Genomic DNA, 139801 nt, shown 5'->3' with positions numbered 1-139801 from the left:
CTGAGCATGATTTCCAGCCTCCATGTCGTAATAACATTGTTGATGCCTCTAGGGCAGTTTGGAAGGCGTTGGGCGTGCCAGAACGTGATTGGGGGCAGCTGGATATCTTCTGGTCTGATTCTTGATTCTGAAACATATGGAAATTGCTGTTTAATTTATTCAAAAATGTCTTGTACTTCTAGCATGTTTGCATGTGTTTTAGCATTGATGTTGTTTGCAGTGTGTTTTAGCATTGATGTTGTTGTTGTAACACATCTTAATAATGAATCCAAATGATTTAGTTTTCCTGGGCAGATGAAACTTACTGAACATGTAGTGGAATGGAGCTGCGGATTCTGCGACATTACATGCTACACAGCAATATCGCTAAACGGAAAAAAATTATCGAACGGGGGAATTTATTCATATTGCGGTTATTAACTAGATTTAGACGATGGATCCTGGCATACTAATTTGGATGTGGGAGATTCCACTCAAATATCAATCATCAGATGGCCTTTTTGCTGCAATAACTGATCATGTTCAGCATCTAAAATTACAAGTTGATGGTACAGTAACAAGGACATTTTCATGGAATGTCTCCAAAATTTTCCACAATCTTTGTTGATTCCTAATTTATCCTGAATGTCATGCATATGAGATTTCTCCATTAATCTTGGAGTAGAAAAAAACCGAGAATCCAATAGTTGCGATTTCAGGTCAGAAACTCAGAAGTGCATTAAAAATATCGCCAGTTGGTAATACGAAGAATTTGTGTAACAATCAGTGCTCAAATCCTACAAAAAGAGAGTATCCAGAATACTAAATACACAGTGCCAGATTTTCTAAATCAAAAACGACGTGAAAACCACATGTAAACATATTTTATGAACTTCATATCTTGATAAAAGTAGCCAAATTAAATGGCTAGCAAACTGGCAGTTACCAGAAGAAGATAACTCACAGCAGCATGCCATCGGTCCGAGCAGGCAGCCGTCTGAAGAAATTAAACGGGGCAGATGGTAGCTTATGCCAAAACATTGGACGCATCATAAAATATAATCCAGAAAAGATTATCAACAACCTGAAAGGTATGACGTACACTATAATGGCAGATGCTATGCAGAAAACCATGTATAATAAAACATTACTAAAGAAAGAGGAGGACAAATAAAAGAAGACGCTGATGATGTTGAAAAGTTCACGACAGTGGTACTTGATGTTCCATTTTTAGCATAATTAATTATTAATTAATTAATAAAGAGTAGGTTTGGACAATCTCACAAATCTTTATCTGTGAGACAGATCAATCCTACTTATATTCACAATAAAAAAGTAATAATCTTAGCATAAAAAGTAATATTTTTTCATGGATGACTCAAATAAGATATCTGTCTCACAAAATACGACTCGCGAGACCGTCTCACACAAGTTTTTGCCATTAATAAATTAAAAAAACGAGCTTTCTAATATCTTCATTAATATAACAATACTTGATATTCCTTTTTCAGGTATGAATGCAAATTTAATATTTATTAATTATAATGTTAAACGTGTTTGGTCGATTTATCTTATAAATAAATATGCGTTTTATAATCATTAATTGCTTGGTTATTTTACTTCACATTCATGGGGAAATTCCACCCTAATCTTAGGAGTAATACCATAATGTTGAATTTAAGGGTGAAAATTTATCTTCACATGTGGGGTGAATTAAAGTAGTTGTTTACCTCGTATATGTATAAACATACATCATTTGATACACTCTTAAGACATTTCCCTAGGAGTTAGATCTTATTTCTTTTCATGTTTTTTTTTTTGACGAGAGAAAAAAAGTATTATCATTAGTATATATTAACGTACTGTACACTTTGCGTGTTTGTAAAACTTTTTTTATATATAGTTTTTAAATTGGAATTAATTCAGTTTTTATATAAAAATTGACACACTATTGTGAAGCAAAGGTAATATGATAATTATCAATCTTAATTTGTAGATATTTTTTATTTTGTATTTTTTTAATATTTCCGGAATGAGGGTTTTATTCGAAGTAAAAAATAAATTGGGACACTTAATATCACTAGACTTAAGATGTTTGTATCTTCTATTTCCTACATGTTTGAATTATATAATTTGAAGAAACGATAAATTTTTTAAACCAAAATGTATCTTTTGAGTTGAATGTAATTTTTGGACGATATTTTCAGACTCCGAAAAGTTCTTGTATGCGGATTTCAATACAAATTATATAAGCAGAGTTGACATGTGTCAACTTTTTATTACGTTGAGTTGATAGATGTCAACTCCTCAATGGTTCGGGGATAGGATTTAGAGTCCAAGAGACATATAGTTTCCAGAAAATTAAAGAAATTGATTTTCTGATTTCTTGCTTTAATTATCATTATCCAACTTACATTAAATGACCAAGAATACCAGGGAGTCCTGGTCGAAGAGCTGGACGGTTGTTCTCTCGAATAAATTAAATTTACTTTGAACCAAAAGATGAAACACCCATATGTATAGATCTGAATTGAGGCCATAAAGATTTATTTGTTGCTGTTTTGTTTGTTCCAGTACTCATTCTCCCATGCTTCAACTTCTCTTGTTGCCTTGTCTTTTTCATCAATAAAAGCCTTGAGTTCTTGAGGTTCATAAGGTGGAGGCATAGTGCACGGAGATAAATCGCTTGGGGACTTCTCCAATGATTCTTCCATGAATTTCCTCCAATTCCCATCTGCAGAGCACGCCATTGATTCGGAACAAAGCTCCTTCGCATTTAAAGGAATCGTGGGCTTATACTTTAAGAGCTTTGCATATTCATTCAGCAGATGAAACATGTAATCATACACATTCTCCATCTTCAAATCTTCTTGGATGAAACGGCTCCCGGCTTCCCCGATGGCCTTCGCCTGAGAAACATGTAACAAAGCAAAGACAAATGCGCACGAAAGTTGTTTATCAAATAACTCATTATAGTATGCATTCTAAGGAGAGAATCACCTTCTGAGTGTGATTGTTTCCCCATTCAACAGCAGATTTCAAGGACTTGCATTTGTCATTCTCCCTAACTGGCCAATAATGATGCTGAGGGATCATTCCTCTGATGAAGAAATCGTACCAGCGGAGAGTCATTAGCAAAGTTGGGGAATCACAGGCCAAGATATATTTTTCACTCACAGACCATGCCCATCCTTCTATGTAGATTTTGTACCTGAAATACAACTAAAAAATCATAATATGAATAGCAGAAATTGGACCTTATCCCAAATTTGTTTGCTGATTTTAAATTTAATTATATAAATATTTTGAGACTTGACTGGCCTATGGGTGCATTGGTCTCCAAGACTTGATTGTTTGTAGCCTTGCTGGGATTCGGCTATCCAATCCTGAACATAAAGGCGTGCGTTCCAGTCGTTTTGTTGAGTGAGATTGCATCGCATAAGGTCTCTTCTCCATGGGGCAACATGCGGGTTTCCCCTCCAATAGGCATAGGGAACTCTATCCTCCCATTTTGTCCTTTTATTTCCTTCTTTTATCTCCTTCAATACACTTCTCCATGGCTTTATATTTGTCTCTGCCCTGGACGAACATAAATAAATATAAAGCACACACACTTACAACATTTGAAACAAAAATCCAGCAAATAGAATTAGGGTCGATTTAATATATATAGATGCGTGGTTGTATAAAGATTAAGATACGAGTTGCAAAAGTCAGTCATTTTCACATACTGACGTGACATCAGACACTCCACGTCAATATTTTCTGGAAATGTGATTCGGAAAAAATGCAAATTAGTGGAATAAGACATAAAACGTGAAAATAACCAAAAAAAAAAAAAGATGTATGACAAAAAAAAACCGATAATTAAAATAAAGAAAAAAGATGTATAACACCACATTAAAACTTAAATATACTGCAAAAATTATGCCAATAATCAAGAATAAGATCACATCACGCAACATATTATAAAAAATATATAACTTGAGTGACTATAGCTCCAATCAAAGTTGTTGATTTTATTTTTTGCACCTTAGGTCAATTGTATAAAGGAAAGGAAGGATATTTAAATTCAAACTTGTCAAATATGTAAATGGATTTTGTTAAAATTTTCTAATAAAATTAGATCCGTGTCTCAGGTGACTTTGCTTTGATGTCAATCTCCATATCTTAATGCACAAGTTAGTGTCCATAGGAGTCCTGAAACATTATTGCAGAGGTAAGCAACAGTAAACTTAAAAAAAAAAGTTACCATCCCCAAAATGACCAATCGGGAAACACGATATCCAAGCTCCGCCAATCTGAACAGTACCGGAACAGCGCCGGAGGCTGCGAGCCCGGTGATTGGAAGTGCTTCTCTTGTACGACGGGCCTGTCATCGCTGTCGAACATGATATCCAAATCCGGTAATCTCCCTGGGTACAACCTCGTCAGCTGCACGATCCCCCATATCGTGAAAAGAGCACGACTCTGGATCGACTTCCTGAACCTTTCCACGTAAACTCTTCCGTCTACTATCACGAGTCTGAAGTGCGCGGTGTTCCGTGCTTTCTCCACCGTTTCACGCGTGATTCCGGTCTGCCTCCAGTGGCGCAAGTCTTGGTGGATCCATCGGAAGTACTCCGGGCAGGTTTGTGGATTTGGTGAGGGATCGTCGTCGAAGTTTTTCGGATAAGGGTTTCTTAGGGGACATGAATTGGTGTGATTCCAAGCGTTGCAGTCCAGTGGAAACTCGAAGGTGGTCTTGTTTTTGTTGAATTCCTGAAAGGGTACTCTGGAGGAATATCCTGTGTGTCCAGCCTGCATACAAGATTCATCTTCTTCAGACAATAATATTAAAAAAAGGAGTCAGAATCATGCATACGACTAATCCTCTACTGGAATAATATATTACTTTCCCTTTTCATGAAGATGAAAAATCAAGAAACTAATCCAAAAACCCAACGTATAAATTTAATCATAGATAACAGAAATCATAATTTGATCATAAGTTTTTATTTTTAAAAAAAACTCGGGAATAATGTATTTAAAGAAACTTACTAGTTCAAGCGAGCCAGAGAAAACCAGCGCTGATATTATGAGGAGAAGGAAGGAGAAAACAAGTAGCGCTGTAGCAGCTAAAGTGGACTTCGCCATCGTCTTCTTTGTCTTCAGGGATTTCCACCATTTTTGTAGCAGAAAAGTAGGTCTCAGATCATTGAAAGCAGGCCTAAACCAAAGTATCTTCATCGATTTTTCTTCTTCAAATCCACCCATGCTTCACTTTATTTGTTCTTCAAATTCAATTACTTATTACTTAATCACCAAATATGATCATAAACTTTCCTCTGTGTGTGTATATATATGTATGTATGTATTTAATCTAAGATTCCCACGAGAGAGTGGGAGAGGAAAAGGTTGATTTCATGGTTCATATTTCTAATTTGATCTTTGAATTTATCAGCGGGATTTATTAGAGTTCGAGTGGGAATACAAATCATAATATTTCTATTAGTTGTCATTACCATAGAAAACTCTGGGGCTATATATATATGTATATATTTATATATATATAATTTAAATATATGTCGAGTGTCGTTATCTAAATCCCCAAAAATACCTTATCTTATTAGTTTCACTTTAAAACACGATGATCATCTAGCTAAATAGTGGGACAAATCTAGATTATATCATCAAAGTTTGATATTATATCTCTTTTAATCTTTATATTTAAATATTATAATGCTACTAATTGAAACACATATCAATTTTAAGTTATAATATAAACTTAAATTAATATTTACAGTGGGTATATTATGCAGAAATCGATTATAGAGATGATCACAAGTAAAATACAAAATATGAAAATCGTAAAATATAATTTTGAAGATTGACGGATTTAAATGATTTTAATTTCAAATATACATCTCAAATCCATTTGTTTCAAAATTATAATGAAAGACTTGAAATCTCTTATGTTATATATATAAGCACTTTTTTTTTTGTTCAATATCAAATTCATTCTTCAAGCTAGTTATTTCAAATCAATGCATTTGAAATCCACTTTACAAATCAAAATCCATCAATCCAAACGGAATTTAAGATTAATCTATTCAAATAGAGCATTATATTGAATCCAGTAATATTTAAAAGTGCTTATACAAGAAAGGATATTATAGTAATTTTGAAACATATAAAAACTTTATAATAAAATGAACGTTTAATTAAAAACTTTATAATAAAATGAATAATATATGTGGTCGTGGGCAATGAACATTGCTTTTAAGGTACATAATATAGTAAAGTGAGTGAATATTAATGTAAACATAATTGGATCAGATTATCATGTGAATTGTACCTAAATTCCTGGGTTGACATTTTTTTTACAAGGATATATTTGCCATACACCCAAACCGAGGCGTGCTTAGAGCCCATCGACCAATGTCGAATGGAGATTTGTGTATACTTGTAAGGTTGTATTTTCAATTGAAAGATATATATATCAACAGCTATATCTTCATTGTTAGCTTGTATGACTACCTTTGGGGGATAAATGTTAAAAATTTAGAAAAGTTGATATCCGAAGAATTGTTTCTAATTAATACTAGTTATTAAAAATTCAGCGACTGCGTTCCTACTAGCTAGGAGAAACTTAGGGGCAAGAGGTATGCCTATATCTGATTGGTGTTTGATGCGTAATTCGCATTTTGGAAATGGTTGGCATCTCTTCACTGTGTGTGAGTTTGCAAGTGCTTGTTGGCGTAACCGCGTGAGGTGAAGTTAACCGAGGTGTTGATCTTGCTGAATCGTTCACTGAATGGGCCTTTATGATGATTTCAAAGCTTAGTGAGGCCGAGGAGGGTAAGTTTGTAGTACTGGTGCTTTGAGAAATATGGAAGCAGTGACGACGAATTTTGGAAGCAGACCCATACAAATGCTACGGCAACAGTGCACCATGCCATCCATGTGCTCTATGAGTGGCTAGCTTTTAAAGAGATCTGGTGGGCATGATGATGATCCATCTTCTTGTTTATTATGGCACATTCCTCCTCAAAAAAATTTCAAAAATGTAACACAGATGTTGCGCTGAATTTTGAAGAGAATGCTACCTCTGTTGGAGTGTTTCTTCGGGATGAAGTGGGTGACTTTATTTTAGATAGTTCAGTGGTTACAATAAATATAATTTATTGCTCTTATTTAATACATGCAGTTTTTATCCATGTTATGTTATTATATCTTGGAAAAAGATATATATATATATATATATATATATATATATATATATATATATATATTTATGTATCTTTGTAAAAATAAAAATAAAAAGTGTTTCCTATCTGTTGTGCCTAAAAAATAGTTAAAAAAGCCCAACAGAAAAAGCCCAACAGATGAAGCCCAATGTAGTTGCAGTTGGCCCAGCAGAAGAACGTTGCTGTCAGTTACGACCAATACCCAAGGTGGAAGATCGTGGGGTGATCGTGGAGAGGAGAAACCGATGTGCGGAATGTGACAAAAGGGAGGGAAGAGAATCAGAGAAAGCTCTCGACAAATTCACAAAAAATCCATAGCAAACTCTCTGCAGAATTTCTCTCATTTATCTGTTGTTTACTTCCATTTCCAGCAATCTTTTTCAATAGATTTTAGCAATGTCCATCCAATTCTCATGTGAAAGCTTTGTTCGAATTTATAACGACATAATAAATATTGATATTGCTTATGAATTCCTCCTTTAATTTCATTATATTCCTCATTTCACGTTCTTATTTTTGGAGCTATTTCGAGGGAATTAGAACAAACGATCGAATCGAAATTCGCAACGCCTTATTAGAAGTCAGATTATTTCACAAATTCGGCACGAACACGTGCCTGGCACGCCCGCAAATTTCGTGATAAACAAGTTGGCACGCCCATTGGGACCAAATGCCTCCAAAGCGTACTGAGAAGAATGAGGGAATTCCTCCATCACAGGGGAAAGGTCATCGCTCACAGGAAGAAGAAACTGATGCAAATGGGAGAACTGTTGAAAGACTTGTTCACCAGTTCGAAGAGGAGGCTATGAAGGAAGGAGTTGTCGTTTTTGGTGGTGATGGACCTTAAACAAACTTCATGTTGACTATGGAAAAGAATATCCACAGTGATCTTAGAGAAATGACCCAAGCTTTCGCTACTGTTATGATGAAATTTGTGCCAGAGGTGAAGGAATGGAGTAAGTCTGCAAAAGGAGAGGTTGTTACATCAGAAAATGATAAACTTCAAGAAGCATACATTAAACTATTTAAAGATCAAGGCCAAGGATCGGGGATTCCTCAAGCAGGTGAAAATCACCGCTTGGGAGAAGCATTGATTCCTGAATCTGCCAGGGAAGGAAGGTACACTCCTCCGCACAAAAGGGATGAGGAATTGGGGCTTAAATTCCAAAATTGCAGTAACAGTAAACAAATGGCTGGTAATATGTTCTCTGTGACGTCTCCTAACATACATCCAGGGATGTATGGTGATGGGAGAATGCATGGATATTCAGTGCCAGGTTCGCGGAATAACACCCGAGGGGCAATCTATCTTCCGCACCAGGTACGACAAACTCCAATGTTGGATTTTGAGATGGAACGTGATGTTATCCAAGAGTTGTATGACCCAGGAGTGAGGCCAATCAACCGACCAGAATTTTATAAACCGTATCCTGATGTTGTGGATCGTGACAACCCTTATCCAAGAGGATACCACATTCCAGACTTCACATTATACTCCGGGGAAGATGGTCAATCTAGCGTGGAACATGTGGCCATGTTTACAATTCAGTGTGGGGAGTTAGCAAATTTGGAGAACTTTTCCAATTACAAGCTACGTTTGTTCCCCAATTCCTTGACCAGCACTGCTTTCACGTGGTATGCAACGCTACCTCAGAACTCTATTATGACTTGGCATGATATGGAACGTCAGTTCTATACACAATTCTTCAGAACAATGCCGGAGATCAGTATAGCGGAATTGCCAAGGGTGGTCCAAAAACCCGGGGAATCTGCTAATGATTTTATTTGTAAATTCAAGAAGGTGAGAAGCAGATGCCGAGTTTTCCTCCCCGAGTCAGAATATGTGAAGATGGCACAACGAGGGCTCGATTTTGAGCTTAGAAAGAAATTCCAAGGGATGGAATTTCGTGATTTTTATGAACTTGCTGCCAAAGTTTCGGAGTATGAGGAATTGTTACGGGAGGAGAGTCATAAAAGAAAGTCTACAGTGGGCTCTTATTTCCATGAAATGGAGGAAGTTGCATTGGCAGAAGTAGCAAATTCCGGATCGCGTATTGTCCCTTTCTTGAAACGCAAAAGTAAACAACTTTCCAAGAAAAACATCCCTCCAGTGCAAATGCCCTATACTTTTGATGCATCAAAGACGGAGAAAATTTTCGATCACCTAGTGAAGGAAAAGTTTATAACATTCCCCTCAGATCACAAGCTACCCACTGGGGAGGAGTTGAAAGGAAGAGATCATTGTAACTATCACAATTCCTTCAACCAAAATACTAATGCTTGTTGGGCCTTCAAGAATGTCTTGCATGAAAGAATCAACAAGGGGATACTGAAATTTCCTGAGAAAAAAAAAGCCATGATAGTGGATGAAGATTATTTTACCCCGGTAGCCAATGTGAACATGAGCAGTACCGATTTGCGTTTCTTAATCAATGAGAGGAGAAGGAATGGAGGTGAGGACATGTCCATTAGGACAGGAGTTACTATAAGGACGTGTTGGGTGCCTCGGAAAATGATATTTGAGGTTAAGGGGAAGAAAAAAGAAATTTTTCATGAAAAAGATAGCTATTACAGTGGGAGTGGTGTGCATATGGTGAGAAGAATATGAGGTATGATAATGAATCTATGGCCAAAAGGCCAGAGACCCAGTACCTCAGAAGGAACTCGTCTCCTGGGTTGGTGACTAGCAAGAGAAGAAGTTACCCGCAGTTATCCCAGAAGATAATACAGAGGCCAGCACCTCAAAAATATGAAAGAAAACCCCGTTTTGTTGTTCCTCCCAGAGCAATCCCCAACGGCGTATGGAAACGGCTAGAGCATCCAAAGTTCCCAAAACCGCTTTCTCGGACCCAAAAACGACGTTTGTTGAGAGAAAAAGCTGCTGATCGCAGATCTAAGATGGGGGAATCACTCAGAGAGAAGAAAAAATTTGGGAGGAAGGCTACTGAAGGTAGTGAGGAAGAAGAGTTACAAATGAAGGATTTAATCTTAGCTCCGGCTCAGATGAAAGATCGACAGCCGGAGACAGATGTTTTATAAAGATGGAATAGATGAGAAGTATTGTACAAAGTAGGCTGGATAGCCACTTTGGCTAATTTTGAGATATTGACTCGTAGAAAGTTTCTGTAATATGCAAGGAATAGGCTTTTAAGCCATTCCCTGCTGAACTTGTTTGCAAATAGTGATGGAGCATCTGTGAATAAAAAAAAAATTTGCTCGTGGAATCCTTTGCAGCTGATGTGTTTTTAAGAGAATAATGCGTTGTCTTGATAGCCGAATTGATGACGTGTAGAGTACGTTTATTACATATTTCGATACTTTGATGGTGTTTGAAAAGTATGGGTGATAATGAGTAATGGTGATAACATGTTGTGATAATATTGAAGAAAACAGGCTACTTAGCCGATGTTCTTAATTTATTTTACAGAAATCCGGGCAGAGTTTCCCCTGTAAACGTGACATCCCAGAAATACAAATACTTGAAAACAAATCTCAAGCAGCATGTATAAGGTAAACAACATATTTCCAACAACAAATTTTGGCTTTCAAGCCACTTTCCCAACTCTATACATCATAAAAAAAAAAACACTTGCCAAACAATGGCAAACAAGTGCAAAACGTACACCTACTGTCCCTAGCCTACGTATTTTATTTCCTCTCAATGTATTTGACACTCCGTACATGTATGTTCAGCCGCTGGCAGAGATATTCATCAAAGCTTAGTAATTTTCTGTTGAATTGTCCAGCAGCACTACCATGAGGATTTTTCATCTCCATTGATCTTTAAGGTACTTTCTTGCATCGGCCTATGAGATTCTCAAATATTCGATTTCTCCAACCATGTTTCCTGAAAAATAAATGAGAACCACATGAGAAATAATGGAGTTTTGATCAACAAAACTATGCTTTGTGTGCTCTATATATTGTCATATATGTGGCACTTGTCACTTCTTTATGAGATGAAATGAATGTTGCCATTTTTGAGTTTATGGCTTGTCAAGATTCCGGAAAATGGGATCTCATCCTCAGTGAATTTGGTATAGCATCACAATTCCTTATGCTGGTTCATTTCTTGTAAGCACATGGAAGATTATATAAGTTGCACAAGCTATAGACTAAACTTTGAATATGCACACCAAGGGAGCCGCTCTGTTGAGGTGCAAGCAGTGGGTGTTGCAAGGTGTTGCTCATCAAAAACTTATTCAGGTATATTTACAAACACTTTGAGTGCAGCATGAAATGTGGCAAATTCTACAATGTTTTTGTGATGGAGGATTGAAAAAATGGTGAAATATACTTACCTTGAGAAGTTTTGGTTTGATGTAAAGGAGATTGATGATGACGATTTTCAGAAACTTGGATGACATCACAAAGTCGATGGAGCGGCAATTTCTTCGAGAAAATCATTGGGCACTGATAGAGGTTTGGGGGAAAGTGAGAAATAAAAAGATAAAAAAAGGTTTAAGGAAGGTGAGAGGAATAAGGGGGTTCAGGGAATGCACACTTGGATTTAACTTGATGGAAGAAAAACATGTGTCTCGGTCAATTCTTCTTCAAGTCCGTAGAACCATTCCTTTCAACCATGTGATTATACGCTGTGCTCTGAATAGTTAGAGACCAAACAAAGCAAATAAATAGCTAACTTGGCCCACTGGGCTGAATTGGTTAAATTAGCCAAAATGGGCCAAATTGGCTAGGGAGGCAATTGTTGTGTCTAAAAAATAGTTAAAAAAGCCCAACAAAAAAAGCCCAACAGATGAAGCCCAATGTAGTTGCAGTTGGCCCAGCAGAAGAACGTTGCTGCCAGTTACGGCCAATACCCAAGGTGGAAGATCGTGGGGTGATCGTGGAGAGGAGAAACCGATGTGCGGAATGTGATAAAAGGGAGGGAAGGGAATCAGAGAAAGCTCTCGACAAATTCACAAAAAATCCATAGCAAACTCTCTGCAAAATTTCTCTCATTTGTCTGTTGTTTACTTCCATTTCCAGCAATCTTTTTCTATAGATTTTAGCAATGTCCATCCAATTCTCATGTGAAAGCTTTGTTCGAATTTATAACGACATAATAAATATTGATATTGCTTATGAATTCTTCCTTTAATTTCATTATATTCCTCATTTCACGTTCTTATTTTTGGAGCTATTTCGAGGGAATTAGAACAAACGATCGAATCGAGATTCGCAACGCCTGATTAGAAGTCAGATTATTTCACAAATTCGGCACGAACACGTGCCTGGCACGCCCGCAAATTTCGTGATAAACACTATCTTTTAAACATATTTTTCTAATTATCTTCTGAAATCCACTTATTGTTGCAATTTTTTGGCCGACATAAATTGCCAGGTTGTCTGGACTAACTTGCAAGATCATCATTTTTAATTTGTAGGAAGCAAAACTAAAAAATTTCAATTGCAATACTAGTGATCCTTGACATGCGTTTACAATAATTACTTTTTTTTTAAATCTGAAATCTATATATTTTGTTAAAATTAAAAATATTCAATATTAAAGACATGGAGTTATTATATACCATTGTTATTTTTATTTATAATACCTTTCAAAAATTTACGTTGATCAAACAACATAGTAAACCTGTCGGCATGAAGGCAATTATATTCTACATTCGTACCAGCACATCTTCCCTACACCGCAGCTCTTGAGCCCAATTCGAGAAAATTTAAAACTGTATAAATAATTGATATTTATGATACGTATATACTAAAATTTCAATAAACGATTAAACCATGATACTCTCCATGCACCCTCGAAGTAGAGAATCATTCCCCTTTGAGAGTCTCGCAATCTACTGCATATACACGTTAGATACGCTGCTTTTGCTTTATCCTCCATTTCATAAAACAAATCTCGGTTCATAGATATAGATATAACAGATCATACAAATCTGTGTGTGTATAGATATATAGATGGCAAGCGGAGTGGCTGAGGGAGGTATTTCTGGGAATCCTGAAGCGGCAGCGATTGAGAAGCCGAACCATCCCGTTGTTGAAGGTAAGCCGGCTGTCTTTGCGTACGCCACCGCATGACGACGGCTCCACCAGTAGCTGTATGAAATTTATTTGATAACTTTTCGGGGATCTGAGGCATTAACGTCTGTCTCCATACTTTAAATTTGTGCAGAGGTTGTTCAAGGACCTGTTGCTAAGCAAGTTTCGAATGGTTCGCTCGACAGAGGTAGGCATTCAAACGCATTACATCTGAAGTTTGACGATCGAAAAAGATCTTTTGACATTACGAAAGTTCAGAAAGATTCAAATTTTTACTTTGTAATTTTTTCTATCAAAATATATATTTAAGTTGTGATATAATTATGATTTTTATGAGAAATTCCACGGATGAAGGACAAAATTTTTGACAGATATAGCGCTAGCAAAGCTTGAAGACGAAAAGAGACTTTCTAATATCAAAGCATGGGAGGAAAACGAAAAAGCCAAAGTAGACAACAAGTAAGACTCTGAGAAAAAGTCGTCTACGCGCTCAGATCCACAAAATCTCTCCTTATTTCCTGAAGATTTGCTATCATATGATAAATAAATAAACGATTAATCTTTTACAGCGCTCAGAAGAAAATGTCTGAGGTAGCTTCGTGGGAAAACACGAAGAAGGCATCTCTTGATGCCCAATTGAGAAAACTCGAGGTGGGTATCTTTGAAATTCTGATCCATTGCATTGGCATAGTACTAGATAATAAGGGATGCCTCTCGTGTATCTTTTGAAGTTTCTTGCATATGGTTTACTTGAAAATTGGTTTATATCAAGTTAAAGCATAACACGAGCCCAGAAACTCGGGTAACGAAATGAGTGGACAGTATTAATTTATATGTGAACAGCCAGTATAGATTTTTGATATTTCCTAATTTGATACCGTACTAGTTTGCAGTAATGTGCTCATCTGGTAAAAGTACAGTGAAATGGGCATCGGATTTTCAAAGTGTTAATTAGAACTCGAAAGTTGGCAGGAAAAGTTGGAGAAGAAGAAAGCTGAGTGCGCAGAAAGAGTGAAAAACAAGGTAGCGTTACTTCACAAGCAGGCAGAGGAAAAGAGAGCCGTGGTTGAAGCAAAGCGCGGAGAAGAAATACTCAAAGCCGAGGAAATGGCAGCTAAATATCGCGTGACCGGGCACACTCCTAGGAAAGCTTTTGGATGCTTCTAAGCTTAAATATTGCCAGACACACTCATGGATACAGAAATTTGTTTGGTTTCTTTTTTCGAAAAAGAGAAAAATATGATCCTACATTTATTAAGAGATTTGGGAAAGTGGCCTTGTTTGGATTCTCGAGGGATGTTGATGTCTTATAGTTGTACTTGTACTTATGGCTTGTGAAGAAACAACTTCGGTGTCTGAAGTTTTATGGACTGTATCTGTCTGATCGCCTAGATCAAATGCAAAATTTCAGCTTCTCGGACATAAGATAATGAATTATATATCATATACATATAATATGATAGTTTATAACTCTAATTTATTTAAAAAAATTAGCCAAACTACATGCTTATCGCAGGTGGATTCAAATAAAAATCGTTAAAAAGTTTGATATATGACCTTTTGCGAATGTTACCAAGGAGTGTAAAAAATACCGTCAAATTAGAAAATTAAAAATAAATCAATTTTCATAACTCTCCATTATTTAAATCATGCAGATTGATTTAGCTCAATCCAACATAAACAAAGAAAAAGCGTCGGTTCTTTCACAATAAGTGGATGCCATGAAATGTCCACAACTCGGGCATCTTTTACTATGAAAGGGTAATGAGATGCACAACATATTCGAAATTATGGCATCATCTGCCTTGCGAGTCCAATACAAAGTCTTTCATGACCAAGAGCATGATTTCATACAACCCTTGACCATAGACAAGGGTAAGATTTGTACCGCGATCATAATTCTGTAACAGAGAAGACTACGGTTAAAATAGGGAGGAAACAATTGTTGCCAAATTACTTTTCCAATGCCGAGGTATCTAAAGAACGAAGATTTCAAAACAAAGAAGGGAACAAATAGTTGAACAGAAACATATACACAGCTCTTTCGGTGAACCAAACATTTATGTGAATCAATACGTGTAGGTAGCACAACTCACCAGTGTAGCAACTCCCGACCATGAAACTACTAGCCCATACCACAGATCATTGGCAGTAGATAGCTTGATCTATATGTGGAGGGATCTGCTTAATCTCGGTTCCTAGTTCTTGTTCAATCCTATACCTGATAGATCGAGACATGTCTAGGTCAGAAAGATATCTAAAATGGAAACTCTATCCATATGCAGGAATAAAATCTTACAAATTGAAGCGATCCTCATAGGTGATCAGATTCACGGCTAACCCAAGGTGTCCAAACCGTCCTGATCGACCAACCTACATGTAACATGAATGTTTATGAGGAAATGGTGCCTTGAGCATGAAAAAAAACATCGGCCAAAAAACTCAAGCGTGTACCCTGTGTAAATATGTTTCTGAGTTCTTGGGAAAATCAAAATTAATTACTACGTTGACGGCTTGAATGTCTATCCCTCTCGTAAATAAGTCTGCAATTTGATCACAAGAATGAAAAAACAATGTAATCATGGATGGGAGACAAAAAAGCATTGGAATGAAATTAGAACTATGAACAAATTTGATATAGCGGTCCACACAATTAAACAATAGAAACAAGAAATTTCTAGAAAAGCTATATTGCAGTCCAGAGGAAGGATAGTTGGAAGAAAAGAATCAATGGTCAAAGGGTGGTGTAAGGCATGATAGGTTTACTACCAATTAAAAAAACAAAGTTCAAATTAAACAATATGAAAATAATTAATTCACAAACTGTACCACCCTGTGAAATAGATTTCACTTCCTCACCCCAATCCAATTGTATCACCTTTTCCCAAATGAGAAGATCAAAAGATCTAATGCATCATATCAAAAATTAAAAACCAACAATTAACACAAAGTTCTGATAAGTATAAAAGTGTACTGTTTACAGCAAATTGGTATAAAAATGACCACTCAATAAACCACCACCATAATGCTTTAGCTACGCATATGGTTTATCTACCCCAAGACAAAAACAACAAAAAACAAAAAACTGAAACATGGTCATGGTAATACTAAAGAGCATACCAGTGCAAACAAGATTCCTACAGGCACCATTGCGGAAGTCGTGAAATACTCTGTTCCGATGATCTTGAAGCATCTTAGCATGAATATAGAAGCAAGAATAGCCAAGCTCTGTAATTTTCTTAGCAAGAAGTTCTACACGATTCACAGAATTGCAAAAAATAATAGATTGGTTTATTTGAAGCTGCAACAGAAAGACAACAAATCTGTTAAAGAGCGTCTGGATGGAGAAGTCTGCTAGTTTGGATACAAAAGCACTAGGGTATATTTTTTTTTCAAAAAAAATCAGATATTAATTTTTCCTTGGATAGATTAGTGAAAAAATATTTTTTCCCTAATTGAAAAAGAAGCTGAAGGGAAAACCTAAAAATCATATTTGTGGACATTATATATAAAAGCACTTAAAAATGCCAAAACCTAAAATCCAGAAATTGCGGTCTCAAGACTTCTGCTTGAACTTAATCATTCAAAAAACTTAATTATAATTATCATATCTTAAAATAAAAATTCTTGTACTATAAAGAAAGATTTAAAAATCATTATTAATAAAGTTCTTATTTTTAAATTAAGTGCTCCTGACCCAAACTTTTCCTTGGTAAAAAAACTAAATGACCAGAAAAGGCAAAGAAAATGCACTGTAGTAAATATATGCTTAATCTTGTAAACCTTCGAAAATAGAGTATTGAGGCAGTGAACTTTCTGTCTTTCTTCCACAAAAGCATAATACTGAGTTATACCCTTGAGAGTAAGCTCGTCCATAAGGTTGATAATGTAAGGCCTTTTCAGGTACCTGTCCTTAAAATCTTTCACCGTAACAGGAAATGTAGCAGAAAACATGAGAATTTGACGATTTGAAGGCAAAAAGCCAATCAACTGCTCAATAGAAGGTTGAAACTCAGGTGACAAAAGCTTATCAGCCTGAAATATATCAGAAAAAAGAGGATAAGATCTAACCGTTACCAACCCACTTTCTAACACATCTGGAACATCATAGCTGCATTACTTCCAAAATTGAAAAAAAAGGAGGAATAGGAAACACAGAAATTTATTTATTTTTTATAAAAAGAATTGCACGATCTCATAGAAAGCCAAAAACAGGAACCAACATCATCAATTAACTTCCCACCACCAGGAATGGGAGAAGTTCTCAAAAGGAACATCAATCTAATGTGGGTAGCATCACTGCCATTTCAATTTCCCCACGCTCAATATATATACGCAATTTAACAAAGTTGGATACAAGTATAATGTACATGCCAACCTCGAATTCCCAGGCCCATAAGATGTGAAAAAGAGAATAGACCACGTGAAGCTAAGAAAAAGGAATGAAAACAAAGTTGGATACAAGTATAATGTATACATATCACACACTATGCATCAAAATGGTTTCAATTGTTAATCAACTGTAATGTATACATATCACACACTATGCATAAAATGGTTTCAATTGCTAATCAACTGCAACCAAAACATGTTGGCACTGGCAGTCCGTACCTCATCCATTGCTAGCATAGAACAATCTTTCAAAATGCAAATACCCTTTCTTGCAAGATCAAGGATTCTTCCAGGAGTCCCAACAAGTAGATGAACCCGTTGATAAAGCCGCATTATGTCATCTTTTAAGCTTGTTCCACCAGTAGTAACCATGACTTGAATTTTTAAATGCTTCCCAAGTTCTTTGCAAACTTGGGATGTTTGAAGAGCCAATTCTCTGGTCGGTACTAGAATAACAACTGCAAAGATGCTCATATGTGAAACACCACAAAAAATAACTGGACATTGCAAATATCTCCGTGACTGACACCCAAATGTACGTCCACAGAGACAATGCCGACAGACTGATATGGACCATTCAAAATGGATATAAAAGAAGAAACAACATAAGTGCATATATATCAAAAATAAAATAGTTTGCAAGACAAATAACCCCTATGATTGATCTAAAAGTATCACGGATTAAAACTAGAATGATCACGTATCATACTACCTACAATCTTAGAAAGTCTTTCCATATATCGTGTAACGGAAAAAATCAGGTGACTTTCTCAAAAGGAAATTTAAAATGTACAACAGCATATTTGACTTAACCTCAGTTTCAGCTCTCACAATCCAAAGGTCCAGCTACCATAAGCCTAATACCAGGTCCTAGTTCCCTTAAAAGGTACATCCAAAGAGACCCAGATGATAAAAGGTGAGGACAACCAAATAGATATACTGGACCTTGAATAGCATTTTTATCTTGATCAATTTTTTCCAAGGCAGGAATGCAAAAGGCAGCAGTTTTTCCAGTTCCATTTTTTGCCCTAGCTAAGATATCACTTCCAGTTAGAGCAATCGGTATGCTCTCCTCTTGGATTGGGGATGGCCTCTCAAAACCCTTCTCATATATACCCATAAGAAGTTCACGCTTCAAAAAGTAATCTTCAAATTCATTTCCTTTTGTAGCTGTAACATCCTAAAAGACAAACAAATAGCAATCAGGACTTTGTACCTACCAATATGCATACATACAAAAAAACCAGACAAAATGCCAATGAATGCTGAAGAACAATAAACTTCCTGTCTAACAACACAAGTACAACAGTCCCAAACAAAAAATACCAAAAAATCAACCTAGAAGGTTGTCCACAAAAAAAAAATGTACTCTATAATCAACTTCAGAGACTACTCGTCCAAAAGTCCAGGGCTATCAAACTGCAGATTAAAGTTACTCAAGTACATATTTTGGTTAAGAAAGAGATCGGCTTCAGTTATTTTCAGTAATATAGTAGCTCTAGATGACAAACAAGGGTCTTAGGGTTTCACGGAGCAGATTAACAATCAACTCAGCCAAAACACATAACAAAAGTATTTCCCTACGCTAGCTTAACCTCACAATAAGGCTGGTTTAAAAAGTTAGTGATTGAGCAGAAGCCTACATGAATATCCACTAACATAATTATTAGACAATGTTTCAAGTGCTTGTTGACTGATTTTATTCAGCAGTGATGAGTCAAATTTTCCTAGCATAAAATAACATAGTGATCAACTTAAGACCGTGATAATGGAAAATTTTCAAAGTATTTCCTCAACAAAGCATACAAGATAAAACGATAAAATTGGCTTTGTAGATAAAACAATGAAATCGACTTTGAATGGACACTCTACAGTAACAAGCATCGTCAGAAAATATTACCTCAGTTCTGAAACGGGTGTCCTGAGGCGGTAACTTTAAGCTTGCTTTCCAATCTTGAGCACTAGTCAAGAAGAAAAGCAATAGAAAGTAGATATTTGTGTTAATTATGATAAATCATAGACTATTAGGATTATAGATAAGTGAATGATACATGCCAATGCAAGAAATGCGTGCGTGCGTGCGTGTTTGTGTTTGTGTGTGTGTGTGTTAAAATAAAATTTCTTGTACAGCATTTGGTGAGCTAGGAGTTATTCAGGAAAAGGTCTTCCCAAAAACATGTTGGCACCATGCAGGAACAAAGAAAAACAGATCCGAGACAAACCACGAGACTTGTACCTCAACGAGACCGACAAAAACGGAAAAAAGACAAAAACTTCAATGCAGTTTCACATGCAGCAATCAATTCATAACCGCAATCTGATCTCATTAGACCTTCTGACACACTAGAACAACATTTACCGGTATTACGGTTCTAAAGATCAACACTTTCAGTAAGAAACACTAATTCAGCCAGCCACAGTTGGAAAGATTTGAGTACTTGGTCCCAGCACATTGTTTTAAAGTAACACTATACCTGAAGATTAGATTGGTTTATTTGTTTCTCGTAAAATCAAATGCCTAAACTCCAGCTCGTAGACAGCGTAGTCAATTCAATTATCACCCGGAGAAATACAAAGATCTTTAACTTTAAGATCCAATTCACACTAATTATTCGTCATAAAGACAAAAAACGGACGTGTCGAAGCCCTTTAAGAGGAATTAAGACCAACAACCAATTTATCAACTAATCACATCGTGAGAAAAGAAATTAATATAGTTTGAAGTTAAAAAAAAAAAAGAACAAGTGACTACGACGATATTAACCTCGAATCTACGGCTTCAGATTGCACAGTTTTCTCAACCTCGTTGATAGTTCCATCAGCTGGCGTTAGCTGAGTTCTTGGTAGCCATTGTTGTGGCTGAGGGTTTTGAAACAACTGATTATTATTCGGAGCTGGACCACACTGTACGTACTGCTGAGCTGGGTTTCTCGGCTGAAAACCAGGGTGCAGCCCCGCATTTGAATGCATTCCGCCACCTCGGCCACCACCCATCCCTGGCGGCGGATATCTCGCTCTCGAATTCATCACAAAGCCCTAAATACAAACACTCGATCGAAGTTTACACCCCAAAAAAAATTGCGCTAATCTCCAACGTATATATCTGTACAAAACAATATATAACCCTAAAGCTACAACCTGGATGCTGCTGCGGAATACCTTTTTTTTTTGTGTTGGCTTAGTTAAAAAGGGAGTGTGATTTGCTGCATTTAGGGGAAAGAGTGCACCATTACGTAATTTACCATAATTTGTGGGTCTATTTTGAGATTGTCTGGATTTTGTGGCTTTGTTCAAAAATGGACATAATAATGATAATTATTTGTATTAAAAGTCATTTTTATGACAAGAAGAAAATACTCTTTCTTAAAAAATTAATATTTGTTGTTCAATTTAAGAAACTTAACAAATTTGATTTACGGACCAAAAAAGACTCGAAATTAGGATCCTTCGCAGCTTCAACTTTCTGACTCTATCATTTTCCACAGGAGACCCAAGTTAGCAGATCTAAGGACCTCATCGATCCCTTCTTTGGCTTCTTCTATTTCCTTTTCAAGATTTTCGTCCAATGAATCCCCTTTTGATATATAGCTTATCTCTTCCGATCTTTAAGGTGTCCATCTTCACTTTTACTTCTGGCGAAACTTTATGATTAAGCTCAAATTTTATCTTTTCACTGTTTTCTTTCATCTCGATAAGCCTGCTGACCTTATCCAGAGTCTGGCTATCAGGATCGATGTTGTCTGGCCATGGATAATCACGTTTCTTCAACTTTTTAACCCCCCGAAAATACGAAAAATTCTTCCATTTCTTAACTTTGAACCTTTCATATCTTTAAAAAGTGAGCCACTACAAGTTCTTGGTAAAAAATCACAATTTTCAAAGTGCAAAGTCATCCCATTTCCTGAATTCTTGTCCTGTCTTCTGGATCTCCAGTCACTCTCAGATGTAATAGATAAAGTATTCATAGAAGAATTTTAAGAAATACACGATGTATTGCTTTTCAATATTCAACGTGAGCTACTTATTGAGGTTTACAACTTCTATTATACATATATTGAGGATTTAGCGTGAGATAAAAGTAGAAATTAAGATTACAATCCCTTGATTTAATAACTATGACATATCATCTCTTTTGATTGTGAAGCAGATGTACTCCAATCAATTATCTATCTCATTGATATGATTATTCTTTCCTTCTTCATTGCTTCTGATCATGGTATCATTTTTATTTCCTTAAAGATATCATCATCTTGTTCTAATTGTGGAGCTGAATGTGTATGAATGTTGTTAATGTTCATATCAAAACATACCATGATAATGCGACAAATTAGAAAAGTGCAGAACAGTGAACACCTCATAAATTGATAAGAAACTAGCAAGTATGAAATACATGATGAATATTCCTTGACAAAACAAAATCTTGAATAAAGAATGAAGCACACTCACCCTAGAAACTCGTAACTTGGACACTATTATAGAAGGGTTTTTCTTTTCTTTTCTTGTTGAAGTTTTCTGCAACCCGAGAGATTGCTCCGAGTAAACTGAAGGGGACAGAGGTTAGTTTGAGAACCTGAGACCAACGGCTCATATATATTTATGTTTAATTTAACTACAAAAAGGACAAATAAATATGTTCCGCTGATTGCATGTATTTTGGATAAAGTTTATTTGTCGTGTTGTTTTTTTGTCCACGAATGATTTATTTGTTTTCATTTTTTATGAGTTTATTATAGAACATTTAATTTTTGGCGATATTGTTTAGTATTTTTAGGAAATACTTTTTGGGATACTCCACATATAATTTCGATAAAAATTAATGTATTTTAAAAAGTTATCTATTGGGATTAGAATATAATATAATAGAATTCTAAAATAGTTTTGAAATAATTAAGAGTTACATATAAAGTATCTATTGTGTTGGGAAATATAAAAGTAAAATAAAAAGATAGGTATGTATATTTTCTCTCAGAAAAAGAAGATGCACCTTTGGTTTTTTTTTTCCCTAACTCAATATTTGATTTTTTTTAAGATAATGAGAATTTTTTTTAAAAAAATAAAAAGATCCAAAATTGATATACAAATTATTTTATCTCACCAAAATCTTGAATTTCCGAGCCTTAAAATTTTCTGCCGTAGTTTTTCAAGGAAAGGAAAACCTCTTTGAAAAAATTACAACAAACCATTTCTAACTAACATAACTTCCGCAGTCCACAAAAAGGTAAATTAATTTCCTCCCACATGTTTTTCCACCAAACAAGTGAAGAAATCAGCTATTTTCTCTCCACTTTAATCGGATTCCACCAATTTTTTCACCCCATTAATAATCCTGATGCTTCACAACAATGGGATCTCCAATCACTCGTCCAAGAATAGTCGGTTCCACAGTAGATTTTCAAACTTTTCCATTTATTGAAGGAAAAGAACTGAAAATTTATATTTGTGGGCTGATATAAAATCGCTACAAAACTTAGAGAAAAAAGTATTCATGGAGATCAGAATCGTAAATTACTTTTCTCTTAATCTTTGATCTGTTTACTAGAAGTCTGATCAACATAGAGAATCTGAGAAGAAAGAAAGAAAGACAAGAAAATGACAACATTTACAGGGACTTTGGATAAGTGCAAGACTTGTGAAAAGACTGTTTATTTCATTGATTTGTTGACTACAGATGGAGCAACTTACCATAAATCATGTTTCAAATGCAGCCACTGCAAAGGAACTCTCGTGGTATGTGGTCTTCTTTCCAAATATTTTGTTTTTCGTGTAACGTTTGTGCGAAGGGACGGATCTTATTTTTTTATCCAAAAAGCAAGAAAAAGTGATTGCATTTATTGATTTGGTTCTGTTCCTATATGCGAATGTGTGTTCGCGTCTATGCTTATTTATTTCTCTCTTTTTTAACATATTCTTGGGTTTTGATATTACCTTGGATTATGTTCGCGATGCATCATCAAGTTTAAACAAGAAACGTCGTATTAGATAGAACCAATGGTCTTTTGTCAATTTTTTGGGCTAAAAATGGAGATATTGATAGCACAATATGATTCAGTTCTCACCTTAGGATTTGCTACAAATGGGGTTATACAACATAGCAAGGATATGATTTTACATGGGCCAACTTGATGTAATTGGCGACCAAAACTTAAATAATTTGGTTTTCTTTTTCATTTTAGGGGGGGACATCACTTTAGAAACTCTACAATTTATGTTTTTGTAGCATGATTTTACTATCTTAGATAGGTCGTCTGAGGGTTCGCTGCGGTTCATTGTAGTGCTTACACACTAGGCTACCATTTTCCGAAAGCTCCACGGAACTACCTACCACTAGTCTAATCTTGCAATGTTTTGTGGCAGATGAGCAACTACTCTTCAATGGATGGAGTTCTGTACTGCAAACCACATTTTGAACAACTTTTCAAGGAGTCTGGAAACTTTAGCAAGAATTTTCAAACTTGTAATACATCCTACTTCGAAATTCATTTACTCCTTTAGCTGTCATATTGTTACTTATCCGACACCTACTTATTCTTTTGACATTTAATCAATTTCTTAGCAGCTAAACCTGAGAGGGAAAATTCGTTGGTACGTCTATTTTCCTCTATTTTTCTTTCCGTTGTCAATGAAATGCTCTGAAAATGGAAAAATTGCATTACAATACATATTGTTTTGAAGGAAAATTCAATGTTTTTCCAATTTTTTTTGAATTAATGCAGACAAGGACGTCTAGCAAGGTCTCTGCCATGTTCTCTGGGACTGTAGACAAATGTTCAGCTTGTAATAAAACTGTTTACCCCCTGGAGAAGGCAAGTAACTTGATTTGCATATATTTTTTTCAAAAATGTACAAAATTTAAAAAGAAAAATATGCAGAGAATATTTACTCATGACTTGAATACATTTTCTGCTAATCAAGCAGATGACAATGGAGGGAGAATCTTTTCACAAGTCATGCTTCAAGTGTGCTCATGGAGGCTGCCCTCTCACACACTCATCTTATGCTGCGCTTGATGGGATCCTATATTGCAAGGTTCATTTTCAACAACTATTCATGGAGAAAGGGAACTACCAACATATCCTTGACGCCGCCACGAATAAAAAGAGTGTTGTAGAGCCCGTGCAGTTCGAGGCTGAGGCCGCCAATGACGACAAGCCAAAGGAGGAAGAGGGTGATGCTGAACATGAATCAGAATCCGAGAAAGCACAGGAACAATCTTAGAAGAACTTTGAATGTAATGTGTTTTTGGCGGTTTTTGTTACAAATCATAAAAGTTTATAAGTTTCTTTTCACCTTCTTCTTTCTTTTTATTGTTGAATCTTGACAGATTAGATTGTATTGCATTTTATCGTGATTAGATTAATCATGTATTATTTAGAAACTGTCGTGGTGATCAAGAATCAGTATGCATTGTTTATATTGGGAAATTTCTGTACAATTTATTGTTTAGATATACTGGAAAAAATAATTGTGATACATTTGCATAAGACCATTTAATAGGGTTATCTTCTCAAAACCAATTATTTTAAAAAACTTGAAATCAGATTTGAAAGTATTTTCTTTTAAGAAAATTATGGAAGTCAAACATTTTATTTTGCAAAATAACCTTCCCAAATTGACAATCCCAGCTTTCCTTTCCCTTTTCAATTCTTCAAGGTGGAAGATTTGATTTCTCTCCCTCCTACTTGTTTTGATTTCTAGTCTAGTCATTTTCTTATAATAAAAGAAGCAAATTCCTCTCTTTTTAATTCCACACGCTTTTTCATAAAAAGGTGAAAGCGTGATATATCAGGCTCCAAATTATCGGTCTCGAAACGGCCGCTGCCTCCACGGCATCCGTGTCCACCGCTTTCAGCTCCACCACAGATGCTATCGAGGGGCCAAAAGAGTGTTCCGAATCACTGCTCTTCAGGTGGCTTCGACTCGAAGGCCCTTTTAAAAGTGTGAGAACGATCAATATTTGAATGCCTGTACCACCGCCTCACGGTGTTCATCCTCCGGTTTTACGAAAAGTAAGCCCACAATGCTGTGCTGAATGATTGTTCTGTATCAACTTTTTTTCTTGATCACATATTTGAAAATGTGAATGCATAACGGGCAGCAAATGGCTGGATCCTATAAACGGATTTCGTTTTCGAAAAATCAACTTTCCGTCATCTGAATAAATTGAGTTGGCTTTCCCATCTCGTACCAGAGAATCCCAAACTGTAACGACTATGATTTTAGTGTTATGTGTAGTTTGGCAACTGTAGATTTAAAAAAATGGTGTATAGTATTGGTTTGCATGTGTTAGACTGGGTTTCTATGTCTGAAAATTTTTATATTTAATTTTGATAATTTTTCAATGTGGTCTTATATGTCTCGTTCTGTGGAATCAGCAGCTGCAACCATCACCGAGGCTGCTGCGAAGGTCATTGATGGAAAATCAACTGCCAAAGATATCAGAGATGAGATTGCTATTGAGATATCTAGGATGAAAGACTCTATAGGGGTTGTTCCTGGACTGGCAGTTATTCTTGTAGGAGACAGGAAAGATTCTGCTACTTGTGTACGCAACAAGAAGAAAACCTGTGAATCTGTAGGGATAAAGTCATATTAAGTGCATTTGGCTGAAAACTCCTCAGAACAAGAAGTGCTCAAGCACATCTCAGGCTTCAATGACGATCCTTCGGTTCATGGTATTCTTGTTCAGTTGCCACTACCTTCTGTAAGCCTCCTATATCTGAGTATATGACTTTCCGTTACACTTTATGTGGCCGAAAATTGTGCGTTCATAATTCATTAAATATAGCAAGAGGATACATGCAAAAAAATTTTTAATGCAATTTTGTAAAGAAAAGTGGTAATTTTCTTGTTAGCGAGACAGACTACTCCCTTAGGCCTACAGATCGGTAGAATTTGAACCCCTACTGCAATGGATATCCTTTGAGTTCACCTGATGACTGTAACTCTCATTTCGATACTTTCCAATCATGGGTTTGTTTTTTGTTTTTGTCGGTGTATTCTTTGTGCAGCATATGAACGAGCAGAATGTCTTGAATGCTGTTTGTATCGAGAAAGATGCGATGGCTTCAAGCCTTATAATATTGGACGTCTAGCCATGAGGGATCGTGAACCATTATTTGTTCCATGTACTCCCAAAGGATGCATAGAGTTATTGCATAGATATGGCGTTGCGATCAAAGGGAAGAGGGTTGTTGTAATTGGCAGGAGTAATATTGTTGGGATGCCTGCTGCGCTCTTATTGCAAGTATGATGATCCTCAAGTTTAATGAGCAGTTTAATGCATTTTGTTGTCCTATTTCAGTTTTTCTTGCTTGTTATTCTGGCAGAGGGAAGATGCCACAGTCACTATTGTCCATTCAAGAGCAAAAAACCCGGAGGAGATCACAAGAGAAGCAGACATCATTATCTCAGCTGTGGGTCAGCCAAACATGGTGAGGGGTAGCTGGAACAAGCCTGGCTCTGTTGTCATTGATGTCGGCATAAATCCAGTTGAGGTTTGCATCATTTTCTTCAAAAGAAATTTCCTTTTCTTTTGGCTGAACTCTGTCCCACAGTGAACCATATCGACACGGGGAATTATAACAAGATTGGTGCCTTCTCATGTGACAGGATGTTAAGAGCCCTCGAGTTTATCGACTTGTTGGAGATGTTTGTTATGACGAGGCAAGCCAGAAGGCTTCCGCTATAACGGAAGGTTCGACACTACATGCCCCATAGGATCTGGGCCATTGATTTTAAAGAAACTGGTGGACCCCATGTATGTGTGTATAAATCTGGGCCTTTGATCTTTTCATGGGGCAGTGCCCCACAAGGTAGAATGAAATCTTCCCGCTATAACCCCTGTTCCCGGCGGAGTTGGGCCTATGACTATGGCTATGCTTCTATTAAACACCCTTGTCGCAGCAAAGAGAGCTAACAACTTCGAATGACATCTATTATCAGACGAGGGCATATTCCTTCTCATAGATCTGACTAGAGATTCTGCTGTTTCTGCCGAACTGGACTTGGTATACAAGCACCCATACCCTTATATTTTACAACCATTGAAGCAGTGCAATTCGGTTGGGACCGGACTTTCAATCTTTCTGATAAATTTATGATCTTGGTTGAAAGGACGACCTATTGCAGCTGGGAAATAGAAATGAAATTTTTTTCAACTTTACGTGTAATTTTTCTACAATATTTATATAAACTTTAACCTCGAGATAGACTGAGCAGGATGTTTATTTGGAGACATGAATACGTTGCGACAAACGCTTGATAGACTTGAACATCAAATGAAAATTAAAAAATATGTGGCTCGACCGTCTCTTAATTATCGAGAAAATCAGGTCTTCTATAGTTAGCACTATCAAGATCGGTCGCACTATTTACTAACGTTATAAAGAAAAATTTTAAAAGAGCCTATTCATCTCCGAGCAACATAATTTTTTGAAATGATTTTAAATCAATACATAAAAAACTAACTCTCATACATAAACAACATACATACATATGGCACATGATTGCTAGTTTTAATAAACATCATCATTCGTTATAAAAACAAATATATAAAATTTTGATATATTTTATCGTACACGTTTACGTAAATATCAAAAAATCAATCTAAATCGACATATGCAGAACAAAATAGCTGTTGAAAAGGACATGACATATGGATAAGGTCTCATGGAACACACGCAATGTTTGAATTATTTTTTCCTATAAAAAAAAGAATTTATTAAAATTGGTGTTTCCAACCCTTTTCCCTCTGGAAAATGGCCGCACCACAGAAACAGCCTTACTCTTTCTCTCTTCTTTCCATTTCCCTTCCTTCGATCATTCCCTATACATACTTCCAAAGTATTCGAAATCTCCAACAATAATCTTCATTATATCATTCCACGCACCAAATTAAACCCATTCCCAATTCCCATTTTTTTAGTATAATAATGGAAAAGGCCCCAACAATGGTGATCGAAGTTACAGTGATATCTGCAGAAGGATTGCTCATGAACAGGAGGCAACCCGTCAAGAAGAACGCGTTTGTCGTCCTCAGATCCGACCCGTTTAACTCCCGTTCAACGGGTATGGATACGCAGGGAGGGAGCTGCCCCTCATGGAACGAGAAGCTAGTGATGGAGCTTCCGGTGCATGCTCGTTTCATCACCGTGGAAGCGCATTCCGGTAACAAGGCAATTGGATCGGCGAATATTCCGGTTACGGATTTCTCCTGCGGGTTCCTGCCGGAGAATTCAATGAGTTTCTTGAGTTACAGGTTGAGGGACGCTAGCGGGGAGAAGAATGGGATCGTGAATTTGTCAGTGAAAGTGAGAGGCGGAAGCGGCAAATCTCGCTGTTCCGCCAGCTGTGCTAGGCCGTGGACGGGTTTCCCGGTGGAGAACAAAGTGTCTAACGGGATCGTCACGGGGATTCCAGTCTTCTATAGATAGAAATGGGTTTTTACTCTGTAAAAATCAATGTTCTAATGTCGAACATTGATTTTGTGAAATTAACTGCACATATTTGGTTAGAAAGATCCATTGTGTCCAAGACAAGTTGTCAATCATCTATAAATTTGCTCCAAACGTAATTAATACAATGTTTATTTTTCGAAATCAAACACCAAAAACACGAGAAATTTGCTTGGACAGTAATCGCTAGCAGAGAGATTAAAATAAAGGAGAGGTAGAGGAGACAGAAGGCCTAAATCCAAATGTCTCCAACTCCCTCTTTCATAAAATTAAAACCTTTTGCTTTTATATGAATAAAAACTGAGAGAGATAAAGAAGGCAAGCGAAAAACCTTTCTGTTTCGCCGCTTAGCTCTTCCTTCTCTAACCCTCTCTCTTCTCCCCCACCAAAATCTCTCAAAAAATCCAATCTTTTTAGATAAAAAACGGGGTGTCCCTATGCCTCAGGAAAACCCTAATCTGGAGAACCTTTCTTGCTTTTATACTCGTTCACATATCTGCATGCTTGACTTGCAAAAAGCTAGTTGTCGTATCTCCCCCAAAAAGCAGAAAAACAAAAAAAAGAGAGAAATAAACGTGAATCGCTAAAAAGGTTGGTATTATTTCCTCGCTGAGAGAAGAAAGAGAGTGAAAACGTCAATAAAAAAGAAAAGCCAGAAAAAATGGAGAAAACGAAGATAATACCGCTACACTGTGTGGAGTAGTCGAAACCCACGTAAACCAAAAAGGGTCAGTTGACTCTCTCCAATACGGACACAGTAGTAATGGACTTTTCTGATTTCTCTCCTTCGAGATTTCTGGCAGTGAAATTTTATTTGTCCCCTTTTGCTTCTCTCTTTATGATATAAAAGTACTGCGGATTGTGAAATTCAACAGGATATATATATATATATTAAAGTGTGTGTGTATTTAGGCTTCAAAAAGCTGTGTAATTCTCTTCCTTCGTCCCCCTTCCCCACTGTCCCGGGTTATTTTTAATAATAATTTAATTTTAAAAAAAAATGTCAAAAATAATTTTTAAAAAAAATTTTGCAAAACTACTACAATCCGCGTTTAGTAAGCACGGACGATGCTCACGTGGAGCAGCGTCCGCTCTTACCAATCGCGGACTTTGTTCCACGTAGGAGTGTCCGCGACGGAATATTTTAGCGACGGAATATATATCAAAACCGTCGCTAAAATTGAATCAGCGACGAACTGAATCAACGACGGTTCCTGATTCAATTTAACTGTCACTGATTCGATTTAACATTTCCTGATTCAATTTAACATTCGTTGATTCAATTTTAGCGACGGTTTGTGAACCGTCGCTGATTTAATATTATTGACGGTTTGTGAACCGGATGGAGGACTTCTCAAGTTTCAAAGGGCCTCTTTTATTGTAAATTTTAATTTTTAGTTCTATTTGTATATATACGAAATATAAATATGATTAATAGTTTGTCAACCAATTGCCTGCATTATTTTTGGACAAAAATTTGTGTGAGATGGTCTCACGGATCATATTTTGTGAGACGGATCTCTTATTTAGGTCATCCATGAAAAAGTATTACTTTTTATGCTAAGAATATTACTTTTTATTGTGAATATCGGTATGGTTGACCCGTCTCACAGATAAAGATTCGTGAGACCGTCTCACAAGAGACTTACTCTTATTTTTTAAGGAATTGCATTGGGCTTTGAGATTGAATAAGTCTAGAGGTCATTTAATTTCACAATATCGTATCTTTCTACTGTATTTTTTAAATTCAATATAAGTGATATTATTTGAAAAAAGTAAACTAAAAATATTCTAGTAAAATGTATAGTATTTTGTGAAATATAAAATGCCAAAACGGTGTACAAATTTGCTTAATGTTGGTCCGCAGCATCTTGTACATGACATTCGACCACATAATGATGTTGAGGAAAATGAACAACATTCAATTGAAATATCCTAGTCTTACGACTTCTCCACAGTCTCACGAAGCACAAATTTTGGTTCCATGATCATTTCAAGATTGGCATCATCAGATGCGCAGCCTCTTTTGGTTGATAAGCCATGAAAAACTTATTTTTTGATGAATTTTTTGTCTGGTTTTTTCTATGTCTTCACTACAACAAAAATGGCTTTTCGCAGCGCGCAAATTCTCTTTTCGCAGCGCACATTGCACGCTGCAAAAATGCAAGCCGTTGAAAGTTCAAGATTATCCGCGGCGTACATGTGCACACTGTTAATATTATTATATGCGGCACGCCGTTAATACAATTATCCGCAGCGTGCAGCTCTCTCATCAGTCAGACAGATGCGATTGTTATTGTTAGATATTCAAGATACCCAACCGTCGCTGATTCAATTAAAAAACCGTCGCGGATTCAATTTTAGCGACGGTTTTGATATATATTCCGTCGCTAAAATATTCCGTCAGAGCGGGGACACTCCTACGTGGCGTGAGCACCGTCCGCGCTTACCAAACGCGGATTACAGTAGTTATGCAAATTTTTTTTAAAATTATTTTTGAAAATTTTTTTAAAATTAAATTAGTTTTAAAAAAAACCCCACTGTCCCACACACGTCCTCTCTTTGGCCCACGGATTTAATTGGGACTACATATATGTATAATGGATAGAAATAAGAGCTTTATTGTAATTTTGATTGGAATGTTCAGTGTAATTGTATATGTACTGTTTTTTATCTTATTTAATAGAAAGTATTCATTAAAAAAATATAAATAAGAGCTTTAATTTTTTTGAGATGTGTTGCACTTGCACAACCACGTCTTACGGTATTTGGAATGCAAGGAACCTTGATATGTTCGAGAATGAAAAGCCGATAGTGGAAGTCAGTCAAGAATATTAAGATTCTTAGCTTTGGTTGTATTCCTAGTCCAATTTCGGTTATTGATGCTTTGTGGTAACGATTCTATGATATAGAGCTCATTATCGTAGATTCTCTTTTTGAGATGTTCAGTGTAGTTGTACATGTATCTTTTTTTATTTTATTTAATGGAAGTAATTTCATTAAAAATTATAAATAAGAGCTTTAAATTTTTTTAAAACAACTGGGATATATAATTAAAAATGAAACTAAATTTCTGGAGCAAGATATTTTATTTTATTATTAGAATTAAAGTCTGTGAAATAGAATGTTATCTTTCATTGCTAAAATTTAGAATGTAATTATTTTATTGTTTTTAACAGAACGAGAAATGAATTGTGATATTAGTGGAATTTTTTATTTATTAATTGATTGTGCAGACTTTCTCCTTGAGAAAAATGGAAATAAGAGTCTACTCTCCATTTCATTTTTTAAGGATGAAATCGGGGTAGTCATTTCATGGGGCAGTGCCCCACAAGGTAGAATGAAATCTTCCCGCTATAACCCCTGTTCCCGGCGGAGTTGGGCCTATGACTATGGCTATGCTTCTATTAAACACCCTTGTCGCAGCAAAGAGAGCTAACAACTTCGAATGACATCTATTATCAGACGAGGGCATATTCCTTCTCATAGATCTGACTAGAGATTCTGCTGTTTCTGCCGAACTGGACTTGGTATACAAGCACCCATACCCTTATATTTTACAACCATTGAAGCAGTGCAATTCGGTTGGGACCGGACTTTCAATCTTTCTGATAAATTTATGATCTTGGTTGAAAGGACGACCTATTGCAGCTGGGAAATAGAAATGAAATTTTTTTCAACTTTACGTGTAATTTTTCTACAATATTTATATAAACTTTAACCTCGAGATAGACTGAGCAGGATGTTTATTTGGAGACATGAATACGTTGCGACAAACGCTTGATAGACTTGAACATCAAATGAAAATTAAAAAATATGTGGCTCGACCGTCTCTTAATTATCGAGAAAATCAGGTCTTCTATAGTTAACACTATCAAGATCGGTCGCACTATTTACTAACGTTATAAAGAAAAATTTTAAAAGAGCCTATTCATCTCCGAGCAACATAATTTTTTGAAATGATTTTAAATCAATACATAAAAAACTAACTCTCATACATAAACAACATACATACATATGGCACATGATTGCTAGTTTTAATAAACATCATCATTCGTTATAAAAACAAATATATAAAATTTTGATATATTTTATCGTACACGTTTACGTAAATATCAAAAAATCAATCTAAATCGACATATGCAGAACAAAATAGCTGTTGAAAAGGACATGACATATGGATAAGGTCTCATGGAACACACGCAATGTTTGAATTATTTTTTCCTATAAAAAAAAGAATTTATTAAAATTGGTGTTTCCAACCCTTTTCCCTCTGGAAAATGGCCGCACCACAGAAACAGCCTTACTCTTTCTCTCTTCTTTCCATTTCCCTTCCTTCGATCATTCCCTATACATACTTCCAAAGTATTCGAAATCTCCAACAATAATCTTCATTATATCATTCCACGCACCAAATTAAACCCATTCCCAATTCCCATTTTTTTAGTATAATAATGGAAAAGGCCCCAACAATGGTGATCGAAGTTACAGTGATATCTGCAGAAGGATTGCTCATGAACAGGAGGCAACCCGTCAAGAAGAACGCGTTTGTCGTCCTCAGATCCGACCCGTTTAACTCCCGTTCAACGGGTATGGATACGCAGGGAGGGAGCTGCCCCTCATGGAACGAGAAGCTAGTGATGGAGCTTCCGGTGCATGCTCGTTTCATCACCGTGGAAGCGCATTCCGGTAACAAGGCAATTGGATCGGCGAATATTCCGGTTACGGATTTCTCCTGCGGGTTCCTGCCGGAGAATTCAATGAGTTTCTTGAGTTACAGGTTGAGGGACGCTAGCGGGGAGAAGAATGGGATCGTGAATTTGTCAGTGAAAGTGAGAGGCGGAAGCGGCAAATCTCGCTGTTCCGCCAGCTGTGCTAGGCCGTGGACGGGTTTCCCGGTGGAGAACAAAGTGTCTAACGGGATCGTCACGGGGATTCCAGTCTTCTATAGATAGAAATGGGTTTTTACTCTGTAAAAATCAATGTTCTAATGTCGAACATTGATTTTGTGAAATTAACTGCACATATTTGGTTAGAAAGATCCATTGTGTCCAAGACAAGTTGTCAATCATCTATAAATTTGCTCCAAACGTAATTAATACAATGTTTATTTTTCGAAATCAAACACCAAAAACACGAGAAATTTGCTTGGACAGTAATCGCTAGCAGAGAGATTAAAATAAAGGAGAGGTAGAGGAGACAGAAGGCCTAAATCCAAATGTCTCCAACTCCCTCTTTCATAAAATTAAAACCTTTTGCTTTTATATGAATAAAAACTGAGAGAGATAAAGAAGGCAAGCGAAAAACCTTTCTGTTTCGCCGCTTAGCTCTTCCTTCTCTAACCCTCTCTCTTCTCCCCCACCAAAATCTCTCAAAAAATCCAATCTTTTTAGATAAAAAACGGGGTGTCCCTATGCCTCAGGAAAACCCTAATCTGGAGAACCTTTCTTGCTTTTATACTCGTTCACATATCTGCATGCTTGACTTGCAAAAAGCTAGTTGTCGTATCTCCCCCAAAAAGCAGAAAAACAAAAAAAAGAGAGAAATAAACGTGAATCGCTAAAAAGGTTGGTATTATTTCCTCGCTGAGAGAAGAAAGAGAGTGAAAACGTCAATAAAAAAGAAAAGCCAGAAAAAATGGAGAAAACGAAGATAATACCGCTACACTGTGTGGAGTAGTCGAAACCCACGTAAACCAAAAAGGGTCAGTTGACTCTCTCCAATACGGACACAGTAGTAATGGACTTTTCTGATTTCTCTCCTTCGAGATTTCTGGCAGTGAAATTTTATTTGTCCCCTTTTGCTTCTCTCTTTATGATATAAAAGTACTGCGGATTGTGAAATTCAACAGGATATATATATATATATTAAAGTGTGTGTGTATTTAGGCTTCAAAAAGCTGTGTAATTCTCTTCCTTCGTCCCCCTTCCCCACTGTCCCGGGTTATTTTTAATAATAATTTAATTTTAAAAAAAAATGTCAAAAATAATTTTTAAAAAAAATTTTGCAAAACTACTACAATCCGCGTTTAGTAAGCACGGACGATGCTCACGTGGAGCAGCGTCCGCTCTTACCAATCGCGGACTTTGTTCCACGTAGGAGTGTCCGCGACGGAATATTTTAGCGACGGAATATATATCAAAACCGTCGCTAAAATTGAATCAGCGACGAACTGAATCAACGACGGTTCCTGATTCAATTTAACTGTCACTGATTCGATTTAACATTTCCTGATTCAATTTAACATTCGTTGATTCAATTTTAGCGACGGTTTGTGAACCGTCGCTGATTTAATATTATTGACGGTTTGTGAACCGGATGGAGGACTTCTCAAGTTTCAAAGGGCCTCTTTTATTGTAAATTTTAATTTTTAGTTCTATTTGTATATATACGAAATATAAATATGATTAATAGTTTGTCAACCAATTGCCTGCATTATTTTTGGACAAAAATTTGTGTGAGATGGTCTCACGGATCATATTTTGTGAGACGGATCTCTTATTTAGGTCATCCATGAAAAAGTATTACTTTTTATGCTAAGAATATTACTTTTTATTGTGAATATCGGTATGGTTGACCCGTCTCACAGATAAAGATTCGTGAGACCGTCTCACAAGAGACTTACTCTTATTTTTTAAGGAATTGCATTGGGCTTTGAGATTGAATAAGTCTAGAGGTCATTTAATTTCACAATATCGTATCTTTCTACTGTATTTTTTAAATTCAATATAAGTGATATTATTTGAAAAAAGTAAACTAAAAATATTCTAGTAAAATGTATAGTATTTTGTGAAATATAAAATGCCAAAACGGTGTACAAATTTGCTTAATGTTGGTCCGCAGCATCTTGTACATGACATTCGACCACATAATGATGTTGAGGAAAATGAACAACATTCAATTGAAATATCCTAGTCTTACGACTTCTCCACAGTCTCACGAAGCACAAATTTTGGTTCCATGATCATTTCAAGATTGGCATCATCAGATGCGCAGCCTCTTTTGGTTGATAAGCCATGAAAAACTTATTTTTTGATGAATTTTTTGTCTGGTTTTTTCTATGTCTTCACTACAACAAAAATGGCTTTTCGCAGCGCGCAAATTCTCTTTTCGCAGCGCACATTGCACGCTGCAAAAATGCAAGCCGTTGAAAGTTCAAGATTATCCGCGGCGTACATGTGCACACTGTTAATATTATTATATGCGGCACGCCGTTAATACAATTATCCGCAGCGTGCAGCTCTCTCATCAGTCAGACAGATGCGATTGTTATTGTTAGATATTCAAGATACCCAACCGTCGCTGATTCAATTAAAAAACCGTCGCGGATTCAATTTTAGCGACGGTTTTGATATATATTCCGTCGCTAAAATATTCCGTCAGAGCGGGGACACTCCTACGTGGCGTGAGCACCGTCCGCGCTTACCAAACGCGGATTACAGTAGTTATGCAAATTTTTTTTAAAATTATTTTTGAAAATTTTTTTAAAATTAAATTAGTTTTAAAAAAAACCCCACTGTCCCACACACGTCCTCTCTTTGGCCCACGGATTTAATTGGGACTACATATATGTATAATGGATAGAAATAAGAGCTTTATTGTAATTTTGATTGGAATGTTCAGTGTAATTGTATATGTACTGTTTTTTATCTTATTTAATAGAAAGTATTCATTAAAAAAATATAAATAAGAGCTTTAATTTTTTTGAGATGTGTTGCACTTGCACAACCACGTCTTACGGTATTTGGAATGCAAGGAACCTTGATATGTTCGAGAATGAAAAGCCGATAGTGGAAGTCAGTCAAGAATATTAAGATTCTTAGCTTTGGTTGTATTCCTAGTCCAATTTCGGTTATTGATGCTTTGTGGTAACGATTCTATGATATAGAGCTCATTATCGTAGATTCTCTTTTTGAGATGTTCAGTGTAGTTGTACATGTATCTTTTTTTATTTTATTTAATGGAAGTAATTTCATTAAAAATTATAAATAAGAGCTTTAAATTTTTTTAAAACAACTGGGATATATAATTAAAAATGAAACTAAATTTCTGGAGCAAGATATTTTATTTTATTATTAGAATTAAAGTCTGTGAAATAGAATGTTATCTTTCATTGCTAAAATTTAGAATGTAATTATTTTATTGTTTTTAACAGAACGAGAAATGAATTGTGATATTAGTGGAATTTTTTATTTATTAATTGATTGTGCAGACTTTCTCCTTGAGAAAAATGGAAATAAGAGTCTACTCTCCATTTCATTTTTTAAGGATGAAATCGGGGTAGTCATTTCATGGGGCAGTGCCCCACAAGGTAGAATGAAATCTTCCCGCTATAACCCCTGTTCCCGGCGGAGTTGGGCCTATGACTATGGCTATGCTTCTATTAAACACCCTTGTCGCAGCAAAGAGAGCTAACAACTTCGAATGACATCTATTATCAGACGAGGGCATATTCCTTCTCATAGATCTGACTAGAGATTCTGCTGTTTCTGCCGAACTGGACTTGGTATACAAGCACCCATACCCTTATATTTTACAACCATTGAAGCAGTGCAATTCGGTTGGGACCGGACTTTCAATCTTTCTGATAAATTTATGATCTTGGTTGAAAGGACGACCTATTGCAGCTGGGAAATAGAAATGAAATTTTTTTCAACTTTACGTGTAATTTTTCTACAATATTTATATAAACTTTAACCTCGAGATAGACTGAGCAGGATGTTTATTTGGAGACATGAATACGTTGCGACAAACGCTTGATAGACTTGAACATCAAATGAAAATTAAAAAATATGTGGCTCGACCGTCTCTTAATTATCGAGAAAATCAGGTCTTCTATAGTTAGCACTATCAAGATCGGTCGCACTATTTACTAACGTTATAAAGAAAAATTTTAAAAGAGCCTATTCATCTCCGAGCAACATAATTTTTTGAAATGATTTTAAATCAATACATAAAAAACTAACTCTCATACATAAACAACATACATACATATGGCACATGATTGCTAGTTTTAATAAACATCATCATTCGTTATAAAAACAAATATATAAAATTTTGATATATTTTATCGTACACGTTTACGTAAATATCAAAAAATCAATCTAAATCGACATATGCAGAACAAAATAGCTGTTGAAAAGGACATGACATATGGATAAGGTCTCATGGAACACACGCAATGTTTGAATTATTTTTTCCTATAAAAAAAAGAATTTATTAAAATTGGTGTTTCCAACCCTTTTCCCTCTGGAAAATGGCCGCACCACAGAAACAGCCTTACTCTTTCTCTCTTCTTTCCATTTCCCTTCCTTCGATCATTCCCTATACATACTTCCAAAGTATTCGAAATCTCCAACAATAATCTTCATTATATCATTCCACGCACCAAATTAAACCCATTCCCAATTCCCATTTTTTTAGTATAATAATGGAAAAGGCCCCAACAATGGTGATCGAAGTTACAGTGATATCTGCAGAAGGATTGCTCATGAACAGGAGGCAACCCGTCAAGAAGAACGCGTTTGTCGTCCTCAGATCCGACCCGTTTAACTCCCGTTCAACGGGTATGGATACGCAGGGAGGGAGCTGCCCCTCATGGAACGAGAAGCTAGTGATGGAGCTTCCGGTGCATGCTCGTTTCATCACCGTGGAAGCGCATTCCGGTAACAAGGCAATTGGATCGGCGAATATTCCGGTTACGGATTTCTCCTGCGGGTTCCTGCCGGAGAATTCAATGAGTTTCTTGAGTTACAGGTTGAGGGACGCTAGCGGGGAGAAGAATGGGATCGTGAATTTGTCAGTGAAAGTGAGAGGCGGAAGCGGCAAATCTCGCTGTTCCGCCAGCTGTGCTAGGCCGTGGACGGGTTTCCCGGTGGAGAACAAAGTGTCTAACGGGATCGTCACGGGGATTCCAGTCTTCTATAGATAGAAATGGGTTTTTACTCTGTAAAAATCAATGTTCTAATGTCGAACATTGATTTTGTGAAATTAACTGCACATATTTGGTTAGAAAGATCCATTGTGTCCAAGACAAGTTGTCAATCATCTATAAATTTGTGTTTTGATAAGTGAATTTGATCGATTTGATTTTAAAAACATTTCAAAACAATACGTACGAATATTTGAAATCTTGAAGTTACTCCCAATTACTATAAAGATTAATTGAATCTAAATATGACAAGTTGTTAATAATCTATAAATTTGTGTTTTGATTAATGAATTTGATTTGAAAAGTTATCTGATTTGGGAAAAGACTTCGTAGATTAATTTCAAAACAACATATGTATTTGAAAATTAAAAGCTATCACAATTACTAAAAGTTTTATATAATTAGTTGATTTAAAATTCATCTAATTTTGTCGTCTAAAAAATCAAACAATTTGAAGTCAGTCAGCTTTATCAATCTAAATAGGATCTAAATGAAATGTTACGAAAGACTATAATTAATCCTTATCAAATAATCTCATCTCATCTCATTATATAAAAGTGTAGACGTGTAGCAAGCACTTTAAAAGGCAAACATAATTTCTTAGAAGGTTTATGCAAGAATATGAAAATTGACTTTGGACATTTTTTTTAACACAACGTGGTCGGATTTGGATCACCTGTTGTGTTAAAAACACAATATTATATATTATGCACTTTTTACATAAGATGATCAATTGATCATTTTGTGAACCTCACACAATTTCAGATAAATTCGAAAAGTTGTCGGATGAAACGAGACTATCAGCTGATCACCTCGTGTAAAAAATGCACAACACCTTATTTTTTCAATCAAGACAGATGATCCAAATCCAACGTAGTCAAAGACAAATATGATATTTAAAGGCAAAAGTGTTGAAGTTTACTTGAATTTCCATAGATATTTAAAATTGGGATGGGTGAGAAATTGACTTTATAACGTTGATAGCATTCGATTCCAAGATTATATTAGATCATCCATGTTGAAGTGCAAATTTAAGGCATGCTTGAATTGCCAACCATTCCACCAAATCGACTGAGAAAATACCCCGTAAACTGGTTGCTCCAGTCATGAGAACATTACCATGATTGTCGCGAACAGCTATTCCTACTCCAAAATGGTCTGGATCCCCTGATAACCGCAAACATCCACGTTAATCTTTATTGACCCATCAGGAGTTGCTCTCCATATGTGTGTTTGAGACAGGGGAATGTTCCAGGAGTCCTTTTTTGACAGAGCAAAAACGGTCCCTAGAGACCATATCCCGTGACGATACAATCTTTCTTTCAAATATTGATTGTGATAACAAAATACTCCAATAGACCATCGTAAAGGTACAAAGATCATCGCCTAACCAATTGCTAACAATCCAATTCATAAGGTCCACGAAAGTGTGACCTTTAAAAAGAGAAAGCACTGGCCATATGGCTGTAATATCTCGGGAACAAGCTTCCACAATAATATCTTGATTTTGCTTTGAACATTCAAGTTCCACGCTTTACAATAAAGCTTCGCACTAGCAGCTGATAAACTACTACGACTTTCCATTCTAAAGTTGATATGCATCAGTAACGTGTAATTTCCCTTGACAATACAAAACACTAAGTAATATTACATACATATCATACATTTCAGAATTCGAGAGTAATTTCAAGATTCAACTCCACTTCTAAAGTGATAGAAACAAGAAGTTCCTTAATTATATTATTAAAACAAAAACCATATACGCAAACAAACAGCCATTGCCTCCTCAAAGCTGGATATGTTTCCACCCAACATGACCGAACAACTTCGGAGACACTCGAGCATCCTGTATGATGGCTAATCCTTTTGTCGATCATACTTCTTCACTGCCGCTTTGGTTACCGTTTTTCAGTATATTGAACTTGCATAGAGGACAGGTGGCATTCATATACAACCACTTATCGATGCAGGCCGAGTGAAAATGGTGGCGACAAGGGAGTTCACGCAGTTCAGTACCATCGTCATAGGAACTCAGACAAATGCAGCATTCCTGCAACCCAATAAAGAGGAATCTAAAGGATTAAGGACACGGAGAAGATTTAATTGAATTCAGAAATTGTAGACAGAAGTAAAGACAGTATAAGCAGACATACAGCATCCTCCAGGGGAAGAACATGCTCTGTGGGGGAATCAGTGTCACATTCAGACATTATCCCTCCAAACGATTCTTGTATTTCTCCATTTTGCTTCTCAAAATCACCAATTTTCCTGAATTTGTATTTAGGTAGCCTCTCGATGTCTTCTTTAGTAGCTCCTTCCTGAAGCCATAAAGCAAGAAACAAAAAGGAAAAATAAGAAGAAGAAAAATCACTTTACTGCAGAGAATGGACAGCATAAGATTGGAAAATTTTCTTTTCCTAGGTTTACCAGCATGCATACCATTACCATGGAATCGAAGTCAACACAAATCAACTTGCAAAATTAGAAACTTCGAAAATCAAGTGAAATATATCTAACAGCACCACTGCTTTACCTAGAACTTAAGTTCTAGCATGCTTCCAAGGTCATTTACAGCAAAAGAATTCCACTATTTTTGTAAATTAATAAGAGACTAACTTCCCCTATGACGAAGTACGTACAAATGAGTCTGATTAAGCCATTTCTAATTTAATAAAATATCGGTTCGTCAAAGAAGATAAAGCGTGCAGGATATTTCAAAATTATAACATGTGGGGGAGGTAGACGGTTGAACATTTACTTTTAAACTCTATAATGAGCACAGTGTGAAGGATAAGTTAACTGTTAACAACTCAAAGGCATGCTTATCCTCTTGATCCTTGACATCATACCCCTTTTTTAATTTTTCTAATCATTATTTGGAATCAAACATTGGTCAACTTAGAGTAAAACCACTAGCAACTACAAGAAATTTGTAGGATACTAGGATAGCAAAAAAAACTGTGATAAAAGCTATGAGCACTCTTTCCATACACAATATATGCCAGTAACAACAGAATAGTCAAGGCAAATCATTCTCATGTGCCGGCCTCGAGACATGATACATAGAAAGTATACATCCCAAGTAACTCAAAAAGAGTGTTGATAAATCACTTGATTATCCGTTAAAGCAACCAACCAAAACCAAACATAATCTAAGGGGGCGTTTGGTAGGGGTGATTAGGTGGGTTTATTTTTTTTAACCCACCTAATCACATGTTTAATACGGGTGATTATTTAACCAAGTCTATCCCTCCTATGAATGATTAGGTTATATTAGGTAGGTTAAAATAATACCTCCTTATCCCCTAGGATTATTTATCCCACTCTTAATCCATCCTATTTTTCCAATTTTACCCTTCTCCTAAATTCAAACTCACCACCACTTCTTTCCACCGACCGCCCACCGCCGGCCGACCGCCACCACCGGCCGACAGCCGCCGTCGGTCGACCGCCGCCGCCACTTTCGGCCGATCGCCGCCTCCTCCTCCGGCCGACCGCCGCCTCCTCCGGCCGACCGCCGCCATCACTTCCCACCGATCGCCGCCACCTCCGGCCGACCGCCGCCGCCGCTTCCGACCGACCGCCACCGCCGCCCCCCACCGACACACAATTAGAAGGGCAGTTTTGTCAATTCATCAAAAAATTATTAGTTATCACATTCTTATCCATCAAACCAAACATAATATTATTTTATCATTATATATTATATTTCTACTTCAATCATTCTTTTTATCATTTCTCTCTTAATCATTTCATTATCCTATCCTCCAAACCAAACGCAGCCTAATAGTTAAAACAAGAAGGATACGACTCAAAGTACCAATCGAAGCAAGATAGCTGTATAAAATTATTCAACATCAGTTACCTGATCTGCTACTGCATATAAGATTGCTATAATACAGGGTAGACAACAACAAACAGCAATTCCAATGACACATGCCACAGCAACACAGATAACAACGAAGAACACATCAAAGGCCAAAAATGTGATGCAAAGCCTGCAACAGAAATCATTAATAGGTCAACAGTCATGTAGTCATATAGAAATAAAAATGTATTTGAAAGGTTGCTAATAGTATCAATCCATACAGGTTCATAAATTAACACAAACCAGTAAAGCTGAGGTGATTCAGCAGTCAAGCTTTTCCCACCAGCAGAAACCCAATAGAACCCAATTATCCACCAAATGAATGAAAACATGGTATTTGCAGACTCCAGATGTTTAGCCACACTGCCAAAAGAAACATCAAGAGATGATATTAACCAAATTTCTCAAGGTTCGACATTAAATATAACTTCCAATCTAACGCTTGCTGGTGTTTAATTTTAATTGGAAAGTTAGACTGGACCTCTGTCAACTAAAAGGAAAAAACAAATGAATTTAAAAGCAAAACAAATATAATGGGCTGAAAAATGTAAGACTGTTCAGGTCTGGTACTGTTTGAATAAAATCGTGGCCATTCAATTCATAAGATAAGAGGAAAAGGTTGGAAAAGAGAAACTAAGAGGGTACTTGAGGTGCAAATATGCATTCTCTAGAGTCATTTCCCTCTACCTGCGCAACCCGACATCAGAACAATGCAAATAAGAAATTTTAGGAAAATTTATACAGCTACTGGCTTTAGATGAGTGGAAAACAAAAAAGTTATCCTTGAAATTTAACGAGAACAAGATCACCACAGCAAAAGTTCTCCTTTCACGTCATTAAATTAGCTCACTGTAAACCATCAAATTTCCTATTCAAGCAATTTATGCAAAAGGCTTCATTATTAGCATTTTACCGAGTAAAAAATTCTCAAAAATCCAACTAGCATTAGCTGCAGCATACCAACAATTTATCTACTACCAAACCATTTCAAGTCTCTTTCAGAAGACCATTCAGTTTAATCGAGTCTATAGTCAAGTTCCCAAGTGCGGCATCTACAATTCCACAATCTTAGAACTACACATTTGAACCAGTCCTAGATATTTATACAGACTTGGCTTATGCAATATTAGTAACTGCATATACTACATTGTTCTCAATGTGAATTGAAAGACCTATAGAATTGCAACAAAAAAATGAACACACAAACACACACACAAACCACAAAAGCCCCCAAGTACCTAGTTTCGTCATCACTTTGCCGGCGTTCAGTGTCGTAATCACCAGACTCCACGTCATCACTTCCGGAGCTTGAATTCGTGAAATTACGAGTATACCTAAATTGTCCCCTCTCACTTCCCTCCGAATTCCGCTGCGAATACCTCTTCTTAAACTCCGTCCACACGCACACCATGTGCAGAATGCACTGCAAAGCGTAGCCGACAATCCACAGCCTCAGTGGCATCGAAGGCATTTCATAACGTGTCACAATCAGCACCGAAATCGAGACAATCACGAAGGCAAGGTTCCAAACAAGGTCCAGTATCACTATCGGCTTAGAGTAAGCCCAATCGCTCTGCCGTTCTTCGATTTGCTCGGCAGCAGCTTCACGCACACGAACGGACGGCTCCCGCATCACGCGGCTGCGGCTGCTTGCCCTCCGGAGGAAGCGAGCAGCGCCGCGGAGGCTGGGAGGGCGGCGGAGGAAGCGGGGACGAGGGCGTAAGGTCTGGTCATCGAGCAACGGCGTGGAATCCACCGCCCCCGGAGGCGTTGAAGTGTTGCTATCAGACGACATCGTTCTATGGGACATTTTGCGTTTCTGAGAGTTTCTACGTGTTTTGAGTACCGTGTGTCGTGGTTCGCGCTTATTGGGGGAAGCTTGATCGGACGGTGGGAGTTGAAAATTTTCGATAGATAATATTAAAGTGAAATTTTACAAATTATGGAAGACTAAATTGATATTTGAATGGTTGAAATAAATAAAAATAAAAGTGTGTGAAATTTAAAACAAAAAACAAAAGTATAATATTAATATAATATAAATGTAAAATTTGAAAAAAAAAATTGGTGTCCTCTCTAAGTAGTTATTATCATATCATCACACTTAATAAGATAGGATATATATCTATGCAAAATACAGAATTATATTGTGGAATAAATCATATATAATATTATATTTGTTAATCTTTACGAAAATCTAGAAAACACACATCTTCTTGGTTATTATGTGAAATTAATGATTTCTTAAAAAACTCTGTATTTTTTAAAATTAGTCATAAAATTCTCTACAAATGACACAAATGTGCGTGGTTTCTAAAAATATGGTACTGTAGAAGACTTTTAATTTGAAATGATGTGATGTTCTAAAATAGAAGATCAAGCATGGAAAATGTTGGCACGTAAAAGATAAACCAACAAATTCAGAACAAAAGTTTCGAAGAATAAATTTATCCCCTAACAATAGGAGATGAAAGGCTGCACTCAAAATCAGATACTTTTATCGTCAAAATTATATCATAAAATTTACATAAGATCGTCTCACGATTAAATTTTATTAAACAAATCTCATATTCATCAAACTTATAAAAAGATAATATTTATTACGTAAAAAATATTATTTTTTATTTTAAATATAAATCGAATAAATCATCTAACATATATATGTCACTGCAATATCTTACAAACTAAAGACTTACTCAGCCAAAGACTTACTCAAATTATATATCACAATCATATGATTTGATTTGACGTGACTCAAATCTCGATGTGACTCAAATTTTGAGTGTCAAAACGTCATAAATCGCTTTGAACATGGGAAATAAACTGATTCCGGAGCTTTTAATATGAAAAAACGAAGTTTAAAAAAATAAAAAAAAAATTATATTGATCCACTCGAAGTTTAAAAAAAATTAAAAAAAAAACTAGATCGTAGATACGCCTATATATTTTATCATAGATTTTTTTTTAAGATTTAATTATCATTTTATTGACATATAATTTTATTTTTAAAAATTGAAGAAATATTTATTGCAATTACGTCATCAGATTATCTCCATTGATTGTGTGTGTGTATATTATTATGCCATAAAAGCATCAATTTAGCTTGAGAATGGGCTTGCAGTTGGATTGAAATAGCTTTAATTTCAAACAGAACTTACGAATCAAGTCCAAGAAGCGCAAAAAATGTACTGTGGATTCCATTAAAGGAACAATTACATTTTTAGTAGTAGTTTGGTCCGTTTAAAGTTTCGAATAAATATTTAACAAAGTCCAATATATTAAAAGCAGCCCAATAAATCCTAAGTTAGGCCTACTAAAGCTAGTTTTAAAGAACTTTGGCCCATTATATGTATGATAATCATATATTAGTCCAAATAAAAATAAAATTCACTTGTTATTCTAAAATTTTATTTTTCTTTTCTTTTTTTTTTCATTAATTATGAAACCTTTTCAATAACTAAAATAAATTTTCTAATTTTATAGCTCGCTATATTTTTTATATTTTGATATGTTAATTGGTGTACTTGATTGACATATTATCGGAATTATATATAATTTCATTCACTATGAAGTCTTGGTTTCATTTAGAGTCGTCAAAACGGATAAGATCTGTCGAATCAGCATGTCCTACCATGAAAATTTGGTTGGTTGGATTTTGGCTTTAGGCTTTAGTGGCCTTTTAGGACGCAGTCTAAACGGTCCCAAACAGAACGCAGAAAATTCTCAAGTATTAACGTTGTTTTTGTATTTTTTTTTTTACATTGTGGACGGGACGGATTGTTCGACACTTTAATGAGACATTTTATATCTGTAAAAATATTATGTGTATGTAATATACATGAATCTGGTACAAAAGTCTTTGAAGGAAAAGAGTACATTTTGGAACGACGGAACCCAAATATGCGCTTGAGTTCATAAAAATCATATCAGGTAATAACTTACTTTTTTAAAGGTCAATTTTTTTTTTCTATTAAAATTTTTTTTAGTTGGTTTAAATGTCAAATTTTGCCTTTTTTAAAATCTTATTACCACTATTTTCAGAATTATTTTTAACTCTTTTTTTTAACATGGAATATTTTAATTATTGATTTTGTTATCTGCATTGTGTAAACTCTTGAGCTAACGGAGATATGTAACGAATAATTAACCGTGCATAGATATCAACTAAAGCGCGGCTCGTTAAATATTGTGTCAATTTTTGTTTAGCCATATCTGACTCATCTGGATCGTTGAATATATATATATATATATATATATGAAAACTATATTTTTAATTTGATATTTAATATCAAATACAAAATTTAGGTACATGGGATTCTAATTCTCTGTTAGAAAGACATTGTTGGGGTCCAAAAATTGCACTGGCCCACTTTCATGTGATGGGTTACAATTGGATTCATCTAGAAAGCCCAAAACCATTTCTCGACTCCTTTGATTGCGGTGCTGCTTAAAAATAAAGCGCGCACATTTCAACCTTAAAATACCTCCCAATTATGTTTTTTTTTTTTCCCGAGGAAGAAATAAATTTATTAGGAATCTAGAGAGTTACAATCTTCATTCAATGCATTTAAAAAAAATATGGAGGAAAAGTTCAGATCATAGGACGAGCATTAAAACAAGACACCCTAATAAGATTATGGGCGACCCTTGCTTATTTTTTCACGGACGAAACAAGAGAAAAACTTGTGTGAGACGGCCTCACGGGTTGTATTTTATGAGACAGATCTCTTGTTTGGATCTTCCTATGAAAAAATATTATTTTTTATTATGAATATCGGTAGGGTTGAACCGTCTCACAGATAAATATTCACGAGACCGTCTCACAGGAGACCTACTCGGGAAACAAACCGTGAACGACAGTATATATCCAAGGACTTCATGACATGCGGAAATAACATACCATTTATTTTTTATTTATCAGGGGTTTAATTATATCTAATTTTTTTCTCTTTTTATCACAAAACTCGAAAATATCAACGGAAATTTCTACGGATTAATAAATTTTCGATTCGTAGACTAATTCGTATTTTACAGCAAATTGAACAAAGACAAATGGTGAGTACATTTGTCAACCAACCAACCAACCAACCAACCAACCGTCTAAGACGTCTTTCTTGGCTGATGAAATGCACAAACACAAAGCAATAATTCAAAGTCCTAACTTCACATTCGGATGTTGGATCAATTCTTCGCCGGACCCATACGAAGAAAATCATAGTAATGGTCCAAATCCACCTTTTTGAATCTGTCACCGAATCGGCATTTAAAGAAGCTACAAAGCCTTTATAGATCAACCGAATTCAACTCATTCACAAAGTTCAGTTGCAGCTCATTCATAAAAAAGTCTTCACATTCACATTTACGTTTAACATTCATGCATGAGAAAAAAAAATTTTGATTGGAGGAGTCGTATCCTCTTTTGACCATTTATAGCTCATAAAAATCTTGGGTTTTGGTCTCAAAAAACCCTTGTATTGTAACAAAAAATTTACAGATTCCTATAACCTGCGAGTTGAAACTGAAACTGAAACTGAAACTCGAAACAAAACCATGGAGAACATAACTAAAATCATGAATTGCACGCATTAAAATTGAAACATAAATATAACTATGGTTGACATTATAATTGTTAGTGTTAGTTGTCTCACATCGGTTGGATAAAATACTTGGGAGTTGTATATATGGTCTTAGACAATCCTCCCCCTTTGAGCTAGCTTTTGGGGTTGAGTTAGATCCAAGTTTCAATCTTAACATGATATCAGAGCTCATGTTCTACTGTTATGTGTTAGACTGCCTATAGTTGGATCACCTGTTCTGCCCATAATTTGGTCATTTGTAAACTTCACGCTCTAGATGTTCAGTCCTGGGCGTGAGGAGGGTGTGTTAGTTATCCCGCATCGGTTGGATAAAATACTTGGGAGTTATATATATGTTATTGGACAATCCTCCCCCTTGAGCTAGCTTTTGGGGTTGAGTTAAGTCCAAGTTACAATCTTAACAGTTAGACTTGTCGCCACAATTCAAGAGAAATATTAATTCTCTCTTATACTTCATGTATTTGTCATTTATCTCTCAGTATAAAATTCATAACATGTCGAAGAAAGTTATTGTGAATATAAAATACCCATTAATTTCACAGACTGCCAAATTTTCTCGTGAAATTTCATGATGTAATTAATTCTTGTGTATGTCAAGAATGATAGTTTGTTATTACCCTATATATGCGGACAGTTGAGAATAAGAAGAAAAATACAAACAAGCGCATTAAAAATCAATGAAGACTTTGGAAGTCAAACTCAATATAGCAACATCAACTAATTCATTAACAAGCAAAAACACACAACCACACGCAAACGCTACTCAAAACCAACTCAAGGGGTAGTCTTGAGTCAATACCCGAACCACCACCCACCACCGGCAATCGAGCGAGCGAGACGGGGTAAGAGCCTGCGGGTGTTCCGACACTCGGTTCGTTCTTGACTCGATCATCCCCCCTAAATCGTGAGTGGATGGATAGATATACATACACATTTTAAATTCACAACAACAAATTAATGAACACAGGGTCCATGACAAAATCACATCAAGGATGATTGAATCAAGCGTCGCATTGAAGGGCAGCCTTGATTTTCTGCACGGTGCAGGATATGAGATTATCGACGGTCTCCACAGACTCTAGAGTGAGCTTGGAGGAGGGAAGGCTATTCACCAAGATTTGAAATGCCACTGTCAAAAGTGACCCATTCACTTTACGGGCTGGGCTGTCTTTGCTCTTGGGCCGGGGCTCATCTCCTACGATGGCGAACCCAGAGGGCAGCAGCGCCACGTAAGCAGGATCCCCACCGTTCAGTACCACGTGCATTGCCGGATTGTCCACTGGCGCGTAAACCACAAGCGACCCCGCCGCGTCTATGCATGTCTCCTGGAGTATCAGCATGTTGCTTGGGTCAGCGTTAGTGGCCTGAAGAGATTACAGAAAGACCCCTTCAGTATCCTCAAGGATTTTTCCTGGCTTCGTCACGGGTCTTAAAAAGAGGTCAACTCATGGTTTTGACTTTTTGGCCCATGATGTCGGCGGAGAAGTTGACATGTGTTTGACTAGAATTTGACTTTTACAATATTTTAAAGAAATTGAATTTAATAGACAGACGTATGATATGATAAAATATATAACACCGCCATTCTAAAGTAAACATCAAATATAATTATAACTTTGACGAACTTAAGCTACACATATCATTCATACATACCAAAAGATAAAATATAATAGAAATTATAAATAAACCACTTAAAAATTTTGTATTTATTTTTAGATTAAGACGAGTGACTTACACTGGCACGTAGAAGGGAAACGCAGTTGCCATGATCTTGTCCTTTGGCAATGTGCGCCATTTCTTGCATGGGTCCGCCATTGGAGAGGATATCCCACTCGCACCTCAACCCTACATTTCGCAGAAAATCGAACAATCTCTGAGGCGACACCGGCAGCCACACGGAGGTCGAGGCACTGAGCACGATGCCAGGTGGCTCACCAGGGTCATTGATGCTCTTCCGAGTCATGACTCGGACATCCTCGCCCACACTGTCGGTACGAAGTTTGTTCCATTTGTGAACTGTGGAAGCGCACACACCAGCGCAGAAGTTGGTGGTCATGCGCTGTGCTAGCTTCAGCATGCTCCTACGTCCACCACTACTTATTGCTGCATGTGGAATTAATATCGCATTCATTGCAAGAAAAATGTAGCTAGCTAGGCTGTTGTCACAACATAATCTTAATTTTGAATGTGACAAAGGGCCAAGGGGTAGTAGTATTCGATAATTATTTTTTCAAAAGAATTTCCCTTTTATATCTAATAAGAATCAGCTTTACTTTTAATAATTATACCAATGTATGCTTTTACAAGGAGGTTTTAAACTAAACAAAAGGGATTATCATAAAAAAATGATCGACTAGGTTTGTTACCAGCTTGATCCCTAGAGGGGGCGGCAGAAGACATGAGGATGGCGAGACACTCGCATTGGCGTTGCAGGGAGACGACCCATCGTTGCGAACCAAATCCCATACCAGCGCTGATGAAAGCTCGATAGAGCTGGTGAACCACGCTCTCATCATATTCAGTATGCTCCACCCATGTAACCTACATAACAACAAGCCATTAATCAACTTCACTAAACTTTCTTGAAACATAAATAATTAAAAACTGACTTGGCCTCAATGACATTATTTTCAACTGTTACAAACGCATTGCTCTCACTTTTGGGTTCTCTTTGTGGTGAAAATTTCCAAGTAGAACCAACACTCAAAACAGACACACAAACCCAAGAATTACGATGTTCTTAAAATAAAAAAATCATAAATAAAATTTTAGAAATTTTTTATTTTTCCAGGATGCAACTGTCCCACCTTGTAAACTAGTGGGTTCCACCAAAACATATAATAGAAGCCTATATATATATATATATATATATATAGGGTACACAAAATTATGAAAGATTTAGAGGCTGAGAGATACGGACAAGGTGTTGATTACAGAAACAAGTACATGGAGCTGGAACCAGTTAATACACAGTTCAATAATTAATTATTATATTATGAATAATAAATAAATATACATATACATGGCGATGATCGAGACAGAATCAGAGGTTGGAATAGAACTATCAAATTCTTAAATCAGAGCCTTTACTACCAAATCGTATGATATTAATGCAACCCAAGAAGCAAAAATAGTGGGAGGCTTATATTAATTATTGGGGTTAACCTCAATTACCCCATTTGGATCTATGTATTTTTTTTTTCATTTTAATATAATCTTACAAGAGCCCAGAAACTATAGTTCTGTCGCAAGAGAAGTATCCCATTCTACTCTATGTAACTTAAAATACACTTTTCGTGAGCTAAATATATACCATTAAATCATGGAAAACGAAAAATTTGAGCCACCATAAGCATTGGTTGTTATCCATTTTAAAGGTTAGGTAGATCGTAAGATTCGATAAGTCGAGCTACTAGTGAATTAAATTAGTGATTTCTTGAATCTTGAATGACGATGAAGCCAAGATTTTGAATCTTGAATCAAGAAATGCACGATTTTGGAATGCGAGTAGAAGTATTCAATGTTCACAACTAAGTCCCAAAGGAGGAGTTGCTTCAACAAACTTATTTAACACAATAAGGTGAGAGACACCAACCTATGAGAGGCTCAATAAATGTCAAGAAAACAAGTATTGAGCTGTGTGCAATAAGTAACAAGCCAACAAAATAAGCCATACATGCATGTACTAGGAGAAAGAAATAATTACCTTAGAATAGCCATTGGGCATATCCTGCACCACACAGCCAGAGGGAAGTCTCCGAGAGTTCTGAATCGTGGGGACACTACCAGAATTTTCTCCGATGGTGTCGATCGACACATCAACAACTGCCCACACACCCTCGGCGTGCTGCTTGCAGAACCGAAGAAAGTTGACCTCTCGAACCGGAACTAATGGTGACAGTACTTGGATTTCAGCTTGCATCTAATACAGAATAATAAAACAACAAAATTTCAAGAATCACTCATTCGGATGCACAAAGAAAGCGTAAAAATGGTGTGCCAACCGCAGTGAACGTTACCAGTTGAAGAGCGCCGTTCCTTGTTCCGCCCATACCATTTGATATCACATCCAAAGTCGTCGTTCTAGCGACTATACATGGAAACATCTCTGCCCATTTGTTCTATCAAATATAAGACAACCTCAATTACTCACAACATTGAGACAAAGAAAATAGTAAAAATCAAGAAACATAAAACATATATCACAAAGCCATCATAAAAAACAGTTTTAAACTCCAAAAAACTATATCAATCACTTTCAAATTACGTGATGCGTTAAGTACATTTCACCAAGAATGCTCACCGAGTCCATCAACGTCTCAACTAGAGCCAAACTGTTTACGATCACCAAACCAGTCTCCCTCGAGGCCTCAGAAACAAAACCCGCCGGTTTCATGCCAATGCAAGGAGTAAAAGTTCTTAAATATTCCTCATGATTGAGAACTTCCCTCCCACCTTCCAATGTTCTAACCCAAAGAGGCTCGTCGGATTGAGCCATTTTCACCAATTCATCCATTGCAGCCAAAGCAAGCTCCAAATACATTGATCTCTCCAAAGATCTTTCGATTGGGGTGACATTCATCGTAGCTTTATCTGAAGGCACTAAAGGCAATGGGTTCGAAATCCCAACACAAAAATCCGGGGCGCCTAATGGTAGCGATGAAGCTATGGCGTTCAAGACACCAAAACCATTGTTCCCAACTCCAAGTTCCAAGCTAGAATTAGGCATTGGCGGCATCATGGACACAGCCATCGAAGAAATGGGGCGGCCTAAAAACTTTCCAGCCAGCACGCATACACGATCCAGTTCATCCTTTAGCCTAGCATTTTCGATTCTGAGGTGTTGCTCCTCCAGGGATATGTCGCCAATTATAGCCGGACCGCCACAGTTGGTACAGATGGGGTTTCTCATTGCGTCCCTTATCGACATGTTTTCGGCACGGAGCTTGTCGTTCTCTTGCCTGAGCAGTGAATTCTCATGGCGTTCGAGTTGTGTCTGATCGAATCAAGAACTCAAATTTCTCAATCAACCTTATGAGAAACAAAGAGACTACGAAATATAAACAACAAATTAAAGTGGCGAAAAGGCTTTTCTAGTACCTTCATTTGAGTTCTTCTATTCTGAAACCAAAACTTGACTTGTCTAGAATCCAAGCAAAGCCTTTTGCTAAGCTCCATTCTTTGCTTTTCATCAGGGTGAGGACACTCCTTGAAGAGACTGAAAGAGACATCCAAAAACAAAAGATCGGTAAAAAAAATACCAACAAAAGCAACATTAAAAGCGATAAATAATCCACACCATTCAAGTTCTTGGATTTGCTGAGGAGTGTGCCGGTGGTATCTTTTCTTCCTCGGCGGCTTGTCCGCGGCATCGTGTTCATCTCCGGAGGCTCCTTCCATGTTATCACTCCCAGATCTACTCTCGTGCTCTTCATCTCTCATTTTCCTCCCGCCGACATTACTGAATTCAAAAGTCTCCCCCATTCTCGCCACCTCTCCTTGACCAGCTCCGACACCTGTGTCCTGCCCAAAACAAAAAACAAAAGCCCAATTAAAGAAACCATTTAAAAAATATAAAACCTTCCACACTTGTATATATAACGATATATAACGGGAAAAAGAGCGTTGTACAAGGGCTAGAGAGAGGCCAGAAGAATTGAAGACGGCCTTGGCGGCGAGAGACTGCGACAGAAGGCGGGGCTGAGCAATGGCACCGGTGGACATGCTGTTGATATTGCTTGTTAAAGTAATGGCTTTAATACTGGCGCTGTCGCTGTAGGGTATTTCCGCAACAATTCTTGCACCGCCACCTCCACAAGAATTGTTATCAAGAAAATCTCCAAAATTCATGAATGAATACCCGCTTTAATTGTCTTTTTTATATTTTTATTCCCCACCTTGCAGATTTGGCTCTTGCCTTTTTACTTCCCTGTATTCTTTCTGGTGTACTGGCTCTTGACTTCTCTCACCACAAGATTCAGAAGCAGCATTAAAACCACCGAGAAACTTAGTATATACGGCGGCAGGACTTCAGTTGCTCCAAACGTAATTAATACAATGTTTATTTTTCGAAATCAAACACCAAAAACACGAGAAATTTGCTTGGACAGTAATCGCTAGCAGAGAGATTAAAATAAAGGAGAGGTAGAGGAGACAGAAGGCCTAAATCCAAATGTCTCCAACTCCCTCTTTCATAAAATTAAAACCTTTTGCTTTTATATGAATAAAAACTGAGAGAGATAAAGAAGGCAAGCGAAAAACCTTTCTGTTTCGCCGCTTAGCTCTTCCTTCTCTAACCCTCTCTCTTCTCCCCCACCAAAATCTCTCAAAAAATCCAATCTTTTTAGATAAAAAACGGGGTGTCCCTATGCCTCAGGAAAACCCTAATCTGGAGAACCTTTCTTGCTTTTATACTCGTTCACATATCTGCATGCTTGACTTGCAAAAAGCTAGTTGTCGTATCTCCCCCAAAAAGCAGAAAAACAAAAAAAAGAGAGAAATAAACGTGAATCGCTAAAAAGGTTGGTATTATTTCCTCGCTGAGAGAAGAAAGAGAGTGAAAACGTCAATAAAAAAGAAAAGCCAGAAAAAATGGAGAAAACGAAGATAATACCGCTACACTGTGTGGAGTAGTCGAAACCCACGTAAACCAAAAAGGGTCAGTTGACTCTCTCCAATACGGACACAGTAGTAATGGACTTTTCTGATTTCTCTCCTTCGAGATTTCTGGCAGTGAAATTTTATTTGTCCCCTTTTGCTTCTCTCTTTATGATATAAAAGTACTGCGGATTGTGAAATTCAACAGGATATATATATATATATTAAAGTGTGTGTGTATTTAGGCTTCAAAAAGCTGTGTAATTCTCTTCCTTCGTCCCCCTTCCCCACTGTCCCGGGTTATTTTTAATAATAATTTAATTTTAAAAAAAAATGTCAAAAATAATTTTTTAAAAAAATTTTGCAAAACTACTACAATCCGCGTTTAGTAAGCACGGACGATGCTCACGTGGAGCAGCGTCCGCTCTTACCAATCGCGGACTTTGTTCCACGTAGGAGTGTCCGCGACGGAATATTTTAGCGACGGAATATATATCAAAACCGTCGCTAAAATTGAATCAGCGACGAACTGAATCAGCGACGGTTCCTGATTCAATTTAACTGTCACTGATTCGATTTAACATTTCCTGATTCAATTTAACATTCGTTGATTCAATTTTAGCGACGGTTTGTGAACCGTCGCTGATTTAATATTATTGACGGTTTGTGAACCGGATGGAGGACTTCTCAAGTTTCAAAGGGCCTCTTTTATTGTAAATTTTAATTTTTAGTTCTATTTGTATATATACGAAATATAAATATGATTAATAGTTTGTCAACCAATTGCCTGCATTATTTTTGGACAAAAATTTGTGTGAGATGGTCTCACGGATCATATTTTGTGAGACGGATCTCTTATTTAGGTCATCCATGAAAAAGTATTACTTTTTATGCTAAGAATATTACTTTTTATTGTGAATATCGGTATGGTTGACCCGTCTCACAGATAAAGATTCGTGAGACCGTCTCACAAGAGACTTACTCTTATTTTTTAAGGAATTGCATTGGGCTTTGAGATTGAATAAGTCTAGAGGTCATTTAATTTCACAATATCGTATCTTTCTACTGTATTTTTTAAATTCAATATAAGTGATATTATTTGAAAAAAGTAAACTAAAAATATTCTAGTAAAATGTATAGTATTTTGTGAAATATAAAATGCCAAAACGGTGTACAAATTTGCTTAATGTTGGTCCGCAGCATCTTGTACATGACATTCGACCACATAATGATGTTGAGGAAAATGAACAACATTCAATTGAAATATCCTAGTCTTACGACTTCTCCACAGTCTCACGAAGCACAAATTTTGGTTCCATGATCATTTCAAGATTGGCATCATCAGATGCGCAGCCTCTTTTGGTTGATAAGCCATGAAAAACTTATTTTTTGATGAATTTTTTGTCTGGTTTTTTCTATGTCTTCACTACAACAAAAATGGCTTTTCGCAGCGCGCAAATTCTCTTTTCGCAGCGCACATTGCACGCTGCAAAAATGCAAGCCGTTGAAAGTTCAAGATTATCCGCGGCGTACATGTGCACACTGTTAATATTATTATATGCGGCACGCCGTTAATACAATTATCCGCAGCGTGCAGCTCTCTCATCAGTCAGACAGATGCGATTGTTATTGTTAGATATTCAAGATACCCAACCGTCGCTGATTCAATTAAAAAACCGTCGCGGATTCAATTTTAGCGACGGTTTTGATATATATTCCGTCGCTAAAATATTCCGTCAGAGCGGGGACACTCCTACGTGGCGTGAGCACCGTCCGCGCTTACCAAACGCGGATTACAGTAGTTATGCAAATTTTTTTTAAAATTATTTTTGAAAATTTTTTTAAAATTAAATTAGTTTTAAAAAAAACCCCACTGTCCCACACACGTCCTCTCTTTGGCCCACGGATTTAATTGGGACTACATATATGTATAATGGATAGAAATAAGAGCTTTATTGTAATTTTGATTGGAATGTTCAGTGTAATTGTATATGTACTGTTTTTTTATCTTATTTAATGGAAAGTATTCATTAAAAAAATATAAATAAGAGCTTTAATTTTTTTGAGATGTGTTGCACTTGCACAACCACGTCTTACGGTATTTGGAATGCAAGGAACCTTGATATGTTCGAGAATGAAAAGCCGATAGTGGAAGTCAGTCAAGAATATTAAGATTCTTAGCTTTGGTTGTATTCCTAGTCCAATTTCGGTTATTGATGCTTTGTGGTAACGATTCTATGATATAGAGCTCATTATCGTAGATTCTCTTTTTGAGATGTTCAGTGTAGTTGTACATGTATCTTTTTTTATTTTATTTAATGGAAGTAATTTCATTAAAAATTATAAATAAGAGCTTTAAATTTTTTTAAAACAACTGGGATATATAATTAAAAATGAAACTAAATTTCTGGAGCAAGATATTTTATTTTATTATTAGAATTAAAGTCTGTGAAATAGAATGTTATCTTTCATTGCTAAAATTTAGAATGTAATTATTTTATTGTTTTTAACAGAACGAGAAATGAATTGTGATATTAGTGGAATTTTTTATTTATTAATTGATTGTGCAGACTTTCTCCTTGAGAAAAATGGAAATAAGAGTCTACTCTCCATTTCATTTTTTAAGGATGAAATCGGGGTAGTCATTTTTGTTTTTTACTACTAATATATTTAATGTAGCCAGTAGAGCCAATCAGACGGTCCTAGTGAACAAATAAGTTATTTAGTGTTAGGTAAATATTGGATTTGCATCAGTTACTGTACACATCACTCTTAGGATCAATGGAATCCGGATATCTCTACATTGATATGATATTGTCCACTTTGGGTTTTAATCCTCATGGTTTTGCTTTTGGAACCACCCAAAAGGCCTCATACCAATGGAGATATCATTCCATTTTTATTAATACATGATCTTTCTCTAGAGCTTCCAATGTGGGACTTTGGTTGCATCCCAACAATCCTCCCCTTAAACGAAGTTCCACTATTATTCTCATGGTCCGAGCCTCCCCTCAAGCCTTATTCGTCCTCCAATCGAGGTTAATTCACTTCACTGCGTTGGAGCGCACGCCTTACATGAATACTGGGAGCATAAACCACCCCGAGAGTTTAATCAAGGATTTTAATTACCGGGAGCCCTTACTTCCTTCGTTTAGGTATCGAGGATTCTACCCACATGGCTCAATCTAGACCATGGCTCTGATACCACTTGTTAGGACCAATGGAATCCGGATATCTCCACACTGGTATGATATTGTCCACTTTGGGTTTTAACCCTCATGGTTTTGCTTTTGGAACCACACAAAAAAGGTCTCATACCAATGGAGATTTCATTCCATCTTTATTAACCCATGATCTTTCTCTAGATCTTCCAATGTAAGACTTTGGTTGCATCCCAACAATCACGAGGTTGTGCATAGTAGAATCATTGGATCATGAGTAGGATGTACTTCATCCAACAGTGCAGATATCGAGTTGTGCGCGACACTTGCACTGTTGTGCACGACACCAAATATAAATCGATAAATCTTGTTTAGTGTCTACCAATAACGCCTTAGATCACCCGAGCATTCCTTTCAATAAATAAAAGAGATGACACATATGATTTAATTTTAAAACTTCTATAAAAATTTGTTTAATATAACTAGTTTTATTCATTTAGTGTAATTTATTTGTTTTTATTACTAATACATTTAATATAGTGTGCATAACCAACTCAGTGGATAGATCAGTTATGTTGTGTAATACAAATTTTGTGTAGTGTCGATCACAACTTCGTTGATCGCTAGAACATTCATTTTGATGAGAAAAGGAGATAACACGTTAATTTTTATTTTAAAACTTCTAAAAAAAATTTTATAGCTGATTTTAGTCATTTTTATGCTTTTTTTTATATAACTGACACATTTGATGTAGCGTAAAAAAACCAACCAGATTTATCACACCAAAGTTACATTACTTTATATTTGATATATTTGCATGTCACGTTACAAAAATATTCCATTTAGATATTTTTTTATATACAAATTAGTGTATATAATAAATAATTTATTTTGGTATTCCAAACATGTTGATGAAAGTGAACCACGTCTTTAGGGATATTCGAGTTTATGGATTAGATGAATATTTGATCAATAATCACGTGTTCAATTTTTTTTACCAACTCGAACGAGCATGTCGTACAAGACTTGTCCTGCTGTCCAGTATGATTTATCTGAAAAGTGTTGTCACCGCGTTACCTTGATGATTAAGTCGGATCGAAACTTTGAAAGGTAATGATTGAGGATTTTCATGTTATAAAATAAAATAAATAATAAAGTGAACCACCCTGAATACGAACCGAAGAAAGTGGCCGTATCTATAAAATAATGATTGATTGGGCTGGACAATAGTTTTATTGGGCCTCAAAAATTACCCAACCTGTGGTAGAGCTATAACACTATGCGTTAGGCAGAGAACTGGGGATAACCATTCGATTTTTTGTTAGTTAATTTACTAAAAAAGCTTATATGTTAATTATCGTACACCGGAGATTCTGAAACACCTTATTTTAATATTTTATTTATCATGGAAATACATTTAAGTAGCATGCAATTAGTCACATTATAATTTTTGGAATTAGACGTGTTATCAGGAGATGTTGCCAACATTTGCGAAAACACTTCATGTGTGAACATATCTCATACATGTTTTCATGTTTCTAATTCTGTTACATTATGTTATTTGGCATAATTAGGACATGCATGCATATATTACTCTGAATATTGTTGAGTCAGAAGGATATGAGTATTTCAACAGAGAAAATTCGGCTGAAAATCCAGATTTTGCTAGAAATCCAATATTTGTGATTTTTGATGGTTCAGTGGTGTTAATTCGATGTGGGTTTTAATTCTGAAAATTATTTTAAAAAGATATTGGACGCAATTATCTCGGTTTTTTTGGGAGACATTAACGACTAAAATTTTCCCGTTAAAACTTTTTACCGTTAGGATCTCAGGAATTGATTGAGTAAATCTTGCTTTTGTTACCGTTGTGCTGAGCATGCATACTTATCTTACTCCACACCCCATCACCCCATATTATCTGTATATTTTCTTTTGCACGATTTCGTGATTACCTTCTGAGCAATTTCTCTTGTCTCTCTGATGTCTCCTTGTTTTTCTTCTTTACTTACAATCATTAACTGTATCATTGGTAGGAAGAGGATACGACCCACACGACATCAGAAGCGAAATGGGTCACAGAGATGATGTTGCCCCTACTCCAACAACATCTCATCTACAGTTGAGCCATCTCTGGCGATGATACCCGCTGTTGAAGAACCTGTGCCACTAGAAGTAATTGCCCAGGCGAGCCGGGAAATGAAATTAATGTTGATAATTTGCCTGATTTTACAGGCTGTCAAGAGGGCATGTCCACCTCCACCGCAATTCCGACGATCAAAAAGACAGGTTGGGTACAACCCTGATCTGACTACATCCAAGCGATTTCGCCACAAGGGAGAAGGGCCGAGTAGACCATCTCTTGCTGATCCAGAGAATACCTTGGGAGACGACTATGAAGATCTCGACTATGAACCTGTGGGCCGAAAGAAAGTTGGACCTGCAAAGAAAAGCAGCTCTTTGTCTGATGAAGCTACATAATCCGATGACAATACCGCCACTGTGTCTCCACGGAGCCTGAGCAGCCTGATGAAGATGAAATTTCACTGGCCCAATTCATGGCCACTCTGAAGAAAGATAAGACTTCTATCCCTCCTAGTTCTGCACCCACAGTGAAAGCTCCCGATGATGAACCTTGTGATGAGTCAACGCAAGAATCTGAGGACAGTCGCCCTAAGAGTTCAGACTCGATCTTATTATCCCAAAGCACTTATGAAGCCCTTGATGACGCTACTACTATGATGGATGAAAGTAGGGAAGATTCCCTTGTTGATGCAGATGTTGTCAAAAATGTTGTCGACACTAACGACAACACTGATCTCAGTGAGTATGATCTGACTACGGTTTTCAGTACCAAGTTCTACATGGAGGAATCAGTTGCACAATGGTGCTTGTATGCGAATCGAAACTTCATCGAAGAAAAAAATGTAGATGGTGATTCTTTTGCAAGACATAATCTGATCGCATTTCTCAAGCATTGCCATATCTATTCAACAGTCTCAGTCGTCACACCATACAGTCGCAAACCGGTACTAGAATTTTATGTCAATCTATCACCAGGAGTGGGTGATGAAAGATCAGCCAAATATGGGAAGGTATTTGTCCGAAACAAGATCTATAAGTTCAATGCTGTTTTCATTAATGTGCACTAGCAGACACCAATGGACAATGAAGATGGACTTCCCCCCGAAATTCATGTTGTCACCTCCACTCACCGGGGGTCTCGTTACTCAATTCTCAGCACATCCACAACGATTATCAGCTGCAAACTTGACCTCTTTCTACTCAGTGCTCCACAAACTGGCCATCCGCAACTGGACACCTTCCACAAACTCAACCATTGTGACCTGACATCAAGCATTGGTTCTGTACTCCATTGGGACAAATGTAGTGTTTAATTTTGAGAAGCTAGTCTTTAAAAATGTGCTTCAATATGCTGAAGGCGGCCTCAAGGCATTGAATCTCTCATTCCCTTCACTGATTTATAGGATGCTTGTATCCCAAGTCTTTGTACGGAATATTGATGACCAGCTCTCTGACATCATCGACATATTTAAGCTCGCTCTGGCCTTCTTCAAGGGAAATTATAAGATTGATCTTCCTTGGTCTACCTCGCACACTTCTCTTGCTACAACTGACATTCTCCAAGACACTCCAGCTACGCACCCATCCACTGACTATGTGTTGCTTTCCATTACTGTCTTATAGGCCCAAATTGATCATGCTCTTGCAAAGATTTTTCTAGCCAAAGCTGGCTTAGCATACTATGAGGGTCTTGTTGCTGAGTATAGACTGCCACTGGATGTCGTTGTCCAATCTGGACAAAAAGGGGGATATCAAGCACAAGCACAAACTGATGGTGATGGTGATGGTGATGACGCTGGTCCATCCGGAACTCGGGAAAAAGATGACACTGACAATGATCAGTGATTCCTCATAATGTTTCACGATCATCTTTCTATGCTTGTGTTATTATGTTCCTCCATTTTGATGTTCTTCCTTATGCTCTAGCTGAAAATTTTTGCCAAAAAATTTGAACTTGTCTTGTGTTATCTTCTGTGTTGCTAACATTTCTGATAACATGTGTGCTAACTTGATCAAATTTAGGAAGAAACACATTGTCACATTCAGGGAGAGAATATGATGTTTTTCCTGACTTTGTCCAGAAAGGCAAAAAAAAGAGATTGAAATCATTTTTAGATATTATATTTATGATAAAGATTTTGATGATATTGAATTATTGATTTAAAAAGAAGTTGTTTCTAGTAAAACTCTTGATTTTCTTATCTTGTAGATTTTCTTGTGAGATGATGTGAATTATAAATAAAGGAAACAAGCCAAGGAAAGGAGTCGACGGTTTTGTTTTTCATTCTTCACTTGGAAGTTTCGTGGCTGCATATCGTGTGCACTTTGCACGTCGTGGATTTCAGAGAAAAACATTGTACAATGACGTTGCTATTTTGAAGTTTCACGTGTTGTTGTGATTGTTGAAGATATCTGCAGACAACATCTGTGAAGGAGTTGACTGAAGATTTGTTTTTGTTGCTCCAGTTTTTGACATCACGTTTTTGCATTCTTAATTATGTTTTAGTGTTGTTCTTTGTTTTGAAAGCATTTTATTTTCTTAACGTGTTGAGAAAATTGATTTTTGATTAAGATCACTAGTGTTGATTTTTGTGTAAACTCGTTGGTTTTCGAATGATTATTTTTTTCCTGAGACACCTCACAAGTAACACGTATTTATACTTGTGCAAAATTGTCTGGTTTATCTATTTATTTAAAGTTAATTTGTGTTACAAAGTTAAATATTCCGCTGCATGTTGTCTGAAATATCGTAACATTTCGCACAATACTTAACTCTGATAAAACTCAAATTTACTGTCACATACGATTATACTCATTACTGTCAAACAAAATAGATCTCAAACCTTACAGTAATCATTAAATAATAATTATCTTGCAATTGATTTTTTCGAGTATTTCATATTTGAAATATTTGTATGATAACCTAGTTATGAATTGTTATAAATATTTCTTTATCTACGTAAATAATATAATAACATTCATCCAACTATTACCCATTTGATTGGAAAAACCCTCTTTATAGTCACAATATCGGTATAATTAACATAAAATATTATTAGCATTTTGATTATTTATTTTAAAGTAAATTCTTATGTACGGGCGACAAATTTTTTTTTTTTAAAAATAAAACTATATAATATATGGATACATTCTTCTATTTTTAAATTTTTTCACATTGAAATTTTAGTCTACTTTGTATTTAACTCAGGTAATTCAAATAGAAAAAAACGTCCATAAAAGTTAAAATTTCAAACAAGTCAAGAACTAACAAAAAAAAAAAAAAACCAACTTATAAAATGATTGTCAGTAAATTTTCCTCTTTGAAAAAATAGGACATGGATGTTTATCCTTCTTGCCATGATCCAAATGGATCCACTCTAACAAAAAAAAAAATTTATAATGGAAGATTGCTCCAGGAATGGGCACCCGATCATTATTCTTCTCTATTAAAATCAAGATTTTGGTCAACGCATGATTTTATTCGAATAGTGTACGTACATGATTCATGAAGACCAGCATTGCACTTAGTCTGATTTCTCGTGTCTTTTATCTGGTGAATGATTTATTTCGAATGTAGGACAAAGACTCGATGCCAATTTGGTTTGTTTGATTTTGGTGGCATGGTCTTCTGTCTCATGCCTGCTGAACTCTCTTACTGCCAGCTTATCATCAACATTCGTCGTACAGAGGCTTCGACCTACTGTGCCAGATGTGAATAAACTTTTCGCGAAGGTATACCATGTCGGGTGACAAGAAGGGTCGTTTTTGTTTCGTTTCATGATAAATTTAGGATTCTTCTTATCAAATAAAAGGAATTGTAGTTCTATAGATACATGTGAAGCTGATTTATCATTCAAAAGTGAAAATGGAGGCATATCAGCGTATTGTGATGTTGTGCCCCACATTAGGCTCTTGTTGTCAAAAACCTGTGGCAAATACATGACAATTGAGCCATCTTATCGAACCGAAGGTTTCACTTTTGTAAGCATCTGACGACTCAAGAAGTATGACTTACTGCATTAAGATATGGTTTACATCTTTTTTCTGTCTGTCATGGGCGGGCGTTTCCCAAAGGTTCCCCCGTAGTTCTGATGTCTCAAGTGCCATAGTTAAGCTGACAGAAAACAACACCATTCCAGAAATTCAGAAACAGTGGATTAGTAGTGCAACATGTTTGGTTCCAGATAGAACCCTGGCGCCCCAACTACAGTCACAATGAAAACCTTTGTGGTGCTTTTTATTTTCTCAGGTTGTGTTACAGTGGCATGCCTCCTAGTTTCTGAACTCGTGATCTACATAAGAAGGGAGTTTTGCTTCAGAAGATGTCGGGTTTTAAGGCTAATGCCAACTCAAGAATTCATGCATTTCACATTGCCCTGAAGCGAAGCAACTCTAAACTTGTTCCAATATCGCAAAAACAGGAGATTGGACCCCAAGTAGTTAATGAAGTTGGTGATTGTGCAACAAAAAGTTCCTCTCAACCATAATCTTCACCTTTTTCTTGCAAGAGAAGAATGATAATTATGAATTTTGACGAAAAGTTGCGAGTGGATACAAAATTCAAGGATGTGTATGTAATTTATGTAAATAAGATCCTCGTATTACTCCAAAGAATGTTTTCTTTTTTGCTGATGTACGAAGAAAGTGAAGCAAGCAACATTGATCATATTCTGTAGCTAGCTTTCATTCATGATACTATGTACAATATACACACCATCACTCGAATGAAACAAATCTCAGAAAACAATTAGCACAAAACCGAGACAAAAAAATAACACAACTCTGGTGCTTATACAAACTCTGCTCCTAAAAAGCTCCTTGAATAATATTGCCGGAAAGCAATAATTACCCAGATAGCCCAGTGTGCCGGCACAACAATCATAACTTGTCATTTTGGTCGCTATAACGATAATGATTGGAGTTGCCTCGTTGCAACTAGCGACTAAGATAAATACTCCGTTCTTATAATCTGTACGCTAAAACATTTTGCGCAATTCACCATCAACAGAGAACGTCTGTTTTCCTAAACTAGTGGGACATATCAAAACAGAATCTACACAGAGGCCCCCTTTTGTGTGAGTACAATCGATCTGAGTCAAAGAAAATTTGATCTTTGTCAATGAATCGGGATCCTTAACAACAAAATCTCCAACCTTGTAATGTAACCAGTTTCCTATGTTGTCCAATATGAACCGGGATTCAGCATGCTGCCCATCGTGTGTTGTCAACTGAAAATGTGCAGGTTTTATGTTCCATCCATGCACATTATCAGAATTACATACTCGACGGCCCAGTCGCTTGCAGATTCTTCCAAGTTGGAGTCGGAAGAACATGTTGTAAGTTCCGGCTGGAAGTTTGAACTCGAGGTCTCCATCTACTTGTAGCCACCACATCTGTTGTAAGTATGCAATAGTTTGAAATCTACATGGAGAGAAATGAAATAATTTAGTCAAAGAGAACACCCCATCTACAAGAATCCATTTCCTGGAACCAAATAAATCTCACTCGTTCTCGAATTAAAATTAATATTTTTGCGTCCAGAACACATCGAAACCCAAAGGACTCAGAAATGGGACATATTCCAGATCTTTTCTATATCAAGTTCCCCATTCTATTTCTTTCCACATGTTCTTGAAGCTTAAGATGCCAATCAAATCAATCATATTCATAGAAAACTTCACTGATCCCATCAATAAAGACTCCATCTAGCATTAAACAATACCAGTAAAAACAACCTTAAAATTTGAAAGAAAGTAGAATCGACATAGGCTTCTATTACAGAAACATTGCGAGTGAATATTAATCATCATCTGCACTCAAAATATGCCAATGCTTCCATGCTACCACACACTTGACAAAAAAACCAACCTAGATTCATCAGTCGGGATGTGATTCCAATACCGCCGATCACCAATCCCTGTAATCGCCATTGCCTTCGAAGAAATCGTCAAACAAACCCCTCCTGTTTTCTTGTCAACCCAAACTTCCTGTTTTCACAAAAACACAAGTTAATAATTCACATCCAAAAACCCCTCAAGAAACTCAGTCCCCGAGGAATCACCCACCTTGGTGCCGCCATCAAAGGGATTGGGCCTGCATAGTCTGATGTAGATATCCTTCTTGCTCTTTCCTTGATCAGGCATCAATTTGCTGAGAATAAAGGAGTAGCTGGGTGGCAGTTTTTGATCCCATATAAAATCAGCTGACGACGCGGCCCTGAAAGCCCGATTCAGCCCGGCCAGCTTGATGATCTCCGGTGGTTCCATGTAGCACAGGATCAGGGCCATGCATGACTCCGGGATGTCCTCCAATTCGGGCCTCCGCATTCGCCCCGACCCATTTGCCTCACCCGATAAAGCAGATGCATTGACGCCCATATTTCAGTTGACGGAAGATTTTCAAGAAATGGTCTTCCACAGGGAAATTGAGAAAGGGGTCGAGAAAGGAACTGAGCTTTTATATATGTTATTTAAATATGGAAATAAACTCAGTAACAGTTTCCTGCAGTTCCCAAGTTTAATTTGTGCATTTCTTTCCAATTACGGCTGCCATCGATCTTCATGGCATTCTTTTACGAAAATTCGAGAACTTGAATGTAAATTCAATGGATAATTCGTAAAATTCCCACCCAGTTTAACATAATTCAATTAAAATAATAAAACATCTAGCCAAACTTATTTTTAACATGCAATAAGAAATTTGACAATATAATTTAGGTGAAAAGCCGCCTATTGATTTAGCAAATAAAATTTTTTACATTTTTTACTCCCTAATTAATAAGCGAAATTCATGGAGAAAATCGAAGCGAACCGCAGAGAATGCCACCGCAGAGATGCGGAATCGTTGTCTGTTTGGCGTGCTGACATGGAAGTGGTTCTTATCCAGTACAGTATGACTCCTTGACTTCACGCGCTTTTAAGGAGCGTGCATTGTTTATTCAGGTGATAGCGGTATAAAAGTTGAGAGAAATCCTAAAATTAATAATAGCCCACAGAAAGTGGAAAATAACTCTTTCGTTCGTTTTGGGTATATAATATGAATATGATTAGAGTATCTTTTTTGTAAAATGGTCTTACGAATCTTTATCTATTAGACAGATCAATCTTATCGATATTCACAATAAAAAAGTAATATTTTTAGTATAAAAAGTAATATTTTTTCATGGATTAACCAAATAAGATATTCGTCTCACAAAATACGATCCGTGAGACCGTCTCACACAAGTTTTTACTATATGACTATTAGCTTTATATCCTTTTTTAATATCAAATTCAATGAGCATAAATTATTTGTCTAATAAATATTTTTACTAATATTTTCAAATCAAGAATTTTAATTATTTGTTGTTATACATTAAGGGTCAGTTTCATTTCACGACGTAAAAATTCGTAGTTGTTATTTTTTAGTATATATTATATAAACATTCGGCTTAATGTAGTAGGCTGCAAACAACTATAATTAGGTAACTACACTGCACAAATACTGTGCAACATGATCACCCAAGAAGGTGTTAGTTAGGAGAATTGAAACTATAACTAGATATCAGACACTCGTATACTTCATCAACTCAGATACAATATGAGGCTCGTGTTATTTTTAAAAAATAAGATAGTCTTCCTATGTATTGGATAAATAATCTTGAAAACAAAACATAAAATAGGTCTATCGATCGTAATTTTTTCTACACTTTAAAATGGATTAAAAATATATATTTAAATTATGTTCAAAACAAATGAGATTTATGTAACCAATAATATATGGTGTGGGAAAAGATAATCTTCGAGTTAAATAATACTTATCTATTTCAAAAGTTCGGTTTCTTACACATTCTAAATCCTAATCAATGGGTGATGAATTGGCCGTAAGATCAAATCAAATTTACAGTTAAAGGTTGTGTTTAATTGTATCATGATATCATTAATAATTCAATTCAATCAAATGTTTGGTTGTAATTTTTTTGTGTCAATAATTTATATTCCGGTAAATCAAATCAGTAATTATAGATCTCCACATTAATCAAATTCATAAATTAAAAGACAAAAACTTGTGCGAGACGGTCTTACGGATCGTATTTTTGTGAGACAGATCTCTTGTTTGGGTCATCCATGAATATGTATTACTTTTTATGCTAAGAGTATTACTTTTTATTGTGAATATCGGTAGAGTTGATCCGTCTCACATATAAAGATTCGTGAGACCGTCTCACAAGAGATCAACTCAGATTAAAATTACATTGAAATTTTTTTACTGAATATACATTGTAAAATTACATTGTAAAATGACAAGAATGTAATTAATCATCTCATCCAAAATCTAATCAATCAAACAAAAGTCTAAATTATTATTTATTCAATATTATTTCAATCTAACCAATTTGAGTCTAACATATGGGTTGAAATTTATGTCCCACTCACCCGACATGTTTGATTGATCGGATAAATGAGGTCGTGAGAAAAATGTGCAAATAAAATAGAAAGTGAATGATAATAACAAATAGAAATTCTTTTCCCTTTAGTATAATATGACACCAATCGATTATATCATTTATAGCCACAATTATTAAATTTTTAATCAGTATTTAATCTCATCTTATCCAAATTTCGTGGCCGGCAAATATTGGTGACTATAATCTATGATTAAATTTTTTTTAAATGGTCCATTTTTCCCTCATTTATTTTAATTTATTGTAATAAATTTCGTGGCCGGCAAATATTGGAGACTGCATATTGTAATTTTTTAAAAAAATAAATAAATTTTGTTTGAATGGATCAATGATCCTAGGCTTAGGTCCGAATTCCGATAATAGCTTTAGAACCGATTGTTCCAATCCCAATGGAAATTAGAATCATAATTAATTAATAAATATGGTTTCTGTCCCATTTTAAATTTATTGAATGAAATTCGTTTATTTCGATTTTAATAATCAAAGAAAAAGTATTTGTTAAGTGGCTTATGTATATTCAGGGACCCTTAAAACTCAAGATTAATATACGATTCCAACATTGTTTAAACTTACAATCTCTTTTCTAGGAACCAAAACTGAGCTATAAATCCTCGATTCCAATTTCTGGTTTTAGACTAAAAACTAACTGTTGTGCTCGTTTTTATGAATATATTGAAGTAGCATTCGCTCTAACCTACTGTTAGTGAGAAAGGTACTATTCTAGGTCTCTGAACTCATCGACCTCAAAGTTGTGGGGCGTTTGGGAAGTTGTGAAAGCTCCCCAATATTATTATAATTTTAGTAGATCTCCAAGACTCGTGTATCTATCTATATCTGGTCAACGAATCAACCATATTCATAGTTGAAACAAAAAATAATTTTTGATATAAAAATGATGTTTATCATAAGTCGAGTTAAATAAGACTACTTCACGTTCCATTGGTTGGAGCTACGACCACATTCCACTAGTACGGTTGTGCATATTTTTCTCATGGTACTCAAAAACTTTGTTGAATAACAGTACTGTATACCCAAGATTCTTGCATTTTCTTGACTAATTATTAAATAGCAAAAACAGCTCGCATACTGATTTTCTTGGTTCTCTTTAAGCCAGTGTAACTTGATCTTCCGACATATTTGCATTATATTTTAACTGCCAGCTTCGATGCAATTTACATAATCTTCTACTGTGATCGCAAATTCGCCCTCGTTCGATATTATAGACACTGACGGATTATCTCACAAATATTTGCATTGCTAGGTAAGAAGTGTGTTGTAATGCACGGTGTCGTCATTTATCATTCCATTATATATATATGATTATTTTGTCTGACAAAATTAGGCCATCCTTCAGGTTGTCTCCGCCTTCTGTGGTGATGGAAGCAACTGCCCAGTACCATGAAAAGGGTCTCGTTAGAAAATTCGGGACGAGAGTTTCATAGATGAGAAAGTGGAACCTAATAAGAATGATTGTCAAGCATGGAAAGGACAGGCAATACCTGATAGCAAGAGATGAGAGAGCTCACGAATCCGACAGCACCCGAGACACGAGGGGTGACTTTCTTGGGTGCCAGTTGAAGCAATCCAACTGCAACCACTGTATCCAGTGCTGCTTTAACAAAGGCTAGAGATCTCTCGTTCGACTCTTGAACCTTGCTTTTATACTGCTCGTTCTGTACGAAGATGCGAAAAAGAAGAAAGGTCACAAAAAATATGATAGATTGCAAGATAATTAGAAGTAATCACAGAACAGCAGTGAGGCCATGGGCCAGAAAAGAGAATCAAACCTAAATGACTGGCCTGTTACATATAAGTCAAGGCGTTGTTGGACACATAAAAATAGCTAACCTTATATTTATTAGTATTCTTCAGTTCCTTCCCTAGCTTCTTCATTGATATCGAAAGCCTTCCAATTTCACCAATCTGGAGTAACAAGCACACCATACAAATTCATATGTCTGAAAACGGGAAACGCGGTTGTCAAAGTGAAACTACCGAACTAAAGGAGTAAGGTTGCCATCATACCTCAACTAAAGTGCTGCAAATAGAAGAACCCAACCAACAAAAAAGAGAGATCCTTCCGATTAGCTCAGTACGTTCTTTGTTCTGCATGTGAAAACCTGTTGGTTACTCAACAAAAACTTTCCTAAGAATGTAGACCAAATGACCCTTAATCCATACCTTGTAAATGCCTGACCTGCCGAGCCACACAAATTGATCCAGAAACAGGAAAGTTGATAAAAGGGCATTTTTCGACTGGAATGGACACCAAGAAGAAGGTGAAGACAAAAAAAATTTAAGGATCGAGCTGAAAACCGTAGTTAAGAGTAAATACCTTTCCCAAAAAAATCAAAGGAATTGGAGTTCCTGGAGCACTTGGACTAATGAGAGCATGGAGATCATTGATAAACTATAAAACATAGGGAGAGAAACTTGGTCAAGTCCATAGAAATTATATGTTCGAGCTTGCTGCATAGACATGATTGGAATTCGGAGCTAATATGAATAAGCAAAAAAACATAAATTACAGCTAAAGAAGCAGAAACGAAAACACAATAAAAAGTTCTCGCTGCTCAGAAAACCTATTTTTAAGCTGACCTTGAACAAACGGAAAACTTTTCGAGCCAAGCTGACTGATTTCTCCACATTTTGTGCTGTTCCCTGCTCCCCATTACCCAAGAATCTCGAACCATACTGTATTGACCTGCATATCTTATCCCTGGTTTCAGCTTTGTTCAGATACAAAACAGCAAGAGCAAGTTCTGCTCTGGCAACATCCAATGAACTCATGTTTTATCTCGATGAACCTAAAAGATCCAGCTACCAACTCAATTAATATACATTGGGCAGTACCTCGTGTCCTCGCCAGAAAACTTCACACCGATGAAAATAAAAAAAGCTCCTTGGATCGCAGGTATGAGACAAACTACTGGAACCGTCTTCGGAGCAATTGTTTGGACACTCAAAGATTATTCATTGGCAACAATCACTAAATATTAAACAATCCCTTTTCTAGAACATCCAATAATTTTTTTTTTTATCAAAATATCAGCCACAATTTCCCGTCCAGATGCTAAAATCATGTCAGTCTTTCCATTTCCATTTTCATTTTTTTTGAACAAGTATCACCATTTAGTAAAGGAAAAAACGATTACTAATCCCAATAAATATTCATCAATATAAGAGGCCAAATATAGCGAAGAAAAGACAACAGTAGTTTGAGCAGAAGTGTTGGAGGCAGAATTTGAAAAATGACAACAATTTAGAACAACCATTCGAAAAAAAAAATCATTTTTACCTTCTTACTGACATTTTCGAAGTGAGATAATAAGCTGCATGTGCACTATACATATAAACAAACTGGAAATTCGACAACTTTTTCAACTCTTCAATAAGCTACTCTATGAAAGTTGATTCAATAGTATATTAACCAATTATCCACAATACGTCAATACCCAAACAAAAAAATCACCTAAACACCAACAAAAATTCGTGCAAGCATGTTTTTCTACATAACAGAAGCCCAATATATATACATTTCTCCATAGCCAAAGAGAAAAATATTCAAGCTTTACACGAAAAATTATACGTACAGAATCAGAGCACGTATAAACAGTTAAGAGGGGCAATCGTTACCGGGACCTGCGACGAGCCCTTTTGTCCAGAAATTCAAAATATTTTTTTCTGGAAATTGTGTATTATTGTGAGAGCAGTGTACCATATTATCGCTGGAATAGATTAGATACAGGCGAGTGGATAAAAGGCCTGTTTGGTCCTCTGTTTTTTTCAAATTTTTTCTCTATTTCATATATATTTTTTAAACAGGAAAAAATACAAATTAATTCAGAAATTATCGACTTAAATGGAGGGTTCGGTTGCAGATAAGATTTGAAGGAGCCAATTTGGAGCCATGCACTTAATTCCAGTCCAATATAATTCGAAAAAAGTTATTAAAACCCCAATCTCCTTTCATAACATGCTTTAAGCATTTTCTTATTCTTTCCTCGTTCATAATTATTTTAAAAAGTCTCTTTATGACAGGAACTGGTATTCTTTTCTCATTAATTAACCAATGAAATTTTGGTGTGTGTATATAAATATATATATATATAATTTTGGTGTGTGTATATAAATATATATATATATATATACACACATAACTTTTGTGCATAAAGAGCAAATGAATTATAAAGATACACCTGGCTAAGATTCATATTCAATCAGGTTATTGGAGAAAAGTAGTGTAAAGGCCCTAAAACTTTTTGCTTGAAAATTTACGAAAAATTAAAAATTTTTTTTTTAAAAAACTTAAATGGCCTCATTCATAAAATCGACTGATGAGTCAAGTTCAATGTTTAAAATATCGCAGCGGAAGAAAATAAAGTTTACCAAAAATCACAATTTAAAAATATCCAACGACTGATAAAATGTTTGCGGAATAAAATAACAACTGCTGCACTGAGGTCCTCGGGTGCCACTACTGCCGACCCAAGCTGGCTAACTGGTCCCCGCCCTCGGCCCTGGCCTCATCAGTACCTACAACAATCAAGTCTAGTGAGCCTAAAGACTCAGCATGCATAAATCGCAGGTAACGAGTAAAAATCTGAATTTAAAATATGCATGAGTTAACATATCCTGCCCTGAGGCATACTGAAAATAATCTGTACTGAGCAATTATAATACGTGCATAACTGAACTGATAATCACAGTAAAAATGTTTGCTCCTTGGAGCCTGTACTGAAATAACTGATAAAATTTTCTATTGAGATTATGTTTTACGCCTGTGGCCACTGCAATAAGCTGAACTGATCGATAACTGGCTACCGGGGAGGCTGAAACTGAACTGAGCTGGCCGGTCACTGGCGACCGGATGGTACCATACTGAACTGATCGATCACTGGCGACCGTATAAAATAACACTCCCACATAGTGAATGAACCACAAGCCATATCGCATAAATCTCAAAAATAATCATTTTCTATTTAATGCACGTAAAATAATTAACTGGCATAATGAAAATGTCCCGTAATTTTACCAACTGGATTGGATTGGATCGTCCCCAGGCTCGCTGCAACCTAACTGTGCCATGAAAAATATGCAATAGCTTAAACTTGACCAACTATGCAATTTACGTTCAAAAGATGCGACTATGACGCCTAACGACTTCGTATTCAATCATGACTCCGAACCAACCTGAACCGACACTGAACCGACATATAGTCATGATTAAAATACACTTAAAATACTGAAATGATGCACCTAAAATGATTAGGGTCGAAATCTAGGTGAAATGGAGGCCAAAACACGAAACGCTATTTCGAGAGTCAATTTGGCACATCGCACCGTAAATTCTCGTACGACCTCAAAAATGAACCGAATCACAAACGGTTGAAAACATGACCTTCCCAACTCAAAGGGGCATCGTCCAGTCCAAGGCCATAGGCTAAAAGCCAACCGAGAACTCAAACGAGCCGCCGAACCGACACAGCAACTTGCTGTAATTTTCCAGCAACTGTACAATCGTGTAACTTGTGTTGTTTTCGAGACTACCGGTCATTGGGACGTGAACCACCAACCAGAGACTCTTACCAACATCCCAAGGAGTGATTTGAACCATGGCTAAGGGCCCTAGGCCAGCCACAATCCGCGTCACACCAAAACTCAACCGAAACTCCAACCGAGAACAACGTGCATGCGTGTGTAGTGTTTTGCTTAGATCGATGTCTTGCGTCGTTCCAGTGGCCATTTGATTGACCATGGCACGATCTAGACATATAGGGGCATGGTATGAACCGTGGCTATGGGCCATAGGCCAACCAAGATCCATACCAAGCAACCAAAACCGAAACCGTATGCTGAACCAATGAAGAAGCCGAATGGGGAAAGGGGCTGTTCTTGTTGATTATTTAAAAACCGATGAGCCATGGACCAAGCCCCCAAAAGGGCAACCTAGTCACGTCTTAGACATGCTAGGGGAGTGATCCAACCATGGCTAAGAGCCCTTAGGGCAGCCAAGATCAGATCCAACCCCTTGACAACCAAACTGAATTTTCGAACTCAAAAAGGGACACAAATGGTGTTGCTGTCATTTCTTGCTTTCCAGCGAGCATGGGCTGAAACCGATGGACAAATGTGGTCCTAATGCATCCTATTACATGTATATAAGTCGCCTTGGGAGCCTGGAGTCGAACCAATCACCTGAAACTCACAAACCAAGAAAAACGTGAAGCTTGCCAAGGAATATCAAAAATTCTGCATGTGTTGTTTCAAAATATTTTGACATGTATCTCGGTTTTTGCTTGAATAAACATGATCATGTACTGAAAAATAAATGATAATATGACTTGATTGAGGTTTAGAAAGAATCTAGACATGCCTGGTTTCGTTTCGAAATAAAACGAACGAAACGACGACGACGCGGCACGGAGGAGGTGGAGCGCTTCTCTTGTTTTCTTTACTCTCGATTTTCCTCCCTTGCTTCCTACTGAATTCCCACGGTTTTTCTACTGAAAAATTCTCTGAATTTCGTGAATGAGGGAGGGGGAATGATGGTTAGGAGAGTGAGGGGGAGATCCAATAATAAAGGGGTTCAATGTATGACCAAGTCTCCCCTTTTTTTTTTTTTGAATGGTTGTTTGATATCAAGTCTATGTTGGGTGTTTCTAGAATGGTGATGGCCGATTTTTACATGCTAGACTAGGATAGGATAATGCTAATTAGATCATTAAATGGTGCTAGAAAGATCAAAGAATTATCTTCCTAATTAAATACAAGAAAGGGTCAAAGGTGGCAAGGCAAATGAATTGTTTAATAGTCTAAGGGGGTGGCCGAAATTCACTAAATAAAAGGAAGGGAAAAATAATTATCTAGTGAATTAATAACCCTTAAAAACTTTACTAATCCTTTAATTAATTTGGTGAGCTAACCCATTAATTATGCAACTTAAATGAGCTTATTTTCTACTCATCTCAAGTAACTTAAATTAAATCCTCAAACCTTCTTATTAACTTAAATGAACTTACTTGATAGCTAAATTAGCTTCTGGAAATATTTCTCAAATCTTAAATTCTATCTCAAAACTCCAACTCCGGTCTGGCCTCACTGAAATAACTGAAATGCTAAAAATCAAACTACTGAACTGAAATAATAAAATAATTAACTTCAAAGAAATGCATTTAAAATAATCATGCTATGAAGTCAATTAAATTTAAAAAAATCTAGAATTATGCATGTCTTATACGTAAACTGATTTACGGGTTCTACAATCCTTCCCCCCTTAAAATAAATTTCGTCCTCGAAATTAGAACTCACCGAATAACTCGGGGTATCAATCTCTCATCTCCGGCTCAGACTCCCACGTAGCTTCCTCCTCTGAATGGTTGAGCCTTTGACTCGCTTAACCAACTTGTTCCGAAGTTTCTTCTCCTGCCGGTCTAGGATCTGCACTGGTCTCTCCTCATAAGATAAGTTCGGAGTAAGTTGCAACGGTTCAAAGTTCAGCACATGCGAAGGGTTCGCCATGTACTTTCTCAGCATGGAGACGTGAAAGACATTGTGTACTCCGGCCAGATTCGGCGGAAGAGCCACACGATAAGCTAGCGTCCCAACTCTGTCAAGGATCTCAAACGGTCCAATGAATCTCGGACTGAGCTTCCCTTTCTTCCCAAATCTCATGACACCCTTCATAGGTGCCACTTTCACGAAGACATGATCGCCCACTGCAAACTCTAAGTCTCTCCTCCGCTGATCGGCATAACTCTTCTGTCTGCTCTGAGCAGTCCTCATCCTATCACGGATCTTGACTACTACATCTGCTGCCTGCTGAACAATCTCTGGACCCAACTCTGCTCTCTCTCCTACTTCATCCCAATGAACAGGAGATCTACACTTGCGGCCATACAATGCTTCATACGGAGCCATACCTATAGACGACTGGAAACTGTTGTTATAGGTGAACTCTACCAATGGTAAGTTCGACTCCCAACTTCCTGAGAAATCAATGACGCAAGCGCGAAGAAGATCCTCCAAAATCTGAATAACTCGCTCCGACTGTCCATCTGTCTGCGGATGGAAAGCTGTGCTAAACAGCAACTTCGTACCCATAGTCGAATGCAAACTCTTCCAAAACGAGGAAGTAAATCTGGGATCTCTGTCGGATACGATCGAAACTGGAATACCATGGAGTCGGACTATCTCTCGGATATACAGCTCTGCATACTGAATCATGGTGAAAGTCGTCTTAATAGGCAAGAAGTGCGCTGATTTGGTAAGACGATCTACAATCACCCAAATAGCATTCGATCCTCTAGGCTGACTTCGGCAAACCGGTCACAAAATCCATGGTAACATTCTCCCACTTCCACTCGGGAATAGGGAGAGGCTTGAGCAAACCTGCTGGTCTCTGATACTCGGCCTTCACTAACTGGCAAGTCAGGCACTCGGACACAAATCGCCTGATGTCCTTCTTCATCCCTGGCCACCAATACAATATCTGCAGATCCTTGTACATCTTCGTACTCCCAGGGTGAATGGAGTACGGGGACGTATGGGCCTCTGATAAGATGTCTGCTCGGATAGAATCACTGCTAGGAACCCATATCCTATCTCGGTATCTCACAATACCGTCGCTGACTGAATACAAAACACTGCCCTTGGCTTCATCTCTCTTCTTCCACTGTGCCAACTGCTCATCTGCGGCCTGACCACTGCGAATACGGTCCAAAAGGGAAGACTGAATGGTCAAGGTAGATAAACGAGGAACTCTACCTCGAGGGTAAGTCTCAAGATCAAACCTCTGCATCTCAATCTGAAGAGGTTTCTGAATCGTCAAATGAGCCATCACTGCGAGTTTCCTGCTCAAAGCATCCGCAACTACATTAGCTTTACCCGGGTGGTAGCTAATGTCACAATCGTAGTCTTTCACAAGCTCCAACCAACGCCTCTGACGCATGTTCAGCTCCTTCTGCGTAAAGAAATACTTGAGGCTCTTATGGTCGGTAAAGATCCGACACTTCTCTCCATACAGATAGTGCCCCCAAATCTTCAAGGCAAAAACTACGTCCGCTAACTCCAGATCATGGGTAGGGTAATTCTTCTCATGGATTTTCAGCTGTCGAGAAGCATACGCTATCACTCTCCCATGCTGCATCAAAACTGCACCTAAGCCAAGCTTCGAAGCATCGGTATACAGAACAAACTCACTGGACCCTGACGGCACGGCCAAAATTGGTGCTGAGATAAGAGCTTGCTTCAAGGTATCGAAGCTCTTCTGACACTCCTCGCTCCACACAAACTTCACATTTTTCTTGGTCAGTGCTGTGAGTGGAACTGGCAATGGATGAGAATCCCTGAATGAACTTCCTGTAATATCCTGCCAACCCAAGAAAACTGCGGATCTCGGATGCATTCTGAGGCACAACCCAATCTCTGACTGCTGCAACTTTTGCGGGGTCTACCTTAATACCACTGCTGGAGACAATATGGCCCAAGAACGCCACCTTCTCTAATCAGAATTCGCATTTACTGAACTTTGCGAATAATTTGTGCTTCTGCAATGTCTGCAACACTGTGGTCAGATGTCTGCTATGCTCCTCCCGACTCTTGGAGTAGACGAGAATGTCATCTATGAACACTATCACAAACTGGTCGAGGTACGGCTGAAATACGCGATTCATGAGATCCATGAAGATCGTTGGCGCATTCGTCAGTCCGAACGGCATCACAAGGAACTCGTAGTGGCCATAACGAGTCCTAAAAGCAGTCTTCGAAACATCAGCATCTCTCACCCTCAACTGGTGATAATCGAACGCAGATCTATCTTGGAGAAAATCGAAGCTCCCTGCAACTGGTCAAACAGATCCTCAATCCTCGGCAGTGGTTATTTATTCTTCACTGTAACCCTGTTCAACTCCCGGTAGTCAATGCAAAGCCTCATCGTGCCATCCTTCTTTTTCACAAATAAGACTGGCGCGCCCCATGGAGAAAAGCTCGGGCGAATGAACTCCTTGTCGAGAAGTTCCTGAATCTGCTTCTTAAGCTCTGCCATCTCTGTCGGTGCTAGTCGGTATGGCGCTTTGGATATCGGAGCCGTACCTGGCATAAGCTCAATGGAAAACTCCACCTCTCTCTCGGGTGGCATACCAGAGACGTCTTCGGGAAAAACGTCTAAGAAATCTCTAACAATCGGAACATCTGAGGCTGACTGGCTGGGTTCCTCGGGGACAGATAAAAAGGTCGCTAGAAATGCCCGACACCCTCTATGCGTGAGTTTCCTAGCCTGAACATAAGGAATAATGCGCGGTAAAGGAAAGTACCTGTCCGGCTCAAATAAGAACTGCTCCATTCCAGGCGGTCGGACAAGAACAGATCTCCGCTGGAAGTCTATCAACACTCTGTTCCTCAATAGCCAGTCCATCCCTAGGATGATGTCAAATTCCGGCATCGGTAGCACAATCAGATCCGCATAAACAAGATTACCGTGCAGCTCAAGGTCTATATCTCGGATAACATTGGTGGCTGCCATCTCCTCGCCTGACGGCAACACTACTGAAAAGGCTGTATCTAGCCCAATGGTCTGGATCTTGAGAAAGTTTGCAAAGACCTCCAAAATAAACGAGTGAGTGGCCCCTGAATCTATCAAGGCCTTGGTAGCGGAACCAGATATAAAAATTCTCCCTGAAAGAGCGGAGCTCTAAGTTGAATCCAGTAGTTACAAGAACTAAACTTATAGACATGCAAAGGTCAAGGTTCCTCTAGCTTAATTCCCCCGAAATAAATCTGAGTAGAGCATGCAATCCTATAACAGTTCTAAGTTCAAAAATCTAAATCCCGATTCCCAAAATGCTGAAATTCGAATAATAACTTAAAGTTTAAAGGTACCTGTCAACAACATAGTCTCCGGGTTGGTTTCCGCGGCATGGAGAGCAAAAACTCTGCCTTGGGTAGGCAGATTCCTCTGAGGGCACTGCAGCAACATTTGGTCTGGACTGCCACACTTAAAACACTTTCCTGAGCCAGCCATACATGCTCCAGGATGGCGACGTGAGCACCTGGGACAGATTGGGTGCTCCTGAGTCCTCGGGGCTGGGCGTCCTCGCTGCTGCTGCTGCTGCTGCTGCTGGCCTCGGTTCCTGGGCGGTCCATGAAAAGGCCTCTTATTCTGCTGCTGATGCTGATGAGGAGGAGGGCGGTGCGGTGCCTGGACTGGGCGCTTGCCCTGGCGATCCCTCTCGATATCCCGCAGATCCTGCTCTGCGGCTAAGGCCTTGGAGACGGCAATCTCATAAGTAGCAGGGTCAGATACCCTAACATCCCGACGCAAGATCGGCCGTAAACCCACCAGGAAGTGCATCAGCTTGGCTCTGGCATCATTCGCGATCAGGGGCACAAAGTGACAGCCCCTCTCGAACTTACGGATAAATTCCTGTAACCGTCATATCTCCCTGTCTCAGACTCATGAACTCGGTGGTCAGCCTGGTGCGAACCTCCTCAGAAAAATACTTGGAGTAAAAAACTTCCGTAAAGTGGGTCCATGAAAGTGTAGCCAAAGTCAAGGCTACCGAAGCTCCTTCCCACCATAAGCGGGCGTCTCCAGTGAACAGGTAGGTGGCACATCGGACTCGGTCTGCGTCCCCCAGCTCCATAAACTCAAAGATGACCTCGAGGGATTTGATCCATCCCTCGGCAACCATGGGGTCAGATGTCCCAGAGAATTCCTTCGGGCGCATCTTCATGAATCGCTCATAAACAGCCTCGGACCCTGTCGGCCTGGCTGCGGCATTGTTCCCCGCAAACTGTGCGAAAAACTGTGGGGTTCAATGAAATCACAAGAGGTTGTTTAACTCATTTTTTATGCATTTCACGAAGGCAAAAAACACAAATTTTTGTCCCGTAAAACTGGACTCCAAATGAATAATTCATCGCACAACAGTCATTTTCCTGACAACAGACGGTAGTAAAACTGGAACAGATAACAGCATCGCCACGAGAAATTTTTCCCACATTTAACTGAATCGTGAACTTCAGACACGAGTAACAATTCAATTCCAAAAACCTTACTACAGAACAAACGCATTCTCCAATACTGGCTACGCACTACATTCAACCAGAATAACGTCCACTTTCACATAGACATTTCAGCTTAAGTTTCCAAATAAATCTAATAGCAGTTTCATTCTTGAGATAGAGATCTTTCACGAGGCGAGCGCCTGAATGATCAACAGAGAACAAATCTATTATTATTGATCAGCATCAAGATCATAAGAACAGTTGGTCCAATGTTCAAACAATAAAGAAAGGGAAAACACTTACCTTCGATATTTGTCCTTGGCGGGGCTTTCTGCCCTGTTGTAATCAGGACTCTCCCTTCGTACAGATCCAGGAATTGGAACAGATCCACGTCCGTAATCAGGGCTATCCCTGTCCCTGCGATAGTCATTTGGGGAATGTCCCCGACCATAGTTTCTCCTACCGGGGGACATATCTCGACCTCTTTTATCAGGGCTGTATCCATTTCTCTTATCATCATCTCGAATGGCGTACTCGACAGAAATTATTCGATCCATGAATTTACTGCATCAAAATTGGATGATCCCAAGTGAGAAGAATGTCAAGCACAATGTTTTTTGGGCCACTCAGGTATGACAGCATTTTCATGACGTGAAATGCAAAATTAGTTTAAGCACGTGAAAATCGCACTGATGAATGCTATAATCAACAAAAGCTTGCATGCCAATATTGGGATTTTAAGGTTTCTTTCCACAACACCACCAAAGCTATTTTTTCTTCCTAACCTTTCAACCATCATGTAAAGTGAAACTATAATGTTATATTAACTGCAAAACACGTATTTGCAGCAAAAATGTGAGTATTACAGCAAAATTGCAGCAGCCGGACCCACAGAAATGCAACATGACATCAAGCTACTAGCGTAATCAACAAAATTTCATTTCACACACAAACCTCATATGAGTAGCTTCTAGTGCTCGTGTGGCATCTTCCTAGCAAGTCATAATGCACAAATGCAAAATTCCTTCTGATTCTGACATTTGATACCCCCTTCCATAATGTTCAAAATGCTTTTCGAGATCACTTGTCCTGGTATGGATGGGATCAAAGTTGATGACAAACAAAGTTTTTGAAGGTTTTGTGTTGGTTGAAGGTTTTCTCGAGCTATCAGACCCCCTCCCACCTCGTTCTTGCTACAGTTCAAACTCAATAAACTCATTAGGTTGTCATTGTAATGAAATAGATCAAACCCGAAACTCGATCAGATAACTCCAATTGAAGTAGAACTATATGGGTACATCATCACAACCTCAAGGGACGTCCTAATACCTTGGTCCACTCAACGCGAAGTCGACGTCCTTTTCTACCAAACTCTATCCTGTCGAGTTTTCGTACTGCATCCTCTGCATCACGCTCATCTTCCATATAGACAAAAGCAAAACCTAGAAAGTAAAAAGAGAGAAGGGGAGTGAAAAGCCATGCCAGAATGCTTCAGTAGGCAGAGGAAAAAATATTACATTCACCAAAGGTGACGGTGATGTGCCTCCGGTCGGAGACACTTAATTACAACATACAGTAACTAAACAAACGTTACCACCCAAAACCCCTGCAAATGAGAGAAAGAAAGAGAGAGAGGGAAATCTTTATGAAGAAAACACAACACCTGCCACAGGATCCGGAATGAACATGAAATCTATGTTGAAACATGTCGGAAACTGGCGTGAGCAAATTCATGAGGAATGCAAAAGGCAAAGGTCTCAGGAAAGTGTGGGATGGTATGACAATGGCAGATCATATTGGTTCTTTCGAACAAACACAATAACATCTATCTTGGGCACAAGCCAGAAAATAAATGGAGAGAACCATCCATCCAGGAAGATCATGGAATATCCAAACAATCCTGCATCAAAGAAACTATTGAGGTTTGGGGATTCACTACAGCAAAAAACGCCCTTTTAGAATAAAAACAAATTAAATATTCAGAAAATAATTATTTAAAAAAAAATATTTATTCTTTCCAATATCATAAAAGGGATTTCTTCAAAGACGATGGGAGTTTTATCAACAAAAACTTTCCAGCCACCAAAAAGCAAGGGTTTATTAGGCAACAAGTGTTGGCATACTTTTTCCTTTCTCATCCAGCCTCTTGCATGCCCTTTCAAAGGGTCCTAAATGGTTAGGATGAAGCAATCAATTTCAACTACGGTGGGATGCGTAATATATCAATGTATACCATTAAATTCAATTCGTCAATCATCGTCCATCATTCTTGCTACATGAATTCAGAGTAATGAAAAATCTTCTCCAAAAGAGTCACCAACAGAATGCAAACTCACCAGATTTCATATCCACCTTGTCAACCTTCCCATATTTTTTGAAAAGGCAGTTCAACATCGGACTGGTGAGCATCAAACTCCAGATTCCCACAAAATATGCCCCTCATTATCCTTGAAGCTTCTGAAAAAAGCTAAACTGTTTTCACCAAAAGTTCGAACGACAAATACAGATGCATGAAGAAAAATTCAATTCATCAATTCACATTCCTTCACTTCCAGAACTACAAAAAAAAAAAAAAAGCGAAATAACAAATCAACAACTCCACAGTAATTTCGTTTAACCACAGCCTGAGAGATGAACACTTACCAACAATTCAAAAGATTTTCAACAGATATCTGAACTTCAAACTCAAATAATCCGAAGCACTGACCATCGAGAAACAAATCAGTCAGAAAAACTCTACTCTACACATAAACACAAAGAAGATGGGAGCTTTGTGTACGTACCTTGGGAGATTTCTGCAACAATTACAGTGGGTCGCGCTGCCCGAAACCTAGGGTTAAAGACTGAGGAATGGAATTGGGTTTAAACGACAGCGTTTGGTAACACAATCGGGTCAGCCCAAGCCACATTGAATTTTCAGGTCCTGGCGTCCTGTAATAGGTTGGGCCAAACTGGTAAAATAGAATATGTATCTCGAGGACATGATCGTGGTAAGCAATTATAATATTGATCTATAATAGATACGAGATAAAATTAATCGATAGCACTTAAATATTGCACTATATGTTGTCATATATATAAAGAAATAAAATTACGGCTTGACTAATAGTTATAGTTTTTGGTCTAAGTGGTAAGTGGTTGATTATAATATTTGGCATCAGAGCTAGGTCATGAGTTCAAGTTTCCCAATAAACATATTTCTATACTTTTTGGGGAGAATGTTGAGTTAAGCGTGCATTGGTGAAAGTAATACTAAGATGAGTGATATCTTGGGAAGTTCTCGTGCGTCAAGCTGTTGAACGTATCGCGTGATATGGTTAGGTAAGAGGGCCGTAAAAGAGTGACTTCAGATATTAACGAATAATAGTTTCTCTGTTGGGAACATGGTCGGCCGTATAGAAACGGTAAAACTAATCTCTAAGAGATATGAGAAAACATCGGCATATAGACATGCACATCCCTTAACTCATGAGTACAACAGTCTGAATTAGTATCACTCAAGTGGTACACTTTCGGCTGCCACAAATATAAGAAAATAAAGCTACACGTTGACTAAATATTATAACTTTTAATTAAATGATTGATAGCTTGAAAGTGGTATTTGGTTGCAAGCCATTGGATGGATCATAATGATTTTTTTTTAAAAAAAACTTGGGAACCCATGATCGTTGCCTTTTTGTGTACTATGGATAAATTCAAATGATCAATGCAGGAACTTGCAAATCACATTGACCAGATAAATCATACTTGACAAATTATGTGTAACAGAGTCAAAGCTTTGATGACAGAAATAGAGATAGATTGAGCATCTGATATCTTGGTAAAGACTCTTTATGCACCCACCATCCAAGCTAGCCGGGGCGATGAAAAAATTATTCTACCATATTGGTAGGTGGTGATCAACAGGTGATGAAGCTTTGTACAGTGTTGAAAATTCATATGATGATTGTACCGAACAATCTTACATCAGACTTTCCAAGTGGTCATCATTCATTGAGAGAAAAAGTATGTGGTTATGATTGTACGTGATTAGTTCCTACGACCCGAGACAACATTGAGGCTCTACAAACTAGGATTATGCTTTGACTCGTTTGCTGACTCCACGAGGGTCACAAAGTGGCGAGGTTGAGTGCAATTGTGATATATGTAGAAGTCAGTGCATTGTAGTCGAGAATTCACCGCTCACATATGGGTGTTGATATCCTATGTGATCTAACGGGATAATAGTGCATGAAATCTCTGGCCAGAGTGTGATATGTATATTAGGGAAAGAGTTCTTTAGTTGTACATGTGATGACAATATTAATGTTTCATGATTGTATCATATAGCTATCGAATCTAACATGCAACCCTCGATGAACTAATAGTTGCAGATTCGATCGGGATATATGAGATGAAGGGACCGTACTGTACGTTAATCATAACCGACTGGTTCTTGCATGCACTATCAGTGATACCTAGGGAATCATGAGGCGATGATACTAGATGCTCTTACCATGATTCGATGGGTTTAATCAGAAAATGATTTGTCACATTCTCATGATCAAATGTTGGTGTATGAAATGTGGGCAAATTAGGGTAAGTTCGAATAAATGAAATTGTCCTGAATCACAAAAAGTTGTGAACCCAGGACTAGCTGTATCCCTGAACAATTGAGGGTCACACAAGCACTGGTTTACTTGTTCTCGTTGAGATAATAAATCCAATAAGTTGAATTTATAAGAAATAAGTTTCATATGATCAATCGATAAGCTTATAAATAAAATTTATAAAAGCTTATAGAAATTTTGAGAGCATGACTACTAAAACAATTAAAGGAAGTACACCTCCATTATTTAGACATTGGTGATCTCAAAACTAAAGTGTGCATCATAATAACGAACAAGTTGAAATTGTCACATCGATAATATTTGATCCACCGATCGAAATTATGATAAGATTAATGTAATGAGAGCATGAATCATGGGCTTGTAAGAGTATAAACACATCATACTAATTTATTAAAGTTCAAATGAGCTTTAATAATCAAATTATATTATAATTGAGTTAAAATATAGCTCATTAAGTTTTTATAAAATACGGTATTGATTTATATAATATGAAATATTCATGATACCATAATTTCAAAAACATCCGCACAAAGCAAAATAATATTAATGCATGATGTTCTCAAAATATGTGCATTTAAAAAAAATTCGAGATTGACTAATATATGTCATGCAATTAGAATACATAATTAACTTAATTAATCTAATTGATTAAGTAAAGGATGGATTAGAAAATCATTAAGGATTTTATTATTCTTATTGCACAAGCATGCATTCGAAACATTCTTGAATTTGCAAGAAAAGTTTTTGCTCTCAAAAGAGTTTTTGCATTTTGCTTTCTTGATCTCAAACACAAAACATCTTCTACACTTTCTAACGCAAGTTAGAAGAGAAACAAGTAATCCGGTCGTGGACTTGATAGGAGGATTAAAGAAAGTAGATTTGAAGAACGTTCCTAGGGATTTACAACAAGAGCTACCGGAGTAGTTGGAGCCAAGTGAAAATATCACTAAAGGTATATTACCCAACTCCATATGAATGTTTAGGTTTAATTTAAATCATACGAAGTGTCCAAATGAAATTTTGAATGTGAAAAAAAAAAATTTAAAACTTCCGCTGCGTTTTGGACACGAAAAAATCGATATCGTAACAGTGTTGATCCAGCTCCAATGAATTCCTCGGTCCGTGTCAAAAAAAAACTTTCATCTTCATTTGATCTATATGGTTTCTGCCAAAGCCTTCGAAGCCATTTCAAAGGTTTACGATTCTATGACTTATATATGAAGCAAGTAGCGGAAGAAGTCGGAATCCTCAAACAAGAAATATTACGCAAATCTCAAGTGTTGTTTTAGGATGACATAAATTCATCAGAAAAATCTAAAAAATACATACAATTCAAGGTTGGATTGAATTTTAATGAAAATAATATTATCCCGATCTATAAAATAATTGAAAAATATGAGTGCATAAACATAACTTATAAGATTCTAATCAAGAACTCGAAAATTGCCCATGGTGATACAGAACAAATATTCAACTAAAGCCAATGTTGACGCGTAGAGGTTTTTCTTGGTCTTTGCTGAGCCGGTAAAAAATTTCGCAGGAGAAAAATGACCGTGGCGCTATCGGGAACCATTTCTTTCTCCTCCTGCATTCCTTCTTTGTCTCCGCCGGCTCCTCGCTGTCGATTCTTCTACACTGGGCACAAACTGCTGACCGGTAAGTGCGGTAACTAAGAAGGGATATAACTTTTTTTTGTTTGTTTTTAAAAAGCTATAGGCTAGACTCGGCTTTTATCATTGAATTCGGCTAATTTTATCATTTTTTTTGTTCAAGACTGTCCCATCACTAAGTTCTTCTTGAATTTACTTGATAATCTTGGTTGTTTTCTTGTCTGAATTAGAACTGTAAAGAATGGTTAAAAACTTAATCTTTGCATGGTTCTGAAGTGGGTTTTTGGAGCTTATTCTGTGATTTATTTCAATGGTGCCAGATTATTTTGACATTGAAGTGAAGATGTTGAATCATGATTTTGAATTATTGCTTGATTATCTTGTTATGAAATGGTATTGAGTACGTGTATTGTCTGTAGTTTTCAAAAGTTTTCTGTGTTGGTTCTAGAATTTTTTTCCCATTCTATTGCTGTATGAAAATAGTGCATTTGGAGTTCTGTCGTGTTGACACAAAAATCTAATTAGAAAAAGAAAAGCGAGGACTTGCTTGAACTTTGGAGTATACGTATGAAATTGAAAATAACTTGCAAACTGACAGTGGCGTCAATGGGTGCGGATCTGATCCGTGAGTGGATCCTATCTGAAGGCAAGGCGACTCAAATTACTGGCACTCGTTCAATTGGTGGTGGTTGCATCAATCGTGCCACTCGGTATGACTCAGATGCTGGCTCCTTCTTTGTTAAAACTAACAGGTAAGCACAGCCACAATAGAGTGTGGCAATGAATTGTGGAGTTGCATTTCCATTTGTTTGTCTCCTGTTCTTTTGGGGGATGAATCACTTCTCTCAACACTCCAGTAATGTCAGTTAATGTAATTTAAGAGGCTCTTTACTTAAATATTGGTACGAAGTCCTCGATCTGATGTGTTTGACAATGAGTGGGCATAAATTAGATTAACAGTATGTTTTCTAAATAGAAAAGTTACCATCGTGCTCTGGAATCAATTGAACAGGGGATCTGTTCGATGCACGAGTTATTATTTCAATGTCTCGACCTCTAACCCTCCAATTCCCTCAGGACTGCATGGTGTTCTCATGTGTGATCTTAAACTATTAATGGATGATACGTCCTCTAGTCACCCAAATAGTAGTTTGAAATTCAATTGACTGTAGTAACAATATTTTCATTGCTGCAAAGAATTTATGATCATCTTACTCTGTTGATTGTTAAACAGGAGTATTGGTCCAGAGATGTTTGAAGGAGAGGCTTTGGGTCTTAATGCCATGTATGCAACTGGATCAATCCGTGTACCAAAACCATTAAAGGTATGAAGATTTTTACTTTCTTTCTTTCGCTCTCAATGATAGCTGATGGTATGTATATTTTTTTCTCATACATTCAGGTTGGACAACTACCAACGGGTGGCTCATACATCATCATGGAGTATATCGAGTTTGGTGCATCTAGAGGCAATCAAGTGAGGAGTTAATCTCTTCCTTTTTTCAGTTGGTTAGAATTTATCGTTCCCATTTGATAATTCTCCGCTCCTTAGTCTGTGCTAGGAAGGAAGCTTGCGGAAATGCATAAAGCAGGAAAATCTGAAAAAGGCTTTGGTTTTGATGTCGATAATACAATTGGCAGGTAACTGTTTTCTCATATTGCCTGACCAAAAAACCTACTACCCAGACATATGCTTAAACAGAGAGAAAACAGAAATCTCAGACAAACATTTGGCAAATATTGTTCTCTTTCTCAAGTTATATGCACTTGTATTGTTAAAATTTTAATGTATTTGTTGTCGAGTTTCTGTTACCGTTTTGTGAGCTTTGAACTTGTGATAAGCGTGTAGTTAACCTCTTGTCATAATTGCGATCCAACTGGTAACACTCTTGATGCAGTACTCCGCAGATAAACACATGGACTTCGGACTGGATTGAATTTTATGGGGTACACAGGTTGGGTTACCAGTTGAAGTTGGCTCAACAACAGTATGGTGATTACCTAATTTATGAAAAAGGTAAATCTTTTTTATCTTTTAAGTTGGATAAAAGATTTTTTTTCCAGTTTCTAAGTAATAAATGCGCTTTAGGAAATGAGATTGATAATTCAGCATGGAAAGTATTATTTCATTAGTGAGTCGCATACTTCTCTCTCAGTATTGGAAACTAACATACTACACGTGTGCAAACTTATCTTCTTTGAAGTTGTGATCCTCTTAAATACTGAAAAATTAGCTAGTTTTTTGAAGGACAAATGCTCGTAAAGAACATGGCACCTCTCTTTGAAGATGCTATGATTGAGCCATGCTTGTTACATGGAGACTTATGGAGCGGGAATGTTTGCTCTGACAAAAATGGCGAACCTGTTATACTCGACCCAGCTTGTTACTGTAAGTTTTGTTTTCTGAATCGTGTCTTATCACATCAATTTTTCTTCCCTCATACTTTCTGTGGACTCGGGTAAACAACTAGCGAGGGTGGAATATCTCAGAACTAAGAAATCGTACTTGAAATCTCTTTTTGAAACATTGTTGATGGAAGGGAGCGTAACCGAACCAAATCAAGTTGAATATTAGTAAAAATTTAATGTTCGAATTCGGCTCAAATTAAGTACATTCGAGTTCGAGCTAGATTCGAAGCTCGAAAATTTTAATTTTTTTTGCTCGAGTTCGGCTGTAAATATTCGAACATGTTCAAGTTTGGTTCAAGTTCTATTAGTTCGAATACGAAAAATATTTATCGAGTCGACTCGATCGAAAAGCTCGCGAACCGACTCACGTCCTTGCAGATGGACATAGCGAGGCTGAATTTGGAATGTCGTGGTGTGCCGGATTTGGAGGATCGTTCTACAATGCCTACTTTGAGGTAACATACACTTGATCACCCGCTCATCATATTCGATGTTTTCTGATGCGTATTTTTGTGTTTTTGAGGGATCAATCAGGTGATGCCTAAACAACCAGGTTTTGAGAAAAGGAGAGATCTTTACATGCTGTATCATTACTTGAATCATTATAATCTGTTCGGATCTGGTTACCGCTCGTCGGCCATGTCCATCATCGATGGCTACCTGCAGATGCTGAAAGCTAATGTTTGAAATAAGTGGAGTTTTACTCTCTGTACATCACCAAGTTCGTATTACGCTGTAAAGGCCATGATTAATATCGTATATGTACAATTCAAAAGGTGCCCAAATTTTCTGGAGGTGATGTGTGGAAAATAATGGATATAAAATAAATGTTTATATTTTAATTTTTTACAATTTAAACAAAATATTGTTGCTAAAAAATTTATTTTTAGAAGGAAATATAATTATATAAAATTAATTTAAAAATAATAAGGATATTTTAGGTAAGTCAAAAGCTAATATTTCACCATTCATATGTTAATGGTAATAGATATGGTGACGAACAATCAAATAACTTGGATGTCATCCGAGTTATGTTTGCCTGATAAAATATACTTCAGCTTAATATTCGAATCTATTATAAAAGTATACGTTTATGAGAGGAAAAATGATGAAATTTGTGGTATTTCTAAATAATATTAAGATGGTAAAAGATATATATCAAAATAGTTAAAAACTTTTGTGAGATGATCTCACATGTCGTATTTTGTGAGACAAATCTTATATTTGGATCATCTATGAAAAATATTATTTTTTATGTCAAGAGTATCACTCTGTCTAACAGATAAAGATTCGTGAGATCGTCTCGCAAGAGAAGTATATTATTTTAGTATAATTGCAAGATAACATAATATTTGTGGGATATAATTCTAAAAATAAATATAAAATTAAGCCTCTCGTGTGTGTTACACTTGTATAACTTACAAGTCACGATAAATGATTTATCATACAAGGGACCATTGAAGTAATTCATGTTATGGTATTGTTTTTTATATATAATAAATTTTAAAAGCCCAAAATGTATATTCTCTGTTTTTCTTAAGAGAAAAAAAGGAAGAAAGAAATTACCACAAAATCGAAATGAACATGTAAAATAATGAATAAAAAGTTTGACAACTTTAAAAATGTTGAAAATAATATATTTGAATATTGAAAAAGTAATAGTTGAATATTTGAATGTTGAAAATAAGAGTTGTAAAATTTAGAAATTTGTGTGTGATGATGTAGGTAATGATGTATTTTATTTTTGGATTATTTGTAAAGATTTTCTATAAATAGATCTCTCATTTGTGAAGAAAATCACAATTGAGTAGAAAGAAAAATATTATAAAGTATGTAGTTTGGTAAATTTTGAGAGTTTGAGATTTTTACTTTTTACCATAAATTTTTACTTTTTCACAACACGTTATCAGCACGAAGCTCTAAAGGTCCTCCATATATTTGCTAGCTCCAAAACAGAAGAAAAAGGTAACAAAAGTAATAATATTTATTTTACTGTTTATTTATTGTGTATATATTTAATATATAATATAATATTATTCAGAAATAATAAAAAATAAATTTTTCAAAAACTTGTTATAAATCCTGGGAGGATGTTAAGACGACATCCCACACTCCCGGTAAAGGATACGACAAGTATAAAAGCCTATAAGGTTTTTAAACAAAATAACTTGTGACACCGCATTATAATAATGTGATATGATATATATAATTATTTAAATATGACTAATATTATATACATCATATTATTACCATAAAATTATACAAATACATACATTTATTTTTTGTACACCAACGGTCATAAACGGTAACAAAACGGCTAGTTTTTGCCATATAAATATGATCTCACAAACACATTCAATCACTCCAACTTTCACTTCTTCTCTAAAAATTATTCTTCATCAAATTTTCGAAGAAAAAAGAAGATGACTTTCTCAATGATATTTTTAATTATTTTGGTTATTATACTCACGAGTCTTGTATTTATTGGAGAATATCCTCCTCGTGTGTTTTCTTTATTTTTACAAATGCTTGTAGTTGTTGTTTATCCATTACTTTGTATTGCAATATTCATTAACTAATAAAATGAATCGTAATTTTTTTTTAGTACCACCATGTCACACTTGGCAAAGCTCGAATTCATTGCTCTTAATATCACGGGAAAAAATTATATGCCATGGACTCTCGATGTAGAAATGCATATTGAGTCATTGGGTCTAAATGAGACCATAAAAGAAAATGATATATCTTCATCACAAGAAAAAAGCAAAAGCTATAATATTTTTGCGTCGACATCTTGATGAAGGTTTAAAATGTGAATATCTCATCGAAAAAGATCACATGACTCTGTGGAAAGGATTGAAAGAAAAATTTGAACATATAAGGGAAGTTATACTTCCGACCGACCGTGATGAATGGAATATGTTAAGATTCCAAGATTTTAAGAAAGTCGGTGATTATAATTCAGCGATGTATCGAATAATCTCGCAGCTAAAATTTTGTGGACATGAGGTTACAGAATCGGAAATGCTTGAAAAAACATTTTCCACGTTTCACGCATCAAATATAACTCTACAGCAACAATACAGAGTGCGTGGATTTGCGAGATATTCTGAACTCATCGCATGTCTTCTTGTGGCGGAAAAGAACAATGAGCTATTAATGAGAAATCATCAGTCCCGACCCACTGTATCAACAGCATTTCCAGAAGTAAATGCTGTGAGTAAAAATGAATTTAAACCTGAAAACCAAAATCAAATTCAAAGACAAGGTTTTGGTCGAGGTCGAGGTCGAGGTCGAGGACGTGGTCGTGGTCGTGGACGTGGAATTGGCTGTGGTCGTGGTCGAGGCCGTGGTTTTGAAAACAATAGAGATAGTTATTTTTATAACTCATCTCAAAAGGGCGTCATGAACCACCCACAGAAAAGACATCATGAGAACATGAGTGTTAATGAAAATCACTCGAAAAGATTTGAAAGTTCTTGTTTCAGATGCGGCACTCCAGGACATTGGTCTCGTATTTGTTGAGCCCCTGAGCACCTTTGCAAGCTCTATAAAGAATCGATAAAGGGGAAAGAAAAAGAGACCAACTTCACTGAACGAAGTGACCGTTTGAGTGATTCAACTCATTTTGATGCTGCTGATTTTATGAATAATTTCTCTGGAAATGATCAATATGTTGGTGGGATAGAAATGAACAATATTGATGCTACTGATTTTCTCAATGATTTTTCTGAGAATGAACAATATAATGGTAGAATATAAATGTACAATAATTTATTTTTCATGTATTCATATAATAATGTTTTATTGTACAATTATGATATGTGTTATATTTACATATGTATTGTCACTAATCTTATTTCATTGCATATTTTTTTGAAGTTCAAATATGGAAAATGCTATGAGCAAAGCTGAAGTTTGTATACCCGATAGTGGTACAACGCACACTATCCTCCGAGATAAAAGATATTTCTTGGAACTAAAACCAACAAAAACAACGGTGAATACAATATCAGGTCCTGTAGACTTGATTGAAGGATGTGGTAAAGCACAATTTTTGTTACCTAATGGTACAAAATTTTTGATCAATGATGCTTTATATTCACCACAATCGAAAAGAAATTTGTTGAGTTTTAATGATATATATTCCCATGGGTATGATACTCAAACAATGAATGAAGGCAATGAGAAATATATGTGTCTTACCACATATAAATCAGGAAAGAAATATGTGATTGAAAAACTACCAATGCTCCCTACTGGATTGCATTATACACATATAAGTCCCATTGAATCAAACATGGTAATAGATAATTCTTCAATATTAACCAATTGGCATTATCGATTAGGACATCCTGGTTCAACAATGATGCGAAGAATTATAGAAAATACACATGGTCATCCACTGAAAGACCAGAAGATCTTTCAGAATAATAAGTTTCAATGTAAAGCATGTTCTCTTGAAAAACTTATTATAAGACCATCGCCAGCCAAAATCCAAACTGAATCACCAATGTTTCTTGAACGTATTCAGGGTGATATTGGTGGACCAATCCATCCACCATGTGGACCATTCAGATACTTTATGGTATTAATTGATGCCTCCAGCAGATGGTCACATGTATGTTTATTGTCAACTCGAAATGTTGCATTTGTAAGATTACTTGCTCAAATAATAAAATTGAGGAATCAATTTCCCGATTATACAATCAAGAAAATTAGACTTGATAATGCTGGTGAATTTACTTCCCAGACTTTCAATGATTATTGTATGTCTATGGGAATCATTGTTGAGCATCATGTTGCTCATGTACATACACAGAATGAATTGGCTGAATCATTGATTAAACATCTGCAAATGATTGCTAGACCAATGATTATGAAAACAAAGCTCCCTATTTCTATATGGGAACATGCAATTTTACATGCTGCTTCATTAATTCGCATCAGACCAAGTGCATATCATAAATACTCCCCATTGCAGCTTGCATTTGGTAAAGAACCAGACATTTCTCGTCTGAGAATTTTTGGATGCATGGTGTATGTGCCTATTGCACCACCTCAACGAAAGAAAATGGGACCTCAAAGAAAGGTTGAAATTTATATCGGTTATGATAGTCCATCAATCATTCGATATCTTGAACCTCAGGCAGGCGACGTGTTCACAGCACGTTTTGCTGATTGTCATTTTAATGAGGAAATCTTGCCAATGTTAGGGGGAGAACAGAAACATACCGAAAAGGAAATTACATGGTATGTATCATCATTGTTACATCTGGATCCAAGAACAAAACAATATGGAAAAGATGTACAGCAAATTGTGCACTTGTAAAGAATAGCAAATCAAATAACAGATGCATTTGCAGACATAAAAGGGGTAACTAAATCATATATACATGCTGTAAATGCTCCTGCTCGAATTGAAATTCTGAAGAAACAAATTGAAGATACTCATGATGTCATTAAACGCCTGAAGCGTGGAAGGCAAGTCGGTTCCAAGGATAAAAATCCTCGAAAAAGAAAATTCATAGAGAAACACGATGATCACAAAATAAAGAATGATGTTCCTGAAGAAACACATGATGATTACAAAATAGAGAATGATGTTCCTGAAGAAACACATGATGATCACAAAATAGAGAATGATGTTCCTGAAGAAACACATGATGATGAAAATGTTCTGTGAAAACCACAAACTGACGAGAATCGTGAAATCTCTATCAATTATATTAATACTGGAAAAATATGGAACCGAAAAGATATAGAAGAAATTGATGATATATTTCCTTATAATGTGGCAATTGACATCATAAATGATAATGAAGATCATGAACCAAAATCTTTTGGTGAATGTAAAAATCGACAGGATTGGCCGATTGGATAAAATAGAAAGATGTCATCCAAGTTGAATTGGATTCGCTAAATAAACGTAATATTTTTGGACCTATAGTCCTTACACATGAAGGTGTAAAACCTGTTGGATACAAATGGGTTTTTATTCGAAAGCGAAATGAGAAAAATAAAATTGTAAGATATAAAGCTCGACTTGTTACACAAGGTTTTTCTCAAAGGTCTGGAATTGATTATGAAGAAACGTATTCTCCCAGTGATGGATGCAATTACGTTTCGGTATTTGATTAGCTTGGCGGTATCTGAAAATTTAAAAATGCGTTTTATGAATGTTGTTACAGCTTACTTATATGAATCACTTGATATCAATATATATATGAAAATCCCTGAAGGATTTAAGATGCATGAAGCACAAAGTTCAAAACCCAGAGAATGTTATTCTGTGAAATTACAAAGATCATTATATGGGTTAAAACAATCCGATCGAATGTGGTATAATCGACTAAGTGATCACTTGATGAAAAAGGGATATGTAAATAATTCAATATGCCCTTGTGTTTTCATTAAGAAAACAACATCCGGATGCGTAATTATTGCTGTATATGTTGATGATTTAAACATCATTGGAACGAATAAGGAAATTCAAGAAGTTGTGTCATACTTGAAGGAAGAATTTGAAATGAAGGATCTTGGAAAAATCAAGTATTGTCTGAGTTTACAAATTGAACAAAAAGAATGTGGAATATTTGTTCACCAGACAAATTATACAGAAAAGATTCTTAAACGTTTTAATATGGAAAAATCAAATCATTTAAGTACTCCAATGGTTGTTAGATCATTAAACATAGAAAAGGATCCATTCCGTCCATGTGAAGATGATGAAGATATTCTTGGTCTAGAAGTACCATATCTAAGTGCTATCGGTGCCCTTATGTATCTTACAAATTGTACGAGGCCCTATATATCTTTCGCCGTAAATTTGTTAGGCAAGATTTAGCACGTGTTCAACAAAGAGACACTGGAACGGAATTAAACATATATTCCGTTATCTACGAGGAACGACAGACTTGGGACTTTTGTATTCAAAAGATGCTAATCCAAGTATAATTGGTTATGCCGATGCTGGATACTTATCTGATCCACACAAGGCACGTTCCCAAACTGGATATGTATTTACTCATGGAGGCACTACAATTTCTTGGCGTTCACAGAAACAAACGCTCCTAACAACTTCATCAAATCATGCCGAGATTATTGCACTACATGAAGCAAGCCGTGAATGTGTGTGGTTAAAATTAATGATCCAACATATCCAAATCTCATGCGGATTATCATTTGACGAGAAGCCTGTGATACTATATGAAGATAATGCTGCGTGTGCTGCTCAAATGAAAGAAGGATACATAAAAAGCAACAGAACTAAACATATTCCTCCTAAGTTCTTCGCATTCACCAAGGAGCTTGAGAAGAATAATGTATTGATGTTCGTCACATTCAATCAAGTGAAAACTCATCAGATATCTTCACAAAGGCACTTCCTACGATGATATTCAGAAAGCACATATATAATATTGGGATGCGCAATCTACGAAATTTGTGAAGAATTGTTCGTGTCAACATGAGGGGGAGTTTACGTGACTGCACTCTTTTTCCCTTACTATGGTTTTTATCCCAATGGGTTTTTCCTAGTAAGGTTTTTAACGAGGCAGTACAAAAACACGTAATGAAGACATCATCGTATCATGATCATCATCACAAGGGGGAGTGTTGAAAATAATATATTTGAATATTGAAAAAGTAATAATTGAATAATTGAATGTTGAAAATAAGAGTTGTAAAAATTAGAAATTTGTGTGTGATGATGTAGGTAATTATGTATTTTATTTTTGGATTATTTGTAAAGATTTTCTATAAATAGATCTCTCATTTGTGAAGAAAATCACAATTGAGTAGAGAGAAAAATATTATAAAGTGTGTAGTTTGGTAAATTTTGAGAGTTTGAGATTTTTACTTTTTACCATAAATTTTTACTTTTTCACAACAAAAAAACAAATTATATGTAAAGTTCATGTCATCATTATATTCACAGTAGATAAAATTTCGAATTCACGCAATAAATCATACTGAATAAAAATTGAAAATTCGAATTAACACAAATCTTCACTTACTCTAAGAACGTATTGTCCAACGAACAACTCTCTAGCTTGGGGCTAATTATTATTATTTGATTGGTCTAAATATAGAATAAATTGTGGTAAAAATTTATTTGAGATAATTTCACGAATCGTATTTTGTGAGATGAATATCTTATTTGGGTCATACATGAAAAATTATTACTTTTTATGTAACGCTCTGACCCGTTTTAGTAAAATAACAGCGGAATTTAAAATTTTCTTGAAGAATGAAGGGTAAAAGTTCTTGACATAAAAATCTTTACAAACAAAGTAAATACATGATCAATGAAATGATAAAACCAAAATATCATTTTTATGATCATGTCCAAAATGCCATCAAAATATCTTCTTCCTTCCCTCTTTGGTATGCATATGACCCCGGCCCACAATCAACGTCCTGGTCCGTCACTCTTATCTGCATCACATGAAATAACTGAAATGAGTATAAAACTCAGCAAGTAGAACTCTTACATAACAATGGATACATAGCATACTCTGTAAAACATGGCTTTGAAAACATTAAATACCATCAACTCTGAAACATGAATATTCTGAAACATGAATATCATAGCAATAATAACAATAACGATGGTATTTCTCTTTACTCTGGTTGGATTGATATCTATATAGTACCTCTATCTCTGTATCTATATCCCATCGATATAAATCGACAACTCTGAGGGATATAAGCCTATGGTCGTTGATCAACTAATTGCATGCAATCTCTGACTATGTATCTATCAATCCATAAAACATTTGAACTCTCTCTTGGGAATTTTATCAAACACTTTGCATACTCTTTCTCTTGTATTCTCTTTTTCACAATTGAGACATAAAATGCCTCCAATATATATATATAACAAGTGTATCAATACATAATCATGAATCAAATGAAGGGAATAACATGTTAAAACCATTGAAATACCATACATATATTATCATGTGAGCACAAGGAAATGAATTCCACTTACTACCAACAAGAACACCTTCAATCTAAACCCTTGGTTGAATTCCTACAACAATAAACCATATATAATACCATCAATATCTCAATAATCAAAAACCCATATCAATTAATCCATAAACCAACACCATCAACAAACCCATATCATCTCCAACACCAAAAATTAAGAATAAACTAGACCAAAAGCTTACCTTAGCTTCCTTGAACCCAAAACTATCTTGATCTCACTTCAATAATCCAACAAAATGCTTGAATCAAAGGAAGGAAATGAAAGGAAAAGGAACCCTAGCTTCCTTGCTCTGAAGAAACCGAGAGAATGGGAAAGAAATGAGAGAAAAGTGAAGTCTCCACCTATTTTATACCTTAAAACACCAAAAATACGACTTTACTGTTCACAGACCGCGGGTGCGCTAGCCCATGCACCGCGGGTGCGCTATGCCTTCGGCAACTCATCCAAAAATTTGAAACAGTAGACCGCGGGTGCGGTCATCTTTTAGAGCGTGGGTGCGCTCTCCACTCTGCGCACAGCTTCTCCAAAGATCGCCTCCGAAACGCCTCTTTCCATCATAATTTGGAAAAATGGTAAACTACAAAGTTGTAGCTCTATGTCTTTTCTTGAACCTCTCAAAATTTCAGATCATTTGGAGGTCTGAGTAAAAAGTTATGCTAAATCTCCCAACATATGTCACTGGATGAACGTCGAAACACACGACACACTTCGGGGCACTTTTGGCTTACCTTCCACAATGATTTGAACAAAACTCAAAATAAGAAAGTTACACATCTATGTCTTATCTAACCACTCCAATTGGCCTCATACCAATTGGCTCAACATACGAATTATCATGAATTTAATCGTAATGACGATACAATCAAACTACACAACATCTATCATCAACAATACTATAAATCATAAATCGTCATCCTTAACATCAAAACTATACTTAAACTTATCCAAATAGCCAATAATCATACGAAATCTTAAACCATACCGTTCACCAAGCTTGGCTATTACATTTTATACTAAGAGTACTATTTTTTATTGTAAATATCAGTAAAATTGACACATTTCATATATAAAGATTCGTGAGATCATCTTAGCAGAGACCTATTCATAAATTAATTGCCATACATACGGCTTATTCTTGGCATATAAATCTTTTTAAATTCCATAAATTACTATCTCCTCCACCACCCCCAATAAAATAATATTGCTTAAAAGTCCCAAACTCTTTCATCTTCGCTCTCCAACATTCTTGAATGAACACGTATGCTATACTTACACATGATTTGTATATGACATACGTATGAAATGATTACTCATTCTGTTAACGCAGCTGTAACCGATTCATTTTCCTTGTATTCGTTTTCTTTATTGGTTCTTCGATTTCAACATGCAGACTCATTGAATTCAGTCCACGATTATTAATTTGAATTGAAGCGAATTCAATGTCGAAGACCCATTTTTTTTCTTAGTTTTTGAAACGGGTTTTTGCTCTTCTACGAAAAGAGGTGAGTGAAGCAAAAAAAAGAAAAGAAAAGATGAAGAATGAAGAACAGGCGCGGTCCTTGTTCGGAATCTCACTTAGTGGACGGCCCAGATGGCAGCAGTTTCTTATCTGTTGTTGTGGTTTTTTCTTTGGGTACCTTGTTAATGGTATATGTGAGGTAAGTGATCAATCTTTTGTGTGTGTGTTTTTTTTCCTGTTGTTTGGTTTCTTGTGTGTGAATGTATGTTATTTTTTAAAAAAAATCTTGAAGAGTTGCTGGCCACTATAAATGTTGAAGGGTTAACTCCTTTCATTTGTTTTTGTATTTTGTATTTGCTTAAGTTTATTTTTTCCAATGTTTTTGGGTTGGTCAAAGGTTTGATTTTGTTTGATTTCATGGCATTCCTCTGTCATCAATAATGTGATTGTGATCTTCAATTGTTGTTTTTAGACATTATTCAGTATGACTCAATATGTATGGATATCAAGAATTTAATGAATAACGATAGAGAATTGGAGTTTTTACTGCGACCTTTCACCTTCGTCGTTCAGTAACTTCCTGGCTGTTAATTAGCTTCTCCTCTTTTAAAAATATATTTGTGCCAGTAGGAATTGCTATAGAATTTTGGGATTTGACTGATGTTACAGAGAGTTATAATGTTCTAAAAGTTCCAAAAAGCTTGTGGGTCAATCATGAAATATTTTTTGGGTGATTTGCAGTAGAGGCATCTGTCGATACCATACGCAGAACAGTCCTCGCGGTGGGAAGAAAATCCCCGGTGTGGCCCTGTTTTGTTTTACTAGTTACGGTTCATTTAGGCATAAGGTTAAGCAAGCAAACACACATATATTAAGTTTCTACTCTTGTTGCTCAGATTTTCTGCAATTTGGAGTTTTTCATATAAACTTATTTGATCATGCATGCTACTTAGTGTGCTTGCTTCTTGGAAAAAAGTCATTCTCTTTTTCGGTTTTGGAGTAAAGTTCTGTTTTTTCCCCTTGATTTCAGGAGTATGTTTACAACAGACTCCAATTCAGGTAAGATTCGATTTAGGAGTATAATAATACTTGATTTTGGGCATTTTTGGCAGTTTTATAGTCTTGTTTTGATTTATTCGGCGGTTGGTTTAATTGTAGTTATGGATGGTACTTCACCTTTGTGCAAGGTTGGGTTTACATTTTACTGATTTATCTGCAAGGATTCACCACCAACCAAATGGTGAATCCATGGAAGACTTATGTGAAGCTCTCTGCGGTGCTTATGGGTTCTAATGGACTTACGAAAGGTTCTCTGGCTTTTCTGAATTATCCGGCACAAATCATGTTCAAATCAACTAAGGTGAAAAGTAACTACTTTTTTATGGCTTGAAACATTTTTTGGTTTAATTTTGGGCTGTGTTGTCCATGATTATTGAAAGATTAAGTTGTCCAATGAAATTGTCTGCTCTTTGCTGAAACGTTGGTCCATCTCTGTTTTATCATCGTTGATGTGGAATTTTTTTATTTTTATTTCTTGTAAATTTTGTCCACTTGTTAGTCAGCCATTATGTATGAATTTCAGGTTATACCGGTGATGATAATGGGCTCTTTCATCCCTGGACTTAAAAGAAAGTATCCGTCTCATGAATATTTATCTGCTGTACTTTTGGTAGTTGGCTTGATTCTTTTCACCTTAGCAGACGCCCAAACGTCTCCTAACTTCAGTGTGATCGGTGTCTTGATGGTAACTGGTGCATTGATTATGGATTCATTTCTTGGGAACTTACAAGAAGCTATCTTTACCATGAATCCTGAAACAACGCAGGTAAGGTACATTGTAAATGTGATTCATTTTTTTGGTGGTCACACATGATTGCCGACCATAGGTATTTTTTTATTTTTTCTTATGTATCCCAATCTTATAATAGACAGAAATGCTCTTCTGCTCGACCCTGGTTGGCATGCCTTTCTTGATCCCACCAATGCTGGTCACAGGAGAACTATTTAAGGCTTGGACTGCTTGCTCAGAAGTATGGACTATTTAAACATTAACTATTTTCCCTGAACAAGGACAAACGTATTCCAGTTAAATCAATATTTATTTTCATCTATGTTGGTTCTCGATGCAGCATCTTTATGTATATGGAGTTCTTGTTTTTGAAGCCATGGCCACTTTTATTGGGCAAGTGTCCGTACTCTCTCTCATTGCTCTGTTTGGCGCCGCCACCACTGCCATGGTACGTAGAAGTCGTGCTTCTTTACTTCCAACTAGAACTCACACGGTCTGTTGATCTAACCACCACGAGCAATTGTTGACTTATCTATCACAGGCAGAAGACCATGTTCTCCAAAAATTCTGAAACTTTATTCATAATTTTTTCGGAAATAGTAGTTTCGACCTCGCCAAATGCATTTGTATCAACATTTCTTGATCAGTTCAGCTCACCCATTAACTAAAGAATCACACTAAAAGGCAGCCCAACGTGGCGAGCTAATGTCCTCTCTTCGAAATTTTATAAAAAAAGATCAGATTCCTGTGGATTACATTTCAAAATACAATAAATTACAGTATGCCAAATAAGTCCTTTCTGGTTCACTCCCATCTTACTCCCCCCCTACACTTTGCCTTTGATGTTGATATTCATGTTCATATCAACACAAACTTAATGCAGATAACGACTGCTCGGAAAGCCGTCACATTATTGCTATCGTATATGATTTTCACCAAGCCACTAACTGAACAACACGGAAGTGGGCTGTTGCTGATAGCAATGGGCATCGTGTTAAAGATGTTACCTGATTGCAAGCCTTCAAAGCAACACGCAGCATCTAATTCCCATGCCAAGATTGAAATTATACAGCCGAGGGAAGATGGTGGGTTTCAAACCGGGATTCAAGAAGATGAAGAGAAAAGACCTTTGGTTTGAAACGTAGTATATTCGAAAGAGGAGAATCATCTGGTGCAAGAAGAAGGAAATATTGGTTTGAAATTGATTGATCACTGTCTTACCTTGTAATGTATCTTAGATTTTATTTATTTATTTATTCGCCATGTCAATTGTCAAGCACATCCTTTTTCTTTAAAACTATGTTTTAATGCAATTATATAAATGAGAAGTAGAGATAAATCTCAAACCATAAACTCAACTTCATAATCAGTTTTATGTCATAAAATAGTATTTTTCACTTCATCATGTACAGAGTTTTTTTTGAATTCACTCCATTTTTCATATTTTATATCATTTTCTCCTTTAATTCAATTTTATTTTCCTACTTTACATCACTTTTCTATTAATTAAATCTAAGTTAGTATATAATTTGCATGAATTTATGGTACTAGATCTTCGATAATGTGGTACACTTTGACACAAAACGTGATACACTATAAGCTAGACTATGGTGCAATGAACACGAACATGTAGTACATCTTAACATATACAACAACAATATCATCTCATGTATATCATTTACCACAAACGTACGATGCCATAACACTTATGTTAAAAAATATTCAAATTAATTTGTACATAGCTTCTATTGTTCTCCTTAGAGAAAAAAAGTTGATAAAAATATTTGAATTGTGGAACATCAAAAAGGTGATAAAATAGTTATAGAATGTTTGGTAATTTAAAATAAGTAAGAAACTAAAACCTAGTTTTATATCTTATTTCATATCATTACATTAAATTTGCATATAATACATGATATAGTTACTGTTTTTTGATAGAATAATGATATTAAACTATGATTTATATCTAAGTTGGTATATAGTCTGCAATAATTTGTGGTACTAGATATTCGATAATGTGGTACACTTTTACACAAAACGTGGTATTTTATAAGCTAGATCGTGATATGAAATGAGATTTAAGGTTCAGATTTTTTTTTTTAAAATAAAAAATAATATTAACTTAGAGATGTGAAGATAAGATATCATCTCACTAGTTAGTGTAGAGTTAAAATATAATTATTAGGGACTGGACTGAAAAAAATTTAACTTTGGGTATTTTTCCCCCGATTTACAGTTATACAACATCATTTATTACTAGATTGCATTGAAAATAATTGCCGATGAGACTAAATTATTTAAAACTTATTCAATTGGATCAAATAAAAAGAAAAACAATTCAAAATTATGTGTATTTTGAAAATATTCACGAGATATGAAAAAAAAAAAATATAGTTCTTATTACACTCAATTATAAGACTCTATTAGAGTAATAGTAATTAAGAACTGTAACTTATAATAATAGTAGTGTACTGATGTTCACATTTCGTACTTATACAATATTTTTATAATTTAATTTATTTATATTTAAATGAGAATTAAAATATAATTATAAGAAATAGTAAGAAACTATACTGTAATTTTGATATATTAATTAAAAATAATAATTAAGAAAAAAAAGAAAAAAGATTCAAATAAGAATTAAACCTACAACTTAATGCTTAGAAAAATAAGGATCTATCCTCTGAGTTCCACGTGTCTTGCTTTAAAATTTTAACACTTTATTTATAAATATAATTATTAAAACAGATAATGACACAAAAAATTAGTTACTCCAGGCATCTCAAACTTAATAATATAATAATAATATAGATAATAGATACTATAGATAATTTAAAAATTTCGAAAACATCATCCTCTAATTAATAATTAGTAATAATATAAGTTTTGATATTTAAAGTTAATAAGTTATAAAATAAATGATTTTTTCCCATACTTGTTATTTAAAATGATATATTTATTTTAAAATTTAAAAAATAATTTTAAAGGTTGATACAATTTTTTGTTATTGTCGAATTAATGAATTTTTAATCTAATTTTTTAAAATTAAGATAAAGATAATTTCAAATTATATATAATAATATATTATAATAACATTAAAATATAAAATATCAAATTTGAATAGGATTGATCACACGCGGAGGATCGCTAGGTTTATATATAGCGGCACTCGACTACGTGTTTAATTTGTCGTTTCTGTTCTTGATTGATTTCTCCCAAATTATGAAAGAGTCTATTAGGTTTTCTTTTTGATCCACCGAGAGTTTTTACGATTCAATCTCTCCAGGTTTGCATGTTTTCCTCTTCGATTTTCTTAACGAGGCCGTGGTGTTTTATAATTTCTTTAATTGGTGATCGATCTTCGCAATCTATGCGTGTTCAAGAATTGACGATTAATTTCTCGACGATGACGGGATCATATCCTTCGGCTTTGTCGTGGTGGCCATTTTTGTTTGGGAAAGCTAGGGATCTTGTGTTTAAGAGATTGTTTATTAATATTAGCTAGGTTTGGTCACTGTCCATTGGTGTGTTCGATTGACGACGTGGATTTCCCGGACTGCAACTTCAAGAAACCAGAATCTGGGGTTATTGATGTGTTTTCTTTGTTTTCTGATATCTTCGTCGATGTTCTGGGCACTGGCAACGATTAAGATCACGTTTTAGGTTTCCGGTTTCTTTCTGATTATGATCCAGGGCTTTGATTCTACGTCTTCTTTGCAACAAGTTGTCGAAAGATAGTCTCTGGTATTCTCCCTTATCAATCATCTGCCGACACTGGCCACAGCTTTTAAACCTTACCCTTGGAGGCCGTAGAATGTTTGGACTTGATGTCAAAAGATGTAGGATGAGTTATTATTCTGTTGTGGAGTGACTTGTGGAAACAGCTTTGGTTTTTATGGATGTGCCTGAGTGCACTATTGTCCTTGACTGATGATAAATGTTTTGATTCATCTTTTGTTTTGTTTTGGCTTAGTTTACTGTAATGGCAAGCAAGACAGTCAGACAGATGCTCAGGTTTTTATCGTCTTGAGGGGCAGAATGTGAAAAACCAAGTATGCTCCTTTTGGTTGGCTGGAAAATGCAACCGCAATCCATGCAGATTCATGCACAGAGAATCGCCACCACCACAACCACAGCATCACCATCCGTTGACATCTTGTGACAGCCGTAGCGAAGTATCCCATAAATTGACCTGGAAGAATCCCAACTACTGCAGTGCCAAAAAGGGCATTCTTTCAGCTAATGAAAGAAATAGGTCTAATGGAAATAGAGACCTACAAACTCAGCAGAAGGTTTCGAATATTGTGACAGCTGAACCTGAAATCAACCGTGTAGAAAAAGTACAGCCAAAGCAATGCAAATATTGGATTACTGGCAATTGCGTGCTTGGCGACAAGTGCAAGGATATGCACTCTTGGTCTTGTGGTTCAGGATTGATGGTGTTGACAAAATTACAGGGCCATGATAAGGTAACTTCTATATCTACAGTTTTTAAATGTTTTGAAATCCAGATCGATTTCTGGTTAGTTTACCATGTTTTCATTGGATTTCATTGAAAAGTAATTGATTATGTATTTGATTTTCACACAGGCCATGTCTGGAGTTGCTCTTCCTTTTGGCTGTGACAAACTATTCTCAGCTGGCAAGGATAAATGTATCCGCACTTGGGACTGCAACAGTGGTCAGGTTGAAATATTTTTATAATTTCTGTCACCATTTATATTGAACAGTTGGCTTATATTATGGTAATTGTTCCTCGATGCAGTGTGTTGGTTCTGTTGATATTGATAGCGATATTGGGTGCTTGATCAATGAAGGTCCATGGTTGTTTGTTGGATTGCCAAATTCCGTGAAGGTACTAGTGGTTCTTCGCAGTTTATCAGCCTGTTTATGCGATTTCAGTTACCTCACAGTTTTACTGTTGTTTTTTCTTTCGTATAGGCCTGGAACTTCCAAACCCAAGCTGAGTTTACTCTCAGTGGATTTGTTGGGCAAGTTCACCGCTTGATTGCTGATAATGACCTGCTTTTTGCTGGTATAGAGGTTTGTTCTAGGGACATTCTATTTTTGACCCATGTCTCCATATCTATAGCATGTTTAGTAATTTTTTATCGAGTCTCTTTTTTTGTTTCTCATTTTCTGTATCAATCTATATGTGGCTGCAGGATGGTACCATATTGGTTTGGAAATGGGATCCAGAAGCCAATATTCCTAAACCAACTGCCATGCTAAAGGGGCACAATGGTGCTATTTGTTCATTTATAATAGGGGGTAAGAAGCTCTATTCAGGTTCCAAGGACCATACCATAAGGGTACGTTTCTTAATTGATTTTGATGGGCTCATGTTTGCTTGCTAGCTACAAATCCGTCTTTGTTAGATGAATTTGTGGAGGAATTCTCTCATCTCTTTTACCTTCTTTCCAGGCCTGGGACCTTGAAACTTTGCAGTGTGTGCAAATATTAAGTGGGCACACCGGAGACGTGACGTCTCTTCTTTGTTGGGACCGCTATCTACTCTCTACTTCTCTCGACAACACGCTAAAGGTTTGCTCTGTAGTTGTCAATGTTAGAATTTAATTTAAACACTTGGTTGTTTGGTGTGGGGGTTATGTGACATTCTTTTGTTTTCATTAGATTTGGGCTGCAACTGAGAGTGGGATTATAGAAGTGGTCTCTGAGCTCAAAGAATGTGCAAGTTTAAATGGCTGTGAAGTATTAACCTTTCCTCGATATTGAGTTCATCTATTCACTTCACATCTGCTTTGTATTTCGCATTTTCTAATATTCTCACTTTGTTCAGGGGTTTCTTGCCATCCGGGGCATACATGATGTGGAAGATAAGCCTGTTCTTCTCTGCTCGTGCAAGGATAACTCTGTTCGCCTCTATGATCTACCTTCGTAAGTATCAGTGACCATGAAACCACCTCGTTTACCTCAAACAACCTCCTTTCTTGATTAGAGATCAACTTATTGTGTGCTGTCCTGGTTTCAGATTTGAAGAAAGAGGCAGAATATTTACAAGAGGAGAAGCCAAAGTTGTTGAAACCGGCATTGAGAGACTGTTTTTCATCGGAGATGACACGGGGGATCTCACTGTCTGTAGACTGCAATGAGATTCAAACATATATGCAATTAGAAGAAATTGTCATTAAATGGAGTCTCTTTGTTGAGAAAACCGATCCATTCTGATATAATGTATATTGGCTCGAGAAAGTAAATTGAAATTGTATGCAATTTTGTTAATGATAACGCAAAATTCTCTTCTCCATGGGCGAAAATCATAAGATTTCTTTATTCCTTAGCACAATGGAGCATCACAATGTACGAATATAACTTTAAATGTGTTCTTGGCAAATCCAAATATATCAAATCACATTCGCAGCTATTATTATCCTCTTATAGCCTTTTCCCTTTTTCCCATATCCAAAAAATTAATCAAATAAAAGCTTTATGCAAATTTTTCTTTTTAAATTATCTCGACATAATTACTATAGTAAATTATCGCGTTATAATTAAGTTTGATAGAATACTTGCATCAAAATTTATGACTATTCAAATATAAGTATCCATTTCTTATTTTTAATTTTTTTTAAATTTAGTTTAATTTTCAGCTTAAATAATCAAGTATCTTAGTAATTAGATATAATATCACACTTAATTAATCTGAATTCAATTGTTGTACATTGTGCTTATTTATAATTAAAATTCCTCAAAAAATAGGGATTAAAGCATATGTCCAGACTTGCTAGGCGAATCCCTATTCTTCTAAGAATTCCGTCCCTAAATCGCTACCGCACTCCACCTGTTTGTATTAGAACCAAACCGACCAAAGAACGAGACCCTTTTAACCATTCGCCGAGCAGGATAGTAATCGTATATCCCGTTTTCAATCGAAATTATTGGTTGATGGGTTCCACTGAAAATTTGCCGGAGGGAACCGTGCAGAACATATTGGAACAGGATTCGCTGAAGTGGGTGTTCGTGGGGGGAAAAGGCGGTGTTGGGAAGACCACATGTAGCTCTATTCTTGCTACCCTTTTTGCACGGGTTCGGTCCTCTGTGCTTATAATCTCCACCGATCCTGCTCATAATTTGAGTGACGCGTTCCAGCAGAAGTTTACCAAGACTCCTACCCTTGTTAATGGCTACTCCAATTTGTACGCCATGGTGATTTGCTTTTCCTGCTCTTCTATCTGAATATAAAATTCTATTCTTTGTTTAGTTTTGGGGCCGTGTTAAGTTGGTTTGAAATCTATAGATATAGAAATGTGACATTGAATCGGAATTTTAGTTTGTTTAATTTTGATTTTTTTGGACAATTAAATATAGGTGTCTCAATTTCTCTTTGTTTTCTTGGGAACCCTCCCATGGATAAGTTTTTACCTCTTGTTGTGGATCATTAAAAATCTTGTGCTTGATTGGTGCATTTCCAAGCTTTCTGCTTTTAAATTTATGAAAGTAGGATTCTTTCTCTGCCCACAAGTATAAGTAATTTTTGTCTCTTACATGGTAAGTTTGTTTTGTCAAAACCTTTTGGTAGATGGTAATGTTACTACAACTGAATTTTTTTAAATTGTATAGCAGGCCAATCGCTAATTTTGATCATCCTCGCAAAAGTGACTATTTTCGTTCCCTAATAATACAACTCCCGGTGATTGTACAAACTTGCAACTTACAGAAATTGAACCATTGACTTTAATCTAATACCAATTATAGAATCAAACACTAGTCGTTTTTATCAAAACTTATAAAATCAAGCACTCGCCGTTAATTTGTTTGAAAAGTTTCTTTATATTCTAGTTGAGTTCTGTGGAGCATAATAACTTTGACATTTTGGTTATTAACTAGGTTTAAACAAATTTTCATTCGACAAACAAGAGCCATTCCCACTATATTCTTGGTTTATTTATTGTATTTGGATAGTTTGAGAAGGCATGTTATTTGAATCAAATCAGATTTTTGTTTGGTTCAGTCTGTCGTGTAGAATAGAAGAAATCTGGCTTGGTTCAGTCTGTCATGTAGAATAGAATAATCACGTGTGGGTTGTGTTTGTCTGGGTGTGGCTGGGTTTCTACGAAGTTATTGCTTCTTAAAGTGTGACTGGTAGTTCTCTTTCTTTTAGGAAGTTGATCCAAATGTGGAACACGATGAGAGTCTCGGGTCGGATATGACTGATGGATTTTTATCAGATTTAGCGAATTCTATCCCAGGAATCGATGAGGCCATGAGTTTTGCAGAAATGCTGAAGTAAGTGCGTCAAAATTATAAAATTTTGATGCCTGGGACATAAAAGTGAAGTAAAAACCACAATTGTGTCTGCCCTTTCTACTTTCATGTATTCCGTAATGCAGTCCAGTAAGGAATGTTTTTCTGTATTTTTTTATATCTTTATCACAAAGTTCTTTTGAAAGAAGCATGTTTTACCTGGCATCATATGTTCATGTTGTTTTGCTGGAAAACTTTCAATTAGAACATTAGATCTGCGATGAAGTGCTTATATTTTGAATTTATCCAACAAGAGTTATGGAATTCTATTTAACTGGTATTCTTCATAATTTTTGCCTCCATGTGTAAAGTTAAAAATTTGTAGCTCAAGCTGATGATGTTATTATCTTAAAAATAAGATTATGCCAACTCCGACTTCATCTTGTATACTGGTCAGCCACATTTATCTTCAATATGTACTGCTTATGAACCTTTTTAGATTCTTTTATCCAAACTATTGCCTTTTATTAGATTCGATTGAAAATAGTTTGCTTGATGCAATATATAGCTTGATTTTATGTATAGAAAATATTCCAAATATCAAGTTTGGGGCTGCGATTTTTTTAACTCGTGTAATTCAATAATTGGATATTTATCATGGATTATACCAGTTATTTTTGTTTGTTGATTTCATATTTCAAACTTGTCCTCATCTTTTGCAGGTTAGTGCAAACCATGGATTACTCTGTTATAGTGTTTGATACTGCTCCAACTGGCCATACTCTTCGCCTGCTGCAATTTCCTTCAACACTAGAAAAAGGTCTTGCAAAAATGATGAGTTTGAAAAATAAATTTGGTGGCTTGTTGAGTCAGGTGTGATTCCTCTTTACTTTTATTTGCTTGGCGAGATAGATTTTGTTGGCAGGGTGTAGTTTTGGAATATGTCATTTTATCCTAGAAACTTGTATTAGAATAGCTTTTTCACGAAAATCAATTTGGTTAATATTTACAAAATAATGCCAAAATGTTCTTCTGAAAGTGTTTGCATGAATCAAAATCAAAATGAAGTTCTACACGTGAGTGCAACTCTTATATTCTTTTAGGATCAAATAGTTTATGTTTCATCAATTGTTTGACGATGTTTTATACTTGGCTGCTTTTGTTTTAGGTTTGGGTTATTTGAACGTATACTCATGGCATGTAGTTATTTGTTCATGTTCTCTATGGTTATTTGGAAGGTCTTGTATTACGATGAAATAAGATAGAAGACAGAACTGGAAAGGCCAAAAGAAATAAAAAAGGGCAAATTTTTTTGTTTTTGCTGGGGTGTTGGGCATTTTGAGTCAAGTTAATGGAAGGGATACTTTGCCTCTCCAAAGTTTGTCTTCCCCCCTCCAACAGAATTTGCAAATACGCTATCTTTTTCTTTGGTTTATTCTGATTCTTTTTGTGTGAATCTTGAGCTTTTTAGGGTTTTGAGCTCAATAATCAGTTTTTCTGTTGATGGATGACGCATAATATTTATTTTACATGGCACTTACCCAATTAGAGCAAAGTTGAAAGACGAACCTGAATTTTTAAGGAAAGTCGATGAGGTATAAAATGAATTGGTGAAGTTTAATTTTAGAGGTCAATCAAGTTCAGTTTTCCTAAAATGCATTCCTGAACCTGAAATTTTCTGAGGTATGTTCATAGTAACCTCATCAGATAATGCTATTCGTATAAATGGGCGTAAAACTTAAAAGTTAATCTGGTTTTTATCACGCTCTGTAAAAACATGCATTTGTTTGTCTTAAATATTGGTCATATGAATTGATGATCATGACTTGAGGTTTTGTTTTGGGTGACATTAACGAATGAATCATAACATGGAAGCATAAGTAACATTTATCAATAGCTCAAACATCCATGGCTTGGATGATAGATTAGATACTTTTTCTCGTTCAAGAATGAGCACGACCTATTTTCTTTATTTACATCCTTTATAGCTTTTAGTTAAAAATGAGTTTTTGCTGACGTTTTTTCAGAATCAGGTCAGTTGTGTTATTACTTGGCTTATTTTATTTGGCTTTGATATGCAAATAAGTTGCTTCAATCTTTTAATTGGCAGATGACCCGCCTTTTTGGTGTTGATGATGAATTTGGTGAAGATGCCATTCTAGGGAAGCTCGAGGGCATGAAAGACGTGATTGAACAAGTGAACAAGCAGTTCAAGGATCCTGTAAGATCATATTTGCTTTGGTCGGGATGTACATTTCTGGTTCATCCCGCAATGTCTAGAAAGTGATTTATGGAATCTGGGGTCGTCCAAGAGTTAAAGCTTATGAATTCCACAATTCTATACATATTAATGAATCATTTCTTTTGAATTGCTGAATTTAAAATTTGATCGGAGATCATCCTGTAGGCAAAGCTTACAGTTAATTTTCGTTTCTGTAGCATTAGTTATTCCCTGAAGTGATTCTTCTTTTTGTCTTTTGCAGGATTTGACTACTTTTGTCTGCGTTTGCATACCAGAGTTTCTGTCTTTGTACGAGACTGAACGACTTGTTCAAGAACTTACTAAATTTGAGATTGATACCCATAATATCATTATTAATCAAGTAATTTTTGATGAAGAAGGTACCGCTGAAACATGGTAGAGCAGTCCTTTGGTTTAAACGTATACTTTAAATACCTGAAGTCACTCCTGTACTTACTTTTTTTCAGTTGTCGAATCAAAGTTGCTCCAAGCTAGAATGCGCATGCAACAAAAGTACCTGGATCAGTTTTACATGTTATACGACGATTTCAATATAACTAAGTTACCTTTGCTTCCCCAAGAGGTAATAACTAACAAAATTCCTTCGTATTTTCCCGAATGATTTTATTTGGTTCATCTAATATTTCTTTAATGGACATGTCTCAATATATCAACAGATTTGTGGGATTGAGGCCTTGAAAGCATTCTCACAACAATTCTTATCACCTTATCAACCATCCATAGCTCGAGGAACGGTAGAAGATCTGGAGCTAAGAGTATCAAGTTTAAAAGTACAGCTGCGGAATGCTGAAGCAGAACTTGATAAACTCAAGAAGGGGAAACAAAAGGTTTGATAAAAAAGGTTGGAGAAGGAGACGAGTGTACTCCAATATCAGATAAACCCGAATATTCGACTGGCTTCTAGATTGCTTTTTTACTAGATATAGTCATTGCCACAGTAGCAAATTGTGTCGACGTTTAATTGTGAAGGCATCACTTAGTATGTATAATTCATACCGAAACTACCTGTCAATTCTTAAATTTTTGTACTAGTTTTTTTAAGACAATAAGTCGGGGTTCTTATTATCAAGAAGTGGCTTGTTAATCATCATCATTGTTGTTTTTGTTATTATTAATAAATAAATAAATTATTATTTGTTTATTTTTTGGGTATTGACAGTGTCGACTGTAAAATTGACGACCACAGGACGTCCGAGTTATAGACTTGCAACTAAATATCGAATTAAGATCCTCTCCCACAGTAGAGGTGCTGTGGTATGGATTTTATTTCACAATATTATTAAAAAAAATTATTTTTTTAAAAAATTGATATTTTTATATTTTAATTATTTCAAAATCAAAATTATATTTTTTATATTATAATATGTCATTAATAATCTAATTTAAAGTTACGATTGTATTTTTAGTTACAAATATATATTGGGGTAAAATGACGCCTCTTTTTTATAATTTTTTCAACTCTTTTTTTTAAAAAAAATGTTAATAAAAATTTAATTTTTTTGTTATAAATATGTGATTCCGAACGAATAAAAAAAAAGACGGTGCATTCAATTTTTTTTTTTTTATAAATATCAGTGTCTTTCCTTCTGTGTTCCCAGAGCTTATTTTGTAGGGACGAAACAAGAAATTTTGACCATGTTACCTTGGCCCAAGTTATGGTATTATTAGGCGCATATCCTAACCACGTAAAACTGTGCAGGGATTAGATCGAGATGTATTTATGTCTTGATTTTTTTAGATGAAATTTAGCAACATTCATTCATTGTTAACCAAGATTTGGATAATTCATGCAAAAAAGTAAGAAATTTTCCTGAAAGTGGCGATTAATTCACACAGTAGGCTCAAAAGAGAAGTAAAGCAAAAAATTGTTTTCTTGAATCAACCTCGACACTCCTGCTGCGAGAGAAACGTACGACAGACCAAAAAGGACGTTGCTTCTCACTTAAGTATTGCGCTCTCTTAAATCGTCAGATTTTCCTGAATGGCAAGAAATGATCCAACTATGTTCCCTCCAACATCAGGGAATGTCTCACAGTCGGGGAGCGGCTTCACTTTGCCTTAACGATCAACGTCAACCGGATAATTAAGAAGGTGTCCCCTCATTTCTGATACTTCATTTGATGCAAACTGGTTCCAGTTAGCCTCCCCCATCGATCTAACACATTCAACAGAGTCGGGTCGAGTAAAGCAGTCCTCCAGTACTCCAAGATGCTCAGCCCATAGAGACATTCTGTATCCATATATCTGTGAAAAAGGCAAGTGAAGTATCATTGAGAGTCTACTAAGATGAAATATAATTTAATTCTGGAGCTTTCGTAGCTTATGGCCAGTGTGGAGGTGTATATTTCTGCTACACTGAAAAGGAGAAAAACCTGATTTCTCCCGTCCATAATTTAATTTTCTAGAACTTCTATTTTGTCTCATTTTATTAAACTTCATAAACAAGCAAACGGGGTGGGGGTATATTCGACTGAACCGAGGATACATTCAGATTTTACAAGGATACCTGTCCACGGGGGCTCGATAATCTTCTTGCCCATGTGTGATGAGGCTGATAAGCACCATTGCAATCTCCGTGTCTCGAGTCCCATCCATTGATCTTTGATTAATGTTTGCAGATCCCAGTATTACATATTCATCATCCACTATCTTACCTTTAGAATGAACATAAATCATGAATCTTCGGTTTTTCCTGCCAAGTCATTTCTTAAAAAACATATCATAATATTCAAGATATTATAGAGAATGGAATACCTGAGGAGTGTTTGATGCGGTGTGACTCTCGGAGAGATCACAGGCATCGAGGATCTCTCGGTTGCCAAGGCAGTAAAATTTTCAATAATCTTGCGGCGAGTAAGCATCCTCAAGCCCAACCTCCACTAAAGCTTTGTGAATAGTTTCATACATCATTTGCATTGTCTTATGCTGGGAAAAAGATAATCAATCAACCGAACTCTACATCAAAATTACTATAGATTGCAGATCTACAAATTTATTCGAGGGAGGGAGACCATTTTAGAAAGGTGAAGCAGCAAACAAATTTTGAAAATGTTTTTATTCGAGCCCTGATGATTAGGTATCAAGCATATGCTATATACATATTTAGATGATAGGAAAGTGTTGATGGAACTTTGATCTTCTTGATCTGTATACAAAATTCATCACCAGAGGAAATGCATAGTGCACACCTGCCAGAATAAAATCCTCTGTGTTACAGCCCCTGTTGGATTACCTTCAGGCCACATAGGGAGAACAATATAAGCAGCAAACCTCTGATGTGCTCTGAATTTTTCAGCAATTTTAAGCGCAATTTCCATTGGAATTAAATTATTAGCACCTGCATGGAAGATGATGCTTTTAACGCCCATAGCTGTCGTATCATGGTCGAGCTGGTTATTGCTAACTCATGATCAGGCAGGAAGAGAACACATGCCATGTAAAATTCAATAGGATTAACTTGAACTTAAATGTGCAACAATATGGCATAAATAAACAACATATCTGAACATTTTGGGCTAAGAACATGATTCAAGAAAGGTAGTTCCTCATCAATGTCCTTGTACGAAATCCAGTTGTACGAGGTCCCAATGAAGTATTGATAGATGAAATGTTGGGCAGCTCGGATAGCCTTCACATATGATTCTTTCCACATACCAAGTTCTATTTCCAAAAAAATGACACAAAGTTAGTTAAAAAATATGATATGTAACCAATAATTCGAGCACAAAGAATTTAGTTTTCAGCTCACCCTCAATGTTGCGTCCTTAGGATCTTTTGGGAATCCTTTGACTGAATTTGAATCGCTGGACCAAAATACCTGCATAACATATCACAACAAAATAACAACGATCTCATTTTGGCGGTTACCAAAGGTAATTTTGCAATCTGATAAAGATTTATTGATTAGATGTACCTGTGCGTGCCAACTTTCAGGATCGTCATCACTCACACAAGGAGCATCAGACAACCCCAATATGTCAGGTATTCTTTCTATAGAGAGCAAAGCATCCTCAGATGATGTTTTCAGTTTTTTAATTCCATGGGGTCTTGAAGCCTTTCTCCACCGATCCTCAAAATTAGTCAGAACATCATATGCTGCGGGACTGTCAATTTTACAGTTCAGCTCATGCCATGGTTCTCTGGGACAACCAGTGGTACTTCCCTGCTCTAGTACAAATTTATACCAACATATTGCAAAAGTCAATACGCTTTACTTCATAACAAAAGTTTCACATATTTAGCTTACAAGCTCGTACACCAATCTCAATTTCAGGCAGGTAAAGATCATGACAAGTGAGTAAACCTATTATGGGTTACTATGTAAATGGGATAATAAAAATCTGCCGTTGACAAAACACCAAAAGACTATAAAGGGAATCTAAAGGTCCGTTTTTCATAGATTTGGGAAAAACAAAATTTACAGCTGAGAATAGCAGTTTAAGATGCCCGGAGATAAATTACCGTATAAGTAGGGTTGTGATAGTCGTCTGAATGCAAAGTACGAAGTGTTCTAAATATAGGATGCTGAGGAGTATCATATCATCCATCACACAAGTCCAGTCCCCTAGAAAAGCTATGATCCTCCTCCTGTAGTTTCCAGCATCAGCATCCACAATCACAGTCTTCTGATGGTGAGTATAACGACTCCAACTTCCTAGTCACAAAATTGTAAACTACTACAAACATCAGCATTACGTTCAAAAATTATAGTTAGCCTTTTCACAATATGGACAACCAATATATCTGTATTTTTTAAAAAAACCAAAATCTCAAATAAGACAAAGTATACTTACTTTTTGAAGGTATGCTACAAATGCATTGGCATTAAAAATTATTTAAGTGAATTCATCCATCCAAAAACATACCCTTTGATTTACCCAGCCGTGATGCTTTCCAGCCACTCTAGGACGAAGTAGCACTTGAACAGAAGAGTGCTTGAAAAATCAACGAGTTTCTTCATCATGAGTTTGCATAACTCCATCCTGACCACGTTGAAGATTATGATAAAGAGTGAGATGACATCCAAAATAAACTATGCAAGGAAAATTGACCCTCTAAAAAAATTACATATGAGAAACGAAAACTCAATGAACCAGTAGGAGATACTTTAAAAGCCAATGCAGGTCAATAACTCAAGCAAAGCACACTGATTAAGTAATCTTGGACAGTAGATCCAATTTTTCAAGTTTCTAGATTACTTAGAATTTTGTTTCTAGCTCCTGGTGGTATCAAAAGGCCACTAGGTCGGGATGTTTTATCGGTTTCTCCGGGAGAATGAATACCTCGTAAAAGTATTTTAAGTACAGTTTTTTGTTTTTCAAATTTTTTTTGTCTACTTGGACCAACCAGCTACTTTGCTTCTTATTCTGTTTTAGTTTCATCTCAATTTTCGAACATTTGATGAATTAATTAAAAGAAATTTTAGACTGCTTGTACCATGACCTGTAGCACATTTGTAATTTTCACTTCCCATATTAGAAAATCCACAGCTCAAATGTTATATATAGAGGACAGAAATATTCAAGACTACCTAACTTTACAATCATATATTCTAAGGTTTCTTGAAAGCAAAAAAAAAACCACAGTAATGACATGTTGTGCCCAAATTAATTAGCAAAGAGAATCCAATTCGGATATTTGTTTGAGACACAACAGATGGTGTAAGCTCAGAATTTATCATTCTAAATAGTTGGAGCAATGTAAAGCTTACTGTTTTGTAGCCTAATATGCTTCTTGACGTAGGGTCGTCCCATCCAAGAAGCAATACTCTTACTCCTTCCTGTGACTTTGACTTCAGCAGTTCACCCAAAGTGGAATCAGAGATAGAACTGTCATCCCTAACTAGTCTAACTTTGTGCCACACTGACCAACCAGTTATATAGATGAAGTGCCGAGCATGACGTATTGCCTCAAAAATGTCACGCCAGCACTTTCCATGTATGAACTGCATTCCATTGTCGAGCTTTAGACTCGGGAGGGATCCATCTGGTACGTGTGAATCTTGATAAAGGGTGACTGTCCCACCTTTCCTAAGAGGAAAATATGTCCCATGAACTCCCTGATAATTGGGACCAGCTCCAATTCCATGATGGTAAATACTCAGCTGCTCTATTGGGTAGTACTGAATTTACAAACTCAACACAGCTCCAGCTTTGCAGGGTTTTCCACTAGCATTGAGGATTGGAAACAGCCCCTGAAGTTTTCCTCCTCCATTTATGTGATCAACTGGAAGAGACACAGTCCCTATATGCTGTGACCCCACAACATCATTATCCTTAACAACAAAGTTCACTTCAGCAGCATAATAAGCTACTGGGAGAACAAAATTTTGCCTCCAAACAGGATTTTCATCATTTTTTGTAGTAAAGGTCCTTCCAATAGTGGTTCCGGTTAATGTTATGGAGACGTAGGGATCACTAGTAATCTTACTATGTGCTTGCACCTCAATTTTTTTGCTCGCGTTTCCAGGAAATTTAAACATATCCCCGAATGTTTTGTGAATCATATCCATGTTTGGAAGGTTTTTCGCTTCATTTATCCAGACATCTAAGTTCCCATGTAAATGTAAAACCTTCAAAGACGTTTTTGCGGGTGAGACTTGCACTAGCTGCATAACCTGACCATGTGATAGATTTGAATGTGTGGATAAATGTGATGATACTGGATTAGAGGACTGCCCCTGGGTGACAGGAGATGTCTCCAAACTTGAAAACGAGGTATTAGGATACCCAAAAATTGTCCCAGAACCATCGAATTTATTAGTTTTGTAAGGGTCCAGAGTGATATTTTTGCGGGAGGACAGCCATAGATGAAGATGAAGGGACTGGAGGGGAAGCAGATACAGATGGCTTACTGTGATCATCAGACAATTTCATGTACGCCAATTGATTGTCAATAGGTAGGTAAAGCGGAGGGTAAGTTCTAGAACTATCGTTCTGATGATCATGCTGCGAGATGGAATCACTGACAGATGAACTATCCTGATACTGATGGTGAGTGGAGTAATCACTGCTGACTCTAGGAGGAATATCAGATTGAATGTCTGGAGGTTGTAACCTCCCAGATGACTGATGATGAAGGTCAATAAATGAACCATTTTGGAAACTCCCAAATGTCTCTGGGTTCAACCGAGGAGGGGCAGAGGGTGGTGGAGGAAGAGATGTGTATGCATGGTACTTGTAAGGATAAGAACTATGCTGTAGTGGGTGGTAAGGTGCAGAAGTGGGTGGAGGTGGTGGTGCTGAACCAGGATATGGGTAATTCAGGGGTGTGGAATGTGCAATGTTATGTGTGGTAGGATAATGGGAATGCTGTAGATACGGGTATGGACCAGGATATGGAGGAAGATGAGGGGACTGATTTGGAGGTGCAGGAGCATGAGTATTACCATAGGCGGGATTGCAAGGGTATGGAGACGGAGGGTAACTATTATTGCTGTCATCCATTTAAGCACAGAGTTGTTCTTGACTTGTGATTCTTTTATGCATGCAAAACTATTACAAATTCAATCAAGAAAAGATAAAGAAAATATTCGCATCAAAAGGGTCTCATAGCTTCAACACATTACCAATCATGCAGAAGTAAACAAACTGAATATTAATCAAAAGTGTCTCACAACTTCAATCCAATAATGAACTTTCCTGGCGAAATGATTACTAACTCGATGAAATAAAACCGAAAAAAATCTGTCTTTGTTGCAAGGTCATCTCAATTTCTATCCGAAGGATGATCTTTCCTCGCAAAAGAATCAAACTGGATCCTACAAAACTAGATGAGTTAACTGCACATTCAACAAAAGTTCCCATTCAAAGATTAATCTTTCCTTGATAGAATTAACCTAAATTAAACAAATGATACGAATAAATGGAGAACAAATAAATGGCTCTACCCAAAATCTTTTCAGCTGAGGGAATCAAGAACAACAACAACAACAAAAAAGTAATCAAACAGGAACTTTTTAAATACCTCCAATAATCCAGTAATTATTGTTCTTTATCGAGTTGATCAGAAAGGAAATGAGTAATTTTCAGCGAGATTCAGGAGCCCAAAAGTTTGAAAAGTAAGTTAAAATATAAAACAATGGTAAAATATCTAATCTAATCTAAAGTTTGAACTTTTAACTTGCTATTTTATCATTTCATATATTTTACAATTCAATGAGGTTCTTTGAGTCATTTTCTACGTTAATTTAATATAATTATTAATAATTTATTTAATTCAATCAAAATAGTTTTAATTTGATTTTATTTTAAATTTAATTTAATTACATGTTACATATTTAAAAAAAAATTAATACTACTAACATCTATTTTACTATTATAAATATATGAGTTTCATTTGTAAACTTACAATTTTACCATTTTGTTTGTTTTATAATTTGTCATCTTCTTCAAATTATTTTCTACGTTAGTTCAATAAGAATATTAATAGAGTACTTAGTTAATGTATTTATTCATAAAAAATTACTATAATAATGATATAAATTAAAAAAATTGTTAATATTCCGAATATTAAGGTAATAATGGGAAGACGAATGGAAACAAGTGATGTTGAATAAAATTAAATTATCAATAATAAATATTAAAATCATATAAAACATATTTTTCTCATTTAAAATAAAGATATTTTTAGACTACTTATTTATCAACATAGATTGAGAGAAAATGTTTGTATGTAAGTGATTTCAATGCAAATATTCAAGCATTTAGTCAATTTCGATGTATGATGCTAAAAAAATATCCCTAAATAATATATATTAAATATATGACTTTCATTTGTGAGCTTACTATTTTACCATTTTTTTTGTTTTACAATTCGTCATATTCATGATGTTATTTAAGTAATTTTTTATGTTAGTTTAAAAAAGTCATTAATAATGTACTTAACTCAATCAAACTAATTATTATTTTAATTTAATTTTAATTAGTTAAATTTATACATTGCAGTCAAATTCATGAAAATTTCTATCATATTAATGATAGATAATAATGGGAAGACGAAGAGAGATAAGACGGATTGAATAAAAATAAATTATTAATAAATATTAAGGTCATATAAAGCTTTTTTCTCCCATTTAGAATAGAGACATTTTCAGACTCTTTATGTGTCAATTGAGATACGTAATTGAGAGAAATGTTTGTATGTAACTGATTTCAAACATTGTTTTTAAGTCATTTGGTCAATTTTTTTTATATGCTGCTAAATAAACATTACTAAATAATATGCTTCATTTTGATCATTTAATGTTCTTGCAATGAGATTAGTTTTTTACCCTAGCGTTAACAAGTTTTATTGTTATATGTCATTTGTGTTGATTATGTTGTATGAATGTCATATAAAATGTCAATACATATATAAGTTTGAATTGTAAACTTACTATTTTACTCTTTCATATATTTTACAATTTGTTATGTTAATGAGGTTCTTTAAGTCATTTTCTATGTTAATTTAATATGATCATTAATAGTGTACTTAATTCAATCAAAATAGTTTTAATTTGATTTACTTTTAAATTTAATTTAATTACATGTTACATAGTTTTAAAAAAAATTAATATTACTAACATCTATTTTACTATTATAAATATATGATTTTTATTTGTAAACTTACTATTTTACTATTTTGTTTGTTTATAATTTGTCAAATTCTTAAAATTATTTTCTACGTTAGTTCAATATGATTATTAACAGAGTACTTAGTTAATGTATTTATTCATAGAAAGTTACAATAATAATGTTATAAATTAAAAAAATTGTTAATATTCCGAATATTAAAGTAATAATGGGAAGACGAATAGAGACGAGTGATGTTGAATAAAATTAAATTATTAATAATAAATATTAAAATCATATAAAACATATTTTTCTCATTTAAAATAAAGATATTTTTAGACTACTTATGTATCAACATAGATTGAGAGAAAATGTTTGTATGTAAGTGATTTCAATGCAAATATTTAAGCATTTAGTCAATTTCGATATATGATGCTAAAAAAATATCCCTAAATAATATATATTAAATATATGACTTTCATTTGTGAGCTTACTATTTTACCATTTTTTTGTTTTACAATTCGTCATATTCATGATGTTATTTAAGAAATTTTTTATGTTAATTTAAAAAGATCATTAATAATGTACTTAACTCATTCAAATTAATTATTATTTTAATTAGTTAAATTTATACATTGCAGTCAAATTCATGAAAATTTCTATTATATTAATGATAGATAATAACGGGAAGACGAAGGGAGATGAGACGGATTGAATAAAAATAAATTATTAATAAATATTAAGGTTATATAAAACTTCTTTCTCCTATTTAGAATAGAGACATTTTCAGACTCTTTATGTGTCAATTGAGATACGTAATTGAGAGAAATGTTTGTATGTAACTGATTTCAAACATTGTTTTTAAGTCATTGGTCAATATTTTTTATATGCTGCTAAATAAACATTACTAAATAATATGCTTCATTTTGATCATTTAATGTTCTTGCAATGAGATTAGTTTTTTACCCTAGCGTTAACAAGTTTTATTGTTATATGTCATTTGTGTTGATTATGTTGTATGACTGTCATATAAAATGTCAATATTTCTCAAAGAATAAAATCGTTTTTCAAAAAGAAAAAATTCTCTATCCAGAAAAAAGAAATACATGAAGATATAAAATATTAATATTAAAACAATATATGCATATTATTATTAACTACACTATTAATATTAAACTAATTATAAATATTGACATTTTATATATGTATATCGTTAAAAGGTTCTTAATACATGAAATGCATATCTTAATTACGTTATTAATGTCTTTCTCAAATTTTTTAAAATGCAATAATTAATTTTGTATATCGATATAAAATATTATAAACAAAATGTAAACTCGATACAAGAAAATTTGTTTTGTTTCAATGAATAATATAATATTATGTTCTAGACACAACAAATGTGATTGAAACTATATTATCAATTCGAATAACGACTAATGAGATGACTTTCCTGAATTGTTTCAAATTAAACGAGGACACAGTTCTAATATATATCAATTTGAATAGTTTTTCAAGTATTATTTCTTCCAGTAATTGAGAAATAATTGTTAAAAATTTATTAACATTATAGCTATATATTAATAATATTTATATTAAATATATAAAAATAATATTACAAATATCACGATATTTGAAGAAATTACAACACCGTTCATTGGTTATGTTGTTGAAGGATATATATGTTATACATAATTTTACTAACAAGTGAAACATATCACGACTAAAAGAATTTTTCTTACGAGTTACAGTTCATGATTGCCATAAACTGAAAATCATTCAACAAAAAAAAAACAAATAGTCGGAAATATAAGATTACCGGATAAAAACAATGTAGAAAACTGAAAAAATATCGTGATGGGGAAGCAAACTACAAGCATGTCAGATCCCAGATGAGGATTCTAAATAACATAATAAGTGTTAAATATGATAATATACTTGTGGAATATACCAAAATGATTATACGCATATTATAAAAACTACGACAAAGAGTTGTTGAGTTGTCAAAATCAACCTAGAGGCATATTGAAAAATGTGTCATGTGGATAAGATAACTTTTTTCGATTATATACCGTCTATGGTCATGATTTTTATTTTTTGTGGTTTGGTTTGTTTCAATTGATAAATGCTACTAGCCATATTTTAATTCATTTAAATATTATCAAAATTTCATTCATATATTTTCAACAGTTTAGTTGGTTACGTGCAACGCACGTGCACTTTTCTAGTATATCATAAACAGCAAAAAGTTGAAAGTAATAATTATATAAGAAGGAAACTAAATAATTTTGGGGAGATTATAATAAAAAAATATATTTGCAATCCTTCATAATTTGGAGGCAGTGCCTGTTACTAGTCTATTAGAAATGACAATGGGACTCCTCACACTGTGATGAAAGCTTCTCCATGTAAGTGAACCTGGTCCAAACACAGCATCGGGCGTCGGTTTCACCTTCACCACCACTTTGAAACTTCGTTTCTGCAGCGCTCGAGTGAACGACAGACTCATCGGTTTCACCAGTATCTCCACCATTGGTGGAGCCTTTACTGTGGCATTATACACAGAAACAGGGTGCCCAACGTTGGTGACGCTCCTATGGAAAACGCCTATCGTTGTATCATTATCGTTCTTCAATGGAAGTTGCATGGTGGGATAATTTAGAGCATCTACCCCATTTGCTGGAATCAGTTTTGAACAATTTATCGGTCCCTGATCGACTAAAGTCTCTAACTCTGACTCCGTGAAGCCTTCGTGACACAGAAACTGAATGTATGAGATTTCATCCAAGTCGTATATTAGTCCAGGGGATCTTGCTCGGATGGGATTAAGCTGCCCTGATCCATATGCGAATTCTGCATCTTTATCTACTCTAGAACTCATTTCTGTTGCTGCAGCAGAGAGAAACAGATGTTTCAGGGTTAATTAAAGAGCCCATTTGCGATAATGTTTGTGGCTTCACGGTTTTAAAATGGCTCACAACATGCGATGTCCACATACTGGCTCTGAATGTGCTTTGGCTGATTAATATTTGGTATCAGAATTAGTGTGTGGACATACATTTGGTATCAAGGTCAGTGTATAAATCCAGTACGTTGGGACACGTTTTAAATCAAGTCGCGGTCCAAAGTGGACAAAATTACATACACGTTAGGACGTGTTTTAAAGCCGTGGGATCATTGACTAAAGCAGACAATATCATAAGTGGACATGGTTTCATGTGAATTACGCCGTGGATCAGTTAATGCGAAGAATTGATTCAAGATACACCTGTTGTCATGATGGCAGATTTAATTGCTGCTGGGGACCAGTCAGGGTGAAACGACTTCACATAGGCAGCTGCACCACCGACGTGTGGACAGGACATTGAGGTACCTGACATGAAGGTGAACTTCGAGTGTTGGGTGTCACCTTTCAATCCGGTTAGCGAATTCAATGGAGTGTATGATGCTAGGATGTCGATTCCCGGAGCAGCAATATCAGGCTGTTCCAGTTTGTTTTATTAGAAGCTAGTTAAAACAAGGCCATAAACTACCCAACTTTCATCCAGTTCATACCTTGAGAAGGTGTTGTGAGCCGGGATTTGGACCCCTGGAAGAAAATGAAGCCGTGAAAGGAGAATGGATTTCAACTACCTCCGATTTGTATATAACGGCAGATGCTGATCTGTAATCGGCATGAGTAACATCGTTTTTAACAAAATGACTTCAACATACATACAAATTGTTGCTTTCTTGGTAGATATCAGAACAAGCAAAAAAATTTATTTACTTTGTCGAATGCATATAGTCGTTGATCTGCTTCCCGATGGTCGTATTCACCATAGTTGCTGGAGCCATGTAGATTTGTGCCACGTCCTGAAACAAGTCACTTTCGATCACTGTTCCAATCCCTCCCAAACTTTTGATCACAGAGTCAGCACCCCAAACTCCTAGCTTACAATAAACGATCTTTCCTTTTACCTTTCTCGGATCCATTGTATTTTCGAGACAGTACCTTGACAGTTCTTTAGTTTCGGAATTCTTAGACAAATCGACCCCACTTGCAAGAGGATACGAATTTTTTGTAGGCTCAAACGTGTTTACCCCGATTCCCTGCAGACATAATACAGGATCAGATTTATGTTTTGAGAATGGTTTCTGAGCTGTTTCAAATATATTTATGATGCATATCTTACTGATACAGTCAGGCCATTTCCTAGCACTACTTTGCTCCTCAACAGTCGACCGATCCCACTAGCAGCCACTGTTAGGATCCAAGGAGCATGATTTGCAACACTGGCAAACATCGGTCCATCATTTCCAGCCGAAGCCACAGTAAGAATTCCTTTCCTCATGGCATGAAACGCGCCAACTGCTATAGAATCCAGTGTGTAACGTTTTGATAGCCCTCCTATCGAGATGGAAATAATGTCTACTCCATCACTAATAGCAGCGTCAAATGCTGCCAGAATGTCCATATCTGCACATCCCGAATTCGCCCAACAAACTTTGTAAATAGCCACTCGAGCAGAAGGCACCCCCCCACGCGCGGTGCCTTTTCCTAGCCCAAAAACGCTAGCATTTGGAACGAGACGTCCTGCCAGAGTTGATGACGTATGTGTGCCGTGGCCATCTACATCTACAGGTGACAATATATCTTTGGGATCGTGTTTTTTATCTAGCTTGAAATACTTCGCTCCAATAAGTTTGCTTCAAGGGCCGCGCATAATAAATATGACAATATAAAAAAATCACATGTTATAATCAAAGTTAATCTAAATATACGACAAATCGAAATGAATAATGGGCATGAAGTTACTTGTTACATCCTGAAAAATTTGCAAAGTGTTTACAACTTCCTTTCCATTTTGCTGGTGGAGGGCCAAGACCATCATCCTTAAAGCTCTCAGATTGCGGGGTGATTCCTGGTGCAGAAGTGAGATAATGTTTTGTTCAATCTCTTATTTCAGCAGCCTGTGCTACTTTAAAATCGCAACATGATGACACATAAAAAGTAAAATTGTTGAAGTGACACTAAATTTACCTGTATCTAGTAGGCCTACTATGACATCGCTCTCAACTTCTAAGTTCCTTTTCGAATCTGGGGCTAGTCCTAGCAATTCCCATGATTTGGTGGTGTGTAGTTTCCGGTATTGGTTTGGAGTTACCGAAACTACTTCATCCATACCTGAGAAATATCCCGTAGTCAGTTCAACACAGGTGTGCCAAAAAATACTTACTAGAGATGTGGCCATGTATACTATATGTCACGTACCGGACAACTTCCTGGCTTCATCTTCAGAAAGTTTAGCTGCAAATGCATTTAAAGTTCTAGTGTAACTATACACCAGAGACTCCGAAGCATCTTGTTCACTGTGTCAGCAAAACATACTTTTTACCAGACATCGATGATGTTATCACTAAGACAAGAAGAACACTCGGTAAGATTATCAAAAAACTCGTCTCCCAAATCATGAGATATAATAGAAGTTTCTTGCTCATCCAAGTACATGAAAGCCCCCTAAACATGGAGATTGTTAGCAGGAAAACCCACCTTTCCTTTATGGACGAGAGGACATTAAGATGTGTCTCAAGAATCGATCTTCCAGTCGTCACTGGATGATGGTCTTTCAAGAAAACGATGTAGAAGTCCTGCAAAAACTAGAACACGATGATGTAATATGGCGAATCCCACGAAACGTATAAAATAACACTAAAGCCATCCAAGAAAATGAACTTGACTGCATAAATCTACAATAAGTGGCTACCTTCTGCACATTCCCATATGCTGGTAAAAGACATGTAAAGGTAAAGATCAGAAGTAAAAGAAAATGCATTGATAGTCTTTGATCAATTCAAATTCTCCCTGGAAATTATCATTGAAGAGCGAACAAACTGGCATTTAAATAATATGGTTTGAAGGGATTAGAGAGGAACTAGAAGCAACAAATTTTTCCATGAAAGTAATTGAAAAATATAGTATGAGACTTTAGCTTAACTCTTGGTCATTTATTGAAAGAGATTGGGTTAAACCTTAGAAGAAAGATGATTGAAGCTATTACGTCGGGAAATTAGTATCGAAGCTCTTAATTCCTGCACAATCTTGATTGTTCATTTTCATTATTTCATAAACGATTGTGAAATACGTAATAAATTTTATGTCAAAATATCGTAAATATCATAAAGTCACAACACACATATCTAGCAGATATTTGGTACATGATGCATGCACGAAAATTAAATTTCAATACAAATTTGTATTAGTGGATGTTTGAATGAAATTATAATGATGTTAAGGGTAATTATTTTATTCAAATGTAACTCGTCAGTTTCAATTGTTCTGTTTTGTTTATTTTTTGAAATAGTATCATGAATTCATGAGGAAATAGTATTTTGGGGAAGAAAATTTGCTATGAGAAAGTATTATGGCCAAAATATTTATAATATAAAATAGGAGTACGAAAATTTTGTTTTCTTTTAAGAATAACGGTAGGTACTATGGGGAAAGGTAATTGACAAAAATTTGTGTGAGACGTTCACATGGGTCGTATTTTGTGAAACAGATCTCTTATTTGGGTCATCCATGAAAAATATTATTTTTTATGCTAAGAGCATTACTTTTTATTGTGAATATCGGTAGGATTGATCCGTCTTACAGATAAAATTAATGAGATCGTCTCACAAAAAACCTACTCAAGGTTATTTTGGGACCAAAAATTATTGGTATAGTCCTAATATATATATTTGTAGGTGAAGATAAAATATCATATGTATCATATTTACAAACCCTATGGGATTATGAGCATTAATTATATAGAATGATAAAGTGAAAATAAATAGGTAATTGCGGCATCAATAAATCAATAGTAGGCATCTTGTGAGGCGATCTTCGTGAAACATGTCAACCATGTCCATATTTACAAAAATACAAAATATTTTTATGCACCAAATAGCAGACATGTCTCACAAAATTAACTTGCGAATAGCCAATATTAATCACAAACTACATGTTACCAATATCACTCCAAAAAAAAAAAAATTAAAGCTTACAAATCCAACATCAAACACGTGGATTGAAAAAAAAAAAGAAAAAAGAAAAGAACTATTTAATCCAAGAAACGCTTACTTGGATTATATTATTAAATTTAGAGTAATATGAAGACAACATAATCTTTAAAATTTCAGAAAGAAACATCCAAAGTTATATTGGCAAAAACTTGTGTGAGACGATCACACGGGTCGTATTACTTTTTATTGTGAATATTGGTAGGGTTGACTCGTCTCACAGATAAAGATTCATGAGATCGTCTCACAAGAGACCTACTCATCAATCATGTTAATCGTGTGAAAAAGAGCACCATCTCAGATGCACGTACGTAAGTGATCAAAGGATTCAGTTAATCTCTTCATGTTTCTTTGGTAAAAAACAAAGGGCAATAATTATATGTCAAATGTATTATTTATTTTGCAGTAACTTTCAAGCAATAACAATCTAGTGCTTCAAACTCAAACCATTGTCAAGATAAAATTTTGGTAAACTGGGATAACAATATTTTCTAAGATAACAATGGATATCACATAACTTAGGTTGGAAAGGAAAAATCGTATTTTTGGTCATGTACTTGCATGTTTTCCATTTTTAATACGTTCAATCTATAGCTTTAGTACATTAATTTATATTTTTTCGATTTTAGTCTTTCTTATACGAGTGATAATGTGTAATTGAAAACTGTTGACGTGACGATGGGCATTGCTGATGTGCCTCAATAACATATCAAGAATCCAATGATAAAGACTAAAATTTAAAAAAATATTATTAGACGGTAAATTGACTGATAACATGACCAAAAAAGTGCAATTTATAGTATCAAAAATTTAAGTTTTTCTTTACGTAGTAGAAGAGAACAAATAAGGATCTTTGGGTGGAGAATTTAGCAAGGACGAGTGGAACAAGTAATCGGTTTCTTTTATAAAACTCAAACATACTTTTATTATGTGTAATTATATTTCTTGTAATTTTCTCCTCTGAAACAAATGAACTCGACTTCATGTATTTTAAGACGATACCTTGATACAGCTTTTGGTTCAATTGGATAAGAAAAAATTACTTTATTTGTGAGTGCTAGCTTGAATAGCTAGGGCAAGCCGATCGTGATCGATTAATGAAACAAATGCAATTGTATCATCTATCTAAATTTTCAAATACTTGTTCATGCTACAAATTAACTTGGTACACTATGAAAATATCCCCGTGGTTTAAATTAAACCCGTTTTTTGGGGGAAAAATTCAAAGTGCGGGTTTCAAATATATATAGGAGCTCAATGATCGATATGCAAACCAAAGCGTCGCTTGTTCGGAAACTAGCTCAACTTGAAAGTGAACGATAACTTGCTAAACCAGACCTGTTCGTCGACTATTTCTTGCTACCATAAAAGTAGTAATACCCTACTTTTTGCCTCGTGGGGAGTCACTCAAATAAAGTTAGCTTGGTACAAAGTCATTCAAAAAATGACGATTAATATTAGGTTTTAAGTAAATACGTGAGATCGTAACATAAGATATCTTAATCTTTCACAAAATTGTGGTAATTAAATTTATTTCAAGCCAGTTAGGCCATCTCCAACGCTGCGTGCAAGCATTAACATCTCCAACGAGGTCTGCGCTATTTATCCAAAATAGCGCAGCCCCTTCCTCCTGCGCCGCGCCAAATTTGGCGCAGGAGGAGGCGCAGGGGTCTTTCTATTTTTTTATTTATATTTATTATAAATATTTATGTTTAAAATTATAAATATTATTTGAATAATAGTATATTATTGATTTTATTATTTGAATAATTACATGTTTAATCATAAAAATTATAAAATAATAATAGTTCATTTTTTAAAAATATTTATTTATTTACTTTAATTATAATATTTAAAAACTAATTTTTTTATGATTTTTAATTAATATAATTGAATACAAATACAAAATTAAAAATATATTAAATAAAATATAATAATTAATATATGTAAAATAAAAGGAATATTTCGAGAATATTCTTTTTGGTGTAAGATTTGAAGTAAATGGGTTGGAGATGAATGTTGTATTTGGTGCAGAAATCGCACTATTTTAGTGTGAAATTTGCACCAAAATAGATTTTATGGTTGGAGATGGCCTTAGTTTACATTCATTTGAATAGTGATAAGAGAAATAATTAATAACAAATTTAAGATCTTTTAGGACAAATTAATTATATGAAATTGTAAATCATTATTCAAACCCCAAAATCTATGGTTCACGAGATTATTATAAGTCCGTTGATGATATAATATATTCACACAACAAACATATTGCTGCTTGATCACAATTACAAACAACAAAGCCGTCGGATATCTTCCCGGAGCACGAGTCATTTAACCAGTCAAATGGGATTCATAATCACAAACATTTTAATACTAATTAATAACAATACCAGATTTATCAAAGCGTCCACCCATGGATAATATTATTGTGACCATCATCCATGTTTCTTCGAACAGTTGCCGCTTCTCCAAGATTATAGTGTTGATACCTATAAAAAAAATTTCAGACGTCATACATCATCGTTTCGCCTAGTATACAACAGATATAAAATTAGGGTTAAGTTTATTCACGTGCGCGCGAGCGCACACATATATATATACTCATTTATTTAATATATATACCCTATTTGGAGGAAAGGCTCCTGTTCCATATCCATAGGATTGGATGCTGGAATTTGCACAAAAAAGTTGCTGGTTCCGGCCGATGCGTCGGTGTTCCATGGGAAGGGGAGTGTTCTGAGACCTTGTCCGTCGTCAACCTCTAGCTGCAAATTGCAATATTAATGGTACATAGGTAAGTAACTATTTTGATCGAAAGAACTTGAGAAATAAAGGTGTGAACTTTTGAAACAAATTACTTCCCAATCAAAGAGAAAAGAATTATATGTTATTTATTTAAAAATGAAATATACATATATAATAAAATACTTCTGTAGTTAAATTTTTTGTTTTAATTTTTCCACACACATACGTAGAAAACCGACTTAGCCAATATGTGTCTATTCATTGTTAAATGTGGATATAAACGTGATTAAATTTACTTTTAACCAGTCAAATTTCATATAGTACCGATGACATTTCCTGTGAAACCTTCATCTTGAGCTGCTTGTTCATGTCTCCTAGTTGGCGTTCCTGCAAATATTAGTAAAGCTTATCGTTTACATAGGCTTGTGGTAGGTGATGTTGGGAATTTAGCTAACAAACCACAGATTATATAATCAAATTACTGGATCGACGTACGAAAAATGTTCCAATTTTATACTTTTTCAGAAGCCACAGATGATGTTGTCTCAAGAATCCCGGCTAGAATTATAATTTGAATGACGAAATCGAATAACTATTTAAGAATTTTCCAAGGATATATCACCTTTCTGCGAAGCTCTTCCATTTGTTCCAGCATGATCTGTGTCTGCAAATGTTTTATGAAAGGAGAAGAAGAGCAAGAGTCAACGTCAAAACATGTCATCATGCCTAGAAACTCCACGAGATCCAATTTCTCATGGTTAGAAAAATCATGCCGAATCATAATTATCGATTATATATATAGAGAGAGAGAGAGAGAGGTTTGATCAATACCTTTCTCTGCCTGGCTTGAGCAAGAGCTCCTTCTAGTTGCTTTTCAAGATTCTGCAACTCTTTCACACTCAATGGCCCGAGATCTTCCCCAAGCAGATGCCTTCATTTTTTAGTTCAAATGTTACCAAACCCACACACACACCCCCAATGTATATATTCAGTTCATATTATCAATTAGTTAAGTACTTGGTTGGTTTTGCTTAATGTTCGTCAATGAATATCTCCACAAACTTTTATTTTATAGAGGTTAAAAAAAAATTAGGAAAGGTGGGTCGAAAAACTTATTAAATACCATAGACTTTGGTATCTAATAAGTCGCCGCACCATTGAATGGACGGGAGTTTGGTACACCCCTACCTGATTATCTAAATAATACAAGAAACATCAGTACGTAGGAGACTAGACCAAAACCGAAAACTATTACAACAAATTAGAAGATTTCGGAACGAAATGGGGACACAACTTAACAAAATCTACATAGCTAATTTTTTTTAATACATATTTTATTTAATTAACTATGCCTGAAAATACTCTGTCAATGTCGAGATTATCGTTTTAAGCACAATAAAAGCACAAATATTATTATCTTCTTCATCACTTTACTGCACACCAAAAGCTTCAAGAATTTTCATACAGAGATTATGGTAAATTGAAAATATTAAAAATAAATTATGCATTTAATTATATATTGCATTTAAAATATTATTTTCAAATTTAAGAAATTCTAATTTCAGTTACTTTCATGCATATATTACATATAAAAGCATACTTAATCTTTAGTTTAGGTATATATTTTACCTTATTAGTTTATTGATTATATCATGATATTTACGTAAAACTTTCAAATCTTATTGTTATTTGTTCTTCTCTCGTTCAATATTGTTAAAAGAATCGAACTCATGAATTATTTTATTTCGCACTTGCAAGATCGCAATAAATTATGCTTTGAAAGGGAAATTTAGTAGATACAGAATCGTAGCTGCGAACCTTTGAGTCCGTTGAAGCGATTCGTACTTGGCCTTTAATTTTGAGACCTCTTGATACCAGTTCTGTATTGACACCCCGAAATCAATTAAATAAAATGTTTGAAATTCGAAATTATTTAAATCATTTAAAATATTTATCAACCTCAGATGTTTTCTACAATAAAGAAATAAATATATCATTGAAATTAATTTAGTAAATGAAAGTGCAAATTAAACCAAACCTGTATTTGAGTTGGTTCGTTACTATTTTCATGGGGATTGAAGCAGCATCGCTGGTAGCGTTCAAGGGTACTCATGATACTGCAAAAAATAAATCCAAAAAAATAATAATAATTTATTTCATAATTCACAAATTATTAAATAGGACAACATTAGGACTAAATCACTGGCACACTATAAATTAAACTAATATAGAAGAAATGTTGACAAACATGGAAGACAGAAAATAAAAGCATAAGGTATATATATATATATCTGAGATGAAAAATTTTTAAAAAAAATTATAAAATGAATCATTTTAATAATATTTAGTATTCATGTGTGTGTGTATGTGTGTGTGTGTGTGTGTCTTTTCCAAAATGTTAAAATAGTATATATTTTTTTTCCTGAAATGTGGTAACATCGAACACAGACAGACTAAGTTACCTGAATTCATATGAGGAACAAGAAGTTCTGAGAAAATAAGTATAATGGATAACAGGAGTGGGTAAACGCCCTTCAGATAAAAAAGAGCAAGAAATATAATAAAGAGGGGTGAAATAAAAATCAAACTTTCAAAAAAAAAAAGGTAAAATCAAATTCTTCTTGATAGAAAAAAAGATGTGAACTCCAAAAAGTAAATAAAAAATTTGATAGCAGGAAAAAAATTTGAAAGGGATAAAAAATTTTCCTTATATAAATTAACCTAAAAATCTGGAAATAAAATCACATAGCAAGAGAAGAAAGAAACATACATAACTTGGATTCACAGTGGAAACTCGTATAAAAATTAGAGTTTCTTGCTTGAAATCCAAAATATTTACATTTCTGTTCTGATATATGGGAAAAAATGTCAACAGAAATGGAAAAAATATCATGGCTTCACAAAGTAAACACATTTCAGCCTTCTATTGAAATTTCCAAATCCCCTTTTCACATGTAATCTCTTCCAAAAACATATACAAATTTCCCGGGTGAATCATCAAAATACGCATTTGTGAATAATTTATTCGGGTACAAGGTATGAGCTAGCTTGATTTAAGGGCAAAAGCTGGTGACGAGATCAACCCCAGAAAATCTGAGGATGTTAAAAAAAGAAGGAAAATTGAAGCTTTTTCTCTAAAGGGTCTGACCAGTGCTTCATTTTTTGGGTAACTCCCAACTAAATGTTAAGAACTGAGAAGAAAGAAAAAAGAATGAGGAAGGAGAGAGAGTGTGAGAAACCCTAGATCTTGCACAGAGGTCCAAAGTGAAGTCTCCTCAGTAAAACTAAACAACCACCTTGCAATCACAACGAATCTCATCAGTGTGATCTCTTAATCCATGGGATTCTCAGAAAACCCATGAAACGTGTCGATCTCTCATTGGAAGATTTACAAGGAAAAAGCATCAATCTTGAAACCATAAAAGAAAAAAAAAACATGTAGAGAAAAAAAAAATTTGATCCCAAAAATCAAATGAGTGGATGAAGACAACAGAAGTGGTACAACGCAAACTAAAGAAATAAATCAGAACCCAGAAAAATGGCTGCAAAAAGCTTAACAAAAGTTCCCCAGTTTGATATGATCTGGAATTCTTGTTATCTCTGCGTTTTGTGAAGTTTTTTGTGACAAAATTTACAAACTTTTGTGGTTTCTAGGTATTTTATAGAAAGCCCTTTTGACCAAACAAACAAAACATACCAGAAAACCAAAGTTTAACACAATCATCACATATGAAATTAACATGAATGGATATCTATGTACACGTACATAGCATAATAGCCTTATGTGAGTTATATCTGTGTTTATACATTTTTGTATATATGTATGTATACCTATTGCTACCAAATTCATAGAGCTTTCCCCTGCTGGAGAAGATGATTAGGGCAACTTCAGCATCACAAAGTACAGAGAGCTCATATGCTTTCTTCAACAACCCATTTCTCCGCTTAGAAAACGTCACCTGTCTGTTAATTTTGTTCTCGATTCTCTTCAACTCCACTCTCCCTCTTCCCATTTTCACAGTTTCTTACTTTCTTCACACAGTGTCACGAGAAAAAAAAATCGTGTAAATTGCTTGTGATGAGTAAATGTATATATTAGCAGAAGGAATATGAGGGAAAATGGAGGTGGGATATATATTGGACCTAGGTATTGTATGTGTGTGTAATAAAGTAAAGCGTACTGAAATTCCTTCCCTTTATAAATGTGGAACCCCTAGTTCCTGTATTTTACTCTTGCAAGAAAATGGTAATCAAATAATTCTTTCTTTATCTTCACACCTTATTTTATTTATTACATTTAGCAACAAATTGCTTGGATATTATGGAAGATGAAAACTTTACTTCTGTTCTTTATCTGACCAGGATAAAGACTCGGTCTTTCTCGTGTGACAGTGTTTTATTGGGTAAAGACTGAAGTTCACGCGCTCCCTTTCCTTGTAACTCCTGAACAATACAGTACACTTCTTGGCTACTGGTCATTGAAGGAATATAATTAGAGCAGAACTTGGCATTTATACGAAACGAGAAAAGGTAAATGGTGGTTTGAAAATTTAAAGTGAGTTGGCCTGGCCATGTGAAAATGGGCACAAATTAAGGATGATTTCATGTATTTGCATATGAAACAAGAATGTATGATGATATTCAACTTGGCAAGTACTTGGCCATTTTAGTAAAGCAGGAGCCTAGTTTTATTTCTTTTCAAATATATACACAGCTAATTGCATCTACACTTCCTATGAAAAATAAAAAAGCAAAAAACACCTTATATAAAATTAACAGCATGTTAGATTTCGTGTGTGTGTGTGTGTGTGTGTATATATATATATATATATATATAGAGAGAGAGAGAGAGAGAGTTTTAGATATATATATTTCACGAGCTTAATTTTTATCATTAGTTATGTATTAGGTTTGTAATTGTGTTTCTCTTCAAGTGTGAGTTTAGATATTTCATTCGTGTTTATTTCATTTAACTTTAGTTCTACAAATAATTAGAATTATAAATTATTAAATTATACATCATTCGAATCAAACAGTGCTTTAAGAGCGGATTAAACTCAACTCGACCAGGTGAGTTGGTTTTGCTAGTTTCTATTTTTTTTTTTAAAAAAAAATTGTACATACATTTATTCGTACAAGTTCGATCCAAATATTCAATCAATATATAAATTAATTTCTCTCTGTCATAATAAATTTGAATAGAAAGGAATGTTAGGTAGGAACACAACTAAGATCAAAACTATAACTCACCTAGGATATGCAGGAAGGCTGGTCAAAAAAATTAGCTGTCAATGTTCCATAAATATACATATATATCTCATTTTATATGGAATATAAGTATGAATTAAAAAAAAAATCATGTTGGAATATCTATGTCGAAAAATAATTAACAATATATGTATAAATATTTGAAAATATTATAATTGAAAATTTTCATTTTTGGTCATGTTGATTTGTCTCTAATTTGTTATTTTACAAAAACTCTTGTACGACCGTATCACATGTCAATTTTGTAAGACAAATTTTTGACTCAATCCAATTCATGAAACATCACATTTATGTCAAAAGTATTATTTTTCATGATAATTATGGATCGATCAACCCATCTCACGAATAAAATCCGTAAGACCGTCTCACAAGAGACGTCAAATTCCAGCCTTAATTAGTTAGTTATTTTTTTTTATTTGAGAAATTTAGTAATGTTTTATGACATGTTGCTAATATGTGTACAACATATTTGTACTCCTGATTAAAAAGGATAAAGTTGTCAAAAAAATCAAAAGATATATGACTTAGACTGAAATTCGATAACATAGATGACCAAAATTGCAAAACAAGCTTACATTACCGAAATTGCAATTTTCCCTTGAATTTTTAACAAAACAAATCGAAACACATATGTTACATATAAAATATATGTTGGCCCTAAAAATATAAAATGATTTACATAATTTATTCAATTTTTGTTCATATGAAGTTCGCTAATTTCTAGTTTTATCTAGTGTTTATTTAGTTTTAGATTATATTCCTTCAGTTTTTTTTCAATTCTAGAAGTAAAAATATTGAATCAATTCATGATGGTGATATTAAATTTGTTGTTGTTCATGAGTGTTCCTTCAATTCTTTGATTTAATTTCCTAGTTTTTTGTGGTTCAGGATTATGACTAATGATTGAATCAGGATCCACATCGTTTGATCATAGAAGTTGGATTTCACATATTATTTGACATGATTTCGTGTCTGCGACGCCCACAAATTTTCATGATAAACTCTATCTAATTGACCACCATTGTGTAGATAACTTATTAACATAAGGACCATTTGAAAAAATAGATGGCAAGTACCTGGATGCATTGTCGTTGCTTAGGGGAGGAAAGAGAGCAAATTTGACCTGGAGAAGTAATAGATTTATATGTAATTAGGTTGAATTTGTTGGTTAAGCCGGCTTAAATTACCGAATTCGACTTGAATTTAAACAACTATATTTTTAAAATTTACAAGGCAATAATTTTTTTAATAACTTAGTAGTACGTATATTTACTATTTATGAGATAATATTAATTTCGAGCATTTTCTCTACGGCTGCTCAAGAAAATAATTAATTTATGCATAAGAGGGGAAATCCACTTCTTTCCAAAACTTGGAAATTAAAATGAACAAAACAAGGAAGGCTATATTCCATTAATAAGATCAAAATTAACTTTTATTTTTAAAGTCGAAATTTCTAAAAACCTCAATTTTTATCAAATGCCAACTAACAAACATTTTTTTTTTTTGGGATTTTTCGGAAGAAATTTGGTAGATGCGATATTTCCTAAACCTGAAGGTACCATGAAATCGACACAGATTAAAAATAAAACGATTCCGAATTTCTGAAATCATCAAATTGGCTAGTCGTAGAGACGATCGACGAGGTTGCGAAATCGCTTTAATGTGACATCGAATACTTGAAAATTTTGGTGCAGTCTAATCGTGCTTAATTATAATAATTGGGAGCAGATGCAAAGGATGTCCTGATATTCCGCTTTTTGTATATGCCACATTAGGCAAAAAATTGTGTGAGAACGGGTCGTATTTTGTGAGACCGATATTTTATTTGGGTCATCCATGAAAAAGTATTACTTTTTATGCTAAGGGTGTGCTTGGTTCGTGTGATAGGATAATTGAATGATTATTAATTAGATTCATAAATGTATGATAGAGGAGGATATGTATGTTGTGTGATATATAATATGATGTTTGGTGTGATTTTTAAATGTAGGATTACATTATTGTCAGTTTTTTTATTCCCAAAATACCCTTCCAGTTACGTTTTTCTTATTTTTCTTTCTCCTTCCCCCTCGCCTACCCCAAGATCTGAACTTGTTCCTCACCTCAGAAACTTAGATCCTCCCGGAAATTACATGTTTTTGATCCTTGAAAAGAAATGGTTCGCTCGAGAAGGTTCAGTTGCCCATGCAGAGAGATTATGAATGTAACCCATGTGAAAAGGCTTTATCCAAAACACAGTCAAAACCGAACATAAGAGAAGGAAAATAAACAGCTGTCATTAGAATCTGGTGGATTTGTAATGCAATTCACAAAAGGGACGTGCAACTAGACAAAAAATTGTTGAGAAACAATTATCTTACACAAATCCTTAAAGAGAGCACTAACCCATTCTTGCCAAGTTGAAAACAAAACATAAATATATAATATATTCGACAAGCTATAAAAATAAGACCAATTCCCTCCACAACAAAACACTGTCAACGGAATATAAACAGATTTGCAGAAACTACAAAAATCATGTCCAAATTTATGACCAAAAACCAGCATCATATAGTTCATTTAACAATCGCAATAAGTACCCACACAGTAGCCACACACTAACGGTCTGTTCAAATTGCCAAAGATACAACAGAAGCTGCATACTAACACCTATTGGCTTCAATAGCAGGTCTCAGAAAAGGAATGAGCGAGGTAGACCCAAACAATGCAGTGCCATTGCCAAAAAATGTTTACTTCAAACCGCATCACAACAGAATCTATGGATTCAGTAGCCGTTTGCTTAAACTGATCTTCCCGTCTTCATCAAGCCGCAAGAACAGACTTAATTTGTTGGGGTTCTCCACTAATATCTCAGCAACACGCACCTTCTCATCGGAAGTTAGCTCTGACAGTGTTTGGTTTGCATCGTGTAATTGCGAGCACATTTCTTCAATCGCCCGCTGCCTCCATCGTGTCTGTAGTGAGGAGTGAATTAGGTTAGGCAAATGTTTAATTTTCAATTTCTTACTACGTGTCTTCAAAGGGGTAATTTGGTCATGTAAAGGTAGCAAAGCAGATTACTGTAGTAGGACTAAATTATTCCTTCCAAAAACACATTGAT

General features: G+C 35.6%; 18 protein-coding genes and 3 pseudogenes across 34 annotated transcripts in view; 11 read left to right on the top strand and 10 right to left on the bottom strand.

Annotated features, from left to right (window-relative positions):
• LOC142520197 (kiwellin-1-like) overlaps positions 1-281 on the top strand; it is a 797-nt gene extending 516 nt beyond the window's left edge. Inside the window, exon 1 of the mRNA XM_075623201.1 lies at positions 1-281. This exon is cut by the window's left edge and continues 516 nt beyond it. Within this exon, the coding sequence (XP_075479316.1) occupies positions 1-125 (125 nt within the window). The 3' untranslated portion in view covers positions 126-281.
• Positions 282-2312: 2031 nt separating this feature from the next.
• Positions 2313-5375, bottom strand: LOC142520190 (uncharacterized). Its single transcript, XM_075623194.1, has 5 exons — positions 5020-5375; positions 4232-4779; positions 3301-3558; positions 2980-3190; positions 2313-2888 (listed from the first exon to the last, which is right to left on the bottom strand). Exons 1-5 carry the CDS (start codon positions 5233-5235, stop codon positions 2526-2528), a joined length of 1596 nt encoding a protein of 531 aa, XP_075479309.1. The 5' UTR covers positions 5236-5375; the 3' UTR covers positions 2313-2525.
• A 7683-nt stretch (positions 5376-13058) lies between these two features.
• LOC142552860 (remorin-like) lies at positions 13059-14444 on the top strand. 2 transcript variants are annotated; one of them, XM_075662738.1, is made up of 5 exons: positions 13059-13218; positions 13348-13401; positions 13586-13673; positions 13784-13865; positions 14187-14444. In XM_075662738.1, the coding sequence occupies exons 1-5, from the start codon at positions 13134-13136 to the stop codon at positions 14379-14381; spliced, it is 504 nt and encodes a 167-aa protein (XP_075518853.1). In that variant the 5' UTR covers positions 13059-13133; the 3' UTR covers positions 14382-14444. The 2 variants fall into 2 exon arrangements, with proteins under 2 accessions (XP_075518853.1, XP_075518862.1); XM_075662747.1 differs by having other exon boundaries at positions 14108-14444.
• Positions 14445-14704: 260 nt separating this feature from the next.
• Positions 14705-20828, bottom strand: LOC142552853 (DEAD-box ATP-dependent RNA helicase 8-like). Its single transcript, XM_075662725.1, has 10 exons — positions 20371-20828; positions 19507-19567; positions 18552-18786; positions 17826-18064; positions 16998-17249; positions 16335-16515; positions 15669-15757; positions 15514-15587; positions 15311-15435; positions 14705-15115 (listed from the first exon to the last, which is right to left on the bottom strand). The coding sequence occupies exons 1-9, from the start codon at positions 20631-20633 to the stop codon at positions 15357-15359; spliced, it is 1473 nt and encodes a 490-aa protein (XP_075518840.1). The 5' UTR covers positions 20634-20828; the 3' UTR covers positions 14705-15115; positions 15311-15356.
• Positions 20829-22941: 2113 nt separating this feature from the next.
• On the top strand, positions 22942-25076 carry LOC142552839 (LIM domain-containing protein PLIM2c-like). 2 transcript variants are annotated; one of them, XM_075662705.1, is made up of 5 exons: positions 22942-23333; positions 23961-24060; positions 24160-24188; positions 24320-24409; positions 24522-25076. In XM_075662705.1, the coding sequence occupies exons 1-5, from the start codon at positions 23196-23198 to the stop codon at positions 24819-24821; spliced, it is 657 nt and encodes a 218-aa protein (XP_075518820.1). In that variant the 5' UTR covers positions 22942-23195; the 3' UTR covers positions 24822-25076. The 2 variants fall into 2 exon arrangements, with proteins under 2 accessions (XP_075518820.1, XP_075518828.1); XM_075662713.1 differs by having other exon boundaries at positions 22943-23333; positions 24163-24188.
• Positions 25077-25956: 880 nt separating this feature from the next.
• Positions 25957-27810, top strand: LOC142513919 (bifunctional protein FolD 4, chloroplastic-like; annotated as a pseudogene).
• Positions 27811-28369: 559 nt separating this feature from the next.
• On the top strand, positions 28370-29187 carry LOC142552831 (BON1-associated protein 2-like). Its single transcript, XM_075662694.1, has one exon. It carries the CDS (start codon positions 28538-28540, stop codon positions 29036-29038), a length of 501 nt encoding a protein of 166 aa, XP_075518809.1. The 5' UTR covers positions 28370-28537; the 3' UTR covers positions 29039-29187.
• A 4158-nt stretch (positions 29188-33345) lies between these two features.
• LOC142552827 (BON1-associated protein 2-like) lies at positions 33346-34163 on the top strand. Its single transcript, XM_075662679.1, has one exon. The coding sequence runs from the start codon at positions 33514-33516 to the stop codon at positions 34012-34014; it is 501 nt and encodes a 166-aa protein (XP_075518794.1). The 5' UTR covers positions 33346-33513; the 3' UTR covers positions 34015-34163.
• A 4159-nt stretch (positions 34164-38322) lies between these two features.
• Positions 38323-39129, top strand: LOC142552820 (BON1-associated protein 2-like). Its single transcript, XM_075662666.1, has one exon. The coding sequence runs from the start codon at positions 38490-38492 to the stop codon at positions 38988-38990; it is 501 nt and encodes a 166-aa protein (XP_075518781.1). The 5' UTR covers positions 38323-38489; the 3' UTR covers positions 38991-39129.
• Positions 39130-40586: 1457 nt separating this feature from the next.
• On the bottom strand, positions 40587-44761 carry LOC142552810 (E3 ubiquitin-protein ligase At1g63170-like). Its single transcript, XM_075662655.1, has 5 exons — positions 44097-44761; positions 43102-43221; positions 42856-42988; positions 41144-41308; positions 40587-41040 (listed from the first exon to the last, which is right to left on the bottom strand). The coding sequence occupies exons 1-5, from the start codon at positions 44666-44668 to the stop codon at positions 40864-40866; spliced, it is 1167 nt and encodes a 388-aa protein (XP_075518770.1). The 5' UTR covers positions 44669-44761; the 3' UTR covers positions 40587-40863.
• A 4361-nt stretch (positions 44762-49122) lies between these two features.
• LOC142552793 (homeobox-leucine zipper protein ANTHOCYANINLESS 2-like) lies at positions 49123-55201 on the bottom strand. 3 transcript variants are annotated; one of them, XM_075662633.1, is made up of 10 exons: positions 54717-55200; positions 54087-54414; positions 53755-53978; positions 53556-53673; positions 52759-53451; positions 52475-52576; positions 52162-52377; positions 50822-50996; positions 50191-50558; positions 49123-49819 (listed from the first exon to the last, which is right to left on the bottom strand). In XM_075662633.1, exons 2-10 carry the CDS (start codon positions 54303-54305, stop codon positions 49457-49459), a joined length of 2478 nt encoding a protein of 825 aa, XP_075518748.1. In that variant the 5' UTR covers positions 54306-54414; positions 54717-55200; the 3' UTR covers positions 49123-49456. The 3 variants fall into 3 exon arrangements, with proteins under 3 accessions (XP_075518748.1, XP_075518759.1, XP_075518740.1); XM_075662644.1 differs by lacking the exon at positions 54087-54414 and having other exon boundaries at positions 54717-55201; XM_075662625.1 differs by having other exon boundaries at positions 54087-55200.
• Positions 55202-64958: 9757 nt separating this feature from the next.
• Positions 64959-66965, bottom strand: LOC142552785 (F-box protein PP2-A13-like). Its single transcript, XM_075662614.1, has 3 exons — positions 66364-66965; positions 66167-66285; positions 64959-65719 (listed from the first exon to the last, which is right to left on the bottom strand). The coding sequence occupies exons 1-3, from the start codon at positions 66673-66675 to the stop codon at positions 65275-65277; spliced, it is 876 nt and encodes a 291-aa protein (XP_075518729.1). The 5' UTR covers positions 66676-66965; the 3' UTR covers positions 64959-65274.
• A 2892-nt stretch (positions 66966-69857) lies between these two features.
• Positions 69858-72536, bottom strand: LOC142552762 (peroxisomal membrane protein 11D-like). Of its 5 annotated transcripts, none has more exons than XM_075662569.1 (8): positions 72378-72536; positions 71340-71548; positions 71077-71151; positions 70923-70997; positions 70767-70847; positions 70590-70664; positions 70241-70414; positions 69858-70127 (listed from the first exon to the last, which is right to left on the bottom strand). In XM_075662569.1, exons 2-8 carry the CDS (start codon positions 71529-71531, stop codon positions 70092-70094), a joined length of 708 nt encoding a protein of 235 aa, XP_075518684.1. In that variant the 5' UTR covers positions 71532-71548; positions 72378-72536; the 3' UTR covers positions 69858-70091. The 5 variants fall into 5 exon arrangements, with proteins under 5 accessions (XP_075518684.1, XP_075518693.1, XP_075518701.1 ...); XM_075662578.1 differs by having other exon boundaries at positions 71340-71561; positions 72378-72531; XM_075662586.1 differs by having other exon boundaries at positions 72335-72528.
• Positions 72537-80720: 8184 nt separating this feature from the next.
• Positions 80721-83734, bottom strand: LOC142552754 (serine/arginine-rich splicing factor RS40-like; annotated as a pseudogene).
• Positions 83735-86848: 3114 nt separating this feature from the next.
• LOC142552731 (protein-ribulosamine 3-kinase, chloroplastic) lies at positions 86849-90218 on the top strand. 5 transcript variants are annotated; one of them, XM_075662526.1, is made up of 9 exons: positions 86849-87013; positions 87566-87677; positions 88202-88292; positions 88370-88444; positions 88520-88608; positions 88866-88984; positions 89216-89356; positions 89728-89831; positions 89911-90218. In XM_075662526.1, the coding sequence occupies exons 1-9, from the start codon at positions 86905-86907 to the stop codon at positions 90061-90063; spliced, it is 993 nt and encodes a 330-aa protein (XP_075518641.1). In that variant the 5' UTR covers positions 86849-86904; the 3' UTR covers positions 90064-90218. The 5 variants fall into 5 exon arrangements, with proteins under 5 accessions (XP_075518641.1, XP_075518632.1, XP_075518624.1 ...); XM_075662517.1 differs by having other exon boundaries at positions 87566-87719; positions 89755-89831; XM_075662509.1 differs by having other exon boundaries at positions 87566-87719.
• A 9346-nt stretch (positions 90219-99564) lies between these two features.
• LOC142552722 (UDP-galactose/UDP-glucose transporter 2-like) lies at positions 99565-102917 on the top strand. Its single transcript, XM_075662499.1, has 7 exons — positions 99565-100032; positions 100864-100892; positions 100992-101193; positions 101416-101658; positions 101762-101863; positions 101963-102070; positions 102506-102917. Exons 1-7 carry the CDS (start codon positions 99907-99909, stop codon positions 102758-102760), a joined length of 1065 nt encoding a protein of 354 aa, XP_075518614.1. The 5' UTR covers positions 99565-99906; the 3' UTR covers positions 102761-102917.
• Positions 102918-104752: 1835 nt separating this feature from the next.
• Positions 104753-107886, top strand: LOC142552704 (zinc finger CCCH domain-containing protein 48-like). 3 transcript variants are annotated; one of them, XM_075662482.1, is made up of 10 exons: positions 104753-104908; positions 105596-106091; positions 106213-106308; positions 106388-106477; positions 106564-106665; positions 106788-106934; positions 107047-107166; positions 107257-107334; positions 107423-107520; positions 107615-107886. In XM_075662482.1, exons 2-10 carry the CDS (start codon positions 105726-105728, stop codon positions 107733-107735), a joined length of 1218 nt encoding a protein of 405 aa, XP_075518597.1. In that variant the 5' UTR covers positions 104753-104908; positions 105596-105725; the 3' UTR covers positions 107736-107886. The 3 variants fall into 3 exon arrangements, with proteins under 3 accessions (XP_075518597.1, XP_075518589.1, XP_075518603.1); XM_075662474.1 differs by having other exon boundaries at positions 104753-106091; XM_075662488.1 differs by having other exon boundaries at positions 104755-106091; positions 107257-107313.
• Positions 107887-108336: 450 nt separating this feature from the next.
• Positions 108337-113231, top strand: LOC142552694 (ATPase GET3A-like). Its single transcript, XM_075662463.1, has 7 exons — positions 108337-108789; positions 109745-109869; positions 110550-110700; positions 111938-112048; positions 112311-112449; positions 112537-112652; positions 112747-113231. Exons 1-7 carry the CDS (start codon positions 108355-108357, stop codon positions 112921-112923), a joined length of 1254 nt encoding a protein of 417 aa, XP_075518578.1. The 5' UTR covers positions 108337-108354; the 3' UTR covers positions 112924-113231.
• Positions 113232-113878: 647 nt separating this feature from the next.
• LOC142552686 (phospholipase D gamma 1-like) lies at positions 113879-120032 on the bottom strand (annotated as a pseudogene).
• Positions 120033-123906: 3874 nt separating this feature from the next.
• LOC142520178 (subtilisin-like protease SBT4.14) lies at positions 123907-127487 on the bottom strand. Of its 2 annotated transcripts, none has more exons than XM_075623186.1 (10): positions 127389-127487; positions 127175-127272; positions 126896-126993; positions 126665-126808; positions 126440-126545; positions 125817-126330; positions 125411-125733; positions 125197-125305; positions 124910-125123; positions 123907-124530 (listed from the first exon to the last, which is right to left on the bottom strand). In XM_075623186.1, exons 1-10 carry the CDS (start codon positions 127455-127457, stop codon positions 123968-123970), a joined length of 2238 nt encoding a protein of 745 aa, XP_075479301.1. In that variant the 5' UTR covers positions 127458-127487; the 3' UTR covers positions 123907-123967. The 2 variants fall into 2 exon arrangements, with proteins under 2 accessions (XP_075479301.1, XP_075479296.1); XM_075623181.1 differs by having other exon boundaries at positions 127175-127281; positions 127389-127474.
• A 3421-nt stretch (positions 127488-130908) lies between these two features.
• On the bottom strand, positions 130909-135560 carry LOC142520174 (agamous-like MADS-box protein MADS3). Of its 2 annotated transcripts, XM_075623174.1 has the most exons (8): positions 135262-135560; positions 133469-133547; positions 133249-133310; positions 132262-132361; positions 132053-132094; positions 131755-131817; positions 131308-131450; positions 130909-131174 (listed from the first exon to the last, which is right to left on the bottom strand). In XM_075623174.1, the coding sequence occupies exons 1-8, from the start codon at positions 135441-135443 to the stop codon at positions 131084-131086; spliced, it is 762 nt and encodes a 253-aa protein (XP_075479289.1). In that variant the 5' UTR covers positions 135444-135560; the 3' UTR covers positions 130909-131083. The 2 variants fall into 2 exon arrangements, with proteins under 2 accessions (XP_075479289.1, XP_075479292.1); XM_075623177.1 differs by lacking the exon at positions 131755-131817.
• Between the last annotated feature and the right edge of the window lie 4241 nt (positions 135561-139801).

Source organism: Primulina tabacum, chromosome 1, assembly GCF_025594145.1.
Source record: "Primulina tabacum isolate GXHZ01 chromosome 1, ASM2559414v2, whole genome shotgun sequence".
Classification (NCBI taxonomy): domain Eukaryota; kingdom Viridiplantae; phylum Streptophyta; class Magnoliopsida; order Lamiales; family Gesneriaceae; genus Primulina; species Primulina tabacum.
Note: the sequence above shows the minus strand (reverse complement) of the source record. Positions and strands in the feature narration are given on the sequence as shown.

Excerpts from the sequence above, each read along its gene's own strand:
- LOC142520190 (XM_075623194.1), bottom strand. The coding sequence starts at position 5,235 with ATGGGTGGATTTGAAGAAGAAAAATCGATGAAGATACTTTGGTTTAGG. Across the intron at positions 3,559-4,231 it reads GATTGGTCATTTTGGGGATG|GGCAGAGACAAATATAAAGC; the intron begins GTAACTTTTTTT and ends ATGTTCGTCCAG. Across the intron at positions 3,191-3,300 it reads GGAGACCAATGCACCCATAG|GTACAAAATCTACATAGAAG; the intron begins GCCAGTCAAGTC and ends GTTGTATTTCAG.
- LOC142552860 (XM_075662738.1), top strand. The coding sequence starts at position 13,134 with ATGGCAAGCGGAGTGGCTGAGGGAGGTATTTCTGGGAATCCTGAAGCG. Across the intron at positions 13,402-13,585 it reads GAATGGTTCGCTCGACAGAG|ATATAGCGCTAGCAAAGCTT; the intron begins GTAGGCATTCAA and ends AATTTTTGACAG. Across the intron at positions 13,674-13,783 it reads AAAGCCAAAGTAGACAACAA|CGCTCAGAAGAAAATGTCTG; the intron begins GTAAGACTCTGA and ends AATCTTTTACAG.
- LOC142552853 (XM_075662725.1), bottom strand. The coding sequence starts at position 20,633 with ATGAATTCGAGAGCGAGATATCCGCCGCCAGGGATGGGTGGTGGCCGA. Across the intron at positions 19,568-20,370 it reads TCTGAAGCCGTAGATTCGAG|TGCTCAAGATTGGAAAGCAA; the intron begins GTTAATATCGTC and ends CTTCTTGACTAG. Across the intron at positions 16,516-16,997 it reads TCAATACTCTATTTTCGAAG|CTTCAAATAAACCAATCTAT; the intron begins GTTTACAAGATT and ends TTTCTGTTGCAG.
- LOC142552839 (XM_075662705.1), top strand. The coding sequence starts at position 23,196 with ATGACAACATTTACAGGGACTTTGGATAAGTGCAAGACTTGTGAAAAG. Across the intron at positions 24,061-24,159 it reads TAGCAAGAATTTTCAAACTT|CAGCTAAACCTGAGAGGGAA; the intron begins GTAATACATCCT and ends TCAATTTCTTAG. Across the intron at positions 24,189-24,319 it reads CTGAGAGGGAAAATTCGTTG|ACAAGGACGTCTAGCAAGGT; the intron begins GTACGTCTATTT and ends GAATTAATGCAG.
- LOC142552831 (XM_075662694.1), top strand. The coding sequence starts at position 28,538 with ATGGAAAAGGCCCCAACAATGGTGATCGAAGTTACAGTGATATCTGCA.
- LOC142552827 (XM_075662679.1), top strand. The coding sequence starts at position 33,514 with ATGGAAAAGGCCCCAACAATGGTGATCGAAGTTACAGTGATATCTGCA.
- LOC142552820 (XM_075662666.1), top strand. The coding sequence starts at position 38,490 with ATGGAAAAGGCCCCAACAATGGTGATCGAAGTTACAGTGATATCTGCA.
- LOC142552810 (XM_075662655.1), bottom strand. The coding sequence starts at position 44,668 with ATGTCCCATAGAACGATGTCGTCTGATAGCAACACTTCAACGCCTCCG. Across the intron at positions 43,222-44,096 it reads CAAAGTGATGACGAAACTAG|TGTGGCTAAACATCTGGAGT; the intron begins GTACTTGGGGGC and ends TTCTTTTGGCAG. Across the intron at positions 42,989-43,101 it reads GAATCACCTCAGCTTTACTG|GCTTTGCATCACATTTTTGG; the intron begins GTTTGTGTTAAT and ends TTTCTGTTGCAG.
- LOC142552793 (XM_075662625.1), bottom strand. The coding sequence starts at position 54,305 with ATGAATTTTGGAGATTTTCTTGATAACAATTCTTGTGGAGGTGGCGGT. Across the intron at positions 53,979-54,086 it reads CTGGCCTCTCTCTAGCCCTT|GACACAGGTGTCGGAGCTGG; the intron begins GTACAACGCTCT and ends TGTTTTGGGCAG. Across the intron at positions 53,674-53,754 it reads CAAATCCAAGAACTTGAATG|TCTCTTCAAGGAGTGTCCTC; the intron begins GTGTGGATTATT and ends TGTCTCTTTCAG.
- LOC142552785 (XM_075662614.1), bottom strand. The coding sequence starts at position 66,675 with ATGGGCGTCAATGCATCTGCTTTATCGGGTGAGGCAAATGGGTCGGGG. Across the intron at positions 66,286-66,363 it reads CCTTTGATGGCGGCACCAAG|GAAGTTTGGGTTGACAAGAA; the intron begins GTGGGTGATTCC and ends TTGTGAAAACAG. Across the intron at positions 65,720-66,166 it reads ATCCCGACTGATGAATCTAG|ATTTCAAACTATTGCATACT; the intron begins GTTGGTTTTTTT and ends CTCTCCATGTAG.
- LOC142552762 (XM_075662569.1), bottom strand. The coding sequence starts at position 71,531 with ATGAGTTCATTGGATGTTGCCAGAGCAGAACTTGCTCTTGCTGTTTTG. Across the intron at positions 70,998-71,076 it reads CTTTGATTTTTTTGGGAAAG|TCGAAAAATGCCCTTTTATC; the intron begins GTATTTACTCTT and ends TGTCCATTCCAG. Across the intron at positions 70,415-70,589 it reads AGAATACTAATAAATATAAG|AACGAGCAGTATAAAAGCAA; the intron begins GTTAGCTATTTT and ends ATCTTCGTACAG.
- LOC142552731 (XM_075662509.1), top strand. The coding sequence starts at position 86,905 with ATGACCGTGGCGCTATCGGGAACCATTTCTTTCTCCTCCTGCATTCCT. Across the intron at positions 87,014-87,565 it reads TGGGCACAAACTGCTGACCG|TGGCGTCAATGGGTGCGGAT; the intron begins GTAAGTGCGGTA and ends GCAAACTGACAG. Across the intron at positions 89,832-89,910 it reads TCTACAATGCCTACTTTGAG|GTGATGCCTAAACAACCAGG; the intron begins GTAACATACACT and ends GGGATCAATCAG.
- LOC142552722 (XM_075662499.1), top strand. The coding sequence starts at position 99,907 with ATGAAGAATGAAGAACAGGCGCGGTCCTTGTTCGGAATCTCACTTAGT. Across the intron at positions 101,194-101,415 it reads TCATGTTCAAATCAACTAAG|GTTATACCGGTGATGATAAT; the intron begins GTGAAAAGTAAC and ends TATGAATTTCAG. Across the intron at positions 102,071-102,505 it reads GCGCCGCCACCACTGCCATG|ATAACGACTGCTCGGAAAGC; the intron begins GTACGTAGAAGT and ends AACTTAATGCAG.
- LOC142552704 (XM_075662482.1), top strand. The coding sequence starts at position 105,726 with ATGCACAGAGAATCGCCACCACCACAACCACAGCATCACCATCCGTTG. Across the intron at positions 106,935-107,046 it reads CCAAGGACCATACCATAAGG|GCCTGGGACCTTGAAACTTT; the intron begins GTACGTTTCTTA and ends CCTTCTTTCCAG. Across the intron at positions 107,335-107,422 it reads CAAGTTTAAATGGCTGTGAA|GGGTTTCTTGCCATCCGGGG; the intron begins GTATTAACCTTT and ends CACTTTGTTCAG.
- LOC142552694 (XM_075662463.1), top strand. The coding sequence starts at position 108,355 with ATGTCCAGACTTGCTAGGCGAATCCCTATTCTTCTAAGAATTCCGTCC. Across the intron at positions 110,701-111,937 it reads TTGGTGGCTTGTTGAGTCAG|ATGACCCGCCTTTTTGGTGT; the intron begins GTGTGATTCCTC and ends TTTAATTGGCAG. Across the intron at positions 112,653-112,746 it reads TACCTTTGCTTCCCCAAGAG|ATTTGTGGGATTGAGGCCTT; the intron begins GTAATAACTAAC and ends ATATATCAACAG.
- LOC142520178 (XM_075623181.1), bottom strand. The coding sequence starts at position 127,457 with ATGCATTTTCTTTTACTTCTGATCTTTACCTTTACATGTCTTTTACCA. Across the intron at positions 125,124-125,196 it reads GCTCACAACACCTTCTCAAG|CCTGATATTGCTGCTCCGGG; the intron begins GTATGAACTGGA and ends AAACTGGAACAG. Across the intron at positions 124,531-124,909 it reads ATCTGCCATCATGACAACAG|CAACAGAAATGAGTTCTAGA; the intron begins GTGTATCTTGAA and ends TCTCTGCTGCAG.
- LOC142520174 (XM_075623174.1), bottom strand. The coding sequence starts at position 135,443 with ATGGGAAGAGGGAGAGTGGAGTTGAAGAGAATCGAGAACAAAATTAAC. Across the intron at positions 133,311-133,468 it reads ACGAACCAACTCAAATACAG|AACTGGTATCAAGAGGTCTC; the intron begins GTTTGGTTTAAT and ends GTGTCAATACAG. Across the intron at positions 132,362-133,248 it reads TCGCTTCAACGGACTCAAAG|GCATCTGCTTGGGGAAGATC; the intron begins GTTCGCAGCTAC and ends TAAAAAATGAAG.